The 135,783-nt window shown below is 37.4% G+C and overlaps 22 protein-coding genes and 1 long non-coding RNA gene across 38 annotated transcripts in view; 13 read left to right on the top strand and 10 right to left on the bottom strand.

Moving 5' to 3' along the window:
- Positions 1-4,063: 4,063 nt before the first annotated feature.
- LOC103446694 (BTB/POZ and TAZ domain-containing protein 3-like) lies at positions 4,064-7,902 on the top strand. 2 transcript variants are annotated; one of them, XM_008385828.4, is made up of 7 exons: positions 4,064-4,294; positions 4,453-4,556; positions 5,807-6,203; positions 6,310-6,440; positions 6,541-6,847; positions 7,005-7,318; positions 7,570-7,902. In XM_008385828.4, the coding sequence occupies exons 3-7, from the start codon at positions 5,862-5,864 to the stop codon at positions 7,697-7,699; spliced, it is 1,224 nt and encodes a 407-aa protein (XP_008384050.2). In that variant the 5' UTR covers positions 4,064-4,294; positions 4,453-4,556; positions 5,807-5,861; the 3' UTR covers positions 7,700-7,902. The 2 variants fall into 2 exon arrangements, with proteins under 2 accessions (XP_008384050.2, XP_008384056.2); XM_008385834.4 differs by having other exon boundaries at positions 4,103-4,294; positions 5,835-6,203.
- Positions 7,903-8,101: 199 nt separating this feature from the next.
- Positions 8,102-10,119, bottom strand: LOC103446710 (sm-like protein LSM36B). 3 transcript variants are annotated; one of them, XM_017322485.3, is made up of 5 exons: positions 9,979-10,048; positions 9,389-9,486; positions 8,707-8,855; positions 8,402-8,515; positions 8,102-8,312 (listed from the first exon to the last, which is right to left on the bottom strand). In XM_017322485.3, exons 3-5 carry the CDS (start codon positions 8,819-8,821, stop codon positions 8,266-8,268), a joined length of 276 nt encoding a protein of 91 aa, XP_017177974.1. In that variant the 5' UTR covers positions 8,822-8,855; positions 9,389-9,486; positions 9,979-10,048; the 3' UTR covers positions 8,102-8,265. The 3 variants fall into 3 exon arrangements, with proteins under 3 accessions (XP_017177974.1, XP_008384068.1, XP_070660994.1); XM_008385846.4 differs by lacking the exon at positions 9,389-9,486 and having other exon boundaries at positions 9,979-10,119; XM_070804893.1 differs by lacking the exon at positions 9,979-10,048 and having other exon boundaries at positions 8,946-9,486.
- Positions 10,120-10,962: 843 nt separating this feature from the next.
- LOC103446727 (acyl-coenzyme A thioesterase 2, chloroplastic-like) lies at positions 10,963-13,824 on the top strand. Its single transcript, XM_008385860.4, has 5 exons — positions 10,963-11,854; positions 12,239-12,416; positions 12,518-12,987; positions 13,150-13,278; positions 13,513-13,824. Exons 1-5 carry the CDS (start codon positions 11,243-11,245, stop codon positions 13,663-13,665), a joined length of 1,542 nt encoding a protein of 513 aa, XP_008384082.2. The 5' UTR covers positions 10,963-11,242; the 3' UTR covers positions 13,666-13,824.
- A 238-nt stretch (positions 13,825-14,062) lies between these two features.
- Positions 14,063-18,486, bottom strand: LOC103451653 (formin-like protein 1). Its single transcript, XM_029108176.2, has 4 exons — positions 16,606-18,486; positions 16,286-16,485; positions 15,884-16,128; positions 14,063-15,126 (listed from the first exon to the last, which is right to left on the bottom strand). Exons 1-4 carry the CDS (start codon positions 18,072-18,074, stop codon positions 14,302-14,304), a joined length of 2,739 nt encoding a protein of 912 aa, XP_028964009.1. The 5' UTR covers positions 18,075-18,486; the 3' UTR covers positions 14,063-14,301.
- Positions 18,487-29,275: 10,789 nt separating this feature from the next.
- On the top strand, positions 29,276-32,007 carry LOC103446739 (uncharacterized). Its single transcript, XM_008385871.4, has 5 exons — positions 29,276-29,681; positions 30,713-30,814; positions 31,220-31,361; positions 31,455-31,504; positions 31,592-32,007. Exons 1-5 carry the CDS (start codon positions 29,595-29,597, stop codon positions 31,811-31,813), a joined length of 603 nt encoding a protein of 200 aa, XP_008384093.2. The 5' UTR covers positions 29,276-29,594; the 3' UTR covers positions 31,814-32,007.
- A 261-nt stretch (positions 32,008-32,268) lies between these two features.
- Positions 32,269-36,131, bottom strand: LOC103446754 (mitogen-activated protein kinase homolog NTF4). Its single transcript, XM_008385890.3, has 5 exons — positions 35,591-36,131; positions 35,140-35,407; positions 34,108-34,440; positions 33,619-33,799; positions 32,269-32,663 (listed from the first exon to the last, which is right to left on the bottom strand). Exons 1-5 carry the CDS (start codon positions 35,842-35,844, stop codon positions 32,488-32,490), a joined length of 1,212 nt encoding a protein of 403 aa, XP_008384112.2. The 5' UTR covers positions 35,845-36,131; the 3' UTR covers positions 32,269-32,487.
- A 1,067-nt stretch (positions 36,132-37,198) lies between these two features.
- Positions 37,199-38,609, bottom strand: LOC103446765 (uncharacterized). The gene is made up of 2 exons (XM_008385902.4): positions 37,892-38,609; positions 37,199-37,668 (listed from the first exon to the last, which is right to left on the bottom strand). The coding sequence occupies exons 1-2, from the start codon at positions 38,062-38,064 to the stop codon at positions 37,425-37,427; spliced, it is 417 nt and encodes a 138-aa protein (XP_008384124.1). The 5' UTR covers positions 38,065-38,609; the 3' UTR covers positions 37,199-37,424.
- A 516-nt stretch (positions 38,610-39,125) lies between these two features.
- Positions 39,126-42,105, bottom strand: LOC103446775 (large ribosomal subunit protein uL18z-like). The gene is made up of 9 exons (XM_008385913.4): positions 41,989-42,105; positions 41,415-41,484; positions 41,234-41,325; positions 40,895-41,021; positions 40,722-40,801; positions 40,515-40,631; positions 39,956-40,090; positions 39,589-39,758; positions 39,126-39,426 (listed from the first exon to the last, which is right to left on the bottom strand). The coding sequence occupies exons 1-9, from the start codon at positions 41,989-41,991 to the stop codon at positions 39,312-39,314; spliced, it is 909 nt and encodes a 302-aa protein (XP_008384135.1). The 5' UTR covers positions 41,992-42,105; the 3' UTR covers positions 39,126-39,311.
- Positions 42,106-43,863: 1,758 nt separating this feature from the next.
- LOC103446784 (deoxypodophyllotoxin synthase-like) lies at positions 43,864-45,544 on the top strand. The gene is made up of 3 exons (XM_008385925.4): positions 43,864-44,362; positions 44,539-44,863; positions 45,155-45,544. The coding sequence occupies exons 1-3, from the start codon at positions 43,986-43,988 to the stop codon at positions 45,404-45,406; spliced, it is 954 nt and encodes a 317-aa protein (XP_008384147.2). The 5' UTR covers positions 43,864-43,985; the 3' UTR covers positions 45,407-45,544.
- A 973-nt stretch (positions 45,545-46,517) lies between these two features.
- LOC103446792 (probable phosphoinositide phosphatase SAC9) lies at positions 46,518-55,345 on the bottom strand. 2 transcript variants are annotated; one of them, XM_008385935.4, is made up of 13 exons: positions 55,067-55,345; positions 53,968-54,566; positions 53,401-53,533; positions 51,829-53,045; positions 50,959-51,066; positions 50,680-50,850; positions 50,101-50,343; positions 49,473-49,898; positions 48,515-49,348; positions 48,196-48,393; positions 47,554-48,006; positions 47,209-47,439; positions 46,518-47,075 (listed from the first exon to the last, which is right to left on the bottom strand). In XM_008385935.4, the coding sequence occupies exons 1-13, from the start codon at positions 55,077-55,079 to the stop codon at positions 46,794-46,796; spliced, it is 4,908 nt and encodes a 1,635-aa protein (XP_008384157.3). In that variant the 5' UTR covers positions 55,080-55,345; the 3' UTR covers positions 46,518-46,793. The 2 variants fall into 2 exon arrangements, with proteins under 2 accessions (XP_008384157.3, XP_070661023.1); XM_070804922.1 differs by lacking the exons at positions 53,968-54,566; positions 55,067-55,345 and having other exon boundaries at positions 51,829-53,061; positions 53,401-53,516.
- A 1,035-nt stretch (positions 55,346-56,380) lies between these two features.
- Positions 56,381-61,555, top strand: LOC103446802 (calcium sensing receptor, chloroplastic-like). Of its 6 annotated transcripts, none has more exons than XR_003776124.2 (13): positions 56,381-56,585; positions 57,116-58,072; positions 58,428-58,528; positions 58,623-58,737; positions 58,867-58,944; positions 59,088-59,180; positions 59,618-59,701; positions 59,881-59,979; positions 60,367-60,429; positions 60,585-60,615; positions 60,715-60,827; positions 60,908-60,966; positions 61,104-61,555. XR_003776124.2 is itself a non-coding variant. In XM_070804929.1 (13 exons), exons 1-13 carry the CDS (start codon positions 56,532-56,534, stop codon positions 61,213-61,215), a joined length of 1,893 nt encoding a protein of 630 aa, XP_070661030.1. In that variant the 5' UTR covers positions 56,381-56,531; the 3' UTR covers positions 61,216-61,555. The 6 variants fall into 6 exon arrangements, 3 of the variants coding, with proteins under 3 accessions (XP_070661030.1, XP_070661031.1, XP_070661039.1); XM_070804929.1 differs by having other exon boundaries at positions 60,585-60,617; positions 60,783-60,827; XR_003776127.2 differs by lacking the exon at positions 60,367-60,429.
- Positions 61,556-64,718: 3,163 nt separating this feature from the next.
- On the top strand, positions 64,719-66,509 carry LOC139192151 (uncharacterized). The gene is made up of 2 exons (XM_070813599.1): positions 64,719-66,168; positions 66,291-66,509. Exon 1 carries the CDS (start codon positions 64,789-64,791, stop codon positions 66,016-66,018), a length of 1,230 nt encoding a protein of 409 aa, XP_070669700.1. The 5' UTR covers positions 64,719-64,788; the 3' UTR covers positions 66,019-66,168; positions 66,291-66,509.
- Positions 66,510-72,639: 6,130 nt separating this feature from the next.
- LOC139188023 (uncharacterized) lies at positions 72,640-76,532 on the top strand. Of its 2 annotated transcripts, none has more exons than XR_011571120.1 (4): positions 72,640-72,959; positions 73,055-73,162; positions 73,466-73,550; positions 76,365-76,532. It is a non-coding gene; the product is annotated as an uncharacterized lncRNA (long non-coding RNA). The 2 variants fall into 2 exon arrangements; XR_011571131.1 differs by lacking the exon at positions 76,365-76,532 and adding an exon at positions 73,666-73,716.
- Positions 76,533-76,551: 19 nt separating this feature from the next.
- LOC103446825 (uncharacterized) lies at positions 76,552-77,597 on the top strand (the record flags this gene model as incomplete). The annotated part of the gene is made up of 5 exons (XM_070804651.1): positions 76,552-76,720; positions 76,808-76,818; positions 76,942-77,007; positions 77,136-77,186; positions 77,336-77,597. Coding segments are annotated over 5 exons (417 nt in total), but the record flags the coding sequence as incomplete, so codon positions are not given.
- Positions 77,598-86,541: 8,944 nt separating this feature from the next.
- LOC103456353 (DNA-directed RNA polymerase 3, chloroplastic) lies at positions 86,542-93,847 on the bottom strand. Its single transcript, XM_029108214.2, has 19 exons — positions 92,988-93,847; positions 92,356-92,559; positions 92,099-92,232; positions 91,859-91,928; positions 91,664-91,722; positions 91,376-91,493; positions 90,943-91,056; positions 90,356-90,487; positions 89,792-90,208; positions 89,534-89,584; positions 89,134-89,204; positions 88,893-88,977; positions 88,542-88,694; positions 88,179-88,253; positions 88,005-88,094; positions 87,709-87,756; positions 87,516-87,630; positions 87,310-87,413; positions 86,542-87,219 (listed from the first exon to the last, which is right to left on the bottom strand). Exons 1-19 carry the CDS (start codon positions 93,759-93,761, stop codon positions 87,109-87,111), a joined length of 2,925 nt encoding a protein of 974 aa, XP_028964047.1. The 5' UTR covers positions 93,762-93,847; the 3' UTR covers positions 86,542-87,108.
- Positions 93,848-95,435: 1,588 nt separating this feature from the next.
- LOC103456352 (putative leucine-rich repeat receptor-like serine/threonine-protein kinase At2g24130) lies at positions 95,436-98,776 on the top strand. Its single transcript, XM_008396059.4, has 2 exons — positions 95,436-98,129; positions 98,224-98,776. The coding sequence occupies exons 1-2, from the start codon at positions 95,576-95,578 to the stop codon at positions 98,625-98,627; spliced, it is 2,958 nt and encodes a 985-aa protein (XP_008394281.3). The 5' UTR covers positions 95,436-95,575; the 3' UTR covers positions 98,628-98,776.
- A 2,654-nt stretch (positions 98,777-101,430) lies between these two features.
- LOC114826985 (uncharacterized) lies at positions 101,431-104,329 on the bottom strand. The gene is made up of 6 exons (XM_029108228.2): positions 104,192-104,329; positions 103,965-104,041; positions 103,661-103,800; positions 103,516-103,573; positions 101,838-103,361; positions 101,431-101,740 (listed from the first exon to the last, which is right to left on the bottom strand). The coding sequence occupies exons 5-6, from the start codon at positions 103,332-103,334 to the stop codon at positions 101,717-101,719; spliced, it is 1,521 nt and encodes a 506-aa protein (XP_028964061.1). The 5' UTR covers positions 103,335-103,361; positions 103,516-103,573; positions 103,661-103,800; positions 103,965-104,041; positions 104,192-104,329; the 3' UTR covers positions 101,431-101,716.
- Positions 104,330-106,293: 1,964 nt separating this feature from the next.
- LOC103426552 (uncharacterized) lies at positions 106,294-108,756 on the bottom strand. The gene is made up of 6 exons (XM_008364639.4): positions 108,491-108,756; positions 108,273-108,397; positions 108,088-108,184; positions 107,863-107,972; positions 107,135-107,209; positions 106,294-106,588 (listed from the first exon to the last, which is right to left on the bottom strand). Exons 1-6 carry the CDS (start codon positions 108,558-108,560, stop codon positions 106,538-106,540), a joined length of 528 nt encoding a protein of 175 aa, XP_008362861.1. The 5' UTR covers positions 108,561-108,756; the 3' UTR covers positions 106,294-106,537.
- Positions 108,757-109,224: 468 nt separating this feature from the next.
- Positions 109,225-111,494, top strand: LOC103426553 (uncharacterized). 5 transcript variants are annotated; one of them, XM_008364640.4, is made up of 5 exons: positions 109,225-109,495; positions 109,836-109,892; positions 110,642-110,827; positions 110,966-111,005; positions 111,164-111,494. In XM_008364640.4, exons 2-5 carry the CDS (start codon positions 109,890-109,892, stop codon positions 111,244-111,246), a joined length of 312 nt encoding a protein of 103 aa, XP_008362862.2. In that variant the 5' UTR covers positions 109,225-109,495; positions 109,836-109,889; the 3' UTR covers positions 111,247-111,494. The 5 variants fall into 5 exon arrangements, with proteins under 5 accessions (XP_008362862.2, XP_008362863.2, XP_008362864.2 ...); XM_008364641.4 differs by having other exon boundaries at positions 109,247-109,495; positions 109,841-109,892; XM_008364642.4 differs by having other exon boundaries at positions 109,253-109,528.
- Positions 111,495-112,056: 562 nt separating this feature from the next.
- Positions 112,057-116,895, top strand: LOC103426554 (uncharacterized). The gene is made up of 14 exons (XM_070813627.1): positions 112,057-112,434; positions 112,523-112,585; positions 112,781-113,230; positions 113,373-113,444; positions 113,630-113,755; positions 113,866-114,066; positions 114,614-114,661; positions 114,788-114,943; positions 115,171-115,332; positions 115,511-115,604; positions 115,685-115,803; positions 115,905-115,949; positions 116,143-116,454; positions 116,567-116,895. The coding sequence occupies exons 1-13, from the start codon at positions 112,117-112,119 to the stop codon at positions 116,374-116,376; spliced, it is 2,088 nt and encodes a 695-aa protein (XP_070669728.1). The 5' UTR covers positions 112,057-112,116; the 3' UTR covers positions 116,377-116,454; positions 116,567-116,895.
- A 6,377-nt stretch (positions 116,896-123,272) lies between these two features.
- LOC103426555 (AUGMIN subunit 8-like) lies at positions 123,273-128,713 on the top strand. 2 transcript variants are annotated; one of them, XM_070804943.1, is made up of 7 exons: positions 123,273-123,608; positions 125,136-126,656; positions 126,884-127,003; positions 127,464-127,580; positions 127,660-127,749; positions 127,965-128,072; positions 128,304-128,713. In XM_070804943.1, the coding sequence occupies exons 2-7, from the start codon at positions 125,319-125,321 to the stop codon at positions 128,406-128,408; spliced, it is 1,878 nt and encodes a 625-aa protein (XP_070661044.1). In that variant the 5' UTR covers positions 123,273-123,608; positions 125,136-125,318; the 3' UTR covers positions 128,409-128,713. The 2 variants fall into 2 exon arrangements, with proteins under 2 accessions (XP_070661044.1, XP_008362866.2); XM_008364644.4 differs by lacking the exon at positions 123,273-123,608 and adding an exon at positions 124,331-125,005.
- Positions 128,714-129,937: 1,224 nt separating this feature from the next.
- Positions 129,938-132,759, top strand: LOC103426556 (pentatricopeptide repeat-containing protein At4g30700). The gene has a single exon (XM_008364645.4). The coding sequence runs from the start codon at positions 129,988-129,990 to the stop codon at positions 132,355-132,357; it is 2,370 nt and encodes a 789-aa protein (XP_008362867.2). The 5' UTR covers positions 129,938-129,987; the 3' UTR covers positions 132,358-132,759.
- Positions 132,760-133,091: 332 nt separating this feature from the next.
- The window catches only part of LOC103426557 (cellulose synthase A catalytic subunit 7 [UDP-forming]-like), a 5,357-nt gene continuing 2,665 nt past the window's right edge, over positions 133,092-135,783 (bottom strand). Inside the window, exons 6-12 of the mRNA XM_008364646.4 lie at positions 135,721-135,783; positions 135,357-135,620; positions 135,048-135,260; positions 134,739-134,952; positions 134,457-134,653; positions 133,983-134,336; positions 133,092-133,882 (exon numbers count right to left, since the gene is read on the bottom strand). The exon at positions 135,721-135,783 is cut by the window's right edge and continues 283 nt beyond it. Coding sequence (XP_008362868.2) covers positions 133,301-133,882; positions 133,983-134,336; positions 134,457-134,653; positions 134,739-134,952; positions 135,048-135,260; positions 135,357-135,620; positions 135,721-135,783 — 1,887 coding nt within the window. The 3' untranslated portion in view covers positions 133,092-133,300. The remainder of the gene's footprint in view (positions 133,883-133,982; positions 134,337-134,456; positions 134,654-134,738; positions 134,953-135,047; positions 135,261-135,356; positions 135,621-135,720) is intronic.

A 135,783-nucleotide genomic window follows, 5' to 3' on the forward strand; every position in this document is an offset into this window, starting at 1 on the left:
TAATGAGAACTCCTCTACTCCGTAGACGTAGCCAATCTGGGTGAACCACGTATATCTTGTGTTTGTTTCTCTGTCTCTATTCATTTACATACTTATCCTTACTAGTGACCGAAGCAACCAACCGAAGGTCACAAAACCAAACACTTTCTGTTGTACCAAAGTCCTCACTGATTTTGTGCATCAACAAAATACATACAAAACACATGAAACACATGAAACACAAACCTACACACATGAAACTGAAACCTTCAATCACCCTCTATATAAACACAGGTTGAATATCAAACAATCACACAACATATTCACCAATCTTTCAACTTTCAAAGTGTTTTTGTTTCCTAAAAGTCCTCAATATCTCATCAATGGGTGATAGAAGAAGACGTAGCAGGGCAATGCAGATGGCACAATACCAAGTAAGCCATGACAATGAGGATGCAGAAATGATCAACGCATAAGCTGAATTTGCAAACTCGCTTATGCAATATGAGCACCATGCTGAATCTAGCTATCGTGGTTCTCTCCAAGCTTCCCTTCCATAAAGTGCATGCTTTGTTGATAGTCTTCCACCGATCGTAAACACCACCACCTTCTCTCCCACCGCCGTTGCAGTTTTCATGGAACTTTTCAATGATTTTATCCTACAAAACCTTTTTATTTTGATTCGTGCCAACTGCACCATCTTCGCTAACAGAAACTCATACCAAACATAAAACAACATCTTCCTCACAAGTCCAATTACGACCTCTAATATGCTTTCTTGTCATCTTGAAAAATTTGGAAATTGGAAGAAATGGTAGAAAGAAAAATTGGAAAAATTGTAGGAGAAAATTGAGTTTGGTGTGAATGTTTGAACAAATACATAGGTATTTATAGAGTTTTTGGATGAATTTTGAGTTAAATAATTTTTTTTAAAATTATTTTAGCCGTTGGATTTAAATTTGGGCTGTTAGATCTTTTTTTTACCGTTAGATTTGATTATATTCGATCTCAGCCATTGGATTCAATAATATATAAATATAAACAGAAAAAACAAATTGAATCTACGCCGTTGGATCAAACTAGCCGTTGGGGCGCCTGGGGAACGTGGCTGACAAGCCCACGTGGGTGGGGCCCATGTTGTCTAAGAGGTCGTGTGTCTAGCAGAGTGGGTGAGGGGGGGGGTTTGGCGCACAAACGCTGGGTTTCACTTGATTCGGTGGGGCCCACACCGAATCCTATTTTGGGCAGAATTGGCTTGGGTTTGGCTTTTGGCTTTTAGCCCAAATATTTAGGTTGTGTTGGGTTGGGTTTGGAGGGGAATAAATGGAGAAATTTGACAAATAGCCTAGGGTTATGTTTGGTCTAAGGAAGGTTCTCGCAAGTGGGATTGGAAAATCAGTGAAATACCAGTAATTTTAGTTTCCACGAAAACTGGGATGGGGATGATCAGAGAAAGAGAGTAGTCTAATTCTAACCCGATGCTTTTCCCTCTCGGTATTTTTTTTTTCTTTCCATCTTTTCATGTTTTTGAGTTTGCTAATGCGAAACAGTAAATTTATGTGATTAGGTGTTAACAGATGAGTCGTTAATTTAATGGGCTGGTTTGGAGGGTGATCTATAAATTTATTGAGTTGGGTTTGAATGATATGTTAATTTAACCCATAAAATTCTACTGAGGAGGCCGAGCTTGAGTGGCCCGTTTCATGTATGACCATACTTTTCAGGCTTTAAGTTTAAAGACTAGTATACCACCATTTTTGGTACAAGAAAACTCCATATGGGTAGAGTTTGAAGGAGAGATTCTATTTTGCAACTAGTAAAACTACTTGATAACCATTTAATAGACAATTTGTGTACTATTTGAATACATGATGATGACATATGTAATCGGTGATCTCATGGAGATAATATATATTAGTTTTCAGAGCATCTATTTTATTTTAAAAAAAAGACTTATTTGTCACAAAAACTTGATCTCTCGTCCCAAAGATACAAAAATATGGATTAATTTTCTTTCAAACTTTATTGTGACAATATATGTGCTGTCATATAAGTTTATCTATTGGTAGAGATCAAAATCTCTTACGACCAAGTGGAGCCACCAATCCACCCGTCGTTTTCCATTCCCATGCGGCATTCTACCTTTTCCCTTTCCGACAAATTGATCACCGTCCCTTTCCTTGGCCTTTTCTCTCATTCCCTCTCTCTCTCTCTCTCTCTCTCTCTCTCTCTCTCTCTCTCTCTCTCTCTCTCCCTCCTACTAGGTCGTAGCCGTCCAACACTTCTCTCTCTCTCAACTCATCTCTCTCTCTCTCTCTCTCTCTCTCTCTCTCTCTCTCCTAGTAGGTCGTAGCCGTCCAACACTTCTCTCTCTCTCTCAACTCATCCACGTGTCACTCTCTTATTGCTTTTCTATTTCCATCACGAAATGATCGTATGGGCAAGGGAAGAATACCACCACCGCCCATCAGATCATCCATCCCAACAATGTCCCATATCTTCTCTTATCAAAACGTTTGATTTATGTCGTCACTTAGTAATACGGTCTAGAGGTATTATTTTTTATTTATAAATGATAAGTCATAAGTTTGATTCTCATCAAATACGAATTTAAACTATATTGTTGTTAGTACATTATAAGATTTAACCTACTCTCCACTCTCTTAGTGTTGATAATATCGTAGTGATTACGAACTCTCCCGCAATTTGGCAATTGGGAAATGATTGTGGGGTTCCCTTCCCTAAAATATCTAACAAAGACACTTGGCATTTCTAGATTTTAGAGAGGGAATTGAGCGGTACACTATTAATAGATCTATTACTAATAATATTGTTTTTAACTTAACTATTTACATTCAGTTTAATAGCTTTACTTGCATACAATTCAGTCCAACTCAAATGGAATATTGGCTGACTTTGAAACAATCCTAATAATCCAACACCCAAATACCCAATAATCCTATCTGTAATTTACAATTCTTCAGAAATATGCAGCACACAGTAGGCAATAATTCTTCTTCATGGTGAACATTCTGGTAAATCTTATCTTTCATGATTTTTTTATATTATTCCTTGCATTGTATTGATTGTCGTTTGCCGGTAGTTACCAAATTATCTATGTGAATCAGGTCCCAAGTTTAACCACATAGTTTGGCACTACTTTTTATGTCAAGGTTTACTTTAAGGGGAGGGATTCCCTTCTTTTTTCTTTTTTTTAATGGTAATTTGTTGTTGTGGGACTTATACCACATCGAACTTTAACGATATAAACCATCTATTTTGTAAGTTGTACGTCATAGACCATGCTTGCAAAATATTAACCAAACTAGAAATATTTGAGGCATCTAATTGAGTTCAAAAAAATTGATGAATACTTTGTTTTCTAATAAACATTAAAATTTCATCATGATAATTAAATAGGCAAATGATTTCGGATTAAATTAAATTTTTGCAAAGATGATCTATGAATCGAAACTTACAAAATAAACGGTTCAAATCATTGAAGTTCGATGTGGAGTGGGTTCCATAACTAATCCCTATTTTTTGAAAAAAAATGAAGATCCTCCTCTTAAAGAGCCTATATATATATATATATATGTATATGTATGTATATGTAAGGTTACTATATTCAACAACGCTATGTTTGGAACAGGAAAATAAACTTGAAATTTTGGTAATTAGAATTTATAAATTGACATGCACCGATTCTTTTGTTTGGATTCATAAACATAGAAATTTAGAATTTCCGTGTGGAAAAATAACTTGGAATTTGGGACCTCCAATTCCCAAGTTCAAATTCCATGTAAATATGTGTCATTTCCCAATTTCTATGATTGAGAGTTTAAAAATAACAAATTTCGTATTCAATCTCATTATTCTTTTAGGTTAACCAAACAAGAAAATTTACAAATTCTCGAAAATAAAATCTTGTCATTTCAATTTCCGTCATTTGAAAATTTTAATCTTAAATTTCTTCATCCAAACATAGTGTAATTGTTGTAATCTAGCTGGTTTGTATTTCCCTTTGAGAAATAAACATGGGTTAAATAATAAAAAAAATATTTAGAAAAAGTAGAGAGGAAAAGGTGAGTAATAAATAACGGACGGGTATGGTTTTTGGTTTATGCAAGCAACGATTTCCCTCGTATTTTAGACACACGTCCGTCGCTCTCTGTCACCGACTCATTTCTTCTTCTTCCTCTGCAATCCCGTGCGCTCCATCTCTTTCCGCCTCCCAACACTTTACTCATTCATTGAATTCGAGCCTCTCATTTCTCACATCCTCCAATCATCCAACCTCTCTTCTTCCTCTCAGGTGATTTCTTTATTTCCTACTTTTTCTGTCTATTTTAGTGACTTTATGTAGATTTTGGATTTAATTTTTACAGTTTCGTTTTATTCTGTAGATTTTTGCTTTCAATTCCTTTTTCTGTGATAATTTATTACAAATTTTGATTATTTTGTTGGTTTCAGCTTCGTTTGGCATTTGAGTGTGCATCTAGCATGAGTGATAAGACTGCGGGGAAGATCGGCGCAAGTATCGAATTTTTCTGAGAAGATTTGCTTTTTTATACAAGGTATGATTCAGATTTTCTTGAATTTTCTCGATTGCCAAACAGGGCATTAGGACTAATACAATCCAGTTAATTAGCCGTGAATAGTTAATTAGCTGGCAAAGTTTGTTCATTCAATCCATTTTTCTTCTCCGTTTGTTTTTTTTTCCTGTGAATTTTTATAGTACTAAGCACATGTAATAGTTAGCTTTTGCAACGGAAAAGTTGCTTTTTGTGACCGAAGGACACGGGTTCGAGTTGGGGAACAGTCTCTTTACAAAGCAAGATAAGAGTGCATTCGATAGACTATCATCTCCATACTCGCAAAGTAGGGAACTTGTTAGTTGGGTCGCCTCCTTTTAGTTAGCTTTTGCAAAAAATAAAAAAAATAAATAAATAAATAAATGTGATCGTTTTAAACTGTGATGAAGTAAGATTTGATTAGGCTTAGTTGGTGCATGTGGGATCTGCCTTTCGGCACTTTCCTCAAGCTCTTGTGTCTTGGTGCGTAATAATTTAATCAGTGTTGCCGTTGCACGACCAAGATTAGATTCTGTATCAGATGTATTTTAATTTTGCTTACTAACTAAGATATGTTCTGTTTAGGGAGACTTTTACTTTTTAATTATTGGTGTTTCCATACTTAAGAGTAAGAAATATATCCACTCCAGGACGGTTGAAGTTATAAACTTTTACATTTGTGTCTAGATTCGTTGATGCCTTGTTTCCTGTAAACTGGAGCATGTAAGGTATACGCAAAGTTTTTTTCAACCAACATCTTATTTGTTTTAGTGGTAATTCTGGTTTTGGGAACATATACATTCCTGCATCGCCGGTTTGAGATTGGCACATAAGAAATTTCTAATCTCAAAGTTAGGCGTGCGGGAAAGATTTGTTTCCTAAACTGGAATTACCTCTAAGAAGATGTGTTCCTCCATTTCAGAAGCAATTTTGTGATTGGCATACAAGTCAAGACGGCTTATGCAGTTTATTCTTTTCCTATATGGGGCATCGAAGTCTTTCCATTCTTTCATCAGTAGTTGTTGACATTACTTGTTAAGTGGATTTTCATGATATGATCCAACCATGAGATACCATTCAAGCCATACCTATAATAGATATGTTTCCGAAATATCTTTTGTTACATAAGCATTGTAGGAGAAATATTCCGTGCACTGTTCCATCTTAATGTAATTAGTGCATGTACAATTTGTGTTAGAACATTCAAAAATTATTTAGAGTGTTTCTTAAGCTCGTTTTATTCTTTTGTGCAGATCTTCTATCATACATTTTTGTTTATAGTTATTTTAGGTAAACCGCAACAGCCCGATGGCTTCATCTACTCCGGACTCACCCTGGCCATCCTCAACTCACGATTCCTTTTCTGGATCTTTCAATATACATATAGAGGAAGCGAACCCAGACGACATTTTACCTGTTCTGGAAGACCCAACCTCTTCTACGTCCTATAGCCATAATATCCCGAAACCACCTCCTGTCCCTAGTAAAGCATATACACAAAATAAACTTTTCAAAAGGCTTTCACAGAGTTGCTATGTCCCAAATGAAACAATTGATACATGGGACAAGCTTTTTAAAGAAGCATATGGTGCTGATGTCTATATTTGCACCAAGGATGAATCGTGTATTCCAGTTCATTCTAGTGTTCTGGTAAGTTAATTGAATTAACCCCATAATTTCATCCCTTTGCAAATCCTCAATGAAATTTCTAGGTAAGGATTTGGCTAAAAAGTTTCCTTTTTTTATTAATGTGCAGACAATTGCGTCACCGGTGCTAGGTAAATTCCTGCAGCAATCAAAAGTAAGAAATGGAATGAGATACATTAAGATTCCTGGGGTACCTTATGAAGCTGTCTACGCATTCATCCGTTTTCTTTACTCATCCTGGTATTTTTGACTTATGTAGTTCAGTACGCTCCTCCTTTTATATCTGAATTTCTTGATCTGGCTAAATTTCTTAAAATATTTTCTTTTGTGTCCTATGCAGCTATGAAAAGGAAGAGATGAAGAAATTTGTTCTCCATTTGTTGGTTTTGTCACACTCTTACTCAGTTCCATCATTGAAAAGAGTTTGTATATACATTCTTGAGCAGGGATGGATTACCAAAGAAAATGTGGTCGATGTGCTTCAATTGGCAAGGAAGTGTGATGCACCACGGCTATCCTTAATTTGTGTGCGCATGGTTGTGAAGGACTTTAAAGCCATATCATCAACCGAAGGCTGGAAAGTGATGAAGCGAGTTAGTCCTGCACTTGAACAAGAACTGCTAGAGTCCGTTGTTGAAGCAGATTCTGTAAGCTAGTTTTTCTTTCCTTTTTCAAATATCTTATCTTATTCTGTATTTGTAGGGGGAAGAAACAAAATAATACATTTATGTTTGGTTTTGAGATGATATATTCATTTGGTCTCTCATTTAATTTTTAGATCTTGGATTCAATTTTTTGTGCCAGAGGAAAGAAGAGAGGTTGAAGAAAAAGGAAGAGAAAAAAGTGTACTTGCAACTGTATGAGGCAATGGAAGCCCTTCTCCACATATGTAGGGATGGATGTAGAACTATAGGTCCCCGTGACAAGGTGTTTAAAGGAAGCCAAGTTGCCTGTGGTTTTCCTGCTTGCAAGGGGCTTGAGACCTTAGTTCGTCATTTCTCCGGCTGTAAAACCCGGGTTCCTGGTGGATGTGCTCACTGCAAACGCATGTGGCAGCTTCTTGAACTGCATTCTCGTATTTGCAATGAGCCTGAATTGTGCAAGGTCCCTTTGTGTAGGTAAGCATGAGAACTCCACATGCACTTCTTTGCTCTACATTCTCAGGGTAAGAAACTCAAATTTCAGTTCATATTTGGTTAGCATTTGGACAGTACTTACCCTTTGAGAGGTTTTATGTTGTATTGTATCATGACCTCGGATCAATACTGTTACTGCCGGAGTTACATTTTATATATTTTCCATTTTCGTGAATAATACAACTCGAGTTTGACGGTGAGAGGCATCTTAACTACTACTCTTGTGGATTCAGGCATTTGAAGGAAAAAATGCAGCAGCAGACCAAGAAAGACGAGGCTAAATGGAAGCTGTTGGTGAGTAAAGTGGTAGCAGCAAAGGATACTCTGGGACCTATCTCAGGTCGCCACTCGCGTTTATCATGACCTCTTGTGTGTTCAACAGCAAAATGTATCAAGAAAGTAAACCAAGGGAAATGTATTAAGAATCTTATTTCTCCTTCGGGGTTGAATAAATGTAATAGGCATTCGAAGACTAATAGCGTCTTGCATCGGTTCTTGTAAGCCAAGATATTTCAATTGGATGCCGACCATCTCATCTTGATATGAAAGTCTTGCAACTTTATGCATATACTAGCAAAGCACAACTTATTTTTTAAGCTTTTTTAGCTCTCACAACAAATTCACAAGGACACATGACTAACACAAAACCAAATGGTGCCACTAAGAAATTCTGTGAAGAAACGCTCGACAGATGTTATCTTCGTTAAACAAGACTTACAGAATCATCATCCTGAGAAGCCAGACTTAAATCTGAACAACAATTAATCATCAGTCAATAGATCATTTCTTTCATTCATTCCAAAATAGATACTGAAAAATGTACCGACTCGACGAGTTCTATTTCCTTCTCATCATCCCATGTAAGCTTACATTACAACATAATTGCATAAAGCATGACAGCAGATGATCTACATGGCTTCATAAAACAACTAAGCCCCATCCGCCACATTCCTCTTCGTCGTGCTAATGTATAGAACTGCATAAATGCAAACAAAACAAATCCAATTATTTCTCATGGAGGCAACACTAAAGAGAAACATAACAAGACAATGCTTAGATAATTACCATTATTTCCGCGAATAAAAGCATCACCATACTTATTTTTTAACTGTCCATTGACATATTCTTCGGTTTGTTCCATTGCTATATTCATATACCCATCAAGACACGCAAGAATACCTACATAAGAAAATTGAGCCATCAAAATAAACTGATCCCTGCAGCAGTGCAGCTTGAATCTTTACTACACAAAATAACTTTGCAAACTTTAACAATAATATGTTGGGCCCCGATTTGAATACAACCAAACTGGCGTGAAAAGGCGAGAAAAGAAAAATCGATAGACATAAAATCGAATTAAAGAAACATACCTCGATAGTCAACACCAGAATTCAGTTTTACAACAACCGGTCGCCCACGAATTGACTTGAGGAAATCTGCCGGAGTTTTTGTGGTTCCTGTCCCTTTCTCTCCACCTCCACTCATTTTCTCTATTCTAAATCTTAACTTCTTGTACCTCCTGTGATAATTCAAATCATAACCAAATTAAAGCACTAAAGGAGACAACACAGATAGACAAGAAATCTCCATCATGATGAATTACTAGTACCTATCATGAAGAATTGCAAAAGCAGAGCTACTGAAACGAACAGAGATACATCAACCGATCATTGCAGTGCAAAACACAGTAAATACAGTCTTCGCACTCGTACACAATCCAATCCAAACAAAGAATTTTAGCTTGTTGCTATCAGATGATTAACTCTAATTACATTAACACGGACACTATCTATGAAGAAGACTAAAGAGAAGAACAAAAGTTGTGAAGAGCTTTCAACTGAAGTACAAAGACCGTAGAGCATGAAATGTTCAAGAAGTGCAGAAATCCACTCAACTGATGCCTATTGCTATTGTAGCTCTGATAATAGCTAACTAAACCAATCTAACTCTAAGGACAGCCATAAAAAATTAGAAAGATCATCGGACAAAAGGCTATATTCCAAAGGATCCTAGTATACGCCTAATTATACAAACAATTTTGCTAAGGAATACCTTTCCAACCTCCTTCTGCAACAACATATTCTGCTGTGATTGAACTTACAACTCTATAACCTAACGTGAGAAGCGTAATGGGCATCAAGTCCACCGGTCTACACAAGCATCTCATCTAAATTAATTTCTGGAATTACACATTTCTACACCAAAAAGGGTGCTAAAGAATCATCCTTTTGATTACAAAATATACGTCTTCGAAACAACGCCATGTAAATTCATCAAACAAGCAAAGGATAACCATTTTTTTCGATTAAAAAATAAAAGGAAGAATAACTGAGCTAGACTTAACCCCAACGTATCAATAAATTCTCCACAAAAAAAGGTCCTTAACACATTTATGCTGCTACTGGGTTTATCCTAATTTGCATTTCCATCGTCATACGCATCCCAAATTCAACCTTTATTCAGGCAAAAGCTCAAATTCAAGAACCCTAAAAAGGGCAAGTTCAGAAAATCCCTTAAATCTGTAAACTGATAAAGAACAACAACGAAACGAGTAGTTGATATAACAGCTGAGACTAAAAGAAGAAGAAACAAAAATGGTGTGAAATAATGAAGAAGAAGACGCGGCGGATCAAAGCACTGACCTTTATTGGTTCCGCTGCCGGTGCTTTTAACTTTTGAGAGAGCGCGAGAGAGAGACGGAGATTAACTATAACCGGGAAGCGCTCGCTGCTACAGCTTTGTATATATTAGGGTGGGATTTTTGGACCTTGGGGTGTATTTGTAAGCCCACCTCCAACCTCCGCGATTGGGCCTTATTCTCCATCCACCATGTGTTATTTTTACTTCGTTTTTTTTTCCTTTGTCAAACCCCAATTAGTCAATAGGTTGTTGTATCCTGCCGATATTTCTCTTTCTAATTATACAATTACCGGTACGCCTATTATGATTCTCATTGCACATGTGAATATAATTACGTTAATTAGTGTTATTCACGAGATTTGAGATTGACACATCTTACTTACAAATAAAAATAAATATTTTTAGATTGCAGATATTAAGTGACACAAATATTATTATTTAAATGAATTCAAAAAAAAAATATATATATATATATATATAATAGAATAAAATCACAAAATGAACGTACCTCGAATATATATTTTCTTGCAAGGGATTTATATTCAAGAAGTAAAAGTGCGTGCATTGAAGTTTTATATTTTATTGTTCAAAAAAAAAAAGGTTTATGTTTTAATTCACCGTTCTTAATGCTTGTACATTAGATGAGTTGATTATCGCAGCATTTTCACCTTATTGCGTTTGCATCTAAATTTCACATTTCGTACACTACTGGTGAAAAGTGTTTTGAAACAATTAAAAGTGTTTTTGATTATGTTTTGATGAAAAGTTTTAAAACGTTTAGTTTTTAAAATTTTTCAATATTTTGTTTTAAAAATAAAAACGTAAAAGCACTCTGTTCTTGAAAGAAGTAACCCTTATCACTCGTAGATAAACATGGAAAATGATCATTTTTTTAAAAAATTCTTATGATCGTGATCGTTTATCGTATATCATATGATTAATTTTCGTTAATTACTATTTATATTTTTTATTGTATGATATACAATGAACCGATCACAGATCTCGGATCCCCAGGAAAAGGATCAATCATTTTCCAAGACGTTGACTAGTTAATCCCCTAACGCCAACACCGTGACGTTCATTTTCCGCGGTGATCGGAGCAGAAAATAGCTCCTTCAGCTACAAAACTGGAACCCAACCAACCATTAAACAGAACAGATCCTCCTCCTCCTCCTGCTCCTGCTGCTCCTGAGTTTCTCTTCAGTACACCCAGAATGTGAATGACGTACTCTTTCTCTCTCTCCATACGTAGAAGATAGAACCACCATGACACCACTCAGAAAACCACTTCCCCACCTCCTCTTCACCCCCAAATCCAAATCTTCATCCTTCCAATCACTCGCCTCCTACTTCACTCTCACTCCAAATCTTCATCCTTCCTCACCACACCCGCCTGAATCACCCACTACCCGCATACCAAATCCACCACAACAGCCAAAACCCACCTTCAAGATCCCACCTTTCTTTCCTATTCCCCCGCCATTCACTCACACCAGGTCCTTCTCAACCGCAAATTCCGACCCTTCTCAGCCAATCCCGGTTGTTTCCACCGTGACTTCGCCCCACGACAGTTCGCAGCCCATCGATGCAGGCTCTTCTATTCGAAAACCGATCAGTTTATGGCCTGGAATGTACAGTTCCCCTGTCACAAATGCTCTGTGGGAAGCGAGATCAAGGATGTACGGGGACGCATCGGGTGACGCGCCTCCGCAGAGTGAATTGGTGGCGAGGACTCCGGCGCAGAGTCGGACCAGTATTCTGTACAAGTTTTCGTCTGATTATAAACTGAGAGAGCAGTACAGGAACCCCTGGAATGGGATTAGAATGGGGAAGTTGCTTGAGGATCTCGATGCTCTTGCTGGAACCATTGCATTCAAGGTATCAATTTTAAGTCTTTTAGTTAAAAGAGTAGTTCAATTCTTGCTGCAGTTGTGCTGTGTGTGTATTTGTTTGGTTTCTGTAGGGTTTGGAATTCGGATTGGTAGGGAAAACAAAGGGCTGGTAACTTGGTTTTTGTTCTTGCATAAATTAGAGCATTAGTCCCGGAACTATTACCCGAGTTTCAACTTGATCCGCTAACTGAATTATTAAATTTGTAATGCCTTAACTTTTCGAAATGTATTGGCCGTTGAGGCTAGCTCGATTTAGCCTTCTGCGTAACGGGTTGTTTCTTGAATTAGCTGTTGCGTAGGGATCCATAACATGTAGAGGGTTGCTACTTCTTTGAAAATGACCCTAGTTTTTGAACTTCTTGCTGGCCAGCATTGCTGCAATGAAGATGGCACAACAAGGCCTCTGCTACTGGTGACTGCTTCTGTTGACAAGATGGTTTTGAAAAAACCTATCCTTGTCGACACTGATTTGAATATAGGTGGCGCTGTCATATGGGTTGGGAAGTCATCCATGGAAATTCAGCTGGAAGTGACTCAATCGTTGCAGGGTACTGAAGTTTACCTAACCAAATATTCTAGTTCCTTGTTGCTAATTATCTCGATTTTTTTTTCCATTGGGCTGACCATAGATTCGAAACTTAATTTGCAGGATCCTCATACCCATCAGAGTCCATTGCTCTTACAGCAAACTTCACTTTTGTAGCCCGTGATTCTAAGTCTGGAAAATCAGCTCCGGTTAACCAGATATTGCCGGAGACTGAGAAAGAAAAATTGCTCTGGGAAGAAGCAGATAAGAGGAATAAAATGAGGAAAAAGAAAAGAGCAGAACATAAAACAGATACAGAAAACCAGGACACAGACAGACTCAACGCCTTGTTAGCCGAAGGTCGAGTTTTCTGTGACATGCCAGCACTGGCAGACCGAGATAGCATTCTTATAAGGGATACTTGCCTCCAGAACTCCTTTATTTGCCAGCCACAGCAAAGGAACATCCATGGTCGGATCTTTGGAGGATTTTTGATGCGAAGAGCATTTGAAATTGCCTTCTCAACAACGTATGCATTTGCTGGTGTAGCACCACACTTTCTGGAAGTTGATCATGTTGATTTTGTTAGACCTGTAAGTAACTGAGCCTATTACTCATCAAAATTTTATATCCAACTCAAATTGTTAATTCTCTTTGTTTTGAGCCTATTACCCATAAAAAATGAATACAGAACCTTCATCAAATGTCGGGTACATGTTTGGGGCTCACTAATGATGGTTGTTTTCCTGATGCAGGTCGATGTAGGAAATTTTCTCCGTTTGAAGTCTTGTGTTCTCTATACAGAACTTGAAAACCCAGATGAACCTCTGATAAACGTGGAAGTCGTTGCTCATGTTACACAGCCAGAGCTTAGGTCCAGTGAGGTGAGCACATTAGCTTACGTTAACGAGAAGGTTAAAGAAAACGAGTGGGTTGGTTTTGAAAGTCTGTCAAAAATGATCTTCAGGCAGATAATCTCATCTCAGTTGTGTGAAACTGAAAGACAATTACTTTCCGTAGGAAATACAAAATGAAATCCTTTTTCCTGCTTTACAAATGCTTTGATCTGGGATGCTTACATATTTAATTCTTTTCATGTCTGCTATATGTTTGAACAGGTATCAAACAAATTCTACTTCACGTTCTCTGTCCCTCCTGAAGCCATGAAAGATGGGATCCGGATTCGGAGCGTAGTTCCTGCTACTGAGGAGGAAGCACGGCGGGTGATTGAACGTATGGATGCTGAGAACTCCCAGTTTGCTGCCTTGTGAACTTGGCAAGGAGGAGGGAAGGCAAGCGTCAGTGGAAAATCCTAGTCAAGTGATGTCACTTTTTTGTAAAAATAATTTTTGCACATTTTGTATTTAAAAATAAATAAAAATAGAGAGAAAATTGGGAATATAAAAAAAAAGACATCTGCAGTTACTGAACCAGAAGCTTTAAATATACAACAACAAAACATGTTCCCACTAGATAGGATCGGCTATATGAATCCTAAAACGTCATTGCCCGCGGTTCTATGTCATGTCCTCCGTTAGATCTAAGTACTCTAAGTCTTTTCTTAGAGTCTCTTCCAAAGTTTTTTTAAGTCTTCCTCTACCCCTTCGGCCCAGGAAGATCTAGGAAAACTTTGAAAGAGATTCTAAGAAAAGACTTAAGACCAAAATATATATAAGTACAAGGAATTTATACATCAGACCAAAATATTGTTCTACTACAACTTATTATCTCCTGATCTAATTCCCCCTATATATTACACAAGATGAACAATTCCAAAATCTTGTGTGTATATTTTATATATAAGTACAAGGAAGGGCGCTGAACCTAAAAAGGTAACCAGTTCATCAAAAGCTCCAGCCAGACGCTCATCCCATCCATACATCATAAACACAACATAAACTCAAGCACTAAGTCGAAATTGTGGTTTCATCATCCGAGTAACCATCATGCTGCTTTGCACTGAGTCCTGGAAAAACCGGTGGAAGGGCTGCATTCGGAACCCTGGGGAACTGACAGGCTGACCCAACGATAGTTCTTTCATTAACTTTTCCAACCACCTTGCACACCTGATCTAGAATAGAAAGAAAATCTCTCACCACCGTGAAAATTCGGAAGGGATGAGCTTCTTCCCTAACTGAGTTCCCATGGAAATATTCTGTTAATTCCTTTACCATAGAGAATGCAACTTTCTCTTGAGCTTGAATCCTTACAATCTCTTCCCCAGCCTTGTTCAAGAACCCACTCATGGAATCGAAGAATTTCTGGCTACTCTCCTTCAATGCACTTCCTTCAATTAATTTTACTACTTCTGCTATTTTTGTAATTCCACCAGCAATCTTCGCAACTTCATTGCTAAGAACATCTGAATCCATAGCAGCAGCCTTCTTTACACTGGTGAGCTCCCCACTCAATCCTGAAACAACTTGCAGGCCAAGCTTCCTAAACTCAACATCATCCCGGAAAGAAGATTGTTGACTATCCTCGGTTGTTTGATTCTGATTCATGCCAGAGAGACGCGAACCTTCAGCTCTGATGATTTCCTGCACAACAAAATGTAACAGAGTAGTCTTCCCATCTGTTCCCTTCACATCTACAAGCTTGAGAAGTGTGTCTAGCTTGAAGGCATGGGCATCGCCACGGTTAGTGCCAACATTCATGCGGTTCCCAGTTTTGAGCACTGCTTCAAGAAGCTTGAGGAACATTCTGCTGTTCCTCAATTCTTCGCAAGCTGCCTGTATTAAGGGAGTTGTGTCAGAAATAGCTGGTAATATTTATGCAAAACAAGTCAGGCAAAGTTGAGAAGCATAAGTATTATAATTAAAACAATAGTTCACACCACAAAATTAGATAGAAAACTGATTTTGCAATCATATAGTACATGTAACTGAACTCCCTTAGTTTTCTGTACAAAGTCAGCTTCTACAATATGTTAAACAGACACAGAATTCCCCCGTCTAGCAGACCGGCCAATCATACTTTTGAGAGCTTCACGCCGCACGGTTGTAACCATCACCAAGTTCTTAAAGTCAGAACAGCGTACAACACCAGACAGAATTAACAGGCTCGGATTAGCAAGCACGAATAGTAAAATTGATTGGACTACAATTAAAATAGAAAACAGATCAACCGGAAGTGGAAAGTGACCAACAGCAGACGAAGGCAGTCTGGTGGTTACACCAAACAAGTCATAAGCTGAACATATTTCAAAACCAGTTCCTTTGCACCAAAATTTAAACTACAGAGAAAAGGCAGCCAACAAAATTATGCTTTTCACTGTTCAACTTTTGACTTGCATAAAGAACCAAAGATCATGAGGCCTCAAGTCTTCCTACCCATCATCAATATGGACAGGAAGGTTTGAATTTAAACAGGTAGATGCTCATTAGCTAGCTCCAACAAGATATTTGAGAATGAGAACGCATCAACAAAATAGAACTTATTGCACCCTTAGTGTTCGAATGATAAGTAAAAAGAGAATATAAGATTTACCTCCAGAGTCTCAAAAGACCTTTTGAGATAATCAACTTCTGAATCAAAATTGGCAATGTAGAGCATTGCATCCACCCTCTTAAACGCGAAAGGTATATCGAGCACCGCCTTCAGAAATTTCTCAGCTGGGCCAAGCTTAAACGGCGATTCATCTTTGAACTCTCTTAGTTTCCGTTCTTCCTCTTTGGTCGGAGCCATCTTTAATAGACTTTCAAGAAGTTCTGTCCCAAGTCCATCAGAATTACCTGCTTGCAAAATTTACAAAAGTTCATATAAATGCAAACACATTTTATCAAACTTCATTTCCGAACATGAGTTGCGGTATGCATCATCACTAATTCAAAATGAACACGTTAAAATTAGACAAAATGCAATAAGCGAGAATCGAATATTATTACTTACCTTCCAAAAGTGCCTCGCAGACTTCATCAAGGGTAACATTAAGCGCCCTCAACAAAATTGCAATGTTCTGAGACTTCTTCGGATCAAGCACGCGGTTCTCCTGATCCACAGAGGGCAGAATCTGTCGCCGGACATTGTCATTTGACGCCAAACCCGAATTGTTTACCATGAACAATGTCTCAATCATCTCTTCATTCAGCCTGCAACACACAAAAAACACAATTCACTAAAAGGCAAGTGCAACAAAAAGCTAAAGGATCCGACTTTGGCGGCGAAAAATGACAGAAAAAAAAAGGCCAAGAAATTTGTTCTTGTCTTACTGAAAAGAGCTGGATTTCAAGCGATCCCACACCATGGCGTGGTCTGAGCTGGCCCTAACTTTATCCCAATGTAAAGGTTTCAGCTTTGGCTTTGTTGGAGTCTCCTCATTCTTTTCCACTCTGTCATTGCTCTCTGAACTTTCACCCGCCAAAATGGGTCCCGAAGTTTGAAGCACAGCAGGCCGGGAAGGCGCGATAAGAACCGGTGGCCCTGTGTTCGGATTTCGACCAACCGGAGCTGGAGCTTCCCAAAACCTCGGGGGTGGAGGCGGAGGAGGCGGAGGAGAAAGTCTTATCGGAACAAAACTTTTATTTCTCTCCGGAGAGTGATTCTTCAGCCCGAAAAGGTCAGATTTTCTTGAGGACGACGAGGATAATGATGGGGACGATGATACCGGTATCTGAGGAGGCCGCCATGGAGCTGGGAAATTGATTACTGAGTCCGGCGACTTCGATTTCAAGCTTATGGGGCTCAAATTCAACCCTGGCGAGACCGTGCGAGACCCAGAACTTGCTGGGGAAGCAGATTTCGAACATGGGTATGATGCAGTTCTCGAATTGAAGCTTCTGCTTCCGAAGTTCACGCCATCGACGGCCTTAAACACTCTGTCGGAGCTTGTTATTCTTCCGCCACCATGTTTGGGACTCGCGGAAGATCCTCTGGGAGAAAAGAACTCCTCTTCGTCGTCGGAACCCAGTTGAGAATTCTTGAAGCTCCGTCTGAAATTGTGCTTGGGAAGTGGCGGAAGCGGCTGCAGCTCCGGCGAGCCCAGTTTCTGATACGGTGGCGAGCCAGAATGGCTCGACCCCCCGAACGTCAAGCCCGCATTGCTCGTGTTCGCGGCGTTTTCTTCGTCAGTTCCTCGGGGACTAACTAAGGTGCCGAGGTAGAGGAACTCTCTGCTGGTATTGGGCGTACTACTACGATGCTTGTGAACCGCGTCGGAGGAGGCGGTGTTTGGCGGGAACAGACGCAGACTGTCGGGTCTGGAGGCCTTATCGTCGGATAAGGTGGGGTTAAGCTGCCGGCTTCGACGGTAGTACAGAAATGCGGCGGCGGAAGCGATGATGATGAAGGCAGTGACAGAAACAGAGACGGCGATGGCGATGACGTGGCGGTGGGAGGAGGAGGAGGAGGAGGAGGTTCTGGGAAAGAGGATAGAGGAAATGTTGGCGGGGAAGGAGGTGAGGGAAGTTGGGGAGGGAGGGGGCAGTGGGGAATGAGAGCCGGAGGAGGAGGGAAAGAAAGGTTTTTGGGGAGGGGTTGAGGAGGAGGAAGAGAAGGGTAGTTTGGGAATTGAGGAGGGCTGGGATTGGGGAGAGGAGGATGGGGGTTGGGTTGGAGGGGAGGACTCAAAGGGGTAAAAGGGCTGGTGGAGGAGGTGGCGGTTGTGGTGGTAACAAGTGGCGGTGGTGAAGAAGTAGACAGCCGTGAGCAAGAGGATCATCAGCAGATTGAGGGCTGGCATTGTGCTGTGCTTTGTTGTAGGAAAAGAATGTACTTGTTTGTGTTCAGAGAGAGAGAGAGAGAGAGAGAGAAGAGTAAGAGAGAGGAAAAGAGTCTACATGGTGGTGGTGATGGCGGTGGTGGGTGTGAGCGGAAGAAACAAAAAAGAATGGTAGTTGTGCAGATTTCAGGCCATTACAGTGACCATCTACTCCTTTTAGATTTCACGTATGGACAAAGAGAGAGAGAGAGAGAGATGCACAGTAAGAAAAGTGGTGGGTGATAATTCTGAGCATGTGAACTTAGAGAAGGAAGAAAGGTGAAGATGATATCTTGCAGTGGGAGCGGGAGAGAGGAGAGATAGAGAGAGGTGTTAAAATTTGTGACAGACAGAATGCTGTGTTTTTATTGGGATATGGAGTTTTGTTTTGCTTGTGTCACTGTGTGAAAGATTCTTACAATTATCACACAACAACAAACACAGTTATGAGAGTACGGTGTAGGGTTCTCTCTTTTTTTCATTTCTTTTTTTTTTTTCATTTTTTATTTAAATAGTTAGGATTAATTCACTCTAACTTCTCATTTTAAATTTTTTATATAAATAAAAACAAAATAAAAAGTGTGATGAAAAAGAGAAAATAAAACAATAACACGAGGACAAAGAATTTTACTCCGAAAATAATTCAGGGTTGCATTACCTATTTTACACATTGTCTAAGTGAAAGTTGGGAGCTTTCTTTATGGTAAAAATCAAAAGCTAAAATGTAAAGCTTTTCCTTTTATCTTCTTTTCACAGCTCAAACCTCAAAGTTGAGGGATTTTTTAGAATACTTCAAATTATCTTTTTCTTTTATATAGGAAATTTTGCTTCCCGTACCCTCTTATGTCCTCTTGTTTATGTGGTCACGGTTAAGTTACGTCAATATTTTATGTTACTATTCATTTTTGTCTTATTATCTCAATAAAAAATAATAATATAAAATGTTAACATAGTTTAATCGTGATCACATAAAATAGAAGAACACGAAAACAAAGAGGACAGACAATCCTTGTCCGGAAATTTTAACCCTAAAATCATCGAGAGTACAGAATACTACAGAGCAAGTAGAATTTTAGCAAAAGTCTAACAACTTGTGAAAAAGTTGTAAAAAATTTAGTTTGTTCTCCTACTCACTGATCACCGGTACCAAGGGTAAGTAAGAAAAATAGAAAGAAAAAGCCTGAAAAAAAGGTGTTAGGGGGTCCCACGGATTTTTAGTGCGTGGGGACGATTTTAAAGGAGTTGGATTATCTTCTTCTTTTTTTCATCTCTCTTCTCTTATTTGAACTACTACAATTAAATTGTTTCAATATTTTATATTAATATTTTTATAGAAAGAAAATTAAATGAAAAAGGTGATCCCACGGATTTTTAGTGCGTGGGGACGTTTTTAAAGGAGTCGGATTATCTTCTTCTTTTTTTTCATCTCTCTCCTCTTATTTGAACTGCTACGATTAAATTGTTTCAACATTTTATATTAATATTTTTATAGAAAGAAAATTAAATGAAAAAGGTGAAAAAAGGGGAGGGAATGGGAGGAGAATAGGAGATGAGAGGAATGCGGATCATCTTTGTGAGGATCCTGAGATCTTTCAATCATATATGTTCATCGTATATTGTACGGTCAAATATCATTGTAAATCTTTTTATTTAAAATTAAATATAAATAGTATCTGACAAAAACTGATCATACGATGTATGATAAACGATTGTGATTAAAGAATTCTTGAAATCTTCACAAAGAAGATCTGGAGATGATCCTCATACGATGAGAATTTCATTAGGTGCTGCCTAGAGGCTAGCTAGTACATATGCTAGGTAAATTAAATTTTCGGATAAATTTTTAAAATATGATATGTCATCAATATAAAATAAGTACACTAATCAACACTTAAATAAAGATTGTTAACCTTTTGTTATTGAACTTCTTTAAATCATTTGATCTGATTGTCAAATATAGGTTGAGGGTATGTGAGAAGCAAAAATAAGTGTATAGATAACACTACTCTATAAATAATAATTTAATTTTTAACAATCATATCATATAATTTATAAAATTTAATCTAAAAATTTAATCTTTTTACATTATACGGCGGCGTCTTTTGGTAGGAGAAGGCTGAGAGGCCTTTTGGTTTTTGAATATTCGATATTTTTTTGGCGTTACAAAAAGTCATTTTTATTCACGTTTGACCATAAAATAATGTCTCTTTTTCATATGGATTTGAAATGATTCTTGCATCACCGTGGAAATCTAATGATTACCAAAACTTTTCTTTTATAAATCTACCTTTGATGATAGCTTAATCAGGCTTTACACTATCTAATTTTTATCGAGAAATCAAATAAATCATCAAGTGTAGTGGGGTCCTATCTTTGTTTAAACTTTAAAGTAGAGAAATGCTTAAAATACAGTTTGTTACACTGTGTGTTATAATACAATTAGTTGTAAAAAAAATTAATCAATTATATTATTGTATTTAATGTACCGGACCGAGTGCTAGACACACTGATAAATCTCTCGTTTAAAGAGTATTACGCAATTAAAATCTTCTTTGCTAATGTATCTTTGATACCATCCTAAAATAAAACAAAAATAGAAGGTTACGGGAAAAATTAAAAGCTTTTGGTGGCCTTCACAGTTTGGTATGGATGGACTCTGGTTTGTAATTGGACCATCCGGTATAGAGCCCCATATAAAGCCCTTCATTGGAGATGCTCTTAGCTATATATATTTTCGCCATAACACCAACAGCCTATACATACATTAATAAGATTTAACATACACTTTATTTTGTCTTGAAATACATATAGAATCATATTTGGCTACTCAAAGATGAGTAGGAACTCCTACTCAAAATTTGTAGTGTTTTAATCATAGAGCTTTGTGTTTATGATAAGAACCGTTCATACTATGAATCACATTGTAAAGATCATCTCTGAAAAAAAAAATTAAAACTAAGGTCGTTTAGTGAATCTATTGTAACAAATACATAAACGGTTAGTAATGCTTTTACCAATTCCGTTCATTTGTTTTTAAACAATTTGATGACTAAACGAGTTTAGTTTTAATTTTTTATTTTTTTGCAGAGCGATATTTATAGGGTGATTTATAATATGAACGGTTCTGATTATGAACACAAAATTTTATAAATTGACAACAAACAATTTTAAAATTTTTTGAATAGAAGTTCCTAATCATTTGTAAGTAACCAAATATTGTTCATATATATATATATATATATATATATATATATATATATATATATATATATATTAATCCGATGATATACGTTTTTATAATGTATTTTAACAATCTGAATGTTTATAGAATACTACACCTTCATTGTGGGAGGAAAAATGAGGATGCACATTGTATTTCTTCTCACTTACAATAATATATATGTATGTAAGCTTCGCGTACAACAATATATGTATGCATGCATGCACACGCATTGTGTTCGTGCATGCACAGATGCACAGGATAACCTATATATATATGCATGCAAAGGAAGGGGAGAGGTGTTGATAAAAAAAAAAATTAGAGTACACAACTTTAACACAGATGTTGGAGAGACAACACAAGTAAATAAATTACTTGTATTACACACACAAAAATATTACAACACAACAACTCTCAAGGACACAACTTAGAAGTTATGACACTCACTCACTTGCTAGAGGCAAACTTTAGACCACTCACACTCCTACAAGACTACTCTTGCTTATGACTTTCTTACTTAGCTCTCTCTTGACTCTTACTTGTTCTTGATTGGTTGATACAAATGGTGTGGATGCCTTCTTCTTTTATAGGCATGGATGAAACCTTGGAGAAGCATGGAAATATCATACTAGAGATATCTAGATAATTCCATTACATTCCTTAGCTAAAATTATCTACACTAATATTGTATTTTGGTGGAATCCTCACAATTATTCTAGACTCTTCCACTAACTTGAACTTTGCTAGAATTCTCTAGCATGTGCATGGATCTTTCTTTGTACATGGATTGGATCCATTATCTTAGGGCTCTTTGGGCTGGTGTTGTACTTTTTTTTTTTTTTTTGGGAAACTGGATGGTGTTGTACTTTTAACAAGAGGGGGATATATATAGGGACAAAGATTGTCTGCCCTCCCACTTAAGATGCCCTTCTGTGCCCTTATGTTTGTGTAGTCATGATTAAGTCACGTCAATATTTTATATTACTATTTATTTTTATCTTATTATCTCTATAAAAAAAATATATATATAAAATGTTTACGTGACTTAACTGTGACCACACAAAACAGAAAAGCACGAGGGGGCACTAGAAGTGGGAGGGTAGACAATCCTTGTCCTATATATAGTCGCCATCCCTTCAATTATATATATATATATATATATATATATATATATATATATATATATATATATATATAAGGATGTCATGCTCATCGTCATGAGTCCATGACATTGAGTTCCACTAAAAGAAAATATAATAACACGTAAAACCCTAATTAAATTTGTCAACATGCTTTTCAAAAGCATGACAGAAAACGACTCTTCCACCACCGCCACCACCACCATGCAATGCATAAGTTAACCAAGTCGTTTTCCATGCGAATTCAAATTCAAATACCTCAAAAAGTTTCGTCAAAACCAAATATATTTTCCGGTATGGCCGCAACACACTGAAACATCACACAGAGAAAGAAACAAAACAAAATCCAATCCCAGCAAACAAAATAACAAGAAAACAAATTAACAATCTTGTACTTCTTTGACGCATGCACTCATAATTCTGGTACTACATCATCGTCACGATGATTTATCCCATATATTACCCAAATCACAGCAAACGATCTAATGAAAAGAAAGGATTTACATATCATAAGCATAAAAGGACTTACATGTCATAAGTATATTATTAGCGAAACGTTCGTTGTAAAATAATATATATTAGTCTTTTCATATATCGTTGTATGATTACCCTTGTAATTAAGTTAATCTCGTCATTAAAACATCGGGATTTTGGAGATACGACAAAAGATAAGTCTTTATGTATATGTATATGTATATGTATATGTATGTATGTATGTATGTAGAGTGTGCGAGTGCATGCATGGCACAGTGCAAACCCGTGGTTCACGCATTGACAATTTGGCCAACCTGTGCATTAACAAGGACCTCCTTTACCTCGCAGTCTCACGGACGTCCTGTCCTGAGAACCCCGTAACGCGTCGTTTTTAGGAGCTCGTGCCCTGTCTCTCTGTGGAGAGAGTCTGCCGTACCACGCACAAACTGATAAAGATGATTATTCTCCCGCTGCTGTAAAACTGTCAACATATGTTAACTTTGCTTGCTCCCAAATTCCCAATACAATCTCCTTCTCCTTCACCCTCTCTTACAGAAAATGTCAAATTTCACCGTGTAACAGTGATAACAGTGATATCTTGTATGGAGGCAGATTGTCTGCTCTCTCTTTCTCATGTCCTTCTCATCTTATCTTATTTGTCGATTACAGTTAAATCACGTCAACATTTTATATTAATTTTTTAATAAAGATAATAAAATAAAAAGTAATATGAATATAAAATATTGACGTGGCTTAACCGTTACCACACAAATAAGAGAGGATGGGTAGGGCAGACAATCTGCCTCCATCTTGTATTAATATTTCTCTTGTCACGTCAAAAACAAGGTTTCATGTTAAAATTTCTTGATATCTCATCATTGTCTTGTGTATGTATTTTACTTTACCACAAAACAAAGTGCCGACACATCGATCGAACAAGTGCAGAATAATGCTATTCATATCATATTTTTGTACCATATTTCTATACAGCCTTAGGTGATGGACATCCACATCATTCAAATTAATCAGATTTTTAAATTTAGTTCAACATTATTTAATAAAGTAATAATTAGGAAATGTTAGTTAATTAAATGATAATTGTGGTATATGAAGAGTCTTTCTCCTTCATTCCCCTCTCCTGAATGGTTGCTACTTCTCTTAAATTTGTAGCTGGGTTTCCCCAACTAAAGAAACCACAAAACCCAATGCTTCTTTGCTCCCCCAATCAAGTATCCACCGTTTCGACTTTGCTCCAATGGCGGCTATCACCGCCACCCCAGCTGGGTTTTGAAAATTTTCATCATTTGGTGTGCTATTTTCTACAATTTTGTTCTCTCATTTGAATCTCTGTTGAAAAATTTGCAAAACCCAACAAATCTCAAGCCTTTCTATACCTAATGAAATTTGCGTTTACAAAGTTTCATGATTCGGTGTGCTTGTTTTGCATGTTTTGTTCTTTCATTTGAATCTCTGTTAAAAAACTTGCAAAACCCACCAAACTCATGGTTTTATGCCCAATGAAAAATTTGCAAAACCCAAGGGAAGGAAGTAGTAAAACTTCTCGTATATCACAAACATCGTATAATTAAATAGTTTTTCTTAATTATTGGCTTATTAAATAATGAATTAAATTAAAAAAATATAATTAATTCAAATTGATGTGGCTATCCACATCATATCACCTAAGATGGTATGGAAATGTTGTCACATCTCGACTTCGCCGTAGCATAATATTGTCTGTTTTAGACCATGCCTTCGCGGATTTGTTCCTGGGCAAGAAAACCTCACTACCAAAAACGCTTCATGCTAGGAAGAGTGGGGCATGTACATATAAGGCTAGGGACTAACCCTCACCCCGCCGATGTGGGATACTACAATCCATCCCCCTTAGGGAGACCGACGTCCTCGTCGGCACATCCGAATGGATGGTGAGTCTGGCTCTGATATCAAGCTGTCACATCCCGATTCTACCGTAGCACGATATTGTCTGCTTTGGGCCACACCCTCACGAATTTGTTCTTGGGCAAGAGAACCTCACTACCAAAATGTGTCATGCTAGGAAGAGAGAGGCATATACATATAAGGCTAGGGACCAACCCTCACCTCGCCGATGTGGGATACTACACTTCGAGTCATTCTAGTCGAACCAAATGTTTCCTAAAATAAATTAGAATTCCGAAGATTTTCAACACATAAAAAACAGTTGGGACCTGCTATTAGTTTATATTATTTTTTCTATTTTTAACCTTTAAAAATGAATAAAAATAGTTTTGGGACCTAATATATGGTTGGATCACATCCAAATGTCTTGTAACATCTTCCTTAGCTCGCATGCAAAATATTTTATAAAACTAAAAATTTCAAAAATTTTCATGAAAACTGTGAGTTATAAACCTCATTTTAAAACCGATATTGGAAACTTTTACAAAATTTATTATAAGCGAAAATTCAAGTTATTCTCGTTGCACCACATGTTTCCTAAAATTAATGTAGGACATTCTAAAGATTTTCGACATATAAAACAATATTTGGGGGGCTCACTATTAGTTTATATTAATTTTCTATTTTAAAAATCAATAAAAAATAGTTTTGGGACCTAATAAATGGTAGAATCACATCCAAAGGTCTTGCCATATTTTCCTTAGCTTCCATACAAAATATTTCTTAAAACTAAAAATATCAAATTTTCACCAAAAATTGAAAGTTATAGCCCACATTTTCAAATCAATTTTGAAAATTTTTACAAGATTCATTGTAAGTTAAATTCGAGTCATTCTCATTGCACCCACATGTTTCCTAAAATTAATATAGGACATTTTGAAGATTTTCGACAAATAAATAAAATATTTGCACTATTAGTTTATATTATTTTTTATTTTCAATTTTAAAAATCCTTAGAAAATAATGGTAAGAGTCCAAAGGTCTTGGAATATTTCCCTTAGCTCCCATGCAAAATATTTCCTAAAATTAAAAATTTCAAAAATTTTCACAAAAACCGTGAGTTATATACCCACGTTTTCAAATCAATTTTGATAATCTTTACAAGATTTATTATTAGTGAGAATTCGAGTCGTTCTTGTCGCATCCTAAAATTAATCTAAGACGTTCTGAAGATTTTCGATACATAAAAAAAAAAAAAAAACTTTAGGGCCGACTTTTAGTTTATATTATTCTTCTAATTTTATAATCTAAAAATAAATAAATAATAGTTTAGGACCTAATAAATGGTAGGATCATATCCAAAGATCTTGCAACATTTTCCTTAGCTCTCATGCAAAGTATTTCCTAAACCCAAAAATTTCAATTTTTTTTTTCACAAAAACTGTGAGTTATAACCCACATTTACAAATCGATGTTGAGATTTTTTAAAAGATTAATTATAAGCAAAAATTTGAGTAGTTGTTGTCGCTCCACATGTTTCTTCAAATTAATATAGGACATTCCAAAGATTTTCTGTCACATCCCGGCCCGGGGCGGACCACTTCCCGGGCCCGCTCCACCACTGTAGCACGATATTGTTCGCTTTGGGCTTACCACGCCTTACGGTTTTGTTTCTGGGAACTCACGAGCAACTTCCCAATGGATCACCCATCCTTGGGCGAAGACCCTGCAGTTGGTCCTGTACGGTTAATTCCAAAATTGCTTCCTTTAATTCCATAACATTAGGTATAAACACCTTGTTCTCTTGCATAAGCTTGCCATCTGATTCTCTAACTCTGAGGTCTTTCTTTTTCCCATTATATTGATGCATCCATATTCTGTTTTTGACATTATGACATGGCATACTTTCTGGTTTTGATAAAGAATGATGATTTGAGATATTTGAAGGTATATGCTATTATGTTATTTTCTGGGAAAGTATACAGGTTTTACAGTGAGAGGTTAGAAATGTTGTTAAATGAAATGTTTTCGAAAAACTTTGTTTTACTGACCCACTCAACTTTGTTTTGCGCCCCTCCAGGTTCTAGATAGCAGAGCTTTGGTGGCCACGAGGAATCCAACGGTGTTCTGACAGAATTCACAAAACTAGGACTCACCCTCGGGTGTTTCATCTTAGTAATTGTATTTTTAAAGCTTCCGAACTGTGTAAATGGTTACGTCACTCTCACGTGACGGCCAGCATGCCCTCATTCGGGACGGGGTGTGTCATTTTCGACACAAAACAAATATTTGGGGGGCATACTATTACTTTATATTATTATTTTTCCTATTTTTCAAATTTAAAAATCAATAAAAAAGTATTTTCAGGACCTAATAAATGGTAGGATCATATTGAAAGGTTTTGCAACATTTTCCTTAGCTACCAAACTAAATATTTCTTAAAACTAAAATTTTCAATTTTGTTCACAAAAATTGTGAGTTATAACCTATGTTTTCAAATCAACTTTGAAAATTTTTACAAGATTAATTATAAGCGAAAGTTTGAGCCATTCTCATCGCATTATATGTTTCTTAAAATTAATCTAAGACATTCGGAAGATTTTCGACACGTAAAAAAATATTTGGCACCCTCTATTACTTTATATTATTGTTTTATTTTTCAACTTTAAAAATTAAAAAAAAAATTCGAGACTTAATAAATGGTTAGGATAGCATCAAAATGTCTTGCAACATTTTCCTTAGCTACAACACAAAATATTATTTAAAATTTAAAATTTAAAATTTTTTTCACAAAACCTGTGAGTTATAACTCATGTTTTCAAATTAACATTTTTACAAAATAAACTATAAGAGTCATTTTCGTCACACCACATATTTCTTAAAATAAATTTAGGTCATTCTAAAAAATTATTTACACATAAAAAAAAATTGGAGGCCCACTATTAACTGCTCAAGTCCAAACTGAAGACAGCCCATCAGGTTTCTTCGCATTATGTACAGCCTGTTTAGAACCCAACTTGGCAAATACCAATTTTGCTGTCCACCTTTAATTAAATTTTAAAAATAATACTAATGAAAATGGTTTGAAAACTTTGAGTTTTAACGATAAGGGTAAAATAAAACGTAAAGTGAATAGTATCATGATTGATTTTTTAGTGTAAAAATGTGGTTTTTCGTTAAAGTGAACAGTACCAGAAACTTTTCGTTAAAGTTCCTAATTTTAAATTTATACTTGATACTCGGACACAATTAAGAATATATCAAAATTAAAAGAGGATCATAAAGCTTATTTTCTTGCCAATGTCGTATCATCACAAGCATATTTAAATTCATGTAAGACATTTTAGAGAAGCATGGCCGATGAAGTATCGTTATGGCTAAGTTCTAACCTCGCCAACTTTTTCATTTTTAATTTTTGTTTTCCATACTACAAATTTAATCAAGGGATGAGTTTTGGAGCAACGAAATATTGCTTTCCGTGTGACTAAAATGTCACAAATTTGAGTCATGAAAACAATATCTTTGCAAAGTATGAATAAGACTACATGTTATCGTCATTCTCAGATTCTCGCAAAGCAAAAAATTGTGAGATGGCTTCCGCACTTTCAAATAAGTTATACATTTTCTTTATTTTAGACAAAAAAATGGCAGAGAGATCAAAATTTTAAATTATACTAGTATATACCCGCACATAAAGTGTAGGTGAAATGTTATATTTTTGTTTAAAATTGAATAAGAGAGGAAGAGAGTGAGAGAACATAAAGTGGGAGGGCAGGATAGGTTTATTTTTAATTTTTTTTTAAATTAGAGATGTTAAAATTTGATGCTTTAAATAAAAAATAGAAAAATTTTGTTTTATAGAATTACATTATTGTCTTTAATTTTATTTTTGTGATAGAAAATTAAATAATATTTTCATCATTTTTTATTTTAAAAAAATTCTATTAATATGTAGTTTAAATTTAAATAAGATGATGTTTGAAAGTTCGATAGCAGGAGGAGTTAGCATTATTCTTTGGAAAAAGCACGATGAGTCATCCGTCCTTGGTGTGTGTTTAATATTATTAACGAAGATTCTTTCCAGATCCTCTTTGAGAAGATTTAGGAAATCATTTAATCATGATCGTTTATCGTATATTGTTGGTCAATTTTTATCAGGTATTATTTATATTTAATTTTTTAAATAAAAAGTTACAATAATTTATGACTGCATGATGTACGATGAACATACGTAATTGAAGAATCCTTAGAATCCTCACAAAGAAAATCCTCATTCATAAGAGACGATCCTCGCCAGATTCTCTTTCTGAGGATTCCCAGAATCCTGTAATCACATCTGTTCATCGTATATTGTGCGATTAATTTTTTTCAGATACTGTTTTCAATTTTAAATAAAAAAATTTACAATAATTTTTAGCTCACATATAAGACGAACGGATGTAATTGGAGTATCACAAAGAGGATCGCTCATTCATTATTAACTGCTACCCGTACGAATCAAGGTCGAACACGTCATCTAAATCTCTAAGGTCGAACACGTGATCGTCGTTGTTTCTTTGACAAAACTGCTGGCCTCGTCCTGACAGCCTCACCTTGTAATTGTATCACCAAATTCATACGACGAGGAGCAACAGTCACACCTCTTTGGAAAACCCAAACCCAACCTCCTCGTTTCTTCTAGCTGTTCCTAAATTCTCTCGATTTCGGTACATGGGTTGTCCTCCGCGGATACTCTAGTCGTATCTTTTTGATTGATTGATTGATTTTCTCATCTGGGTCTCTTTCCAAATGGGCAAAAATCAAGCTTACAAGGCTATGCAGAGATCCAGGCTCGGCTCCAGCTCTGCAGGCCCTGATGAGGTTGAAGACGGCATGGTTTGTACCCTTCCACACTACCTCACTAATTTCAATTCCCCCCCCCCCCCCCCCCCCGAAAACAAATTCTTCAATTCTGCTATTTATTTGCATTCGAATTCAGTTGCCTGCATTTAGTTTTCTCGATGAACTGCTTACTGTGCAATGGAATATGTGATTTCTAAGGAAGCCTTGTTGAAAAGATTCGATCTTCTTAACGGGTGTGTTGTAATTGTTTACTGTTTTACTGAATTTGTGGTTATAGTATCTGACATTCTACGATTATGTGGTGTTCGTTAAAAGGAATTGTTTGTGTCGTATCACGTGTGGAGTGTTGAATACCATCTACTTGTAAATTTAGATGCTTTATCGCCACTCTGGTTTGACTATGGTAATTGGCTTGGATTATTCCATTGCATATAATCTCGTATGAATGATGTACAATTCAAGGTAATAGGAATGCGAATACAACATTGTTTACGTTCTTGTTTGTTTGTCATGTGGTTAGCATAGGTTCATAGATATGGAGTTATGGGTTATGGTGCATCCTCCATAATCCATGACTCTTCTACGTGTTAAAAGTATGTTGATGAATGACGAGCTTTTGGAGATGGGTGTCTTTAATTTTTAGCAGCCTAACTTGTAAGTTGGATGTTGTTGGTTTTCTCACAATTGATGGGACTAGTGTGAGCAATTATACAGTTTGTGGAGTACCTCTGTCAGATTCATGATAATGATTAATCTATCTCAAGAAACTAAACTTCGGTAATTAGATGCCACTCATGTATAAGACTTTAACCACTGAAAGAGTTATCGTCAGACGGGGCATATTTCTGATTCCCATACTACGTCACCCACATACATATTTTACTTCTATCGGTATGTGCACAATGAAATTCGTGTCAATTTCAAGTAGGGTACCATATTAAGGTTTTTGGGGTAAACATTTGGTGAAATGTAAGTATGTATCATCTTTCTATTAGAGAATTGACTCGATAATCCAATATAATACTTGTATCCTCCTGTACTTTCACTGATGAGGACTGTCGCAGGTGGATGGTTCATTTCATTCACCAGAATGGCATGCTGCTCGTTTGGCTAGCCTCAAAACTTCTCAGACAATTACCTGGGAGGAGTATAAACAGAAGCAAAAGGTATTCTTTTCTGCTTTGGACTTTCCTCTATCTATTTCTACTGCTGTTTTACCTTCTTGATATCGTGTGTTGTAGAAGGAACATGTTAATTGAGTTTCTGATTTTGCCTGATAGTAAGTTACATGATCTGATGCATTTGGATTTGGAAGATAGAAGGACAAGGATGTTGTTGTTGATATTGGCCTGTAGTCCCGACTACTTAGGCCTAGCATTTCGCATTTACAAATGTTTGGGTTCAGCTAATTTTCAACTGATATTTGCTCTAATATTTTATCTTCCTACTCTGTCATAACATGGTTGTATTGTCTACTTGCTACCATTAATTTTTTTCAAAAGCTTTCTGCATCTGTAGTCTTCTTCACTACATGCAAATTTTCAGTCAATCTTAATGTATTGCTGTACTAGGAAGATGAAATTAAAAAGGGAGAACTGGAGAAGGATACCGATAGAATGATGAGAGAATACAGAGCTCAACTGGATGCTGAAAGGGCTCGCAAGCTTGCCAACGGAAGAAACCACTCTAGCAGTAAGTCTGATCGCAAAAAAGGTGGGTGTCATGGACATGGAATGTAGACACAAACTATTCCTTGTCTCTACTAGCCTCTTTTCTGAAGGTGAATATGTGTCCTACTCCTCGCAGATAGCAAGGATAAAGATTTAAAGAAACGCAGCAGCAGCAGAAAGAGAAGGGTGCCCACTGCCTACAATTTTGTGTTTTTGTAGTTTTGCTTGTTTAATTGGTTTAATATTTTCCTCCTTTTACTTTGTGCTTTGTAGCATTCAAGAAGGAGATCTTCAGAGTCTAGCTCCTCGAGCTCATCCTCAGATTCTTCCAGCAGTGAAGATGAAGACCGAGAATCGAGACGATCCAAGTCCAGGTCCAAGAGAACAAAGAAGGAAAAGAAGCACAGGTCAAAGACCAAACACTCGAGCAGTGGCGATGACGAGGCTGATGGTCCCGTGCCACTTTCAAGATTCTTCGGGAATGCGAAGACCTAACGGGATCATATGAGCTATTGTTGTGTTTGTATCTTCGTACAGTAGGAGATTAGTTTGAGATGAGTTTGTTCTTTATTGTCTTCTTCTTGCCTACCACAATCCCCTTGTTTTCGCTAACACGATATATTTAGTTGCCTCAGCAGTTGGCACTGGTGAGGTTTCTTTGGTAGAGGAGGTAAGTTTCGTTTTATTCATCTCATTCGGTATATTCACGTTTTCGAAAAGAATTCGTGTTGCCCTTTTTGTTATATATTCATCTCATTCGGCTCATAAACGGATGTGCAACTTCTGGCATTCCGGCTTCGTCCTACACAGACCTATGTGCAATCCAGGTCGAAGGGAATGCCAGCACAGATTTACGGCTGGAAATGGAAAAGAAAAATGAAGGCACATGAATACAATCAGAAGAAACAACAGAGATCGGAGATCTTTATTGATTCTCAAGCTTTCGGAAATGTGTTCCAAGAAAATATTAATTCATCAGCATTATGCTCAATTCCATAATTAGACAAACAGAAATCAAAACTAGCCGATACAGATAATCAATCATTCGAATCTAGAACCTTCCACTCTCGGATGGAACATATTTACATGAAAAATCAATCCCGATCACTGAACAGATGGAACCTCGAGATCACATATATGAAATCCACGTGAATAAAATAGCAAATTCCTCACTGTCGCTGGTACTCGGGGTTAAATGCAAGTGCCTCTCGGTAGATCAGCTCTTTCATCTGTTCCTCAGAGAGTGCATGCTGCTCAAAGTCGAAGCTGAAGGGAGTCAAGCAAATAGGCTCATCACTGATGTCATGGAGAGATGTTAAATAGGGGTGAGCTAGGGCATCTTCAACTGCAGCGCGAGCAAAACTGTAGTTAGAGAAGTAATACCAAATTGAATGCTAGACTTCCCACAAAAATGCATGGTAACACGTGGTTCTGTAACAGATATTCTATGTAGGGTTAAAGTTTTTGACGGCAATGATGAACACACCGACTATAAGGTGTTAGAAGGTGAAAGGCCGATTTCCATGGATCACCACATGAAAGGTAAGAACTACTACCGAAGCATTATTCTCTGGAGGTGATCATACACCCACACAACAAATAACCTAAAGTCAGTGGGAAGCTGACATCCCAAGCCTAAGAAGGTGGGAAACTGTTGATTGCTACAGCTCTACGGTGGTGCCATCCACACCCTCCTTTTTACCTTCCACACACTCCCTGTTAATTTCTAATTTATGTTCTTTGATCCTCTTCAATTCATTCGATTCGATTGCCGGAAATTGAGAGGGTGTGTTGAAGGAAGAAGGGGATGTGTGTATAGCACCACCCCAATTCTATTATCTGATGGCAGATCCAAACATCAGTAATGAAACTTGGGAAGTTCTGTAGAATAGAGAATAATGAGGAGTATGAAGATTAACCCATATGCTTGATCGTTGGATTTGGTTGTAGTTTAGCAGAAGGGTGGTTGAGGGGGAATGAGAAACCTTCATCACCCTTAAATGAATTCTTAGAGATAATTTTTTTCTTTTTTAAATGATATCCAAAAACAGAAGTTTTCTAACACTCCTATTTTGTGATTTATTGATTTCATTGTTTGAACATGCAAACATATTCAGTTAAGGTGGCTAAAAATCAAGGTAACACTAATGTGGGAGTACTCGACTTTACTACACATGAAGATGACATACTAAATGGGAGTCAGCAACAAGTTATTCCGAGTCAATAAAGCACATAAGAAGTAGGGGAAACTGTGACTATTTTTACTCAGACTTGTGAACATTTTAGTAAAGGCAACTTACCAGTAATTCTCCGAGTAGGATCAAATGTCAACATCTTTTCAACAAGATCAATTGCTGAAGGATGGACGTGAGGAAACTTCTCGGTAAATGACTGTCGACGGTAGAGAGGAAGCTGCCGAATGTATCTCTTCGCATTTTCATTTAGAAATTGCAGCTCAGCCTCTGATGGGGTGCCAATCAGCTGCAAGGTTTCTGAAGATTAATCACACTGATTCATAGATATCTACACTACAAATGTACATTTTGGTAACATGGAGATTCTAATTTCCAATTCCATATCATCATGGAATGGTCCGAAGTGTGAGACATGTTATTCTTATTATTCACGTCAAGTGTAACATAAATATGGCATGGAGAAGCCAATACGCTATTCAAGGACCCTGTACTGTGATAAAACAGTTATAATGATAAGGATGATGATGATATTTTCTTGTCCATCATATGATCCTAGGTTTGCGGAAACAAACCAAGCAAACATAACTAAGATACCTCCATAAGCAGACGAAGCTGATGCACGTGATCTCTGCCAGGAAATAATGGCTTCCTATCCATCAATTCCATAAATATACAACCTACTGACCATACATCAATAGCTGCAGTGTAATCTGAAGAGTTTAACAGTAGCTCTGGGGCACGGTACCATCTGGTAACAACATACTCAGTCATAAAATCAGTCTCTGAGGTGACTCGAGCTAGTCCAAAATCGCATATTTTTAAGTCACAATTGGCATTTAGGAGAAGATTGCTAGGTTTTAAGTCCCTGTGCAGAACATTTGCAGAGTGAATGTATTTCAATCCTCGGAGGATCTGATATAAGAAATACTGCATACACCAAAAAAAGAAAAAGAAAAAAAGAGAGTAATTATTAGATCTTCAGTGAAATAATAGTAAGTAATAAAAAGATTATGAATTTATAGAAGCAGGAGACTCCAAGTTGAACAGACCAAATGTAATGGGAGAAAAGAGAGGGAGGGGAGAGTTCGGTTCATCTTATTACGCAACTTGCTGATTAGGTGCTCAAAGAGCCATAGGTCATCTAAGTTGCATAAAATACACAGCTTTGATGGAGCACAATATAAATATAAGGAAGTCTGATAACGAGTACATAAAACTAATCTTGAAACCAATCCTCCATGGAAAACAACCGGCGTAGCTGAAAAGGAAAGAAGCTTAATGTCTAATCTTTATTTTCAATGTTGCTCGAGAATTCTTATTACAAACCAAAACTTTCCTCTTGGTCAATTTCCTCCAATCATTTTTTATCTTTATCAATGAGAACAACGAGAGGAACGATTTGTCGCGCCACAACTGTCCAAATTGTCAAGAAAAACACACAAATACGGCAAAGCACTTGCCTTTTTCAGATTTATAACCCGAAAATGCACAAATGAATCAATTCACATGGAATACCAACACACTCATATCAAGTTTGACTTTAGTTACAAGTAAAGAAATCGTCTTTAGTTTCGAGTAAAATACCAAAAATGTGAGAATTTAGAAGAGTAGAAGACGAGCCAGAACCTGACAGTGCTCCTCGGATAGAGCTTGATTGGATCGAATGATTTGATGGAGGTCAGTGTCCATGAGCTCATACGCAATGTACACATCATTGAAGAAGTTCCTCTGCGGCGGAGGGATTATATCCCGAATCGCAACAACATTCTCATGATCCATATGTCGCAGCAGCTTGATCTCTCTCAGCGTCCTCTTCGCATCGATCCTGTTGTCGAATGCATTCGCAATCTTCTTTACCGCAACGTGCTCGTTCGTCTCCGAATTCAGAGCCGAGCTATTTGTTTTGCAATTTCTCACGATTATTCAATCATTCAAATTTCAATCAAATTTAATTTTTCCCCAAAAATGATGAATCTTTTGCATTTTCCTTTCACAAAGACAGAAAATTTGAACAAAAAAAAAATGAAGAAATGGAGGAATGAAGAGAGAGAGAGAGAGAGAGAGGGGAGATACAGACCAAACGATGCCGTATGCGCCTTTACCGATGGGCATGATGGGGGGCTTGTACTTGGCGGTGACCTCAAAGACGTTGCCGAAGATATTGTACTGAATGAATCGGCCGCCGTGGCTGAGCGTGGCCGGAATGCTCTCCACTCCCCCCATCGCCTGATGTGGCGGTGGAGGATGTTGCTGTGGGTGGTTAGGGTCCGGTTGCGACGGTGGCGCCGCCTCTGACATCATCGTGTCCGCCGATCGCCCTCCTCCCTCCATTTCTGAAATCGAGTCCTCTTCTCTGCTTTATGTTTTCTGAGATTTTGTCGTTGGGTTCGTTGTAGTAATGGCTCTTGAGAAGCTCAGGCCCTCAGCCCTAATTAGTTAACAAGAAGAAGAAGAAAGGGAAAGAGAGAGAGAGAGAGAGTAATTTTGATTTTATGGGAGCTTGACTTGTGGAATTAAATCCAACAGTTTTTATTGGTTATGTGTTCATGTTTGTGTCTGTCTTCTGTTGGTTTTGTTTTTTTATTTTTTATGTTGTGTTGTATCCATTTTGTCAAACAGATCTTAACGAAATCTCTAATTTTCAACATTTATCTAGAATCATGCAACAAAATAGTATGTCTTCCGTCGAATCGATTGTTAATTGAGTTTAATTAACGTCTATTTGAAGGACAATAATTGAATGTAATTATTTTTTTGTTTGAAAAATGGGTTTGCCCATACTAAACTAATCAACATTAAATCCAGACCGGGACATCTGAAGTCGATTTTCATGGAAAAAAACAATTGAACAAAGAGGATGTCAAAGTAAAATGTGCCTAAATCCATTAAAACTATAGTTCGTCAAACTATCCATCATAAAATTCTTTTCTCGACCGAATATTACATTGTCAAAATCTTAAATATAACTCACTACATGCCAAAACAAGGGGATCTATAAAATAATTGTAGCCAGCAACTGCAACACGAATTGAATTGTTAGTGTTGAGTCTGATTCCAATAGCAATTGATCAATCTATAATCTCTAATGAACTTTATCAAGTTGGCATGTCGCTCAAATCTTATTTACATTAATTTAGTGCAAATTATTCCATCGTTTCTCTTTATAATTTTCCGTAGTACTACACTATCTCAACATCAAAAAAGGAAAAAAAATTCAAATGAAGAGACATTAATCTCCATTAAACAAGAAGTCATGATTTATTTACAAATAAGTAGTTGTCTCGTTCTCTTTGTTTGGCCATTTGTTCCTTGCATTTGTGCATGCTTTGTCGTTTTTATGGTTATGGAGCTCATGTAGCTTGTTCTTCCGTAAGCCCTACTTGTCCTAATCATACTTCTGCTCGGTATGGAAGTTTTGCGTGCTGTTGGAGATTATGGAAGTGCCTGTTATCCATATACCGCAGCCGCAGCCGCAGCCGCCGCAAACTTATACAGCCGCCGCAAACTTATAACCACCCTCATTATCCATATATATTCCGGTTATGGTGCCCCTGCCCCGCCTTGTGTTTACGGTTGTGGTTATGATGACGGGGAAAGCTATATTGAACAATCAGACTACGGCCAGGCACATGCAGGATCTTCATATGCAATAGATGCTTTAGCTTCAATTTTTAATTCCAAATAATTTAATGACAAAAGTAATTTTATGGTACTAATAAGCACGTGGATACAAGATTTGTAGCTCAAACCGTTAAGGAGACATTACTTTTAAACTTGAGGTTTTAGGTTCGAATCTCCAACAAAACGTGCGCCCTATCAAATATTGGAAATAGAATTGGTAGCTCAAAAGGAAGGAAGACTGACAAACAATTCCAAAGTGCGCTACTTAATTTCAGAAAGAAAGAAAGAAACTATTCAGATGGCTCTTGGATAGGCTTCCCTTTGTCTCTTAGTTTGGCCACAGATTGTTTCATGGCCTCCTTCCTCTTTTTGCTTGCTAGCACTTTTGCTAAAACACCGCTCACATTAGGGTCCCTTTTCTCCTTCTCCTCCGCCGGAGGCGGCGGAGGCCTCCTGGCTGCCGCATTTGCACTTGAATTTGGGTTACTCACATTGAAGCTCAGAGCAGCAGCCGCCAAACCCAAACCCACAGTCCTGCACCATAAACCCCACATCACACTAGCTTGTCACGAAAACATATTCATATCAAAAATACCCAACTCTTTTAAATGTAATAAGAAGTCATTTTCTTTGTAGACAAATCCTAAATTTGACGTGATTTTAACGAGTTAGGATTGCATTTTTGTCAAACTGTTATTTCCATATAAATGTACATTATCCATAGATGGTGGCATGAATGTATAATCAAATACCTAACCTGCGGTTAACGAGATTATTTTTCGCGGCATGAGGGTCATCGGAAGCTTGATGGGAAGCACTGACATTTCGGAAACCAACCGACCGGTAACGGGTAGTCTTGTTAGTTGCCGCCGTTGAGATTGTTGCTGCTGCGGCGGTGGTAGGTGGCGGTGACGCAAGTGGATGCGCCATAATCTCCGTCACTCGTAAAATATGTTGTACTCTTGTTGTCAATAGTGAAGATGTGGGGAAAATCTCATGCGGAAATATGAAGATTTAGGTGTGATTGAGAATACAAGACCATTGGTTGGCACTAGATAAGGTTTTGTGGGCCCACCACCTCTATAGGGTGGCTGATTTGCTGCCTTTCATCAACACCATCTCTTCCCTTTCTTTGTTTCGTAAGCCAAAACGTGAACTTCATCTGTGACACTATTGACTCAACTGAGTCCACAATCGCATCAAAGATACGGGAATACGGCATATGCCATTCCTCCGTGGGTTTTTCTAGTATGAACCAAAATATAATACGCACCAGAAAATATTATTGGATTCTAAGCCTTTAGAAACCTGGCCGTACATGGCCGATCCATTCACCTAGTCCAAGTTATGAGAAAGAAAAGCCTATCCAAAAACCATCTGAATAGGTGAATCGGATCAGTTGTACCTAGGACTAGGTGAATGAACCAAAATACAGATTGCCGCTTCTTTGAGCTTTTGATGCCAAACTCGAATTCAGATTCTCTCTACATTTCTGCGCCCTAAGCCGACGGATGAAGAAATTTAAACCACTCAATTTCCTGTAGCCCTTATTAGTCCACCTCACGCAAAACCAACCCTTGAATAATGGCGCAAATCTCTCTCTTGAATGGTCGGGATTCCCTAGCCCGTAGGCTCTCTTCCAACTAAAAACCACAAAAATTGCGAGTTATTCCAACCCCACTGGATATAGATCCAAGATCCATTCAATAACTATTTCGTTTCTAGTTTTGTGTAAAATACAGCTTTGGTCACAATCTACATGACCATTTTTCCATGTCAATTAGGACTATCAAACAGGACCTAATTGTTCGGGAACAAGTTGAGGATAGCTCACTAATTAAGAAATGAAGGCAAGAGAAAATAAAACCACATAAGCATAAAATTCATGGTTTTAAAAGAAAATACACTTAAGCTTTATATCCCCACTACCACGCTACCAAAAAAAAAAAAAAAAAAAGGCAATACAAGGTTTGGTAACTAGAAAAGTTGGATAGCCAAAACAAAATATAACTTTCATAACATTGTCAAAACTTTAGTAGCGCTTCTAACTCGAACCTCGAAACAAGAAACATATTCTTCAAATGTCTGAATTATAAAGATAGAAGATTATATCGAGAATAATTAAACAGATGTCCTACGCGGGGGAAACAAACTAGAGCACAAATACCATTAAATGCTTAGTACTCATCATCATCGTCACTGTTTTCATCGTTACCAGCTTCATTGAAGGCCTTCAACCTCTCAACCAACTTCTTCTTCCTCTCGTCAAAGGTAAGCTTCTTGAGGTTGTACCTGTTACACAAATGAAAATTCAAATCATTTGATGACTACTTCCTACTGAGCAAGAGACTCTACAGATACTTCCCTCCTCCAATGTGATTAACAAATTTAAGTGCATGAAACTAGGACACAATTTAAAACATCAGCTGAGTAGAGCACTCAATCAAACTTTACCTCTTGTGCTCTTGAGGGGCCGGCTTCTCAGTCTTCTTAATTGTAGGATCAGCACGGATGGCAGCATGAACTTTCTTGTACAGCTCCTCGATGTTATCCGCTTCAATACCTTTCTTAATATATTCACTGAAGTGACTCTGGAATTTCTCTGGCTCATCATCCGCCAAAGTCTAAAATCAAACAATCACAAGTTAAACAGTTTTAAATATTCAGTGATGGTGAAGCAAAATGAGAATGCCTGACAAGAATTCTGAACTCAACGCCCACACAAGTTCAGAAACAAATATATAGAAATTTTGACCAAATGACATCATTATTCTAGACCAGTCAGGTTAATGCTGGTGCATGAAATGAATATTCAACTTACTGTCATGTATGCAGCAACATGGCCACCATAGATGTACTTGCGATGAACCTCAGCGTCAAGTTGCTTGCTATCCTTGGAGAAACCGGCAAACCTCTTTTCACTGTGAGGGATATCCAAACCCCCATCCAAAGCACCCTGTAATCAATTGAAAATTATTTAAATTGATTACGCCACATTCCAAGTGGATTAAAAATTCAGTTACATTAAACAAAAGACCATGTTCTGTATAGCATGGGAAGCAATATGAAAAATAAAGTACAACCAGGAACCAATATATATTTCATCCCCAGGCATGCAAAGAAATGTTTTAATCAAGGCTTCCAAGGATAAAAACAAAAACAAAAAATACTATACAGACAGACAATCATAACAGAAAGGAAAGTTATACTGAAAATAACAAAACCGTTAATTAGAAACTGTCATCGGTATAAGAAAGTTCACATCAAAGTGAAAAGAAAGAACACTACAAAATAACATATTCATCCTGATAAGTCACAAAAAAAAAAAAAAAAAAACTTGGCCACATCAAATATAAATAAGCATTAAATGTGGTACCCACCTTCAAGGCACCGAATACACGATTTCCTGTGGTGGTCCTGATCAGGCCAACATCAAGAAGAGCACGGAATGGCCTCCTGCTCTCAGCTGGCTCTACAGAATAATCCTCACCAGTTGCCTAAAATACCAGATAAATTATTTAGTAAGGCCACACACAAAAAGTAGATATAAAGGGAACAAACTGGATAGACAAAAAATAACACACTACCTCAACATTTCCCTCATATTCGTCATCCATTTCAAGCTTCTTCAGCACACGACGAGCCAAGAGTAGGCCAGTGCAGTAGGCTGATCATAAAAATACTGTTACTAACCCACAAGAGGAACTTATATGTATAGAGCCAGAATGAAGAAAGCAAATAAATCAAACGGTGGAAATACCTGCTGCATAGTTTGTCAGACCAACTTCAAGTCCATAGTGTGGCAGCTCATGGGCATAGGCTGCAGCGAGAACCAAATCGCCAGCAATGCTGGCAGATACAATCTGGGCAACAATATCCTTGTTGGTCTAAAAACCAGGTTAAGAGGAACATCACATATAATGCAAGAAAAATCATGAAGACAGAAACATTAAAAAAATCCATCTTAAATTCCAACTCAATACCCACAGACGAAAGAAACATTAAAAAAACTTAAAACATAATTTTTTTTTATCAAAAACATAAATATAAAGTGTAAAACTAGGAAGGCCCAAATGCTAGCCGACATATTTTAGGATACAAATCGCACAACGAACCGATACTTGGGTGTGTTGTACTTGTTCTTGTCTTGGTTAATGAGCCTAATCCTGGCACGGTAGTCGGTCTTCCCCTCTGTGGACAACATTCAGAAATAAAATGATCATATGCACACTAACAATTTGCGCAATGGAAAAACAATTTATCATGAAACAAATAAATACCTCTCCTTCTCTTATACTTGACTTGAAACCTCTTGAAGTAAGCCCTAGACTTCTGAGACTTGACGAACGGCTATAACAAATAATTCAACAAAATGTTCAATGTTTCCTCAAAACTTCATACATGTGTGTGTATATATATATATATATATATGTGTGTGTGTGTGTGTGTGCGCGCGTGTGTAAATATAACAGGTAATGGAGCAGAAACACAAAGGATACCATAAATATTAGTCTTTAAGCAAATGACTGGACAATGCATGAACAACATCAACCAACTGCACTCGGTTTTGCCGATTCGACAATGCATACGCATCTATTTATCAAATAAATGAATTTATATATCGATTTAATCCGAAAATTTAGACATAAATTGACACATAAACGTATATTAATTTGTGTAAAATGAAGAAAAAATTCATACAAAATCAAAGAACACAAGTCCAGAGAAAATAAGAAAACACCAATCACTCACTCGAATGAATGATTACTATATTTTAATGACGAGATTAAATAAGTAAATGCGCAGAAATTAGTTCAGATGCACGAAACGGAGAGAGAGATAGAGGAAGCTCACCATTGTCGAGGATGAGCGGCCGAACGAAGGGAGAGCAAGTGAGAGACAAGGCTCGGCTAGGGCTAGGGTTTTTGTAAACAGACAATGTGGAGGGCATTTTAGTCGTTTACACGTTTGAGTTGAGCCCTGTGGGTTGGATGGGGCTAGTTCGTGGCCCAAATTCAAATAATATATGGGCTGAGTTGAAGCCACAGTTGGGCTTTGGGTATGCCTGCTAATAGCTAACTTGCTAATTTCCTCATATTTCTAAGTTATATTTAAGCAGGATTGTCGTGCTTTTTATTCAGGATTTTGAATACGTTGGGACTTCACTGTAACATAAAGATTGAAGACTTGGTTTGTAAATAGCTACTATTGCCTATTGTATGTATATTTAAAACTTTCTACATAGTTTATACAATTTTAGTTTAGGACTGCAACACAAATATGGGTAATACTAAAAAGATTAAATTTGTAGACTAAAGTTTAAAAACTAAAGAATATGGAAGTTGATGATTGATTTATTACTTAATCGATGATAAACATATTCATTCTTATTAGTGACACATCATTTAATTTGTAAATTTGTCTTCAAATTTAGTTTTCTTAACATTACCCCACAAATATTATCTTTGTTAGAAATTATATATTATAATATAAAATGTTGTAATATATAATTTTAATAATTGAATGAAAAATAATGTTAACCGTTTTTTCAGAAGGGTTATTTACTTTGAATTTAATTGGTGTTATCCAGTGGCTTTCAGTTTGTGCAAATACCTCTTCAATTAAAAAGGGGTAGGTGCATTCCCTAACTTAAAGGTGTCAGATGGTTTATAACCACTCGACACATATAATTTATCAAAGGGTGCCATGAGTTGTATATAAACTCAGGCACTTCGTTCGCAGGATAAGTTTTTTTTTTATTAGTCTTCATAAGTAGAAAATAACATAGTTAAATACTCTTCAGAAATAGGGTTTATCCACACTATTTCTCTCATTTTTCGTTTATCTTCCGAGTTGTGTTTTGAGGGTACAAAATATATAAAGTTCGCCAGAGTTCGAAGATTGAAATGTTTTGACTTCGGATTATAGATTGTTGAATCCTAGGAGATGGATGCCTACCGAACTACAAGCACAAGAGTAGGGGCGAAATTCGGTCTTTGGGACATTGCATTTATGCAAGCCTGAATCTCCAAGTTTGTCAATTTTTCTAACTTTATCTCTAGTTGTTTATATTAATCTCATATATAATTAATGTTGTGAATTTCTTTATTATTATTATCATTAGAATTATATTGTTTTTCCCATATTTTCTAATATTGCTCCAACAATTTTGTGGGATAGTCAGTCAAATTGTTGCAACTTATGATTCACGAGCGTGCCCTGTAAATGCATTATTGGAATTTTTAAAACCACGGAAGTCAGCACAAGTGTGCCAGCGAATGCATTGTTGGAATTTTAAAAACTTCGAACATCAGCAAAGTGATCACGAATCCCAACCCAATAATGCTCAAAGACCTCATGAGTTTTGAATAATATCAAAGAAATATTTGTTGATATTATTTTGTGCAACTTATGATTCATGAGTGTCCCTGCAAGCAAATGCATTGTTGTATTTTAAAAACTACGAACATCAGCGCAGGTAATCAGGACTGCAAGTCTGCAACACAAATATTATTTTGTTGGTGCAACTTATGATCCACGAGTCTACCCTTCGAATGCATTATTGTATTTTAAAAACTACGAATAGCAGCAAAGTGATCAGGACTGCAGGTCCGCAACACAAATATTATTTTGTGCAACTTATGGTCAACGAGTGTGCCCTGTAAATGAATTGTTGTAGACTGATAGTATAATACCACTTGACACGCTTAATAATCTTTTGCGGATATTAGGTAGGTGATGACCAGGCTGCCGCTGATCTTTATAAACGGCAACACCATGAAATGCATCTCACAGTAGCTCGCTTTGTGTGAAAAGAAAAAAATACACATAATTAAGTAGCTAATCACACCATGTGTAAGCAATCGGAGAACGGGATTCCGGTGATCGATTTCTCCAAGGAGGAGGCGTTGAAGCCGGGGTCGAGTTCTTGGCTAGGGATACGTGAAGATGTTATCCGTGCACTCGAAGGAACGGGCTGCTTCATTGCATTAGTTGGCAACAAGGTCCGCCAAGAGCTTCGCAGCACCATGTTGGAGGCTTTCAAAGAGTTGATGGATTTCCCCCGTGAAGCCAAGATGAAGGTCAAGAGCAAGAACAAGAAGACCTTGGGTGCATATCACAACACCACTCAGATCCACGAAAGCCTGGCAATGGACGACGCCGCAGATGCTGCTGAGTGCCAGAAGTTCAGCAATCTCTTCTGGCCCAACGGAAATGAAAATTTCACGTAATTCTCTAACTAAATTTTTAATGAAATACTTTAAACTGCAGATAAGTTATCTATGTTGTCGATGTTTATTGATATTGTTGATACTTCGATCTTACAGTTTTTTATAAGATCAATAAACTTACAGTTGCTGATATGCATGCATATAGATATTAACTTGTTTGTTGGTTAACTAGTCGAAGTTCGAACGAGTATGCAACGCAAATGATGAACTTAGACTGGATAGTGACGAGGATGATATTCGAAAGCTATGGTGTTGACAACTACCATGATACACATATTAACACCAACACTCACCACATGTCGTTCCTCAAGTACGAGCGATCGGAGGAAATTGAAACCGACGTGGGTGTTTTTATTCACACCGACAAGAACTTCACCACGGTGCTGCATCAGGTGAACGACAGCCATGGCTTGGAGGTGCAGAACAAGAACGGGGACTGGGTGCTCTGTCAACCACCGCCATCGTCCTTCACTTTCATCGCAGGCGATATTTTGCAGGTGCTACTATTGTATACGGCAATATACAATAATTAATTCACTCAAGCTCTATAAATAGACAAAAATACGCAATATAATTAATAAATTTTTCTGCAACATGAGAAATGCTAAGGAGATTATCTCAAAAGTCAGAGTTTTCATGAACTCTTTGTCACCTCGTAATTTTTTTTAATGTTTTATAATGTTGGGTTGAGAATTTGGTTAAACTGTCAGGTGACAGAGAATTCATGGAAAGTTCCGCATATTCAAATATTTTTTTTTGTATATAACATGACAAATATTTTTTGGTAGGTTTGGAGCAATGATAAAATACAAGCTTGCAAACACAGAGTGACAATAAGCAAAGACACGCAAAGGTTCGTTTTGGCTCTGTTTCTGTTCAAGAGTGGCAAGTTCCAGACGCCGCAAGAGTTGATTGACGAGGAGCATCCCGTCCGCTACAAACCGATTGATCAATCTGAATATTTTGCCGCCGTTATGAACAACGCAATAAATGGAGGAATTAGTTACACTGTCAAAGACCACTGTGGCATTACAGTTTGATCATCACTAATGCATCCAATCAGCACCGTCGATCTCTGTGTGAGTTAATCAAGTGAAACCAACCACGTAATTTTATGCATCCATAAATCCTCTGTGATACAATAAATCAAGGATATATGGGGCTTCGGTTTCTGGCTAGAAGATATAGGGCAGTTTAGTATTCCTTTGATTTAAAAAAAAAAAAAAACTACTTTTGTTGTGGTGTGAGGATAAATTGCTATAAGATAAAGTTGTTAAGTGTTTGATAAACTTTTGTTGTAAACGTGCTTTTAACAAAAGAAAAAAATGTTTGAGCGTTGGATAAACTTCTATCTAAAACTGTTGTGTCTATGTTAAATGATTAAAACGGATACGGTGTTATTGTAATATAATAAATGAAAGGGCAAAAGTTGTTGTTTTGAAACATATACGGGTGTACTTGTATTTAAAAAATTCATTAAATGAGGATTGTTCACTTGGAAGCTTTAGAAAAAGAAAAAAAAAGGTTTTTTTATGTGCTGAGTTGAGACTATGGTGCCTTTAAAGTGTAGATTAATAAGACAACTCAAAATGTAAATGGGTAGGGGCATGTATATACTTAAGCATCAAATTAAACTTTGATTTCAATTGCAAAAATAAAGAAAAGAAAAACTAAATTCCATCAAGCAATTGGGTGGCTCAACTGATCACAAATGGTCCTTGAAATTGACTCATATAATTAAGATGATTTCTGAAATTGAAAATCAATCAATGTAGTCCCTGAAAATAAGTGTCACAGATCAATGTGGTTCTTCCATTTAGTCGAAAATTCTATTGTGTGTTGTTGTGGCGTGGGTCAATTGTGGTAAAATGATCATACTGAATTGTGACACCTATTTTCAAAGATTACATTAATTGATTTTCAATTTCCGGGACCATCATCTTACTGGTATGGGCCAATTTCATAAACCATTTGTAATAATAAAACCCCAAAAATTTTTTGAGACCCATATATGTGCCAAAAATTAGCATATAACATGATTTTTTACAAAGTTGCGATGGAATGAGCACATTAATTCGAGCACATTAATTTGTGACACCTCTTTTTCATGAACTCCATTAATTGATTTTCAATTCCAAAGACACCAAACAATTAAGTTTAAAAAGTTCTTTGGCTCCAAATACAGACTAAGGTCTTGAACAAACAGATCTCATCAGATTCTCGCACAATAAAGACAGACGTGTTTCTGATTTCCTAGCTCTATTGATATATATAGTCTCAACCAAAACGAAAAAAACTACAGGGACAATTTTCCATCAACGAATGATTACAACAAATATGAATGGGGGAATACACAACCACAAAATCGATCAAAAACCAATCCCCAAGGCACAAAACCCCTCGTGCTTCGCTGTGTATAACGCTACTTCAAACGGCCGAGAGGCTTGCCCATTTTCCAAGTTCGTATGGATCGGCGTAGTAATACAACTTAATTTTATTGGCCAACGACAACCCCGCAGCCACAGGTACCACTCTGGAACCGGCATCATCCTGCTCTGTTGGGTCATCGGCAAATGCTGTAATATCTCCAAGAAGTTTAAATATAATTGTGCGGGTTTGTATCTCTCGAGGGAAATCAAAGTACATGGCTGTTCCAGACTTGGCCTCTGGCAAACGATATTCTGCAATCGTTACCGTGCTTTGGGGTTCCTGTAATAATGTCTCCAATAAGTTATCTTAAAAACACCGTAATCAATATGGATTTTCACACCGCACTAATTAAGCCACATCGAACTACTGTCGCTAACCAACCCCATAATAATAAAGCAGGTCTAGTAAGTACCTGGACAACAGATACTTGTATATACAGAACGGCTGGAGAGATGTGTCTCTCGTCTACTAGTGTGGCTGACGTATCCCAGACCAGTGTATTTGAAGAGGGTGAATGGGTAACCAGAGGCTTTATTGCACCAAAAGCATCAAGACGAAATCCAGCAAGCAAAGGTGATGCAGGAGAAAGATATTGCTCCAAAACAATATCATTGTCCAACAGCCTCTCGGCCTCAATGGGAACCTGAAAGAACAATATATGACTATAAACGAATCTGCACGTGATAAAAATTCAATAACGAATAAAAAATTATTATTTTTTTAAATGAATAAAGCATAGAAGCGTGAATTTTTTTACCCTAAATCTATTCAGTGGTGGACCTCTCTCCAGCCAGCCTTTCAGATTCATCTGATCGTAGCTTTGTGATGTATCTTCCATCTCTTTTTTCACCGGGCTTCCGACTACCAGTATCCTTTTGGCATGAATACAGGGGTCTCTTTCAACTTCTCCTCCAAAAGAAGAACGCCGAGTTACTTCTGCAAATGGATTTTCATCGAGAGACAATAGATTCAAGTTGTCCAAATTAAGAGATTTTGAACCAGGTCGCTGAAGGCGTAATGTTATCCAAATAATGCGGCATCGAACTGGATTCCTAAATTCAAACTTCACATGCCTCGGTACTTCATTTTCTCTAACCGAATTTTCATGTCCATAATATTCTGAGGAAGCCGTGATCTGGGACTGCAAATCCCATTTTCCCATGCATGACCTTTCTTCCTTGTGTATTTTATTGCTGGCCCAGATTTGCACCTGTGCGAGCAGGTGAATTAGTCAAAATAAAATGTACAGAAGGAATCAATGTTTGTGCAGCACAAAAGGTGTAAAATTCAACAATTTAGGAACAAAAAGCTAGATATACTACAAAGCAAGATTTTCGACGACTTCAAATTTACCAAATAAAATAAAAATAAAAGAGAGTATGTATAGAGGCCGACTTACGGTGGGTGCATCAGCCTCAGAATAACCACATGGACTAATAAGCAAAACAACCCCACTAACATCAGAAAGGGTGCCAAGAACAATAATGAACTCAACACTGGTGGTACTAGGAGGAGCTTTCCAGTATGAATGGCGTGATCCAGATTCAAGAGGAGCAAGCAATGACAAGAATGGTGCTGAATCTGCTCCCGTTTCAACCTACAATGGTCACAATAAACATGTATAATACCGCAACCCATACGAAGATAGAGATGGAAATAAGACAATAATCTACTGCGGGAACCCTGAAACAAGAAAGTAATATAAGCCAAAAAATTACCGAGTGTAAAAAGCTGGCAAATGGAAACTCGGCTAGCGATTCCTCTCTGCCAAGTAATTTCTGCAGAACTTTAATAGTTCTCTTTCTATCCGGAGACTGTTTCCTTTCATAAAGACAATTCCTTACTGAATATCCAATCACCTGGTTCAAGGCCTCATGGGCAGCAGAATCAGCACGTGTACTTCTCCTCATGCTTATCAAGACCCTGACGTAGTCCAAGATCAATGCATCAAGCACAATATCATGGCAGCATCTTTTACAAATAACACTATCCAGCACTACTGTACGATTTGTAGAGACGTCAACCTGGAAACCATGGCCTGATCCCCCCTGATTTACCACACCATTGTAACTCATGGCGTCCCTTGACCCATAGCCTGCAACCAGAAGGGCCCCTCTACCAGCACAGCAAACTTTACAAACTTTCCTTTCACATTGGGAACATAACAAGAGAGACGGGGAAACTTCGCCTGATTCCAAAAAGGAAGGACGTGTAGGTGCATTAGTTTCAGCACGAACCTCACACGTGCCACCATAACAGCAGTCACCAAATCTAGTTATATTCCAAAAATCTATCTCATTATCATCAGTAGTCTCAAGACCAACAGCAGATGTAATTTTGTCTTCCAAGGATGCTTGTCCAAGCAGTGCCAGGGAGTTTGCAACTCTGCACAATCTTCCCATGTATCGTTCATCAAGTAAAACATTAGGGTTTATAGTAGCAGGATCAGTTCCTATAGATAACAAAGCTCTATCCCTTTCAGCAGCAGAAATGTTCAGCCTGAGGCGTTCAATTTCAAGTTTCATGGCTTCCATGAAGTTTAGTTTCTTTTTCTGCAGACAATAGGATTCATCAATTGTGGTTCAACGAAAGATTTTAAAGGACTTCCTCTTTGTAAGGATAAACCACATAATAGCATAGTGGTTCAAAGAAACAATAGAAGAGTTAGTAACATACCATATGTGGCCCAGCAACAGATTTCAAACAATCAATGTACTGCTGGGAACTGCTATCTGAAGGTTTTCCATCATGTGATTTATGATCAGTTTCAGCATCATGATATTCAACAATAGCTTGGTCCAAGAAATCAAGAAGGTCACCTCCCTTGTCCTCAACATTTCCTATCACTGGCGCAGCAATGTGTTCTGAAAGCACCATCTCTCCAGTCAATAGGTCAACTAAATTGTTTGCAGACGCACTTGGTTGCACTGGTGGCAGCACATTTTCAGTAAATGAAGCACCAGAAAATGGATTGGTTTTTGACCCAGAGGAAAAATGAATGTTTTCATTCTGAAGGTTTTTAGCATGTTCAGGTAGTCTTGCACCAGGGCCTTCGTTAGTAAATACACCCCTCCAAGGAAGAGAAACTCCAAGGACTTCTATCTGCAAACAAATTCACAAAAGAATTATCATCCACTTGGGGGTTCTGCAACACCCATCCTCTCAATATCATGTGCCAAAAAATTCAAATGGCATTAGCTTCAACCAAGCTAGAGTTTCAAATCAGAACCTAAATAACCAACTGAAAAGTCACAAATCAAGGACAATGACATATAAATTAATAATTACACAAGTTGCTTTCTACCTCACCAAGAGTGATAGGGCTCTTTCCAGAGACAGCAGGATAAAATGTAAGGGCAACTACACGAGTAAGGAAGTCAAGTTCTCCTTCCAGTTCTTCAAAATCATACAATAATGGAAGGGTAGATGTATCTTGAGCATGAAGACGGGAACCAGCTCCTGTTATAGCCATATCCTCTGGACTAACTGCTCCTGTTAAGGGTATCAAGAGGTTTGTTCCATGTATACATTGAGGTATTGAAGCACCCTGTCATCAGAATCCACTAAAAGATTAGAAACTACGGGAGATATCAGAAATTATTGTAACTTAACACAAGTAGATTAGCAACATATGTACAACAATACATGAAACTAACAAAAAATTACCAAAACCAGAGTCATGAACTTCTTTTGTATTCTAAATATTTAAGTTTTTGCAACTAGGTCCCTTGCATTTCATGGCTTAGCCTAGTTGTTAGTCTTTACATCAGATAGGAACTAAAAGGATCCTCATCTTGTTTTAGCTGGATTCCTGGGACCATCAATTCTAATAAAGTTCAAAGAAAATTAAAGTTGTAGGAGAAGTGGAAGAAAGATTACAGACCTCCAAGACAAGTTTTAGCCCATCTAAAGAGCGTCCTGTCCTAACATCAACTGTTGATGGATATGTTGAATCATCTGCACCATGGGATATTGTGAGAAGAAGCTGACAAACATGGCAAGGTTCACCAAGATAGATAAACAGTTCAACAACATCTGCGGCCTGTGGGCAAACCTGTGTGATAAAAACTATTCCAAATAAGAGACATAAAAGGATTCTGCAGAAAAGACCACCATGGTACAGTCAAATGTTCCATACAATGAAAACTGAAAGAAAAAGTACCCAGACTAGATCCTTTCTCTTGAAACTCAGAAGACTGGCTCCACCTTTGGAACTTGGAAACATGTTAGCAACTGGCTTAAGGAAGAAACCAGATGGTCGAGAGACTACCTGCAAAATCACAATGCTTGGATGAGAGACTTGATGCCATTACATTATATGAAAAAACAAACAGAAAAAAAAAATCATTTATGACTTCAAGAAAAGATCCGACAATTCAATGTAGAGAAATAGCCATAACACAAGCGAACACCATACAATGCAATTACTAAATAAAAATTACATGCAATCAATACATAAATCATGGAAGCCAGAATCTATGGAACTCAAAATGCAAAGGTATTAAACTGTGATCAGATCTAAAACCAAGAATCAAAGGAATTTCCAGGGAAGCCAACATTTTGGAAACAGACACCACTGTGAAGTCTAAATCTGATGCCAAACTCAAAACCACCGTTACGTGTTACAAGTAACAAAAGGGCCTTCCAATATGCAGCTGGTGATTCCATACCATTTGTAGGCGGCACTGGGAATGAAAAGCCTAAATGGTTTATACACTTATACTAACTTAGAACAACTTTTAAATTAAAGGAAAACTAATGAAAAGGGCTTGAAAACTTTGAGTTTTAATGATAAGGACAAAATAAAGGGTAAAGTGAATAGTACCAGGATTGACTTTTTAGTGTAAAAATGTGGTTTTTCGTTAAAGTGAACAGTACCGGGTGCTTTTCGTTAAAATTCCCTTAAATTAACCTATGGCAGTTAAAACTACTTGTTGCAACTTGTTAGATGAACCTAGCACAAAAAGAAGCATAGAAATTAATGAAATTATTATCACTACAACTGATCCAGAGCAGTCCCAGAATAACATACATTAAGAGGGTGAAAAGAAACTGATGGAAGATGCTTGAATAGTCTCATTCCAAGAAATATCTCAAGTTGCTTTTGACGAGAGCTGTCTACAACTGCATTTTTATATCTCCTCTGCAAAGTAATTTTCATATTCTGTGCTGCAGAAAATTGTTTGAATTTTCCTGCATCATCATTGAAGATGCTGAGGATTTGGCTATGCATAGCTTTCGAACCGGTATAAAGTGTTGCATGAATATCACCCGCAAGCAGAAAAATATCAGCAAGCTGGGATACTGGTGATAAAATTGTTGACCTCTTGAACTCCTCAAATGCCATATCAAATCTCTTCCAAGGTTCATCAGGACACGGATGCGTCCATGTTGTGGTCCTAGTATTGTGATCAATATAAAAAGTTTTCCCTGTTACTGCATCAGATCTCTTCTCCCAGCCTGGTGGCAGAGGAGCTGTATAGCCACCATAAGTACTCATTGACTGGTAACCAAATGCCAAATCACTATCAAGTGATATACAAAGCCGCCTACACTGCTCCACAAAAACCTGGAGGGAGCCAAAATAACTTGCAGCATTTGTCCTATCCAAAGAATCAGCACAGTTCAAACGTATCACACCATTTTGACGTGATCTTAAGCAGAAAGCACCTTCAAAGTCATCATTGTAGATAATTTCTCCTCTGCAGTCCTTAATTCTTTCTCGTGAAGGCAAAAAATCTCCTTCAGAAATGCCTATGGAAATAGTGGGTGCTTTTAGATGTTTCCATAATCCTTCGATGGTTTGCTGTTCACCTCTTAACTTTATACTGGCATGCCAGTCATAATTTATCAATTGAATTCGAGTATAAGGAAGTTTTCCAGTTGACTTTATGTAGTTTAAAGATTTCTCAAAATGTTGAACTAAAATACATTCTGACTTTCCTTCTCCACTCCTAAGCAAGTTGATGCATACAATTGGAACAAACGCCTTTCTATTCTGACTCCCCCCAACAGCTACGTCAAAATTTCGTGCATCATACCTCTTACTCAACCTCTGGTAGTACTCCGAACTTCCTTTATAAGGATCGCGATCCGAAACGTATATTTCTGCTTCTGCAGCAGTAATCTTTAACTCTGCACCCCACCAAATTGGAATTGTACCCCGTCGCCACACGTATGTGTTAAAAGGAACAGTTTGACCAGCCCTTCTAGGGATCCATACAAGTTGCTCACACTCCACTTCATTTCCTGTCAGACTTGCCATCTTCATAAGTATGAAAAGTTCACTTAAAACATAAAGTAAGAGGAGAATATTTTTCATTTAGAATGTAAATTCGTACTCCTAAATGAGAAGAATACAAAATACAAGATGAAGCCATCTAAGCAAAACAAAAATGAAATAATACAAACAAAACGAAAAAGAAATACTGTAGATTAATGAATTTCATAAAAAAAAATATCAATATGTTGTTTTCTAAATTACTTTCTGTCCTCAATGTTCTGAGAAACTCCACTGGAAATCAATAACAAAAATGACACAACCATGGGTATCTTCAAAGATTAAAAGTTTGAGAGTTGTTAATAACTTAATAGGTCAGGTTACCTGTGCTAAAACATGAATTCAATCCCCTAGCCAAGTACCGAGTACCAGGATGCAGCCTGCTACGACGAGCTATGAGAGCAACAATTCCTTTCACCTTCCCTAAGGTTCCAAAACTTCGACACTCTGCAAAACCCTGCACATTAATATCAAGTAAGAGAACGGTATGAAAGGGTTAAATTTACATCTAATCACATAATTCCATATGCTATCTTCAAATCTTAACAACAATTTAACTTCTTTTGTCAGTCATATTCAATGAAGGCAAAATTGAGCACCTAATGCATAGATAAGTTCAACAACTTGTTTCCTAATACAACAGTTATGAAATCTTTACCATTATCAGTGGTAAAATATATACTCAAAGAGTTGCACATAAATATAAGTACATGTAAATGCAGAGTTAAACCAGTTGGATATAATGAGCATATCGTGCATAGGCTCGAACAATCATCATCACTAAATCGAGGTGGTAGGCTAAGAAATCAGATGGTTAAAGATAAGGATCAGGTGAAAGAAGATAATAGTCAGCTGAGCACCAATTTGATGATACCAAGAATGAAGCAAAACCTGAAGAAGAGTGACACAATGCTGCGGCAGCCCAATGTTTTTGAAAGGCATCGAGAACCAGGCGTTCCAAACAAATTCATCATCGGGCTCACGCAAGCACATACGGCTAGGAAATGGTCGAGTGATATCCCTTGCGTCACAAAAGTAGTGCTTCCCATTAATGTCAAGATCAGTTAATTCATTAACATTCTTTTCTTCTCCTTTCCCTTGTGGTTGTGGATTCTGAAGTTGAATCTTGATCCATTGGCTCTCAGTCACCGTATAAATGCACCCTCCACCAGGCAATTTCGGAACACTAGCAGTCAACTTGGTAGCCACGAGAAGCAAACCAATGCTGCCCAAAGCAGCATAACCCAATATTGCACGTGCATAGGTCGTATTCTTACACAACCAGGGTGATCCGTTCGTAACGTATTCCAATGCTTCCTTTTCGGATTTGAAAACATCAAATCCTGGCTTTGCATTGTAGCGAAGCACTCCGGTTGTGGGATCAACATGTATAACCTGAGTGTCGAGCCTGGAAGACAAACTTGCAATTATATATACTTCACCAGGGTCCAACGTCACAACTACAACAGATGTCTCCCTTATACCACCACCTGTAATGTATTTAATATAAAACAGAAAGCATAAGCAACCTTGCAAAGAAAGCGAACATGTATGATGTATGACTCTACGCACCATCACAATATACATACGAGTAAGCGTGTGCGTGTGCGTATATAGGGCGCTGTTATTAGCACTCCAAAATAGTCATCGTGCACTCTTCCATAACAAAAGGTCGAAAACAACTCTTTATATTTATGCAACAACAGCAGCAATAATAAGAATTCAATGTCAATTTAACAGACAAAATTGACAGTGTTCAAGGTGTTTAAGTTATCAGAATCCGATTCGAAATGCAACAAACAAACAGACATGAAATGCATAGCTCGCAAGGAAAGAACGAAAACTAAGAGCATATAATCTACACACGCATACTCTCGAACAGAAAATAATTTGCAAGCTGAAAGAGAAAGAAATGATAGAGGTCGCATTCGAAGTTGAAAAGCTCTAGATCGCATCGCATATCAGAGAATTGAAGGTTGAAGAAGATTACCAGCTGATTCCATGCGATATCTCTCTCTTTTGTTACTGCGCGATGCAGGCGGAGTTCGATCTGACGGAGAGAGGAATGATATTATTGAAGGCGCCGGAGAACTGGAAGGGCAGGCATCGAAGGACGTCGGTTGGACCCGTTCCACTCAGCAGAACTCACCGCTTCTCCGGTCTTACAGATTTGGCATCGGAAAATATGAAGTGATACTCGGCAGGAGCAGCGCGAGATAATAAACGATGACTTGTTTTTTTTTTTTTTCTGTACTTTTTACTGTTTTTGGTTAATGGTTGTTTATTTATTTATATTTTGGTACTAATTTGTTCTTATTAAAAACATCGAAAAAAAAACTTTTGTGTTTCCTTATTTGTTAAAAAGAACAAGATTGTTTTGTGTGTTTGTCATTAAACAACAAATAGGATTGGAATAAATACAATTTTTCAATTTGTAAGAATGTCACAATTTTGATTATGGTTAATCTTTCTTAATTTCTTACGTAGCACGTCTTAAAAATAAAAATAAAAACTACTTGTTTGATTAAAAGCGTATTTGATAATTAGTAATTGTTTTTTAATTTTTAGTATAAAGATAAAAATTAAAATCGGACAATTAAATTTCAAAAACTCACAAAATTAACTTTTATTAATAAGTAAAAAATTGACTTAATAAAATTATTATCAAATAACTCCTACTTTAATGTTTTTAAAATTTAGCTTGGTTTTGATTTTCAATTGCCATTAAAGTTTTCAATTTAAAAAAAAAATTAAGAATGTAATTAAAATGGTTATCAAACGAGCTCTTAATAAAACTTAAAATTTGCTTTTGTTCAAAAACACCACAATAGACTCTTAAAACCAACACAAAATATGATTTATTTTTTATGGTATTGGAACAAGAGTCAGTACACCACATGTTATAATATAAATAGATGAATAATTAAAAAAATAAATTATCTTCAATTATATTATAACATGTAGTGTATTAATTCGTGTTTTTGGCACATGAAAAAATCTCTGCCAAATTACATACATTACTTCCAAGTAGAGAAATCGTGAAACGTATAAAAATCCGTAAATCGAGTATTTTATTTTTTATTATGTGAAAAATTAAAAATAAAATGTAAAATGGCCAAAACTCGCGGGAAGGAAAACTGAATACATAAAAGTAGAGGGACGTTGAGCCCAAACCCCCGCAAGAACGCCTGAAACAAGCACATGTCCCCACCGCAGAAACGAGAGGCAAAGAAGAAGTTATCTATATTCTTTCACTGGATGATTTTCCCCGTCATATCATCATATATATATATATCTCTATATTCTTTCATTCAACGATTCCTTCACAAAATTGAAAACCCACTTTTCAGATGCTTGATGCAATTTAATGTTAGTTTAGGCTTATTTTAGCAAAGTGTTGGTGGAATTTGATTGTGTTTGTTGCTGAATAATTGAGTTTTGGTCGGCGGGTTGATATGGCCATGCTGCCTGTTTGCTCAGCCACTTCAAGCTGGTCTTCCCTTTCTCAGGTAAGATCTTGCATGCTCCTCAAAGACTGACCCTTCACTGTGATTTTTCTTATAATTTCTTGGCATGCAAAGCAAGCTGCTTTAAAGGGTCCTTTAATTTATACTGATGTGCCGACGTGAGTTAAGTTAATTGGTTGGTATGTGGTCGGCTTGTTTATTCAAATTCGCTTTCATGCAAATTAGAGTATTCTAGAATATCGTAATTTCAGAAGAAAGACGAGTTTTTTACCTATAAGTCCTACGTAATATTAAACTTTAGAAGAAAAACACTTCAAACAGTTTGAATATTTCAGAAGAAAAATTTAATATGAGAAACGGATCAATGAGGTGTTTTTCGATGCGGTTGAACTCTTGAAGTGTTTTTGTAGTTTGTACGTAATGAAGCATGTTATGATCATCTTGTGTTATTTTCTGGGAATTTGAAACAAGTAATTTAGTTTGGCATCATGTCATATTTGTGTAACATTTTGGTCAAAGTTTTTATGATATTCCGAATTTGGAATGTACATGTATGCAAATGGATGTCACAGGTTTACTTACATGGAGGGTTGCATGCCAGTTCCCAATTCCTGAAGGATTTTGAGGCCAGGTGCATTGCGGAATGCAGGGGCTCCCTAGGCTTGTCAAATGCAATGCATTTTCAAAGAGGTTCCTTTAAAGCACATGCTACAAAGTCTTTGTATCCGAACTTCGTGAAAAGCGCAGAACAATCCGTCTCCGTGGATTTTGTTTACAGGAGTTCCTGCTCAAATGAATCAGACCATCTTAAGTGCCAGTATTCAGACATGTGGAGTTCCTCTACTAGAACCATGTATGAACAACACCTGCCGGGAAGGGTGGAACTGAAATTTGTAGACACCTCTAGCCTATTGGCTCCTGATGAGGGACTCGTTGACTTTACTAATCCGTCGACTGAAAATGAAAGTATCTTATCGGCACCCATAGAACCTGAAAGCATATCAGCAACTGATTTAACACCAGGGAATCCCACCTCTGTATCCGACTCCTTAGACATGGATAGTGATAAATTATCCAGTGTGAAAACTAGTATTGAGGACTTCTTTGATGGGGTTAGCAAGTCTTTCAGTGCTTCGCTTGATAAGGGAGAATATACTGTTAAAACGTCACTAGATACAATCACTTCATCAACAACAACTGTTGTTAAAAGTGCAACTGAAGCAGTGGATAATACTGTTGGCGGATTGTTTTCAACGGTGGATCAAGTGGGACAATATGGTGGTAGTAAAACGACAAATTTTTCAAGCGACTTTAAGGAAGCCACAAGTAAAGGAGCTGTTTTTGCTATTGATGTCTTGAGACGTTCAATTGTTGTGGTGGAGGATTCTCTATCAAATGGGGCTTCCTTTTCTGTTAGTTCTTACCAGTCTGCCAAGGACTTTCTTCCTCCTGACATCAGTGATGCGCTAAATTTGTCTGAAAAGAGATTTGTAGAGCTCTTGGGGCCTGCCAAAACTGCTTTTCAACAGGTATTAATATTACACTTCCAGTCTATAGAGCCTTTTGGTTGAGCTGTAAAAGAAAAAAGATTGCGGTTTGCAGAGTTGTAAGTTATTCTAAATAATTTGTAAGTTTCAAACTGGTTCTCTGGAAAAAAAAGAGCAGGTTAGTTGATTTCGGTTGGATGCTTTTTTTTTTTCCAAACCATCAGCCCCACTTTGTTATAGTTTCCTGTATATTCTGTTTGACAACTTACGCTAGAAGGTAAACTTTCCGTTTTACGCTTAAACTATACATTCAATCATTTATATCCTCAGTTTGCCGCTGTTGTAATGACAGTTTTTTGAGTAATATTGTCAGCTGAATCTGAATCTGTGAAAGCAGGTTTATATTTCGATTGAGGGGTTGGAGGAAAATCTTGGGTTGGACCCTAATGATCCAATCGTTCCATTTGTTCTATTTCTTGGCACCTCAGCCATTTTATGGTATGGGTATCCTTTTGTTCTAATGAAGACTGTTTTTAAGTTTCTATTGTCCTGCTGTGTGAGAAATTTATATTTCTTATCAGATACGCTGCAGGGTCATTTATCGGGTGTGGATATACAGTGGTTACGCTGGAGATTTATCTCCTCAGTCGACATTGGAGCTCTTGACAGGGAAAGAGAATGCTGTGCTCATTGATGTCCGACCTGAGGCAAGATATTGCTTACTTTTGGCCTTTATATTTAGTTGCGCTAATACTATTATAAGACTTTAAATACTGTTGCTAAGTGTTTGCTTCTCAAATTTGCCAATGATTGGTTCTGGAATTTCCTTTATGAAGGTTCTGAGAGAAAGAGGGGGTATTCCTGATCTTCGACGAGCAGCTCGCTTTCGCTATGCAAGTGTGGCTCTACCTGAGGTTGGCTTTATAATTAGATTGCAATTTGAAGATATGAATGACGTAATCGTATTACAGATTTGCTAGGGTGAAAGCAGTCATATCCTTTCTCTCCATATACTTTTTGTGCCTTTGTTCTGAACTTGTTGAACAAAAAACTTCAGGCTGATGGCGCTGTATGGAAATTAGTGAAGAGTGGAAGGGATCTTAATGACACCTTAACTGCTGCTGTTATTTGGAACTTGAAGATTGTTCAGGTAAGCAGTTTCAGGCATTTATATATCTTAAACTATACCAATTTGAAGCTTACTAAAAGTTCATAGGAAGATCTTGGACTGGGACCTATTAATTATCCGTTCTTTAGTGATAGTACCATATTTGGTGACCATGGACGCCTGAAAGTGTCTCACATTCTCCACCTAAAGAACTTCAATCACAATTTTTTGGCCTGCAAAAATATGAGAAAGGAAATTCTTTAGGCTAAAAATCATTCAAATTCAAGTTTTAGCACTGCCCTGGTGACCTTAGGTATATTGTTATATATGTCCAAGGACTTGAATGGGGTTGTATGCTCGTAACAAGTTGTTCACATCTAACAGCAGGATCTCCTGTCTAAAACTATGGGAAAGTGTGATGATTAGCATCTGCTTGAGTAATGAATAATGAGTTCTATACTGTTTTGTACTCTTTGTAGGGCAGGTCCAAGGTCATAGTTATGGATGTTGATGGCACTCTTTCCAAAGGTATTGAAAGATCCTTGAGAAAGCTTGGGCTCAAGGCAAGTACATAATGCAAGATAAAGATTCATATTTTAATTAATAAAAATCATTAGCACTTTTCTTATGGATACTGGTATGTATCTTAAGAAAACAGCTCAATGCATCATAAATTTTTGGTATTTCTGGAATTGCTGAGCAATTTCGTAGATACTAATACCTAGAGATGTTTAAATGACAGAAACCGTACTTGGTTCAAGGTGGCTTTCAATCTTGGGTGAAATATGGTCTCCGTATTAAGGAACTCAAACCTGAGACAACATTTACCATACTCAATGAGGTATTTATCTCTTTGAAGCTGGTTATTCTTGTAAGTTACTATAAATACAGAGATGATAATATATGCTGGTTGGTGAATTTCTACGAATGGCATCTGATTCCCTTGATAATAACCGATGTGATTACTTTCTTTTCAAAACGTTGTTGGATTGCAGTGGCTGAGGTTCTCTTGTATATGTAACGTGGAGTTGGGGACCCATTTTTTTTAGCTTTGTTGAAAAAGAGGTGAACGAGATAAATATGTTTGACAACCAGAGCAATAATCATGACTGCATTCAACACAGAGATTATTGCTGTTTTCCCCCTTTCTGCCGCATTTTTACAGAATTGTAAGACCAGATTTGAGCTTTTCACTTATGCACAATTGCAAAAAATTGTATCATTTTAGGATGCTGAGGCAATTCTGGAGGATATCAGTCCTTCTCCGGTGCAAGTTCTTGGGTCTGGTGTGGTAAGACAAATTGTCTTCATTAGTTTCTACTTTATATTGATCCGTCTTTTGTTATTACGAAAACTTGATTTTGTTTTGTGTGTTGTAGAAATGTTTAGTTGCCATGCAATTTCAAGTGCATCATTCGCTAACTTACGCAACTACCTTCTGTGCAGGGATTGATTGCAGCATTGTATGCACTACTAGGTGTGTATATGTGCCTTAAATTTCTCTCTAAAAAGAAATTGGATTACCTAATTGTTTTCCACTCAAGTCTGTACAGTTCTAATTTCACCATATATACAGTTAAATTTTGCTAGTGAATTGTGCCGGATTTCTTCATCTCTAATCAGCATGATTCATTGGATACGGAGTGGGAGAAGACGTTACAACTGATTGGTGTTGTTGGCGTTGGTCAGGTATTATAATCTTCCTAGAATGAGTGCTGTACTTTTTTCTTCTTCCCCTTTCTCATTGCTCTTTTCTTCAATTCCACCAGACCATTTATCGGTGGGTGGCATCTTATGACACCGCAGAAGATTTTAAACAAGACGTGAGGTAAAGCTAACTACATTAGGCCCAGTAGATTGTGTCTTTCACCGTGCTGTTGGAGTCAAACAACCAAACACCACATTATTTAGATTGTGCTGATTCGATGTCGTTTTATTGTCGTCTCTATGTTATGTTCCATGAAGGCTGCTGCTTGCTCCTGTTAGACTGGGCGCTCAGGCATTTTCATGGACTGCTGGAAAATTGGAATCGAACGGCATTGGACTGCCAACATCTCCTTCATCCTCAGATGTTTAAAACCGAGTATTGCAGGCTGCTGCAAAGCATCAATCTCAACCGTCTGATACGGAAGGCATCCAAGATCCATCTCCTGACTCAACACTTACAATCAAGGAGAATGTCGATCTATCAGAAGCATAAAGGTTGATATTTTCTTGCAGTAGGCATCTCCTGACTCGTGTTCTAGCTCGAAAGTTGATCTGAGCTGTATTAGCAAATCAAGGAAGGTTAATGAAGCTAAATAAGTGATAATTCTGTAACAATGTGCACTCAAGTTGGCTCTCTCAAGTTTCCTCCTTATACAAGCCAACTCTCCACCCCTTATTTTAATATACAAACAACGTGATTTTAAGCTCAATTAGCCATCGATGTCGTCATCATCACATTTACGTGAGTTGAATGTGAGAGCTACTCCAATTAGACAGAGCCGAACATGAGCCGAACATGAGCCGAACGTGACACCTCTTCCAGTGACGAGATGAATATATCTACCAATGGACTTCCAACGTCAATTGATAGCTGATAATTGACACATATTTCCCCCAAAATTTAAAAGATTTTAGCTTAAGAGATTTTGCTTGGGGACAAAAAACACATAAACAGAAAGGTCTCTCCTTTTTTGTTCGAAACGGAAAGCTTTCTGGAGATGACGTATCCTACTGTGTGAGAAATTTATATTTCTTATCAGAGATGCTGCAGGGTCATTTATCGGGTGTGACATACAGTGATTATGCTGGAGATTTATCTCCTCAGTCGACATTGGAGCTCTTGACAAGGAAGGAGAATGCTGTGTCATTGATGTCCGACCTGAGGCAATATATATATTGCTTACTTTTTGGCCAGACCCTTATATTTGGCCAAAAAGGGAGACCCGAAGCCAACAGAGCTCCCCGCTTTGGTGGCGCTGATAATTTATCAAAATTTTGCCTAAGTGGGGCTGAAAAGACCAAGAATCCTTTTAATTGCCTAAAGTAAAACATAGTATGAGAGAGGAAATTCTAAGGATAAAAATCATTCAATTTCAAGTCTTTCACATCTAATTAACAGCAGGATCTTATGCCTAAAACTATGGGAAAGTACGTTGGTTAGCATATATGCCGTGAGTAATGAATAATGAGTTCTATATATTGTTTTGTACTGTGTGTAGGACAGGTCCAAGGTCATAGTTATGGATGCTGACGGCATTCGTTCCTAAGGTATCGCTAGATCCTTGAGAAAGCTTGTTGTGTATAATACATCTTTTAATTAATAAATTCATTAGGACTTTTCTTAGTTGAGACCACTCATTTGACATTCCTCAGGAATAAAGAGAAGAGTGGATAGAGTGAGAAATTGGCTAGTTATGGATGCTGATGGCACTCGTTCCAAAGGTATCATCGCAAGATTCTTAAGAAAGCTTGGGGCTCAAGGCAAGTACATAATGCAAGATAAAGGTTCATATTTTAAATAAAAAAAAACATTAGGACATTTCTTATGGAAACTGGTATGTATCTTAAGAAAACCACTTAGTTCATCATAATTTTTTGGTTGGTATTTCGGGAATTGCTGAGCAACATCGTGGATGCTAACACCTTGAGATGTTTAAATGACAGAAACCGTACTTGGTTGTTATATGTACAGTATAGAGTAGCTTGCGTCATTCATAGGAGGCATTTTCGTTAATTATAGTTAACTTGCTGTAATCATCTTTTGGTGTATTGTATTTCCGCCTATATATGGCAGTGGTGATATTTAATGTTGCCGTGATCCTGATTACATCTACCCGATTCAGTGCAGTATACCGATGCTCTTAAGCTTCCAACTATCAAACTTTGACGTGCCTGGTACTGGTACGATGATGAGCAGGAAGAGAGCACTTGAAGAAGCCTTTAGTAGCATTTGGAACTTTTTCTTCTTGTTCATGGAAACATAATTGTACAATCATCATGATTTATTACTCGTGAAATGATCATTATTAAAAAGAGTAATGCCTTTTTTGCGCTTTATTCCATTTATTTATGCATGCATGTGTTGTTGGAGTATGTGGCCGAGTGGCCAACTTTTGGCTATAAAAATTATAAAGGAAAGAAAAAAGGTGGACAACATCCTTCCTTGTTTTGGGGAGGAAAAAAGGAAAAAAGACAATATAATTATGTCCCTTCCATGTTTTGGGGAGGAAAATATGGCACCTTGTCTAAAGTGAATTGTTTTGGCCATAACACCCGTGACTTTGGTTCTTAGAGCAACTCCAGCGTAGGAGCCCTCCCCCCAGGCTATTCACTATTTAATCCACCTAATGAACAGTAACTGCCCTTAATGAACAGTAATTGCCGTGGCAATTGCCTTTCGCATCTCCACCCCTGCACTGAATAGCCCTGGCAATTGATAATAAAATATTATTATTATTATATTTATAATTAATATTATATTATTTAATTTGTATAAATTAATATTATATATTCCTCATTCTTCCTTTTCTCTACGGATCCAGGGCCAATAGTCCAAAACTCATCCATCTGCAGGTAAAAACTCAGTCTCCTCCAAAAGCTAGCTCTGATTATAATGTCTGAACTCCATTTTTCACCGATGGTCATAAACAAAAGTTGAAGAAAAATAAAGTAAAACCCATCTATGTTCCCACTGATGCACAGGATCGGACTCCGATGTCGTGGATGACTCCCACTGCTTCTTCCAAATCTTCATCTTCTTCTTCGTCTTCTGCAACTTCCCAGAAATACAAAGGATTCATACCGTCCGCCTAAAAAAAGCGGGTGACGTCGCCCTGACGTCACACCCACTCGGGCTCTCGGGCTGGCACGAGTTGCCAGGCCTCTCCCTCAGGCTGGGCCTGTCCCTCTGGCTGCCACACGCTGGACCTCTCCCGTCGGGCTCTATGGCACTGTTCAACCCACTGTCCCCCGAGTTATAGCTCCCGCTGGAGCTGCTCTTAATAATTGTGAGGTTGGTTGCCTTTGGGAGTAATTGTGAGAAAGAGAAGCAGCCCATTTTCGGTTTTGAAGAGAGGGAGATAGAGAGCATCAGAAAATAAAGGGTGCTGCATCTCCTATTTGAAGGGAAGAAGAAAGTGCTCCTCTTCAATTGGTTAGTAATCATCCACCAAAGTAGTTGTTGTTGTAATAGCTTTGAGCTATATGTATAGAGAAGAAATTATTCATTATATTTCTTTCTCTATTTGTATCTTTGGTGTATGAGAGCTATTAGGTGTATTGGGCTTTTGGGTTGTGAGATTGCCAATACTTTGTAAATTCCCATTTGGTTGATAGTGGATTATTGGGTGAGCTCCTATTGCTCCGAGGACGTACTCCAATTACACTGACTATGGAGGAACCTCGTTAAAATCTTGGTGTCTTTAATATTTTGTTCTTGCATTTCCATTTGATAAATTTCCTGTGGGTTAGCTTGAGTTGGTTTCAACAGGTTTGGTGCTCTCCTAGCACAACAGCATGCATGCGAAGTCACTCCCAACCGTTGGATTAAATAACAAATTGTTTTTGGGTTTTTCCTGTATGTACCCTTTAACACGCAAAAGCCCCAAACCGACCGAAAATTGTAAAAGAGAAACAAAGAAAATTAGGGTTTGAGGGCAGAGAGATGGAGGAGCCGCAGACTCAGAACGTGAAACGACGGAGGGTGGAGTCTGAGGAGTGTCGGTCTTTGTATCTCTGCACGGAACAGGTTGCGGAGGATAGCCTTCGTTACAATGTCCACGCCATCAATCTCGCAGATTTGTTATCATGCTCCTGTAAGATTCACGTTCAACTTCCTACTGTTGACGGCGGCGATGAGCTCGTGACAACCAAAGTATGCGACCTTTGTTCCTCCGGTGCCGGTCAATTGCCCTTGCTGAGGGATTTGGCTTCCATACGTGACGAGAATCTTTGCCACTGGTCTGGCTGCGGCGTCTTCGGCTCCCAAATCATTTTTGCCGGCGGCTTGGAGACCTCTGAAAGACCCCCAGCACCCTCAAGGACCGCAAGTAAGAAGATTTATGTGTTTGAGACAGATTCTAGTGTCGATTCAAATCCTTCCATTAAGCCCCTTTCTGAAAGCAGCCGCAGAATTATACCCGAGGAATTCATTGGCAACAAAACCCAACCGTTTATGGTTGAGTTCAACGGGGACGACGGGAAAAAGGATCTCTATGCTCTCTCCGGTTTTCCCTTTCCTGTGTGTATCCCTCCCACTTTTGAGGTACTTTACGGGACATCCAAGAAATGGGTTGCTCTGCCGGATGTTCCATTCTTCGACTGTCAATGTCCTTATTTTTCTTATGCTGTTGTGGGCACTAAGATATTGGTCTCCAGCCTCGATACTCCGGTGTTCTGCTTTGATGTGGCCGAGAAGGAACCCAAACGGCAACACTGGAGGCAACTGTCCTTCTTCAATGGCAAGGACTTTCCCTTCGCGGGCACGGCTTTAGTCCTCGACTTGGATGATAGTGACGATGAAAAGCTAATGTTTGCGTATCAAGAGACTACCGAAGAATATTCTCTTTGGAATCTAGCTGCTTACCGTGTGTGTATGACGGAAAAAAATGAATCTGTTGAGCTGCTTGGCTTTAATCTGATCCCCCCTGATCAGTTGCCTTTGCAATTTCGCTATAATGTATTCCGCCGGTATAAGTTGCTGGATTTAGGCGGTGGAAATGTGTGCCTTGTCGTAGGCTCCGACAGGCCACCAAGGGACGATGCCCTACCAAAGGGACGAATACACTTACGGGCAGCTCTCCGAGATGCGTTTTCTTGTCATAAGATTTCACTTTTCCTTTTCGAGGCAGAACAATACTATCTCCATCGACATCCTGGCGTCTCGCATCTTTGAATACGATTTCTCTTGCTACACTGTCATTGCTCAAATGTTTGGTTGCTTTCTGATAGCCAACCCAACCTTAGAGAGCGAGTGCCATCCATGGACTCGTGAACGATGATTGACCACTCACGCTCCAGTTCTGGGTTGCTTCTGGTTTGTGCTGTAAGTAAGTAGTCCCTTTACCTTTTCCAGTATCTTCGATCATGCATATTTACCGCATGATCTAATTGCTAATGTTATTGATTGTGTGGCAAGATTTATTTGTGAGTATTGGATGTGCATAGGTGTGACCACTGAATCAATACCTGTTATTATCGGGCTGGTGGTCCTTGATGAGTATTAGCAAGTATATACTAACCCTACATATGTATATGTAGGCAGGCGACAAGAAGTACAAGTAAAACTTAATACTGTTGTCATTTGTGCCCTTGATCATCATGTAAGACAAAGAGGATTCGGATTACTGGTACTGATATAAATCTTAAACTTGACTGGATCATTCATTCTTGTGCAGCAAGCCAATTGAATCGAAACATTATTGGACTTCCAAAGTGAATGTACAGGTGTCGTTGTGTTATAGGTTGTGGTATGACACGTATATTTTGTTTGGGTTTGGGACAACAATATTTTCCTGGAGAAATAAAATAAGTCATACGATTGGTTACCTTATAATTGGGTACTAAACTTACTATATCATTGAGTCGAATTTAATTATTTAAGACGTTCCACTTGAAATTAGAGAGTAACAACACTCAATCGTGCTAATGGCTCAAAAGGGAGCAATTAAGCTTGGGAAATGATGACCACTTACTATTTTTGGCTTTTTAGCCAAAAATAGTGATTGAAATTTGCATAACTTCTCATTTTGTTCCCTAAGATTTGAAATCAATAGAATTGGTTCATGAGTTTGTCCACAATTAATCATTTTAATCATTCCATGAAAAAAAATCCATAAAATAAGGATACAATGACAAAAATACCCTTAATTTTTTTCAAATCATTTTGGCCCATTGTTTATTATATTGAGGGTAATTTTGTCATTTTGATCTTTATTTAACATAATTTTTCATTCAATGACCAATATGATTGATGGTGGATAATCTCATAAACCACTTGTATTGATTTCAAATCTCAGGGACCAAAATGATTAGTTATACAAATCTCAGGGATCATTTTGGCTAAAAAGCCCACTATTTTTTAGAGATAATCAGATATAATACCAATTACATAGCTAATAATTTAATCCTACATATTTTTATTATCAACTGAGGTCGGTTTACATTTGAGTTTTGAACCTGCTCAATAATTTTCCTATTTTGTGATTATGAGTTAGTTTATTATTTTATGTGAAGCTCAATGAATTTGGATTGAGAATTTATGTGTTTGGAGTTGGACTGAGAAGCTTATTATTTCAAAACTAAGATCATCTCCAACCGAAAGGGTTATGTATAGCCATGTCTAGAATTATAGCTATGTAAGAAATTATTTTTAATAAATAGCGGTAGACCATATTAATATATCATCTCCAATCGAAAGAGTTAAATATAGTCCTTAAATAATTTATTAGTTTTAAGTGTACTCTTCAAATTTATTAAGTACTACTTATATCATGTGAAAATAATATTATCGAGACATGATTTTTTTAAGGTCGATAGAAAGTGAGAAAATAGATTAAAATGAGTCGAGATAGTAAGGATTAAGTAGAATCATATTTTTAAAAATGGGGTCACAAATATAATCCAATTCTAAAGGCTCCGCATCTTTTTTCAATTAGAATCCCTATAATTTGCGGTCTATATTTGAACTTTTCCAAAACATGTTTTCTGATCAAGTAAAATATGGCCAAATCAGGCCCCTTTTTTTTTTTTTTGAAAAGAAATCAGGCCATGTTTTTGTCTAAACATAAAAGCATGATTTTCCTCATGGGTTTTTGAGCTATATGCGTCCACTCAGCTGTCAAGAAACCCAAAAAGGAGTTGGTGATGGGCTCCACAATCGGGCTGTTGGGTGGGCTCAGCAGGAATTGGATCCTTTCTGAGCAAATGGTGGGAATCCTCATGACCCACTAACAGGGTCCAACGGTTACAATTATTATAAATTTAGAGGGATCCTGTTTGTAACCGTTTGATCAAAATCTAACAGCCCGTGTTAGTGGGTCATGAGGATCCCCACCATTTGCTCAGGAGGGGATCCAATTTCGGCTCAACATACTCAGCCTGATAGCCTTTTGGCTATGGTGGGTCCCAATTTTTTTAGCTTAACTCCCCATTGGAGTTGGAGTTGAATTTTGTGGCATTTCGAGCTATAGCTTGATTTATGACCCTATAACTATCTCCATTATAGTTCACCTAACAAGTACCTCATCAATCCAATACTAATAGGGTCCTAGTATAACATCTTATTCACAAATTAAGCCAAGATACGTAGAACCATAATATGATGAATGATGAAAAATAGAAATTGATTCAGCTCACACTCGCTAACCTCATATTCTTGTTTGATTGAGATTAATCTCTTCACTAGAAGCTTGAACTCAAGTCTCAGAGTATGAGCGTTGAATTGAATTGATTGCTATATGTACCAGAATTTCGTATTAATTCTATTAAGTTGCCACTAAACTGTATATTATTATTGTTTAGATAACTATCAAACTGTTTTTTATTGTATAATCTAAACAATAACATAACTGAGAATAATAAAAATAAGAGTTTTTTAACTTTAATCCTTGAAGAAGATTGAAATTAATAAAAACCTGATGTTAGATTATATATTGATTATAACCCCTTGATGTGTCCTTAATTCAAATTAATTGATGTGTATTTTATTCAATGCCTCCCATTAAAATATTTAAATTTATTAATATACACATTTTAATTTATTTTTTAACCAAGAAAAAAGTTTTATTAATTTATTAATTTGGTTGTCACTAACTCATTGCCACCGTCAACAGCAGGAGGAAGAGAGCAATTTTTTAAGGTGCCCCTCTTAGTTAAATTTTTGATGATTTCGCCTCTGACGATGATGAGCAGGAAGAGAGCACTTGAAGAAGCCTTTGAGTTGCATTTGGATTTGTTAGGATCATAACTTTTCTTCAAGTCTGTAATTCTTTTTGTTCATGGAAGCAAAATTGTACAATCATCATGATCTATTACTTGTGAAATGATCATTATTAAAAATTATGTATTGAGAATTTATATTTTGGATAATTGTTTCTCTTTTGGAGCTTAGAAATTCATAGAATCCTGCTCTTTCTCTTGCCATGGACCTCCTTGACGCCGTTACCACTTATCGCGCGCCTAATGGTATTTTTCTAAACCAACCATTTGTAACTCACCAGGAGTTTCAACTTTTACTCCGACTAATTAAGAGTTTGATATCTAATTCCCGTCCTCCTTTTCCTAGTGTCTCGTTCGGGTGTAACCAAAATACAAACCAATTTTAAGTATCGCACCATGTAGTTTTTTAGTGACCCTAATTTGAGCCTGTTAACAAAGAGAAGACTGAGTACCGTTAGACTAATTGATCACGTGTACATATGTGAATGACACCTTTTTGTTGATAGCAGATAATTACATTGTCGAAATGAAGAGCACGTGTTATACTTCATGAGCTAGCTACCTTTCTTATTTGTCTTTTCCTATCTACCTATCTTACTCATCACTTGACACATGTTATAGGATTTTTAGGTACATGCGCAAAGAGGTTAAAATCACACAAAATACTTGCAAGATAACAAGGTTATTGTTGTATAAACAGCTCAAGCAAGATCGTTTTCCGCATAAATTATTTAAAACAATTTATGAAAAACCAAAATTTTAGTTAATTATTTAAAAACAAAAATGAAAAAAGGGTGATTTAATTACCTAAATTTAGAAAAACGAAATTAATTAAAAAGGTTATTAAAATCTACAATTTTTAGAAAAAGAAAAAGGAAACAATTTTTAGAATTCAAAATGAGAAAATACTAGGGTTCTGCCGTCACCCTAACAATCTTACGTAGTTCTTTTAATTCCTTATGAATTACACATGCATATTTTGAAGGTTAGATTTTCCTAAAGTATGCCCTACTTGGAACCTTCAATATAGAACGTATATCTAACATGTAACACGTCTGTGACGTCCAGATCGAATATGAACATGCAAAACTTATTAAGTTTTGTGAAAACCTTTTGAAAAACCATATAACTCCTAAGACGTGTCGTCCATCCTAAGTAGCTACACATATTAACCACACGAAGCCTTAGTAAATTTTAAAGACAATCCTTCGCCCAAATTGCATCAAATTACTTTTATAAATATCTTAATGGTCGCGAATCACTAAGACAAATACATAGTTTAAAGCACAGTGATTAACAATCCAAAACTTGCATGCATAAATTTATAAGAAAATTAAAAAGAAACTACATATTCTTGCTAAGGATCATGGTTTCACCCTAACAAAAAGAATTAGTTACGCATATTCATAATTAAAATCAAAAGAATTGTATTAAACTAGAAAAAGAATGAAAACACCTTGTAGAATAAAGTTTGAAAATATCTAAGCTCTAGCCAATATCTTATTCTCAAATCTTGCGTACCTTCCCCCCAGGGCTGGCCAAAAAGGCTTATGTATACTACTCAAATTAAAATCCTCATAGTAAAAGGTATTAGAATAAAACTAAGAAACCTAATAAATTGAAATAAATAGGAAACATAATCTTAAATTAAGTTGGTAAATTCGTCCAAAAATCTGCACAGCCACGTTTTGGACCCAATTCAGCTCCAAACCTGGCCCAAAAGAGATGGATTTAAAGCTTGAACTGTTATGAACACTTCTCTAGTAGGCCACAAACCCATTTGAGGTCATATTGAGCTCAAAAAACGCAATTTAAGCCCAAAAACGTCACTTTCCAGTAACGCGCACTGCTTCTTTCTTTGATTGCGAGAAAATAACCACTTAGTAGAAAAATCCCAAATTTTGACACAAACAAGCCAAGAGACACACGAACGTCCTCCAATTTGAATCACTCCAAAATTCGTCCATTTTATCATGTTTTAATTCAGAGGAAATCGAATGTCCTATATTGAAAATATAAAGCAAAGTATCAAAATTCTACCAAAATAATTACGAAATTATACTAAGAATGGGGTAAAATATATAATATAATATTGACTCATCAAAATACCTCCAAACTTAGCTTTTTGCTTGTCCTCAAGCAAAACCAAACTAGAAAACAAAAATAAAAGCTAACAAACTAGAAACTAAACTAAAACTAAATGACAAAAAATTTCACCTTCAAAGTTGCAATTTGTAGAAAACGTTAAACATCATAACATCTTTTCAAAAGTTCCAGCCAATCCCATTACAGAGTCGAAGCCATTTAGAATCGATTAGAAAAGAATTCACAAACTTCCTTCGGTGTAAAGTGAACCAACATAACTTGAAACATAACTATCATATTTTTTTTCTTCTTTTTGATTTTTTCTCTCTCTTTTTTTATTTTTTATTTTTAGTAATAGTAGTGGTTGTGCAATGTCAGTTCACTTAAGTTTTCGATCCAACCCATATATCGAGCTTTAGGTTAATGACTCCAAAACCACTAAGGCTTTAGGGCACTAGGTGTATAACACCCTTAAGGACATATTAACTCGAGTTGGAAAGGCTACGAAACCAACTAACCACCCTGCCTCATGCCAAAACTCTACCATTTAACGCGAAAATCATTGCTGATTAGGTAGAACTGGCCCGGTTACTAGACAAAGCCTTGGGTGGAACAATTATTACTTTATTCATAATAATAACTAGAACAATAATTTAAAATACACTTAGACTAAAAGTAAATGTTTCAATCTCACTCCACACAAATCATGTTGGTGTGAATGTGCAAATTTTCAAAGTATAACTTATGAATTAGTGTCTAAGCAATGATAAATAGAAAAGACTCAAATGTGGGATTAACCTTAACCATGTCCATTTGTTTTAACGTTTAAAATAATCTATGGATATTAACTTAAAAAGAATGAAAATTTTATTTGACTCAAAATTAAAATTCTAAAATTATACCTTCCCACCCCCAAACTTATTTCACGCTTTGTCCTCAAGATACGAAAAACAATAATAGATCAAAGACACCAAAGAAACCTAACTAAACGAACAAAGAAACGAAAAAAAACTAAATAACACGAAAAACAAAAATGAGATCAAAGACACCAAAGAAACCTAACTAAACGAACAAAGAAACGAAAAAAAAAGAAAAAAAAGAAATACAAGATAGGAGAGCACCTGGATTTAAAAATTTGGACTTTGGCACGGGTCATGGGGCCTGATGCAAAAGAACATGGAGCACGATTGGCAGCCCTGGGAACCAAAAGAATCTGGGCCCTGAAAAGATCCATGAACAGATTGTGAAAACTAACCCTTTGGCACACGTATACCGCACACGTGCACCAAAACCTAGCTGTTTGTGACCAAGCTTTGGATGCTCTGCATGCATTTGTCTCGAGCCCAGAGCGGCTCTCTCTCCCTCTCATTCAAACCGGTTCTCCTCGGGTAGCACGGAGGCTCAGAATGCGCACACGTGTCGTGCATCAGGAATGGGAGCTCCCTAGGATTCCAATTGAAAGGCTAGATCTCTCTCCCAGTTCTGAATGCTTTATAGAACCCTAGGTCTCTCTCTCATTTCTCTAAAGATGAGGGATATCTCTCAAGAAAATCACAGAAACCGCTCTCTCTAATTCTCGAGAAAAACCATAGCTACTCCTTCATTCTTCAAACCCAGCAATCCGTGTCTCGCCCTCTTCAAGAACGAGGCAGAACCACTCCCAAACTCATTTACTGCTGCAAAAGACAAAGGAATCTAACATCCATTCATTTTCTGAGTTAAAATGTGCGTAGACTGCTCACGGATCTGTCGCCGGAAAAATAGAAATCGGGAGCAAATCGTCTCAGAACCACAGATCCGAGCATAAGAAAGGTAAAAACTCATGTCGTGAAATGTTCAGCTCCGTATGGCTAAGAATGGTTCAATGTCACTGCATAGCTCAAATGTCCATCTCTCTGTGCATGTAGGTGGCTCGGATCGAGTGGAAATCCGAGAAAAAGAATCCTCAAGCTGCAAATGTAGTTGACAAAATGGCAAAGCAAATCTCGAAGTCGCCGCGACCTTGGATCTGAAAGGTATAAACACCCATCTCTGCTGGAACCATGTTTGTTGGATGTGGAAACTTTTTGTAAATGAGTATGCCTGTATTATCTTCTCCCCGTAATAAACCTATTGAAAACCTGATCACCCCAAAACATATATATACCCATGTGGACTCGAACCGTGTTGAGGACAGAGAATGAACCAACCCCCAAACTTAAATACTGGCATCCTTGGCACTTTTGAATGTAAAAAGAGATGGATCCCAGAAATATCCTACATTTGCTGATATATGATCATGACCACTGTAACTCGTACACTTGATTGCTGTGTTGCAGGAAAGACCCCAGATTGGCAACGACACATTTGGCTGACCAAACTATCGGCCTACAATGAAGAATGGCCGCGTAGCAAAATAGAGAGGTATAACATCCCATCCCTGCTATGTGAATCACAGATGTGGTTGATGTTGATGTAGTTATGCGACTGGATGCATGATTCAGTCTAAAATTAATTGTATTTATATTTTCTGAGACAGTGGCAGAAGAAAAGTAATAACAAAACCTTGGTTGAGGCAAAACGGCTAAAACATCAATTTCTCAACATTGACAAAGACATCAATAGAACAAGCTGGAATTTAAGGAAACTAGAAGCATAACCATAAATAAAACGAAATGAGTAGCAAAAAAATTCTCATATTCAAAACAATAAGAAAGAAAACTAGTAGGAAGTGGAATAAACCATGAAAAGCAGCATGAAATGTTCATATAAATGGACATTAATAAATAAAATTAGAAGAATATAGCAAACAATCCGTATTACCTCCTACGCTTGAAGAAGCTCAAGCTAACATTAAACTTCACGAACATGACAAACACCATAATCAACAAGTCGGGAAAAACTGAACTCAATTTGGCTTCCAACATCATTTTCTTCTCCAGGAGTTGTTCTTTCATGTGTCGTGCAAAATTTATTTTATTATTACTAATTTTATAACAGTAAGTTTTGTATGACATTCATGTAGAGATCAATAAAATAAATTAAGTAAAGGTTGCACATATACACGTAGGGTTCTGATTTTTGTTCTCATAAAAGTGCATGACTATCGCCCTTGAGAAATTAAGCGCTCCAACCATATTATTTCTAAAGGAACCTTGGATCACTTTAAAATGTCATATGTATAGATAAACTTGATTGAGGCCACCTAGTTTTAAGGGCTGTTTCTATTCTCTAAGATTTCTAATTGAATTAAGGCCTGACATGATTTCAGCGGGAAGGTAAAACCTCTCGCAGCTAGACTGGAGAAGTGGATGATACCACAAGTCCATGGTATCACGCCTATTAACAACTAAATGGATAATATGAAGTTGAATTGATGGAAATTTTTATTTTTTTTATTAAATAGAAATAATTTCACTTAAGCACAAAGTTAAAACCAGTGAACAATAAGTCCACTAGAAGACATACACATAAAATAGAATTAACAGAGCCCTACAGTAGCCCCATTGGCATTAACACTTGAAGTCATAACCTCATGCAACCAAAGTGATATTAGGCGGTTCATGACCAAAATCCTAAGCAACATCGCACCGGTTGTATTAATAAAGAAAAAGATAACATGAAGTTTATTAGATAGTGGTTTTTCATTCTTTATTGAAAAGAATAATTTTACCACCTTACAAGAAAGTTGAAGGAGAGAGGATCGGAGGCGTAGGTAGTGTCGGAAATAAAGATATCGAGGTTTTTGTAGAAGTCTCTCAGCTGGGGTCATCTAACACGCCTTTTATTGGGTAACATATAGAGGGTGTGTAGTAGTAAATGATTTCGGCGGCGGCTTGATAAGCAATGAGCCATTTATAACCTTAACTGTATCATCATTTAGCAGACTGCGCTTGATTTTGGGTCGATTGAAGGTTGAACCCAAAATCAAGCGCAGTTTGTTAAATGATAATACATTTAAGATTATAAATGACTAATTGCTTATGGAGCCGCATTCGAAATCATCTACTGCTACACTCCCTCTGTTACACAATTGTAGGTGTGTGTGAAAGGTATACTTGGGGACGATGATGGATGACCCGAGTTGATAGACTTATACAAAAACCCCGATATCTTTATTTCTAATGCTATCTCCTTCCCCAGTTCTCTCTCCTTCAACTTTCTTGTCAGGTAGTAAAATTGTTTCATTTTAATAAAGAATGAAAAATTTACTATCTATTAAACTTTATGTTATTTTTTTCTTTGTTAATACTATTGGTGCGATGTTGATTTAAGATTTTTGTCATGAACCGCCTAATATCAATTTGCATGTATTATAGGTTATGACTTCAAGCATTAATGTCAATGGGGCCACCGTAGGGTTTTTTTAATTATATTTTATGTGTCTTCTGGTGTACTTATTGTTCACTTGTTTTAACTCTGTGCTTCAGTGAAATTATTTTTATTTAATAAAGAAAAAATCTCTATCGATTCAACTTTATATTATCTATTTCGTTGTTAATAGGTGTGATATCATTGACTTGTGGTATTATTCACTTCTCCAGTCTAGTTGCAAGAGGTTTTATTTCCCCGCTGAAATTCTATCATGCCTTAATTTAATTAGAAATCTTAGAGAATAGAAACAGCCATTGAGATAGAATGGCCTCTATCAAGTCGATAAAATCATCTATAGGTGAGATTTTGAAGTGATCCAAGGTTCCTTTATGGTGGGAGCGCTTAATTTCTTAAGGATGGTAGTCATGCACTTTTATAAGAATCAGAACCCTACTTGTGGTATGTGCAACCCTTTCTTAATTTATTTTATTGATCTCTACATTAATGTTATACAAAACTTACTGTAATAAATTTTGCACGACCCTTTTAACATAAAAAAACAACTCCTGGAGAAGAAAATGAAGTTGGAAGCTAAATTGAGTTCAGTTTTTTCCCGACTTGTTGATTATGGTGTTTGGCATGTTCGTGAGGTTTAATGTTAGCTTGAGCTTCCTCAAGCGTAGGAGGTAATATGGGTTGTTTGCTATATTCTTCTAAATTTATTTTTTAATGTCATTTATATAAACATTTCATCGTTTATTCCACTTCCTCCTAGGTTTTTTTCTTATTGCACATTTGAATTTTATGCCACTCATTTCTTTTTGTTTATGCTTCTAGTTCCTTTTGTTTTCCTTAAATTCCCAGCTTGTTCTATTGATGTCTTTGTCAATATTGAGAAATTTATGTCTTAGCTGTTCATAACAGGTGGAACACATAACTTAAGATATCATTGATGTGCAAGAAGGCTGAAGGGGTAATAAAAATTACCAATTCTAATCCCCAGAACATGGAGGTTGTTGTTAGGAAGAGGATTGCAAGCATGTAACTCTCTCTATGTGCATAATTTTTCAGCTTGACTGTTACTTACGGTTATATATTGATGATAAGTTAGTCCGACAAAGAGAAGAATCATTTTCTAGCATTTGACTTGATGGAAGGAATAAATGTTCATGCTATTGAAGCGAAAATTGCGAAGTACCAGGAAGAAAATGCTGAACAAATAATGATTAACAAAGCTCGTAAGATAGTTCAAAATAAGATCGCCGTGTTTTTTACCCTTAGTACCTGCTGATTTTGTTTAATGGGAAAAGATGATCCTAATGCCGGCAAAGTGGCAATATTTGAACTCTTAAATGTTTTTTGCTTAGTTTATGACATGGTTCTAATGCTGATTTTGTATAATGGGAAAAGAGGATCCTAATGCCGGCAATATTTGAACTCTTTAATTGTTTTTAGCTTTGTTTATGACATGGTTCTAATGCTGGTGTTTTCAATCGAATAGGCTGGAGAGCTTGCTGCAGCTCTAGCAGCAAGCAAGGGACATCCTCTACAGAATGAAACTGATGCGGTAAGAGTGGTTTAGGGATTGTTACTTGTATGCATTCTCTTATGTTTTCTTTAGATGACCTTGCACATTTTAAATGTTGAAACAATTCAAAGAGATTTTGTTAACTGATCTGATGGGTTTATTGATAGGGTGTGAGTCAAGGCTCTCAAGCAGGATTTGGTGCTGGCAGACAAGGGGCAGTATGCTCCCTACAGTTTCAGGGCAACTAAAGACCAACTGGCGGCATGGGTCCACAACCACCACCACTTGGAGGAGGGGGGCATGATATGCACGGATACACTTTTGACGATATAGAAATGATGAAGGTGCGAGCAGAGAGAGGTGGTAGGGCAGGAGGGTGGAGCGGAGAGATGAGCAGGAAGAGGGCGGTAGGGCAGGGGGGTGGAGTGGAGAGATAAGCAGGAAGAGGGCACTTGAAGAAGCCTATAGTAGCGTTTGGATTTGTTAGCTCTGTAATTGTAAGAGCAGAAACATGCCTTTTTTTTCATGGAAACAAAATTGTACAATCATCATTAGTTATTACTTATACAATGATCATTGTTTAGGACTCTTCTTATGGAAATTGGTATGTCTCAACGAGGTATTGAAAAGATGTTTCGTTTTATTTTTTGCTTTTTATAAAAAAGGGATAACTGGTGATAAATTATTGTTATTCATCTCTTTCGGGCCCGGAATTGGCTAGTTGGGAATTCGCCACTCCTTTAGGGCCAAGAGGAGGCTAGTTGGGAATTGTATCATCCTCGTGGCCACAATCAAGCTTAAAGAATGCTGGATTAGAGCCTGATGAAACAACTTACTGTTCAATGATTGAAGGTTGGGGTCGAGCTGACAATTATAAGAAAGCAGAACGGTACTATAAAGAGCTCAAGCGGTTGGGGTACAAACCTAATTCGTCTAACCTGTACACTCTAATAAACTTGCAAGCCAAGCATGATCATGAAGAGGGGGCCATCAGGACTCTTGACGATATGCTGACAATGGGGTGCCAATATTCCTCGATTCTTGATACTATTCTGCAAGCATATGAGAAGGCAGGAAGGATTGATAAAGTGCCTCGCCTTTTGAGAGGTTCTTTCTATCAACACTTTCTTGTCAGCCAGACTTCTTGTTCCATTCTTGTCATGGCTTATGTAAAACACTGCTTGGTCGATGATACTATGAAAGTGCTGAGGACAAAACTGTGGAAGGACCCTCCTTTTGAAGATAAATTATAATGGCATGTTAAAGGTAATTTGGGGTGTATTTTAATTTTTTTAAAAAAAGCTTCTGAAGTCGAAATTGTCTTTGCATGTTAAAGGTGGTTGCTGCCTTGCTGGGAGATTTATCCAATCTTAGAAAGAATTACTTCGGTTTGTCGAATTCCAGGAAATAAAATACGCCTAACTTCTAGTGTACTGTTATCTATATAATTAAAAAGAAGCCCGCGCTTCAATGCCAGTATTGAAACTATAACCACAATTTAACACACATATCTCTAAACAATTCAGAAATCGTTTAAAGCAGCTAAAGCCACATGGTATAAATAAGGTTTTCAATTTGCATTTGTATTCTATTAATTTACATTAAATACTTATGTACAACTAAAATGATAGATTTGTATGTACCAATCACAAAGAGAAAATAAATTGTTCCCCTTCATCAGTTTGCACCCAAATGATAACAGAGAAGTTAACGTTGTAAGTAAATGGACAGGTGTTGCGTTTTTAAAGAAACCACAGAGAGGCCAGGGCTTTTATTAGGTACAGAAGATTTGCAGAATTATTGTGTCATGCAGAAGATTTCAGTCCTTGCATAATTATGTGTTCCCAACCAACCATCCTTGCAGAATTATATGTTCCCAACCAACCGTCCTTGCATAATTATGTGTTCCCAACCAACCGTCCTTGCAGAATTATATGTTCCCAACCAACCGTCCTTGCAGAATTATATGTTCCCAACCAACCGTTGGATCAACTCCCCTTAAACTGATAACTTGTGCCTTGGCAAGAAAATAAAACTTGTGCAAATTCTTAGTCTTCCCTCTTCTCTCCCCTCTGTCCTCACCTTTCCTTCTGTGCATTTTCATCCTTCCAGGGCTCCTTGCTTTTCTACGTGACACTCTTTTGCTATCCATTTTATTTTCTGGGTTTTCCCTTTTTTTTATATTATTTTCTCCTTATTGGTTTCTTTGTAGTTGATATGCTCATTTTGTTTTTTGGGTTTTTTCCCCCAGTTTTACGTAGTTCCTGAGCTTTTGCCTTGTTTGAGTGAAGTGGTTTTTTTTCATCATAAAAATAAAAATCTTGCTCCTTTTGCTCTTTGGTTTTTTTTTTTCTCTCCTTGTTGGTTTCTTGTAGTTGCTGGACTCTCGTCTCATCTGGTTTGAATAAAGTGCTGTCTTGAATATTAAAAAAAATAATATGTTTTTCCAACTCATTTTGTTTTCTGAGGTTTTTTCCAATCTACTTTACGTTATTTTTCTACTTGTTGATTTGTTTGTAGTTGTTGTGCTCATTTTGTTTTGTGGGCTTTTTTTTTTCTTTCGTTTTGATGTAATTTTCCTCCTGGTTGAAGTTGCTGGACTTTCCCTTGTTTGAGTGAAGTGTTTTTTTTTAATAATAATAAAAAAATATTTTTCCTGCTCATTTTTCTGGGTTTTTTTTTCAAATTTATTTTCCCTATTTTCCTCCTTTTTGGTTTCTTTATAGTTGCTGGCCTTTTCCATTGTTTGAGTGAAGTATTTTTTTGAATGATAAAAAAAAAGATGTTTTTCCTGCCCATTTTGTTTTGTGGGGTTTTTTTTTTCCAATTTTTTTAAAATTATTTTTCTACTTGTTGTTTTCTTTGTAGTTGTTGTGCTCATTTTGTTTTCTGTGTTTTTATTTTCCGTTTTTTCAATATTATTTTCCTCATTGTTGGTTTCTTATAGTTGTTGCGTTTTGCATTGTTTGAATGAAGTGTTTCTTTGAATAATAAATAAAAAATATTTTTGTGTAATTTATTTTGCAGGTAGAGAATGAGCAATATTCAATTTGGGAATTTGGGATTATTGATGACGCTGACCTTAAGCCAATCCTAGATTCGAAGTTGTGGGGTGACTGGAGCAATATAAAGATATGGAATAAGGCTCTTCTCCACGAGCTTAAAATTTTTATCAGGTAATAAGGGTGTTCTTCATACCTTAAAAATTTTGTGCCTTTTTAAAATTTAATTAAGTTGATTTGACAAGTAACTACTTTAGCATTTTTTTGTTTACTTAAATTACATGTCATTATTAAAATACTAAGAGAGCTTTTTTTTTTCACTATGAATATGATGATATATTTGCATATTTTATTCTCATTTTAAATTTTGAAATAAGCTTGGTTCATCTCCTCTTTGTTCATGTTTCATTATTTTTGACTTTTTTTTTTACGGAGGCTGGTACAAGTTAGTTAGGTTGGTTGGTAACAATTAATTATTTTTTAGGGATTCATAATGTACCATCATATTAGTATGTATTAAAATAAACATTTCATAGCGTACCAACATATTGATACATATCAAAATAGACATTTCATAGCATACCAACATATTGGTATGTACTAAAATAAGGTACATCGAAATTCAGATACTTATTGTTCATCAATCCTTCCATATTTATTCCCTGGTAATTAGTACTAGGGTCTAATGGTATTTCTCTTCACTTGTAAGTTAGAGGTCTTAGGTTCGATTCTTCTCAAGGCAAATTTGAAGCTAAGTCCACCATATTCCTTTTAGTATAGATAACGGTGTTTGTTCAAAAAAAAAAAGTGGGGTAATTCAAATTGTATATATTATTTTTCAGATCAATTATCGTTCTGATTATAAAATCAAAGAAAAAAGGACAGATGCATGGTTGATTAAAAAAATGATAATATCAGACTTGATGACAATTCAATTGGATTAATCAAATTCCATTGAACAATCTGAGGGTTGAGTTCAAGCTGTTGGTAGACCGACCGATTTCAGTCAAAGTCGGAGATGATGTTAACTTGGTTGAGTTAACTCAGTTCCTTCACCTCATCAGTCTTCATCTGCCACTGTAAGAAATATATATTGCTTTATATTTAAGTCAAATTACGTTTTTTAAGGTTAAATTTAATTTTAATACTTAGTTATTTGTTAATTAGGGAATATTTTGCCTCTCTCTTTTACCACTCAATTATGTTATCGATGGAGGAGAGATTTCATGGTCCATTTTATGTGGTCATGGATTCACGTCTCATGGCTATCTATAATTTTTTGGAGAAAAATATATCAAACTGTGCTAGGAGAAAAAGTGTATTGATATCAAGGAATATGTCGAAAACAATGGAACGATAAAGAGCATACTTAAGTATAGTGTAGAAAAGGGTGATCATTATGACAATGAAACATAAACATATTTCAGAATCAGTTCTATTACACAAATAAATTTAAACTAAAGATTCAACTATTTCACTTTACAACATATAAAAGCTTATCGTGTGTCATAGAACATCGGGATAAATTCTCTAGCCTTAGCCTGTGCGTCTTCCTCGGAACGGAACCTCAAATTCTGCGGTCACATTGGTAGCACAGTTTTCGCCGATATGGTCGAAAGCAATTTGGTATTCCACCTTCTGCCCTTGGACGAGTTGTGGTTCATAGCCTTCCTCAGTCACTACATACTTCTTCTTCACTTTTATTAATGAGCCATCTGGTTGGCTTATAATTCCACAACTATGGACTACATCCAACAATCTTTCAAAACGTTACCAGACGGTTCATTAATAAAAGTGAAGAAGAAGGATGTAGTGACTGAGGAAGGTTATGAACCGCAACTCGCCCAAGAGTAGAAGGTGGAATACCAAATTGCTTTCAACCACACTGGCGAAAAGTGTGCTACCAATGTGACCGCATAATTTGAGGTTCTGCTCCAAGGAAGATGCATAGGCTAATGTTAGAGAATTTATCCCAATGTTCTACAACACACAATGAACTTTTATATGTTGTAAAGTGAAATAATTGAATCTTTAGTTTAAATTTATTTGTGTAATGGAACTGATTCTAAATATATTTACGTTTCATTGTCATAATGATCACCATTTTCTACACTGTACTTAAGTATCCTCTTATCGTTCCATTGTTTTCGACACACTCCTTGATGTCAATACACTTTTCTCCTAGCACATATTGATATATTTTTCTCCAAAAAATTATAGCTAGCCATGAGACGTGAATCCGTGACTGCATAAAATGGACCATGAAATCTCTCCTCCACCGATAACAGAATCGGGTGGTAAAAGAGAGGCAAAATATTCCCTAATTAACAAATAATTAAGTATTAAAATTAAATTTAACCTAAAAAAATGTAATTTGACTTAAATATAAAGCAATATAAATTTCTTATAGTGGCAGATGAAGGCTGATGAGGTGACTCAACCAAGTTAACATCATCTCCGACTTTGACTGAAATCAGTCGGTCTACCAACAGCTTGAACTCAACCCTCAGATTGTTCAATTGGTTGTGATGTGAGGTAGGGAATTTGATTAATCCAATTGAATTGCCATCAAGTCTGATATTATCATTTTCTAATCAACCATGCATATGTCATTTTTTCTCTGATTTTATAATCAGAACGATATCTGAAAAATAATAAATACAATTTTAATTACCCCACATTTTATTTTGAACAAACGATATTATCTACACTAAAGAGGAAGGTGGACTTACCTTCATATCTGTCTTTGGTGAAAATCGAACCTAAGACCTATCATTTACAAGTGAAGAGGAATATCATTAGACCATAGTAATAAGTGTCAATTATCCCAAAGAATAAATATGGAAGGATAGATGAACAATAAGTATTTGAATTTTAATGTACCTTATTTTAGTACATACCAATATGTTGGTATGCTATGAAATGTCTATTTTGATACGTATCAATATGTTTGTACGCTATGAAATGTTTATTTTAATACGTACTAATATGATGGTACGTTATGAATCCCTAAAAAATAATTAATTGTTACCAACTAACTTGTACCAGCCTCTCTAAAAAAGAAGTCGAAAATAATGAAACATGAACAAAGAAGAGGTGAACTAAGCTTATTTCAAAATTTAAAATGAGAATAAAAATATGCAAATCTATCATCATATTCATAGTGAAAAAAAGCTCTCTTAATATTTTAATAATGACATGTAATTTAAGTAAACAGAAAAATGCTAAAGTGGTTCAAAGCAACTTAATTAAATCTTAAAAAGGCACAAAATTTTTAAGGTATGAAGAACACCTTATTACCTGATAACATTTTTAAGCTCAGAGTGGAGAAGAGCCTTATCCCATATCTTTATATTGCTCCAGTCACCCCACAACTTCGAATCTAGGGTTGGCTTAAGGTCAGCAGCATCAATAATCCCAAATTGAATATTGCTCACTCTTTGCCTGCAGAATAAATTACACAAAAATATTTTTTATTTATTATTCAAAGAAACACTTATTCAAACAACAAAACGCAACAACTATAAGAAACCAACAATGAGGAAAATAATTTTGGAAAAAAAAGGAAAATAAAAACACAGAAAACAAAATGACCACAACAATTACAAAGAAAACAACAAGTAGAAAAATAATTTTAAAAAAAATTGGCAAAAAACCCCAAAATAGAAAATGGGTAGGAAAAACATTTTGTTTTTTATTATTAAAAAAAAACACTTCACTCACACAACGGAAAAGCCCATCAACTATAAAGAAACCAACAAAGAGGAAAATAGCCAAAAATATTTGAAAAAAAACCCAGAAAAAAATGAGCAGGAATTTTTTTATATTATTATTAAAAAAAAACACTTCACCTAAACTCAAACAAGGAAGAGTCCAGCAACTTCAAGAAACCAACCAGGAGGAAAATTACATCAAAACTGAAGAAGAAGAAAAGCTCAGAAAACAAAATGAGCACAACAGCTACAAACAAATCAACAAGTAGAAAAATAATGTAAAAAAGATTGGAAAAAACCCCAGAAAACAAAATAAGCTGGAAAAACATATATATATATTTTTATATTCAAGACAACACTTCATTCAAACAAGACAAGAAGCCACCAACTACAAGAAACCAAAAAGGAGGAAAATAACTTTGTAAAAACCGAAAAAAAAAAACATAGAAAACAAAATGAGTACAACAACTACAGAGAAATCAACGAGGAGAAAAATAACTTACAAAAAATTGGAAAAAAAAACCCAAAAAAACAAAATGAGCAGGAAAAACATCTTTTTTTAATATTATTATTAAAAAAAAGGAGGGAAATAAAGTTAAAAATTGAAAAAAAAAACCAGAAAACAAAATAAGCAGAAAAACAATTTTTTTTTTATGAAAAAAAAAAAAAACACTCATTCAAACAAGGCAAAAACTCAGCAACTACATAAAAACTGGGAAAAAAAACCGAGAAAACAAAATAAGTATATCAACTTCAAAGAAACGAGAAAATAACGTTAAAAAAGGGAAACTAAGACGGGAGAATTGCAGGTTACAATTGCAGGGCTTGCACCTCTCAAAAGTACGATCGGCCCCTGCACCAGACGGGGGAATTCTGTATTTCTGTTTAGCATATTGTAGGACCTACTATATACAGAAAACTAAGATAATTCAGTATCAAGTATATGAGTTCTCTGTCTAACACAGTTGGTGCCAACATTCATGCGGTTCCCAGTTTTGAGCAAGGCTTCAGGAACACTAATTCTAAGTGTTTGCTACTCGAATTTGCCAATGATTGGTTCTGGTATTCATGATCTTGGATGAGCAGCTTGCTTTCGCTATGCAAGTTTGCTTTACCTGAGGTTGGTTTATTACTAGAATGCTATTTGAAGGTTTGAATAACATTATTGTATTACAAATTTTATGCGGTGAAAGAAGTCATATCCTACTTCTCTTTGTTGCTAGATGGGCATTTGGGTTATGCTAAAACTATTGTAATGATGTACTACTGGAACTCAGCTCCACATACTTTCTGCAACTTTGTTCTAACCATGACATTCTTGTAAAGTGCCTTACCTTTTGAGAGGTTCTTTCTATCAGCACATTCTTGTCAGCCAGACTTCTTGTTCCATTCTTGTCATGGTTTATGTAAATACTGCTTGGTCGACGATACTATCAAAGTGTTGGGGGTAAAACTGTGGAAGGGTCCGCCCTTTGAAGATAACTTGTATTTTAATTTGCTCACGTAAAGAGTTGGGTCGTCTTGAAGATGCTGTGAAAATATATCATGTGCACAATGATTGACACCTATAGCATCATAGGTCTGTTAATAGAAGCGGAAAAACTTTATTTCAAGTTAAAATCTTCTGGAATCGTTTGTATGTAAAGCTGCTTCTTTGGAAGATGCTTGCTCTGTTCTAGACGCAATGGAAAAACAGGAGGGAATTGTGTGTTCCAGACATCTACATGTTCCGTGATATGCTCCGGATTTATCAACGATGTGGCAGGCTTGATAAGTTGAAGGACCTGTTCTATAAACTCTTCAAAAGTGGAGCGACATGGGATCAGGAAATGTACAACTGTGTCATAAACTGCTCTTCTCCTGCTTTGCCAGTCAATGAGATCTCAGAGACTTCAACGTGGTTTTGTCCCTAATAACATAACCTTCAATGTCATGCTCAATGTATACGGGAAAGCAAAGCTTCTGAACAAAGCTAGGGAGTTGTTCAGGATGGCTCAAAAGTGCGTTTGGTTGACATGATCTCTTACAATTCTATTATAGCTGCTTACGGGCGAAATAAAGATTTCAGAAGTATGACTTCAACATTTGAAGAGATGCAGTTCAAAGGATTTTCGGTTTCCCTGGAAGCCTACAATACCATGTTGGATGCTTATTGGAAAGAAAGCCAAATGGAAAGTTTTAGAAGTGTTTTGCAGGGAATGAAAAAAAAAAAAACTCGCTTCTGACCATTACACTTACAACAATACTATGGAGAGCAAGGATGGATTGATGAAGTTGCCAGTGTGACTGAGTTGAAAGAATGCGGACTTGGACCTGATCTGTGCAGCCATAACACGTTGATTAAGGCGTATGGAATTGCAGGAATGGTCGAAAATGCTGTCCATCTGGTCAAGGAAATGAGAGAAAATGGTTTAGAACCTGATAGGATAACCTATATCAATCTTATCGCTGCACTGCGAAGAAACGATGAATATTTGGAGGCTGTAAAATGGTCCCTGTGGATGAAGCAGATGGGGTTGTAAAGTTTACAATGCTGATGTGAGCCTCCCAACTCCTGATTAAGATCTGGCTCATAAATAAATGAAACCTGCTTTTGTTGATTTGAGATATTTCTTCAGCATTCTTACAACTTTACAAGCAGTGAGGTTTTAAGGGGTAGCATATTTTTCTTCTGTATCTCCTTAGGGTTCTGGTCAAAACTCAAATGAAGTGAACGGTCCTCTCTCGGAGGCCTGTTCTGTATGTGCAGGACAATCTTTGCTTAACAACAGCCAAGTATCGCTACTGCCGGTGCTGGAGAAACTTATGCTTGTACTCAGTAATACAAAGTGATGCGCAAAATACGACTCCAAACACGATGAACCGAACTATTGATAAATTTATTTCATTTCTTTACAGCTCTTGCTCACAAATTTGCAAGAACTTCCATTGGCAAAGTGTACATGTATCATGTATGTCTAAAGAATGATCTTTTCTCCTCCTACTCTGATACCGATAAAACATATGTTAATATGTTATACGTTGGAATACAATGAAAAGAAGCATACGTGACTTGAGCACCACTAAGATGACCTCCTACGCTGGCTGCTGCTTCGTATCTGCTTCTCTTGACTTCTATATCAGAGAATACAACCTTGAATTTCTGTAGAAGAGTCGCGCTTTCTGTACATGGGTAAAATGAACCAGATCGTTAACACTGCAGATGATCGATACCCATGAGAATCGTGTAGACTCGCTGATCGTGGGAAATCAAAGTTTGTCCTTCGTCTTTCACAAAAGCAACCTTAGGTTTTCGTTTCCCACTTCACGTTTAAATGCATACACGAATGAACTCTTACTACAGCTTCTCGGTCATTCCAGGAGTGGCATCTGATACGTGTGGCAATGTTTTTCGAACATCGTTATCACTGCTTGCTGCTCACGTTTCAGTTGAAAAAGTATGGAGATTCCAGAACCTCTTGCAAGTCGAAGTCACCTCTTTCTGGGAGGGGAGGGAATGTCAACGCTGGATATGATGCTTGGAAGCTTTCTAGCAACTGGGAACAGGCAGAGTTATTATGAAGTCAATGGAAATAAACATGCAATTTAATTCAGGATGGGCTGCTGAGAGGAAAGTTTCTACTTACATTTTCAAGTATCGGCATGCTATAGAGCTCTATAAACTTTTCCCGAAGTATCTCGTTCATTTGGTCTACGTCACATGCATGAGTCCAGAAGGAGTCATGTACCCCTACAAACATTTTTTTAACATGCATGTGAGAACTTAAACATATTTCAACATGTGAGTGAGAAGTAAACCAGTAGAGTTAAAGACCAGACTACTGAGACAAACCTGCAAAACGCAGGCCCGCGTCCCTGCAGGCAAGTGCAGTCATCATCATGTGTGAACCGTCAAGTGAGTGAACAAAATTTGGAGGAAATGCAGTCCTTTGTTTTCTAACATCTATCTGTAATAGACAAATGTTAACTCTGCAACAATTCATATAACATTTAAGGAAAGAGAACATTGAGTAAGCAGCGCTTACCAAGTTACTCTCCCGCTGCAAGGCTAAAACCTGAAGGGATGTTCTTATCTGCAACTCCAAGGAGGGATTAGTTACTAAATTGTCACTACAAAATTAATAAATTAAAACTTTAGCCCCATCAGTAGCAACATGGAAAGAAGAAACGATGCATGAATGCAATAGTAGATGCAATCATGCAACATATCCTGACATTCTGTACTAAACAATTTCATCTGAAATGGAATTTTTCCAGATAATGGTTTGCGGTGTTTGCCTGTTGATGTAAATTTAATATTTAACTAAGCTGCCAAACTTACAAGATGTCGTTCATTTTTACAGTAGGGTTGCACAACAGGAAGACCTAGAGGAGTAGTCCAACGCACAGGTTGATTTTCTGAAGCAATCACCTGCAAAAGTTTGATGACTCAACTTATCTACCAGGCCTATCATTTAGCGTCCAGAACATGACCCAAGAAAAAAAGTAACCGCACCTTGGCACAATCACCGAGCCAGCCCATTATACCACGTGCAGCTTGGAATATCTCACCAAGGGCAGCCAAAGTAACCTGTGGAAAATATGAAAAATTAGAAGGTATGATCTAGATACAAAAGTTAATGTTTTTCTTTATAAGAAAGCAGCTTATGTTTTTCTTTAGAACCTAAACTGGCCAAGGAGAATAACATGAGGTAATCATCTTTAAATCTAACATATTAAATCGGCAAACCATGCATTGCATTTGCATGTTAATTATCAATTAATTATCCAAATGAGGAAATCAAAGAAACGTCTATACGGTTAAATCTTGATCCACAAATATTTGGTCGCAGGTACACTAAGGTGGCTATTTGCTTACTTTAGCAGCATAGCAAGCTGCAGTGAAAAGTAGTCTATCGTCTGTAATAAGACCCTTCTCCTCTAATCTTCTTTTTATTTGTTCGCGTGCCCCAACGTAAGTAACTCCATACACTGAAGTCATGACAGTCTGTTTCACCAATTTCCGGTCAATCTGAAAGATTCCAAAACCATAGATTGTTAATTTCATAAATATGCAATTATGCATACAGACTTTTATAATCTATAAGCACTATATACATTCTCGCATGCAGAATTACATAACTAAAGAAATCCACATTTAATAAGTAGAAAAACTCATTTAGACAGCATATTGCAACTTTGAACTCCAGAGGAAGCAAGGAAGATCAACCTGATTAACTAAGACTCGGGCTAATAAAGCATTTGGGCTTGTAGTCGGATCCTTATTGCTGTCTCTTTCCATAATCTCATGTACCCTGACAACATATAGATATAGAAGATAAGTGTTAGTCATGTTACCTCTTCATCTAATATTTTTTCACCTCGTGGCACTATTCTCTCGTATTTTTATGCTTGTCGCACATCTAAAAGGAAGAAAAACCTAATGAGTAAAATGTGGAAATTTAATATACCTTGCAGCAATTTCTGAGTAAACATCGGCAGGTTTCTCTCCAGCTACTAAGTTGACTGCAGCTGCTTCCAACTGAGAATATCACAGCAATTCAAATCAACAACAAAGCAAAACTTTTACATAAAATAAAAGTAAGAAAATAAGTTCCTATATTATATTATATATAACAGAACACTGAATGTTTCGACCCCAGAACAAATAGTAAATGAGGAAAACTTAAGAAAATCTGCATGTAAAAAGCCCTTTACAATCAAATTTTCTAGATAATGACGTCTATAGTTCATTTACTACAAAAGTAGAATAAATAAGCAGAACAAATAATGGAGTACAAGAAAATTAGAGTGCAGTAACATGAAGATGTAAACAGAAAACTTATATCAATGAGGATAAAGCCAACTTACACTATCTCTTCCCAAGGCTGCATAGTGCTGTAAGCCATTGCATGAACCATCCTAGAAAATTGAAAGCTCATCAATGAAATATAAATGGAAAAATTAAAAATAAATTATCATTTGACCCACACAAATAGGTTAAAAAATTCTTATCATTTGCATAAACTTTTGAAAATATATGGTTTTGAGTATTAGATAATCCTAAACAAACTTGCATAAACTACGGTATATCTTTTTGCCACTCTAACGACTAAGAAAGCAATTTACCTGGTGGATGGGCAAATGAGAAATGACAGTATGTGGTGATGGGCTATTTAACGCTTCTGACAGATTGATACAAGCCGCTAGGCACTGTAAAGGATCTTCAGCTGTTAACCACCATCGGTTTCCATTTACAGGGTTTGTTGCTGAATCAAATATATCATCAATGTGATGATCCACAAATGCATGCCGTTCCTCATACGAAAGCTTTTCAACACCGCCCGCATAAAGGTTTGCTAAATGAATCTTCAGCCAACGTAAACCAGACTTCCCTAATGGTCGTCCTTCAGCAAATTCAAGGACTCCTCGACAGAGATCAGAACTCAAATGATTTAAATGTGGATGCATTGGGTATGCTCGGCCTCGAAAATCAAGATTGTGAGGATAATAAAAGCCTTCCTCATCCTTCATCTTGCGAGCAACCTATTTCAGAATCAGTTCACTCAATATTATTTCTCACAAAGTGAAATCTAAAGGTGGTGACCATATAAAATTGCAAAATAACACAATAAAATATCATAAACATTTTATCAATAAATAAAATACTATCTAATCAGATGGGGACCTTACAGAGAGCTTAAGTTCTGTGTCACATCGCAGAGAATGCCTTTCTTGGTTAATCTTCTTTGCTTTTCTTACACTCCATTTCCATTCCTGAATTTCTGTTAAACCCTCAAGCGGTGGTTTATCTGGCACTGGAACCTACAATCCCATAAGGATATTTAAGCCAGATGAAATTTAAAAGCAAAATCCAAACAAAATGATGTCAACAAACCCAAAATATGTTGCTGTAACGAAAATCCACCAACAAAACCAGTAAACTCTACTGACAAGGGAAGTAACTACATTATTCTAACTCTAGTTTCTTTCTTTTTCTTGGATCATTGTAGCTCGAGGCAGATATATCAGGACTAATTTGTTATTTGACAGAAAGTTATACATCATCCAATTAAGTTACGCTAAAATTTTCACAAAAGAGAAACAAGAGCTATCCCACATTGGGGTCCTGGCACCGTATAGGTGCTCATACTTTATACTAATGCTATGGCCGTTAGATTCATAGGTTTATCTCTGGACAATATAGTAACACAAAGGTAGAATAAAAGGTAGAATACAAACAAGTTCTTAATAAATTCAAGAGATCATTATGTGCTCACATCTTCACGATCAACCAGGCCTGCAATGTTGCCACCTCTAGCCCAGATGCTCTCCACCACGTTAAGTACTTTTTTATTCACCCTCCATTTGGTACTTCCAAGCATATCTAGGGCCTGCACATGCCATCAAAAGTGAATATCATTTTCACATGTGTAAGAGAAAGTACATGTTAAAGAACTAGAATAGATCATTGTTTGCCTCTATGCACAGGGAAAGTTCAGTTCATGATCTATTGTTCCATCACAGATAACTACTAATGGTTGCACCCAGTATTCTCGGTCACTAATCCATCAGAAAGGGGCAGTGACAGGAACAATGAGAATGGAACTCTAATTTAGCATCTCACCAAGTCTTAACTAGATAACTGAGCAAAAGCTCTGGTCTTGACCTATTATACAAGGGAAACATAGAATGGAACTCTAATTTATGTACCTCGAATACTTTCTGCATCTGCTTTCCAGAAATATTCCTCATTGTATCTACCTGCTTCCTAGATCCATGAGTACGCATGACATAAGAAGGTAGGAACAAGTGACCACCCTTATCATACCTGCAAAGATTTAGATTTTATGGGCATCTGAGTGCAGGCTTCTGATTTGTTTGACATTTTACTAGCCAAAAGTCAACTTGAATAAGATTTCGATTATTTCTTAACCGCATTCCTGCTAAAGAAACAAAACGAGAACATGCTAAATGAATTTCATATACTGTATCTCATACCCTTTCCACTTTCTGGGAGGCACCAACATTGGCACATAAGGAATCAACATATGTTTAGCCTGTAAAGAAACAAAGGCATAAATAGCTGGAGCGCACAGATATGTCCAATGTAAAAATGTAAAGAAACAAGTTGCAAACTGATTTCAAGTGTACTGAACAAGTAAACAGAAACAAAGGAAATATATCTCAACTTACAGTTTTATCAAGCCCAGTAAGAACTAGGGGATCACATTCTATAACTCCATAATTCTTCACAAGTTTCTGCCTATAAGGACCAAAAGAAGTTACATTATAACAAAGGAATAGTGGTAGAGTTTAAGGTATATGAATGGTTATCCTTTACGAAAATACATAGGTGTCCATATCACCACAAAAGTTCTTCATATTCGGATACTTCAACTAGTTGCAGAGGCAAATACCATGATAAAGTCTTACCCTGGAGTTTTTGCTGCAGCCTTAAATCTGTGCCTAAAGGCCGGTCTAACATCAGGTGGACCATCAGCCAACTGGTTAAGTGGAGGTTGTACGTAAGCTGTTTCTGTTAATAATTCTATCAGACGACTTCCCAGCTGCAAAATCACATTGCATAAAAAACCCAAAAATAAAAATGGGCACCCACAATATATTATGTAATCTAAAATATAAAAAACGCTTCCTCATACTGAGAAAAAAAAATTCTGAAAGCAACAAACCTTAGCCTGTGTATCACGACCCCAGGGTTTAAATTCTTCTTTTACCAAGAGTTTTTGCACCTCCCTCAGTCTTTTTCTTTTAATTAAAACATTAACACGTTTCCGCAGTATCTCCTTCTCCTTAATCAGACTGTCTTCATCAGCAACGGCAGTCTTCTTTCTCTGGAAATTTTTGGTTTTCTCCAAGAAACTGTGAATCCTAACCTGAATTGTAAGGTAACAATATATGATATTTCAACTTTAATTCCGTGATATCGTTGACAGTGATTACAAACAAGGAAATTTTGATGAAAAGCTATTGCATGAAATTTGCAAAAGGTTCCCTTTCTCTTAACTGAAGTTCCTCAATTACAAGTCTTAATAAAACAGCTGAGCAAAGTCATTTTCTTTTCAAAACAAATCAATAAATGAGCTAATCAGTATGCTTAATTCCAAAACTTGTCCATACATAAACAAGAAATCCCGATTATCATAACAACATTTCATGAGTGTAATATCCTTAAAGTTTAAACCTTTAGCTTTTATAGTGCACATCATCTCGCATTAACTTAGGGTGCATTTGAAAACCAATACATATCATATCATCATCGAAAATTCGAAACACACACAAAAGATTAGGAATTAGAACTCACCTCCTGCTCAATGGCCATCCCAATATGAACAGCAGCTTGAACAACCTGCACACACCCATCTTGATTCCCCACCATAACCAAGCCCATCATCTTATGCATAACAATCAGCGCCATCTTATCCGGCGGGAGCAAATCAATGTGCGGCGCAAACGCCGCCTTGTGCTTCTTCGTTTGCTGCACCTGCTGCTCCCTCGCAATCGCCTCCCTCAGCGGCTCAAACCACCCCAAAAACAAGGTCTTCACGTACGGCAAGCTCGGAGCCAGCTTCTTCTCCCGCATTACTCGCTCCAAATCCTTGTACTCCTCCACCATTCTCTCCCACGCCTCCGTCTCCGCCTTTATCTGCCGCCGCCGAAGCAAATTATACTTCCGCCGGTCGATTTCCTTCGACTCCAATTTCAACTCCTGGTTGGCCTTCTTGTACATGCCTTTCAGAAAGAGTGCGGCAATCCACGGCGGGTCCTGGATAAAAATCCTGGGCGCCGATTCCTCGGGCGTAATTAGGTGAAATTCTCTGATGGGTAGCTGTAAATTCATCGAATTTTCGACGAGATTGTCTTGGACGGAGTCTCGGACCAGGTGGGAGAGGACCGGTTCGGGAGGGGGCTTGAGGCTGAGGGGGAAAGGAGTGGAGGAAGAGAGCGAGGGCTTGAAGAAGAGGCGGTTGGAGGCTGAGCTGAAGAGGAACTTGTGGCTCAGCTTCGGCGGTTTCCGCCATGTGGAGCTGTACGTTTGAGCCTGCGGGCTTGGAGAGAAGGAGGCTGTGGAAGCCATTTTTGAGAGAGAGAGAGTGAGAGCGAGACGCTGCTCTGGAAGAAGATGAAACCTCGCTTAAACCTTTCTGTTGTCCATTTTCGGGATATTTTACCCAACAAAAATAAAGTACGTTAATATTTTGGTGGCAAAAAAAAAAAAAAAAGTCCGCCCAATACCTTTAGAAGCCCAAAAGGCCCACGCACCGATAATTTGAAAAGCTCAAAAGGCCCATATTCCATACATGCGGACTGGGCCCAGACTTGAAGTCAACAAACATAATATGAGGACATGTTTGAGAAGCATTAGTTCGAACGAAGTTTCCCACGATTTAATGATTACTCTACTTAACCATCTGTACAAAGATTAGTCGAGTAATTAACGTCTTAATCAAATCTGGCTTTGTCTAAAACCAGACCGAACTCCATTAACCAACTTGCTTGTGTGCCAACCACCGAGACAGATTTGATGGTCGTTGCTACTTTCCGATCAGGTAAAGTTTGGAACTCGGGGTACTTGAGTTACAAGCTTTGTCTAAAACCTCATACTACAAATGCTTCAAAGAATGTCTTTGATCACTCATAAAATCAGTAGGTCTAGCGACACTCGTCTTCGCTTGGTTTGAAGTACATGATTCAGCTCACATGAATGCGAGGATAATATATACATTGAGTTCGATATTAAGGTGTGGCTGAATTTATAAGCACATATCTTTGTATATATTTTGACACAAGAAGAGAGAGAGATATATATCAACATAACTTTTTTATAAATTTTCAACAAAAAATTAAAAAAAATCACCAAAAAGACACTAGTTAAAACATGTTTTTATTGGCTGTTAAGTGGCGTTTTAGTCAAAATTGGTTAAGGTTGTTTGGACATGTAAATCGAAGACTTACAGATGCTCCGGTTAGAAAATGCGATTATGAGACAGAGGTCAAGGCAAAACGGGTAGAGGAAAAACTAGAAAGACTTAGAAAGAGACTTTAAGAAAAAACATGGAATTCTTGGAGCTAACAGAAGATCTGTCACAAAATTGAATGCGATGGCGTTCTAGGATTCATACAGTCGACCCCACTTAGTGAGAAAAGGCTTGTTGTTGTTGTACTAAAGTTATGTGTTTCTATGTATGTATTAATATCATATACCCTTTGATGTCGTCGAACCAAGTGAAAAATATGCTTAAACAGGTAGTTTGTGTACGGCTTCTTGTCTGTTTAGTCTAGTTACCACGCTGGTTGCATATTTGTAGAAACTTTTGAGTTGTTTATTTGTGTTGGTGGCATCCTGCTGCCTGCGTGTTAAATATGCTGTATAAATGCATCACCCAAACACGTACTTAACACATCAGCTTCCCTTGAGCGTGCTCATTAACCAATATTATCTTTCCCGCCACAGCACACAATCCACTAATCCAACAACATAATATATAATTAGTAGACAATTACCTGACCAAATTAAGCATAAAATAATATGGTTAGGCCTCCTGCTGCTGACATGGACTGCATTACTGCTCTAAGCGCGGCTTTAACGTTGCTTACTTGTCATGTTACACGCTCGGCATTTGTATGAACGCGATTGGTGGGATCGAAAGTCAAAGATCGCCAGCGCCAAACGTACGTCCACGCCTTCAACGGCAGTTAGTTCAAAATTTCCTGGCATTTGCAAATTGCTTACTTATTGGCATTGGAAGTGTCCAAGCTTTTACATTATCTTGTTCTTAAGTTCATGCAGCTTGTGCATGCTTCTCTTGATTTACTCTCTCTGTACTTTCTGATCACTTTGTTTTCTCCAATTTCTTCGAAACTTTTAGCTCGAAGAAGATTGACGTGATCATGATATGTTTTCAAAGATTTTCCGTGTTCAATCTTCTCTGTTTGATCATTTTGTTGGATGCGGTTTTATCCCAAGAAAATGCTCAAACAATGAGGGACAAGGCATCCTTGCTTTCTTTCAGGGAAGGGATTGTTTCAGACCCCCACCGCACTTTGGAGGACTGGAATTCTTGGGGTGTTCATGTTTGTAATTGGTCAGGCATCAAGTGTAACAAAGCTAGAGACCGCGTCGTGGAGCTTGATCTTAGTGGAAAGGCACTCGGAGGCACCATTTCCCCGTCTCTCGCTAATCTTTCTTCCTTGCACATTCTTGATTTGTCAAGCAACTTTTTTGAAGGTCGCATCCCACCCGAGTTGGGCTCTCTTTCCCTACTTGAACAACTCAGCTTATCTTCTAATCTTCTCGAAGGAAGAATTGCTGCTGAACTTGGTTTTCTTCGCAAAATAGTATATCTTGATTTGGGAAGCAACCGGCTCACTGGTGGAATCCCAATGCCGCTTTTCTGCAATCATTCTTCGTCCTCTCTGCAGTACATAGACCTCTCTAACAATTCTTTAAGCGGCGAAATTCCTTTGAAAGATGGATGTGAGCTTAAACAACTGAGGTTTCTTCTGTTGTGGTCCAACCGTCTAGTTGGACAGGTTCCTGCAGCCATGTCGAACTCCTCAAAACTTAAATGGATCGATTTGGAGTCTAACATGCTGAGTGGGGAGTTGCCATCGGAGATTATACAAAAACTGCCTAAACTGCAGTACCTCTACTTGTCCTACAATCGCTTTATGAGCCATGACGGTAACACTAACCTTGAACCTTTTTTCTCCTCTTTGGTTAATGCCTCTAACTTTCAAGAGCTTGAATTAGCTGGAAATAATCTTGGAGGAGATTTACCTCCTATTATTGGTAATCTTTCTACCAATCTTGTACAGCTCCACTTAGATGCTAATCGCATTTATGGTTCAATTCCTCCTCACATTTCAAATCTTGTCAACCTCACCCTGTTGAATTTGTCTAGTAACCTTCTAAATGGAACCATCCCGCCCAAACTGTGCCGAATGACAATGCTAGAGAGGGTGTTTTTGTCAAACAATTCACTCTCCGGTGAGATTCCATCCGCCTTTGGTGACATTCCCCATCTAGGCCTTCTAGATTTATCGAAAAATAAGCTTTCCGGTTCCATTCCAGATAGTTTTGCAAATCTTTTCCAGTTAAGAAGGCTCCTGCTTTATGAAAACCAACTCTCGGGGACTATACCACCGAGCCTAGGGAAGTGCATCAATTTAGAGATTCTAGACCTTTCTCACAACCAAATTTCTGGAGTGATTCCGAGTGAAGTTGCAGGGCTGAGGAGCTTGAAGTTGTACTTGAACCTGTCTAGCAATCACTTGCATGGATTGTTACCGATGGAGTTGAGCAAAATGGACATGGTGCTAGCAGTTGACCTATCTTCCAACAATCTTTCCGGCACAATCCCATCACAACTTGGGAGCTGCATTGCCCTTGAGTACCTCAACCTTTCTGCGAATTCCTTAGAAGGCTCTCTACCGGATTCAATAGGAAAGTTGCCTTATCTTCAAAGTCTTGATGTATCCTCGAACCAACTAAATGGAGAAATACCAGAATCTCTGCAGGAATCATTAACTCTGAAGAAACTCAACTTCTCTTTCAACAACTTCTCTGGGAATGTATCAAGCAATGGGGCCTTTTCTTCGCTGACTATAGACTCTTTCCTCGGAAATCCTGGTCTCTGTGGATCAATAAAGGGCATGTCACACTGCCGGAAGAAGCGTACTCATCATTTGGCTATTCTGTCAATTATCTTGTCATTACTTATCACCCCCATATTTTGTGTATTCGGGTACCCCCTCATGCACAGGTCGAAATTCCAAAGGCACCAGGCAGTTTTCGATCAAGAGGAATTGGGGGATGATGAAGAAGAAGGGAAGAAAGAACACAAGTACCCGAGAATCTCTTACGACCAGCTCATTGAAGCCACTGGCGGTTTCAGCCCTTCGAGCCTGATTGGTTCAGGCCGGTTTGGGCATGTCTATAAGGGTGTCCTCCAAGACAACTCAGTAATTGCTGTGAAGGTATTGGATTTGAAAACGGATGAAGAGATCTTAGGAAGCTTCAAAAGGGAATGCAGAGTTCTGAAGAGGACTAGGCACAGAAATTTGATCAGAATCATCACGGCGTGTAGTAGGCCGGACTTTAAGGCTCTTGTTCTGCCATTGATGTCAAATGGGAGCCTCGAGAGGCATCTATACTCAAACCATGGACTGAGCGTTCGGTTGAATTTGATTCAGTTGGTAAGCATCTGCAGTGACGTAGCTGAAGCCATGTCCTATTTACATCACCATTCTCCTGTTAGAGTTGTACACTGTGATCTCAAACCGAGCAACATTCTACTAGATGAGGACATGACGGCGTTGGTAACTGATTTTGGAATTGCGAGATTGGTGAAGGGCGATGATGGGAATGTTCCAACGAATGATTCAGCATCCTTCAGTTCAGCAGATGGCTTTTTATGCGGATCCATTGGCTACATTGCTCCTGGTACGTATTTTCTAATATGTACAAATTTGAAAGTGATTTCCGCACACTTTTTTTAATACGTACTAATTTCCTTCATTTACTTGATGAAATGCAGAGTATGCATTGGGAAAAACCATTTCTACTGAGGGAGACGTGTTCAGCTTCGGGGTCCTTTTGCTAGAAATCGTTACAGGAAGGCGACCAACGGATGTCCTTGCTCACGAAGGTTCAACTCTTCATGAATGGGTGAAAAGGCAGTACCTGCACAGGCTCGATCCAATAGTTCAACAAGCGCTCGATAGGTGCGCTGCTGATTCGATGCCTAAACAGTACAACAAAGTCTGGAGGGATGTTGTTTTGGAACTGATTGAGCTTGGTCTGATGTGCACTCGGTACACTCCTTCATTGAGACCTAATATGCAGGACGTAGCTCACGAAATCGGTCGGTTGAAGGATTACATCTCCAATCCTTCATCGTTTCTGATTGAAGAAATTGATCTTAAAGTTGAAGCACCCTAGTTTTGATCTTTCATCATATGTGATTATTGAAGTCATTTGTTTAAATTTTTTTGGTAAAACGCAGGCAGCAAACGGCAAAAAGATGTGTGCAGAAATCACTTCCTTATTATGAAACAAGCTCTTCTTAGGGGGAATCCCTTTTAACTGAAACGCTCCAGCTATATTTCTTGATATTATTCTCGTTAGAGTAGAGTGGAATTCATATATTTGCAATGTATTAACAACGTATCAACGGCTATATGAATGACATATGTATAGTTGATATATTTTTATATTTTTATTTTGTTCTGAATATGTTGTCGATATGAATCCCGCTCCAAGTGGTGTCATGAGAGTTAGGGTTTAGGCGGAATCCCTTCAACTGAAGCGCTCCAGCTATAGTTGTCAATACAATTCTTGTTAGAGTGGAGTGGAATTCATATGTCAGCAATGTATCATCAACATATCAATATATATATTTTTACAGTTTTGTTTCGTTCTAAATATATTGTCGATATGACTTTCGCTCTAAGCGATGTCATGAGAGTCAGCAAAAAGTAACAATCCGCTAAAGCAAAGCTTCTTTTCACTAGTGAACAGATTAATGATGAGCATCCTAGCTACCTTTTTATTGATGGCTAATCTCTGAAGTGAGAACCAACCAAAGACAGCCTTTGTTGCTTATCACTTTAATGGAGTTTAGTTCATCAAATCAATAATTATGATTGCGTATCATGGATCATAATTCTTTTTTTCTTTTTTTTCAAAATATAATCTTCTTCTTGTGGCAACCAACGCAGACAGATTTTGATATCCACAGTCCAAAAAGGCATATCCTTCTCTTTCTCCCTACCCTTCGTATGCAATTTGCCCACTTAACACAAGAGTTTTACTATTTAAACACGGAATTTCATTTATGTTTACCCCGTTACTTGGGAACCACATTTAGAGATGGAGCCATGAAGGGACTATGGTTTCAAGCTCACCTGACATTTTTTCACGCATAAAAGTTTAGTGTTATTCTTATGATGTTCAAGGTTTTTTCTTAAGCTCATGGTTCTAATCTGACGTTTTTAGTTTAATTTCTTTCGTCGAGTTTGATTTGAGGTTAGTGGCTCTTATAGAGTTCGAGCAAGTAAGAGAATCAGAGAGGCTTGGGGTTTAGGTTTAAAGAAGAGGATGATGAGGATGACATTAAAGCAGACTCAAACTATAGTGGTCGGTTGCTCATCACACGGCAAAGTAATTTTTGTAAGATTATAAGAGTTTCAAATTGAGACTTTTGGGCTTCTTCTAGCCTAAAATTCTAGCTCCGCCACTGACCACAGCCCGCATGGTAATATTACAATCGGCAACTTCTTGCCGAACAAAAGTTATTAAATCAACCAAACAGGGCCGAATGATTAATTATATTTATCAGTAGCGTTTTCGTTGCTGCATTTTGTCCCTCGAAATGTTACTGATAAAACTATGAACTGATCAGTTATTAATTGAAAACTCAAGATTAACAGCGTTGCATCGAGCATCATCTTGTTCGAGAATTGACCACTCTGCGTTTTCCTTCGATGATCTTCCCCGTCCCAATCGAGAAAAGTTTAGGTAACAGTCCATGAGAGAGCCTACATCATACTCTCATCATCACTTCAAAATATTTCATATATAAAACTTTGCTGAGTCTGAGTCGATATGCACTTCATTTGTGCTCTATTCAATTGTATCACGTACTCTGCGGCACAATTTCTACATAAAATGTACCAGGTAAGGACTTCAATCGTTTTCCTTCGATCAGAACTGCACTAACTTTTCACCTGATTACAGATACTGTTGCGGAAAGCAAGAACTTCAGTCGCTTTCTTTTCGCTAGCTACTCTTTTGGTCGATTTTCGCTAACTAGTTAATAGCTCTATATATTCAAAAGAAGCTTTAGGGGGTAGGGACAAAGGATGATAAAACACAGTGCTCGTTCCACTTGCAATAAAGAATTAAAAGAGGAAGGGCATCAGTATGGTGCTCCAAGATTATGACTTCCATAGCCAAAACCTTACTTCAAGTATCGCTCTGTTTTCGTGTGACATCCAAAGATACCTACCCTCACTATCTGCAAGTGAAACTCCTGTCTATCTTTCAATAACTTAACTCTGCAGTCGCTATAACACTGTCACATTAGAACTTAAAAATGCATTTTGGACTTAAATATGCAATACGTAATCTAGTAAACAAGAACGTGAAATTCTGCACTTATTAGCAAAACTGTGAATCAATATAATGCCAGAGTATGCGTCTTATTCTTCTTTTGACTACTCGTAAACTCGAAAACTCTGCTCCAGAATCCATCTTCCCTAATGTATATACTGCTTCAAACAATAGGAAGTTACGGAGTACTAACTAGTAACTACTATATTAGCAAAGAATTTACATGATATGCCATGCTGCGAGGAGCTATTTCGAATCTTTGCCACGTGATATAATTTAAGGGAAGCCCCTCCCAATTATTAGCAAGAGACCGAATTTAAGGACCCCAAAAATCATGAAATTCAACTTCTAAATCAAATCGTTCTTTGAGATGCTTAACGATTCACGGAGGAACAAGATAACAGACTGGAGTAACCTTTTTCCCTGAGTTCTTGGTCCTCATGAGAAAGCACCTCCTGCATTAGATTTCTCCAAATATAGTAGATTTAAATACCTTTCGGTCATATCCTTCCACTGTGGATGGGAAATGTCATAAGGTTTATGATAATACAGAAGTTTAATGTAGTTATGCTCAAAATTTTAAAATGTCATATACTTTTCTATATGGACGGAAAATGTAGAACACTGTATGTTTAGAAAGTACTCCTTCCGTATGTATATCACTTACAACCGGCATCTCAATTTCAAAATTATAAATGTACACGAAAGCATTCCGCTTACAATCCTACTAAGATGACAGTTTTTTTTCTTTTTTTGGGTGGTGGGGGGACAAGCTTAACCTTAATGTACAGATTGAAAACTTTACGTTGTGTATGTTATATGTACTTATGTCAAATCTAAGAATCTATCCACACAAACCACTGGAGAGTCAAGATAACCTTACGGAACAAGTTCATCAGCATCACCGGATTGCTTGATCAAAGCCAAAAGTGCAGCATTGCCTGTTCAATGAATTAGAGAAATGGAAACAAGTCATCAATCTCTGCAATCAAGGTGAAACAAGGTTCATGCCGAAAGGAAAATGCAAGAAAATCATACCTCCATAACATTGTGCAAGGGCTCATCATCCTGTGGAGAGGGTTTCTTAGGCTTCCAACTACGCATGTCACACTGTATTAAATTAAGATGCTCATGTATCTCCCGGAACAGCTTCAACTCCTGTTCTCCCGCATGACTAATTTCTTGCCTTATATTATTCCTCTCTCCCTCCAGACGCTCTATCCTCCTCCACAACTGTTGAAATTTTGCTTGCTGAGATTCAGTAACGCCACCACTCACCCCTCTCTCTCTCAGATTCGAGTCAACACTACTTATCCCATCTCTTGGTGTAGGTATTTTGTTCTCCTGCTTCTTGATATGCAACATTTTCTTTACCCTATCTGTTTCATCTCTAACATATGCTTCACTCTTCTCATCCATCACCAGATGCGGCTTACCAAGCCTGTTCTCGACTTCCAGAGTCAATGTATTAAGTTCTTTCTTCTCTCCTTCACCGGCTTTATGATTCTCATAACTTTGTGGGACTTCGAAAACATCATGGACTCTTGAGGAGCATGAAGGGCCATCCCTTCCCGGTAGATTCTCACTCTGCTTAAGTTGATCCAAACTAGCAATCATTTCTTCACTGGCTGGCTCATTTTTTGGGCTTATGCTTATCTTTGGAATTGGAGGCAATGAACAAGTCCTGGATGGAGGACCCTTCCAGAGTGCAGATTTGCCATAATCCTTACAATCGGATATCTCCTTCACTCGTGCGTCTAACTTCTTAATCTGCTCCCAGATAATATTCATGTTCCCACCTGCATAATTTGGTGATTTCTTCTCGACATCTACGCTCTGGACATTGACTTCCTGATCCACCTTCTTCTCCTGTTTTTTTGTTGCAGGTTCGGGTTTGGGGATCATTGGTCTGTCTCTTTCTCGTTCTCTTTCTTTATCTCTGTCTTTATCTCTATCTCTTTCCACAGTGCTTTTGAGCAATTCCTTGAGCTCAAGTGGAGGTAGAGAGTTGATTCTTCTAATAGCCTCGCTAACACCCGTTTCCCCATTGCCAAAATCACCTCGAGAGTTGATTCTTCTAATCGTCCCACTAACACCCCCTTCCCCACTTCCGTAATCATTTCTTTGAAACAACAAATTCTCCGGATATACATTTTCACCAGCGCCTAGCTCCGTGCTGCAGCCCATGCTTAAAAGCTTGTACCTATAAGCCTGAAGTTGGAACTCAAGCGAAGCAGTTTCCATTTCTTTCTGATAAATGAGGTCTTCGAAAATGGCAAGAGCTTCCTCGGCATGGCAGATCTTTTCCTCCGCCAATCTCTTGTATTGATTTGCTTCCATCTTCATAGCGGACTTTTCTCCTTGCAAACGCAGTATCATGGATAGAGCTTCATCAGCTGCAGTAGATGATGCTTCTCTTTCCTTATCCAGATCAGAGTAAAGCTTTTGCAGTAGTTGTTGTTGTGCTCTAAGCGCTTCGGTTAGCGTTATCATATCAGTTTCAGGCATTCCACAAGGCACACCACCCTCCGCCATCTCGGTTATATGGCAAAATTCGGACTTCTAGAAAGAACAGAGCTATGCAAAATTATCAGTGTTTACTTCAAATTCACATATGCAGTAACAAACTTAAACTCCACTTGATATTCCTAATCTAAGAACTTGAAAACCGCAGAAACAACACACACAAAGGAACCAAGAAGCAAAGACGGATTACCTGATGCTGCGCAAAAGGCGAAAACTTGATCTTCACAAAACCCAGTTGAGAAAAATCACTGCGGAAAGATTCAACCATGTCAGAATTTCTTCTTTTACAACGTCAAAAAAGGAAAATAAATAAATAAAATCAAATTAAAACTTACAAGAAACCTGTTTCTGCAGAACAACGAATTAAAATGAAGCCAGAAACGAAGAATTCTCTATGGTTTGACGAAATGACATGAAACCTATCCGCGCTTTTCGTTAAGGAACAAGCGCAGAAACAAATCCACCTTCTTTTACTCTGCAATCAAGGAGAAAACGCGGAACATCAACAAAACGCCGCGAGTGATTAATTCGAATCTTCCCAAGTTCAATTAGGTTCTTCATTCGTCCAGACTAGAAGCATGTACGCGTTTAGGATTGAATGCAAGCACAAAAAAATGGCTAACGTAAAAAAACACCTACCAAAAATCGAATCTTTGTTATTTTCCTTCCTTATAAAGCAGGAGCATCAGCAGCTGAAGCATTCATTTGGACGTGTTCTGAAACAGAAAGCATTGATTAAGGTTAAACAAAACTGTCGTTACCTTTGTTTCCACGAAGGGTGAATCGTACGACAACATCGGCAAACACAAAATCTATATCCTTTCCTACCAACCAAATAGATCAAACCAGAAACGATGTCGTCTTACCTTCTCTCCCGGCGATTAGAGCTTCCCACCAATTTCGATCACTGTCTCAAAAGACTAGTAATCTAAATCTTAATCCAAATTAATTTCTTCTTAATCATTACGAAGTGGGGCCGCTTCTCTTCCTTTTCTCCCGCTACCGTTATTGAAGGGTCCTTCAATATTTCAAAAGTCGTTAGTAACTGGTTCAACGGCTATAAATTATACAAGATGGCAGCAGGGTCCTAGATATTGCCAGACACACCGACCACCTGAAATATTTATATAGCAACTCGGGACGGGAATTGGGAATCCGGATCCTCGTCGGATCCTCTTTGTGAGGATTCAAGAATCAGATAATCATATATGTTCATCGTACATCGTGCAGTCAGAAATCATATTAAATATTTTTATTTAAAATTAAACAGAAACAGTACTTGATAAAAAATGATCACACGATGTACGATGAACGAACACGATTCACGAATTCTCATGATCCTCGTTAAAATGATCCGGAAATGATTCTGTTGGGGAAATTGGGACGTCAAGGTGGCAGTATCCAAGCCAAGCTGGCTTGTTAACTCTATTTCTTCTTTTTTCCCCTTTTGGCTAATTCCTTATCCTTGTGGATGGGTCAACCATACTGATATACTATTTTAGCAATCATGATTTATGAAGAATCCAATGGGCATGATGATAGTAAACCCAGCCTGGAACACACCCCGGAATTTTAGTACACATTACATTTAATAAATCTTCAGTGTTTTTTAGAGAAATGACTTACATGTAATCGATCACAATGACATTCAAAATATAATAAAATAACTTCATAGCATGAAATTGTGCGAAAATTTCCGCTGAGTGCATGTAAGTCTCTTTTCCGGTTTGCATTTGGTTTAAAATCATTGAAAGGGAAATTAATGATATAAGAAAAAGCTAGCAGGTGGTCCATTTATTTGCTTGTGATTTTGAATTTGTTAGTTATCCACATGATACATCACCTCCTTATTAAAGATGGCAGGATGGGATCATAAAGAGAGAAAAGGATGCACGAGCAGAAATAATTAAGAATAGAGTAAATTGTAGCAATAGTCCCTCAGCTTTAATTAAATTGGAGCAATGGTCCCTCAACTAAAAATTCATTACCATTGGTCCCTCAACTTATCAAAATGTGTAGCTATAGTCATTTTCATCAATTTCGTCAAAATTTTGTCAAAATAAGTTGTGTTGGAATAACCATTTATATAATTAGGATCCTTCAACTCATCAAAGTGTGTAATTATGGTCATTTTCGTCAACTAAGTCAAATTTTTTGTCAAAACGAGTTATGTTAGAAGGACCATTGCAACAATTGGGTTAAAGTTAAAGGACTATTTCTCCAGTTGAATTAAAGTTGAGAGACCAATGTTAATAAATTTTTAATTGATGGACCATAGCTACACATTTTGATGAGTTGAGGGACCAATGATAATGGATTTTTAGTTGAGGGACCATTGCTTCAATTGAGTTAAAGTTATGAGACCATAGCTACAATTTACTCTTAAGAACAATAACATCTGAAAGGACACTTGAACTAATGTCAAACACAAATGAAAATAGCTTTTTAGCCAAAATAGTATTTGAGATTGGCATAACTCCTCATTTTGATCCATGACAATGAAAATCTATAGAAGTGGTTGTCCGCTGGAAATTATTTTGGTCATTCTGTGAAAATTTTGTCAATATCCTTGTTAAGTGGAAGGGTTTGTTTGACAACAATACCCTTAAAAGTTGGACACTCATCGTTCAATTGACATTTAACGAGGATATTGACATTATTTTCATGAAAGGACCAAAGTGATTTAAAGTGGTCAAACTCATGGCCCAACTTCTATCAATTGTCATTGTCAGGGACCAAAGTAAAGTTATGTCAATCTTAATGACCATTTTAGATAAAAAGCCAACGAAAATTGATGAAAGAAGACGAAGAATATAAGCATGGTTAGCTAGTTATAATGAATGGTGGACATGGATGATGGATTTGAATACCGGTGCCATGCAAGATGCATCTGGAAAAAGATAACACACAGATACGATCATTAGCCCTGGTATTCTCAGACACTCACAAGAACCAAATACTCCAATGGTGAAGTTGATAACATTCGTATATGAAGCGAAGCTGTCTATAAATTACGTTATTCAACAAGCAGAAGGCTCAAAGCCATGTAATAGATAACTTCTAAGAAATACATTGTGCTACTGTTCAACAAATCAGTTGGCAAAATGAGCAATGCCACTCCACTTAGACACTACTTACAAGGAAACAAAGAGCGTGTTGTGCCTCTGCTTTTGGCCCCGAGAAACCTAGCTCTGAGATCCATCAATGTCATTTCAATCCACAGGAACCTCGACCTCCATCTTCAATTCAGAGTTGCCAAGAGTCTGTACACAACGCGGAACAAAGTTTGACATCATTTTCTTATTTTCGGCATTCATATTATGCTTTCTACAAATTTTATTGCTTAAACTGAATTTCAATGCACGTAATGTTTGCAAAAGTATTAACTATTCTGATTAGAGAAGAACCAGGAACGAATGGACAATTAATTTACTTTACACTCTTCGGTATGTCCCAGAGTATAGGAGTATCAAGAAGAATACAACGTGTTCAAAGAAAAGCAAACCAGAATGAAAACAAAACATCTCAACTTCTTGAGATATTAAACCTTCAAGCCATTCTATCACAGCGCTAACCTTTATCACATGTATGCTGGACCCAACAAAAGTGTGATTTTTAGTGAAGATAACTTACGAACTTGGGAAAAAATTCTGGGGGCATCCATCCCCATGAGGAAAATGAAGCTATGGTTACATGAAAATAGTAAAATATTGTTTCCAAAAGGCAAACAAAATCATACTAACCAGACCAGTTTTATATCTATAATAATGTGCACCAACTACAACAGAGAACTCATTATGTTGCGGTACCTTCACAAAGTCCGATATGCTTAACAATGAATCCTTTGTATAGCCTGATTCCTCTAGGACATGCGTCAATACTTGCTGTAGAAAAATAAACCGAATAAGCACAATATCGAACACACAAATACTCACAGTTCCAGAACAGATAATTCCATTAATCTTGTACAAAGAAAAGCTGAAGTCGAGTTTTCAATCAAAAGTCCTCTTTTTTAATAAGAAAACCAATACATGGTCATTTGAAAAACTAGGTCTCAAAGAACATACTTTCATGAAGGTAATACAAAGAGCACATTCCGATTTATGATTATAAGCATTTTCCCCCTTTTTTTGCCTACAAACCAAGTGTCACGTCCGTTTGAAATGAGAAATCCTAGATTAAAACCCAGATTATGTTTTAATTGGTAACTTTAAAACAGATGGTGAATGGCTCTATACCAGGTTACTGAACATAGTCGAGATAAACATATCTGTGATGGGAAAATCTTGTTTGAGACGCTTCACAAAGATAATTTTTTGAACATGAACTAAAGTGCCCCAAGCCTCATTCCAAAGCCCGAAGGAAAGCATTCCAGAGTTTACAAAGAAAGGTTTATAATGTTGCATAATGCACTTTTGAGAAATGTGCTTAAGCACCCGTGCAATTACCAAGAACTCAATGTAAACATGAATAGTGAAAAGTTAGTAATTTTCCATTCAAAGGTTCTAACTTTAACATGGATTGTGAGAGAACCAACCTCCCTCTGTTGCTCAGATATGAACTGCCCCGTCAAATCCCGCAAAACATCCAACATGTCGCTGAATGCGACTTTCCCATTACCGTCTGAATCATATACCTTAAAAATAACTGCAAAACAGATATACACCCCAAACTGCAACTCAGAAATAAGACAACAAATCAAGCAAGCTCATAGCAGCCAATATACTCCTAATACCGAAATTACTAATGAAGAAATTATTACACTCGATTTTTTGCTGCAAGCTTGCACGAGAACTGAATGCTGATAAGAACAATACGAACTCCTTAAAGTTCAATCCATCCAATATCTTCAGCAATCTCTGAAATATGAATTTTAATAAATTTACATTAAAAAATGTGAAAAGAAAGCTTCAATCTTAGAGGGAGAGAGAGAGAAAGAGAGATTACCTGAGAGAGAGGATTGACGGCGAATTCGGGAACGGACAAGAACTCATCGGCGGAGATAAAACCTCCGCCGCTGCGATCGAGCTGACAGAACCGCTGGTACAGAGAAACTATCTCCTGCTGGGAAACTTGAAACACGAGACGCACAAATCGAATCGAATCAAAACGAATCAAATCAAACCAAACAGCTCACAAACATAAAAGAGTTAAGAAACGTTTACATGTGTTGTTACAGTGCTCCTGGACTTCTTCGATGTCGTACTGCGTGAGCATCGAGGATGTGTTGCCCATGTCGGCGGTGGCGAGGACGAGACGAGATCAGGTGGGGTATTGTCTACGGGAAACTGAGGAAAGAAAGCCCTAACGAGCAGCGGAGATAACAAGGCGCTTGTAAAGCCGCCGCCTTTGCAGGGAGGGACAGGCTACAAAGGTTGTTGGAGCTAACTCTTCGCTCGCACGCAGCGTGTTTGAATAAGATGTAGTTAAATATGACGACACGGGAGAAACTGAAAAGTTATAAAAGTTAAGGGGAAAATTGATTAAAATAAAGTTTGTAGGGGCCAAGTCGCCAATTCGTTACAAGTTCGGCGGCAAATCGCGGAATATATTTTGTTTTGCGGTCAAGAAAGGAACCGGATCCCTCCGGACCAAAGGAACTGAGCCACCGGATTAAATGATCCGGACCATTGAAATTTGATCTAACAGTTACAAATAAAGAATCATTCTAAAAGTTATAATAATTGTAACAATTTGATCAAATTTCAATGGTTCGGATCATTTGATCCTTGAGCTCTGTTCTTTGGATTTGGAGGGGATCCGGTTTCGTCAACGAATATTTGTTAAGAATTTTAACGAAAAACTCACGTTATTATTTATTTTAACGAAAAACTACATTTTTATACTAAAAAATCAAACCTACTACTATTCACTTTACCCCCTATCTTATTATCTTATTGTTAAAACTCAAGATTTTTATTAGCGTTCTTACTTTGTTTTCTCCAGCCCGTGAGCTAGCACCTGCCGCTACCACTCCCTCATAACTCAGCCGCTCTCAACCCGAGAATCGCCCTGAACGGCGGATAAGTCTGAGCCAGCATCCAAACACACAAAACAGTCGCCAGACGTTGTAGCAGGACCTGATTCGCGCGCAGGGACGGCGGAAGAAAGAGGCTCAGGTTGATTTCCGCGCGCAGATTTTGGCCGGCAAATCAACTCACCGCTCCCAGGTGGCTTATATCTGAATTGCAAACAATTCATAGGTTAAATCTCATGTTCATAGTAAATGCAGATGCCCAGATTAATTTTTCGATAAATAAAAAGGAAAACTTTGGTGTTTGTGTAGCCTGTTGGGTAAAATTAAATGCTGCCCAGTTTCGAATTTTCTGGAAAACAAGTAGGATTCAATTGCAATTGAAGAATTATGAAATAAAGTAGCTACCTTTGTTGTTGAATTGTTCAATTTGTGATTGATGCATATGGATTTTCTAGCATGTACACCGGAGCATGGTAGAATTTTCCCGATGCTAACATCGACATATCATATATTTAACTGGATTTTTTGGGCAGGTTAGTAACGAGAGAAATACTGATTCCTGCGTGTGTTCGGTTCGGAGTTGAAGAATGGTGTGTACATACATGATCCACTCTGTCTCCTTTTTATCATTACATTGTAATTGTTGGCATATATGGATGAGAACATTAAGTTAACGAAGGAATGAATAAATCCTGCAAACATAATCGCTATATTGTAAGGAGATCGTGGTTAAAGGAAACTCAGGGGTTCGTTTTGATCATCTAGTCGAAATTCATTTGGTTATTATCATATCAATATAGGTTGGAACAATGACAATTTGCAAAAGAACCTGTGACCATGACTCCTCCGAGTGGAGGAAGCAAAAGTAGGCGACTTATGGAACATGATATAGTGTGTCCTCCTTTAAGTAGTTTCTTGTGTAAAGCCATGTCATGTTGTCGGGTGCTCGTTGCACATATGAACTTCTTGAAACTGCCTTGGGTGTATATTGAAGCTTCCGTTTCATAAATGACCAAATTGAGAACATAATCTGAGGTTTTAGGACACAATTCGGATTATGACTGCCAAAACTGTAAGTGTGTATATCTGAAACCTTGAAGCCTTTGAGATATGGGTTCGATGCTAAGTTGCGTTTTGGTCATATTTGTGCACGGAGATTCAACCTATCTATTGTGATTTCTTTGATCAAAGTGCATCTAGAACTTGAAAAAAAGGGATTGTTGAAATTGTGTGTGGCCTTTATATGGTGTTCATTTTAGCTGTTCCATAGGTTTGATATTAAGAAATTTGTATGGAATACAAGACTAAGAAATGCGCTATTTGTTTGTTTGTGTTTCAGGCCATGTATATTCGTGTTAAGCGTAGTAAGACAACTTACTTTATCCAGTGTGAACCAACTGAAACAAGTTTAGATATAAAGCAGAAATTACATGATCTTATTGATCGACCGGTAAATGACCAGCGCTTGATCTTAGTCAGTACTGGGGAAGTATTGGAGGATTCAAAGGCGTTGGCGGATCAGAAGGTATGAAACAAAAATTATTGCAGTTCTCTCCCTTTTACTTGAACATAGAGATTACTACAATTAATTTCATCAGATAGATACTGATCCGTTGAGCTACAATTATTTGATATCTGCAATTATGTTTTCATGTCTGTTCAGGTTGAAAATGACGCCGTTGTTGCACTGGCTTTCAGAAAAGGCGAGTCTCTTATCCTGTTGTTTTTCAGTTCTCACCTTACGTTTAAGCTTATATTTGGCATTTCTATTTTGTTCGCGGGGTTGTTAGCAGTTGATATGGATTTATCTTACGCTTGCTTTGGGCCAGCCTGATAAAAAAAATTCTTCGATTTCCTCCAGATGACAATGAGTTTGAAGAGGTCAACATTGTTCGGCCAGACGACTTCTATCCGTCTCGTGATGCAGATGCAGGCAGTTGGTGAAGCCGGAAGTTTTCCTCCAGAAAAGCTAACCAGCTGCAATCCAGCCTGCAACATTTCGAGTGTAGGTCTAGCTATCGACATCAATGGAGGCCGAAGTCCATCTGCTTCGATCGTTTCCTACTCGTGCTCAGATCTTTAGGACAATAATATTTAGGGGTACTTTGATCTAGGTCCAAAAATTCGATTTGTTATTGGATTTAGTCCAGTGTTCCATTTTTCTACTTTAATTAAACTTCTTGATTTATCCATCTCTATTCGCATTTTTAATTTGAATATTTAAATATAAAAGATTTAACTGCTTTATGAAAAATAGTTAAAAGTCTTTACGTCTTTCATATGTGATACTTACACCATAGATTGAATAAATACATTCAACATGTGATGGAGATAGAATATACAAAAATAAATAAAATTTAAGGAAAACTAATGAAAAAGATTTGAAAACTTTAAGTTTAAACGATAAGGGCAAAATAAAGGGTAAAGTAAATAATACCATGATTGACATTTTAGTGTAAAAATCTGGTTTTTCGTTAAAATAAACAGTGCCGAGAGTTTTTCGTTAAAATTTCCTAAAATTAATCTGCCTGCCGTCCATGAAAATTGGTCCAAAAAAATTTAGTCTTCATACATTTATAAATCCTTATATTTAATTCAAAATTAAGTTAAAGATTATTCTATAAATAAGAGTTAATTTTCATCAACGACTTTTTTGGGCTTGGCCCTTTTTCCCATTGGGCCCTGAGACAAAGATTTGCGACCCAAACGGCATGTCGCATCACGGGAAATTTGCCTCCTTATCCCAAACCAGAAGCTCGCTCACTGGTCAGGAAGCGCGAAACACTCCGGCCTCCACAGCTGAGTCGAAAAGCCATGTCCCTCCTTCCCTCCACCTCCAAGCTTTGCTCTTTCCACCCTCCAAACTCTATCCCTACCCGCGTACTCCCTTATCCTCGTCCCCAAACACTCCGAATCCTCGGCGCCAAGAGGGCCGGCAAGCGGAGGTACCCGTCGGAGAAGAAGGAGCTGAAACTGAAGCATAAGGAAATCGCAGGGGACGTCAAGAACAAGTACGAGGGCATCTGGAGGCTGTCCAAGCTCGGCGTCTCCGTCGACAAGGACCCGGGAAAGGACTTTCTCGGCGTCTCCGATGGCTTGCTCGAACAGATTGCCAAAGTACTCGAATTTCCGGTAATTTTATCCGGCGGCACTTTATGTCAAGCATTTTTGTTCAAGTTTTCACATTTTTTTAATCTTCGTCTCTTGTTTTTCGTTTCAGGTTCCTTCGATGCTGCCGACGGAGGCGTTCACGGTGGTTCGGAAATCTTTTGATGCAAGGAAGGTATGTTATGTTGTTTTGAATTTTGGTTTATCGTTGAAAGTTAGAGTCTTGGAAAAATGGCGATTCGCATCGCGTCTGTTCCATCTGTGAAATTGTTTCAAATGGTTATGGAAGAGTTGGGATCATTTCGATTTTGTTGCCGAGCAAGTAATCTGATTTTTTTGTTTATGTTCCCCCTGATTAATTTTTGTGTAGAGGCTGAAAGAACCGAAATTCGTATACATTGTGGAAATGGATGTCGACAAACTTCTGAGTCTCGAGCCTCGTGCTTGGGACTTCATTTCTGAGTTGGAGCCGAAAGTTGGGCTAGTAGAACACATGCCTGAAGCTAGAAAATCTGGAGATTTGATCAATATAATACAGGACTTTAAGAAAGTCCATCAAGGTATAGTTTCAAGAGGAAGTGGCAATAACAGGAGCAATGGGTCTGAAGGATCACACACGCATCCCACAGCTAAAAAACCAAAAATTGCGGTGGTGGGTAGTGGACCATCAGGGCTGTTTGCCGCCCTTGTTCTTGCAGAATTTGGTGCAGATGTTACGTTACTAGAAAGAGGTCAGCCCGTTGAACAGAGGGGCCGCGACATTGGCGCTCTGGTTGTCCGCCGGATGTTACAAACAGAAAGCAATTTTTGCTTTGGGGAGGTTATACTTATAACTTGATTCACATTGTTTTCCTGCTCGATAACTGCATGTGCCATTATGTTTTAAACACACACACCTCCCTCTGTATATATACGTCTATGTTTTACCATTGAGCCATTTATCGAGGACTTATTCATGGCAGGGTGGTGCAGGTACCTGGAGTGATGGAAAGCTGGTGACAAGGATTGGAAGAAACAGTGGCAGTGTTTTGGCGGTCAGAACCATTCTCTATCCTTTTGTTTGTCTTCTCTTTGTGTAATTTGGACAATGAAATACTGAGCTGTCACGGCATAAATAATAGACTACGTAGCATCTCTTTTCTTTTCTTCTAGGTGATTAGTATCATTTAAGCTATTACCTGACCTTATGTGAGTTGATTCAGATTTATTTACTTTTCAGGTTATGGAAACGTTAGTTCATTTTGGGGCTCCCGAAGGAATCTTGGTTGACGGAAAGCCTCATCTGGGAACAGATAGATTGGTTCCATTACTTCGCAATTTTCGGCAACATCTGCAACAGCTGGGTGTGAGTCACACATCTATTTTCTAGCTAAATCAAATGCATATTATTACATTTATGTTGCTTACCACTTCCATTTTGTATGTTCTTAGTAATTCTTTTTTTGGCATGTTCAGGTTACCATAAAGTTTGGGACTAGGGTAGACGATCTCCTTGTAGATAACGCACAAGTTGTAGGTGTCAGAGTTTCTGATTCGGCTGACAATAGTCAGAAATGGGGATATGATGCTGTTGTTCTAGCTGTTGGGCATTCTGCACGCGATTTTTATCAAACACTTCTATCTCATAACATAGACTTGATCCCGAAAGATTTTGCTGTGAGTTACTTTTCCTCCTCTTTCATATGGATCAATGGAACTTTGTTGTCCAGCTCTGTACGTATATATGGAGGCATAAATCCTCCGCATCAACGGGCCACTGTAGCCTTCTTACCCACATCATTTCCAATACTTTACCTTCCAGATTTCTGGCACTATTACCGTATGTAAAGATCACAGGAGATAAGCATGTGCACAGAAATAGTTTATATCATTAAATATTGTGTAGTTGGAGACTTGGGAGCAGCCTCTCCATAAAATGGGGGTAAGGCTAGCCGACAATCACCTCTCCCAGACCCTGCGTAAAGCGGGAGCCTTGTGCACTGGGTACGACCTTTTTATTAAATATTGTGTAGTTGGAGGAGTTACGTTCCTTGTTGCCAGAAGAATGTATCCATCTTTCCATATTTGTTTTCGAAATTATGTATGTCGTCTTTTTGGGTGAATAAAATGGCATGAATTACTGTGAAGCCACATTCCTTGGTATTAGTTGTAGTGCTAGAATCAATTCTTTGGTAGCTTGATAAAAACTTAACTTGGCTAACAGGTTGGCTTGCGTATTGAGCATCCTCAAGAAGTAGTAAACAGCTTACAGGTTAGTTACTTCTTAGCGTCATTTAAAAAAAAAAATTGGACGTGTTGTTATTAGGTTAAGTAAATTCTTTTATCACTCTTTATACCTATTTATTTATTTATTTTTTTCCTTATTACAAAAATGTAGTATTCTGGATTGGCAACTGAGGTTCGCAGAGGACGTGGTAAAGTGCCAGTGGCAGATTACAAGGTTGCCAAATATGTTAGTGGAAAGGATGGGGAAGAACCTTCAGGGGCAACAAGTCGTAGTTGCTATTCCTTTTGTATGTGTCCTGGTGGTCAGGTGCGTATTCTGTTTTCAAATTTCTTGATTTTTATTTCACCTGACTGAAAGTATTAGCTTCTTAGTGCACCAAGGGTGCAAAGTTTCGTATGTTTATTATCAACCAACAATTGGCTTCTTCTGGGTGGGGAATTATATAAACTTCAGAACCATGTTTGAATTTTAAATACCTAGTGAAGAATGATTGTCTATATTAGACTTAGAATCGCTAAAATGGTATTTTTCAGGTTGTTCTCACTAGTACAAATCCATCTGAAATCTGTATCAATGGCATGTCATTTTCTAAACGTGCGTCGAAGTGGGCAAATGCTGCACTTGTTGTAACAGTCTCAGCGAAAGATTTTGATGTTTTGAATCTCTGTGGACCTCTTGCTGGGGTTGAGTTTCAGGTAACTTTTTCTTTTGATTATATCTAGTGTTCCTTTTTCTGCAGTATCATATTTCTTTATTTACCTACCAACTGAATACAACTTTAAGATCGGCAATAGGATTCTCTAAGATAAAATACTAAAGCATTGTCGGACCAAAAAAATCCAAAAATCAGCTTATGATGTTATAATATTTTAGAGGGAATTTGAGCAAAGAGCAGCTAGAATGGGCGGGGGGAATTTTGTGGTGCCAGTGCAGACAGTTACGGATTTTATGGACAATAAGTTGTCAGGTAGAATTGTTATGCCATTTCTGGATTAGTTTTGCAATCATATGTTCAGCAAGCTAAGGTTTTGATTGTTTCTTCACTAGTGACTTCTGTGCCACCATCAAGTTATCGATTAGGAGTGAAGGCAGCAAATCTCCATGAGATTTTCCCCATTCATATAACAGAGACGTTGCAGCATTCACTCTCTGTGTTTGACAAAGAGGTGTTGCTTTTCTACTCTTGTTGTAACTTACCTTTATATTTATGATTAATGACAAACAATTACTGATCACAATTACTTGTCTCGGACTTTGGAGCTTTCAGTTACCAGGTTTTATATCCAAGGAGGCCCTTCTTCACGGAGTGGAGGTAATCCCAGTATTTAATATTTGTTTTAACTTTTAGTTTCTTTTTATATTAACTGGATATTGATCGTGTTACATAACAAATAATCTGGTTGTATCTCAATTCGGTATAGGTTGATCATATATCTATACAACCACCAAAGTTCTTTATGTTATTGATGTCAGTATCTTATCAATTGTTGTAAAATTGCTTCCAGACTAGGACTAGTTCACCCATCCAGATTCCCCGCGACAATGATACTTATGAGAGCACATCGTTGAAAGGTCTCTACCCTGTTGGTGAAGGAGCAGGTTATGCTGGAGGGATTGTGAGTGCAGCTGTGGATGGCATGTACGCTGGTTTTGCAGTGGCAAAGAATTTTGGTTTGTGTAATGAAGGCATCGAGTCAATTTTGGGCAAGGCTCGGAGTGCTGGATTTTTGGAGTACTAGAAGCATGGTTGATGTTTCTTAAAGTTGGTTCGGAGTGCCCAACAACACAAGCTCAATCATCCACATTGGAGGGCTGAGGTTAGATAATAACTAATTGGTTTCACATCCACCAACTCAAACTTCAATGAAATAATTAGTACGTTATCGACGATCAGTTTTAAGATTTGCTCCTGTTCTTATGCTTATGCAGCTCGATAAGATTTCCTGTTCCGTCGATGATTCAAACTCCGCAGTAGAGTAATCCAGTTGATGGGTTTGGATGAAGATTGTTGGAAGAACGCAGTTTTGACATTTGCATCCCATCAGAGACTGGTTTATATATGATTTAATTTGGATATATTGCTAACTTGACATTAACATAGCTCGATCTCTAGCCACGAGGCACATTTCAATCAAGCAACATGAACTCGGGAAGATTCCTGTAAGATTTTGTAGATCTGACTATATCAGATTACTTGATCAGAAAGCTAACTATTTGTTGTTTATCATGCTATACATTGTTTGCACACCCCCAGCAAAGTTTTAGTGTGGACTGTGGAGTTTGTTTTCTTGTTTTTTTACTTTTAGTATGAACTGAACTTTAAGAGTATCTCCAGTGGAAGATGCAAAATGCCTTGAAATGGGGCATTTTGCATATTTTGTTGGGCGGACAACTCTTCAATGGGAGAGATGTAAAACACCCATCTTGGCCGGGAGATGTAAATGAAAATGTAAATTTACATATTATTTTACATCTTTTAAAGATGGATCCCGTCAGTTAAAAGAGAGAAAAAAAACGGTATCTCAAATTTGCCTCTCTCCTTTCGAAAATATAAAATAAAATGTAAATTTGGCTCTTATGTTTCATATTTGTATCTTTACGTTTACCTACTGTACTGTTTCTAAAAGGATTCCTAACGGAACCTTACGAGAGCTCGTTCCACTAAATGCAGAGGCTCGGGATCACGTATTAAACTTGTACAGTAATGTGAGAAAGGCAATAGCATGAACGAAGTAACTTTTATTTGTGTATTTCTGTTAGTTCCTTTTTACGTACGATTCATGCCCTATCAAATTGGTATCAGAAGCCTCTCGACCCTACGAGCAAAAAGGATCCAGGCGCCGCTCGCTGAGGCCAACCGTTTCTGACGAACCACCGATCGCCTCCATCAGCGCTTGCAATGACTCCCTTCAATCCAACTTCAACGACATTCACTGAATTCAGCCAAATTTTCACGTCCAGTTTCGTTTCTGGCGAACCTCGGATCCTCATTTTTCAAGTGGATTAATTAGAGCATGTGCATGCGCAGTATACTACAATTGCTTAGTGGATTAATTAGAGCATTGGACAAGCTCAACCAATCTCCACCAATCATCTTAGTTACTTGTATATACATGCATGCGGGCGGGGGTCTCTTTATTCTATATAAACAGCGTTACACACACACACACACACACATATATATATAATACATACCTAGCTTCGCATAATCTACGTACGGTTCATCAAAGTATAGTACGTACGTGCTAGTATATATACACACACACACACACACACAGCTACAGCTCCTTAAGCTGCTTGTTTGCATGGTGACGTACGGTTGTGGTGGTGGCTGGTGCGGCCGTGGCGGCGGCAGAGCCAAAAGGCTTGCGGCCAAACATGGACCCCATCTTTGGAGGTGGGGGCGTTGACTCAAGCTTGCCGCAATGGGAGGTCAAAGACCATTTACAAAGACGCTGGAAATTAGAGACTACAGTTGACCGTCGAAATTAAGGGTTGCGGATTAAAAGATAATTTGCTATCGTTAATTAATGGTTTGTTTGGAAGTGTTTTTAAAATGATTGAAAGCGTTTTTAGTAAAATTATTTTTTAAACTAATCCTTAAAAAAACATTTAAAGTGTTTTTGAAACTCATAAATATTTTATCTAAAAACACTTTTAATCATTTTAAAATTACTTTTAAACGAATTCTAAACTAAATAAAAATAAACGGATAGAACAAGTCAGTCTAAACCCTAAAATAAAACAAGTTAGCCAGTCAGAATTTGACCCCATTATACATGGCATGAACATGTTGGAAAGAAAACATATGAATATATTAATTAATACAAGCTGAAAATACAAATACCATGTACTCAGACTCGAGAGCATTTCGGTGAATATAATATCAAATTATAATATGAACACGACAAACACATAAATTTTAATTATTTATATTCTCAAAATAATAAACCTTTGTGTCTCATATTAATTAATTATTGAACTAACTAATAAAATAAAAGCTACTACCCACATGGGAGCACAAAAGTGACAATTAAGTTTGTCTATTTAGAAGATTTTTCTTTTTCCAATAAGTGGCTTTGACGGTATGAATCTTAGAACATGATTGTGTACGATTTTGCATAAAGTTTTATGTTAGATTCAAGTACTACATTTTTATTTTTAAAGTATCTTTTTAAGCTTTCTATTTTTTTTGCGCTAAGCATCTGTCTCATTATCTTATCTTCCAACTATAGTATCTAGTTAGAAGAAAGTGGCAAGGACATAAAAAAAGATGTGTTGGAATTGCACTAGTAGCCAGGACATGGAAAAAGTAGCATGCCATTGGCATATGCATCATGGGTTTTGATGATTCTCCGTGATTTTATACTTTGCTATTATAAATTTATAATTCCATCACATGAGCACCCATCATTTGGTCTTTTGTCTGCTTTAATTCATGAATAAAATTTGTATAGATCACTTAGTACTACGGTTTAGTGTTATTCTTTTTTACTTATAATTGAGAAGTCTTAGGTTCGATTCTCGCTAAAGGCAAATTTGAACCATATTATTGCTACCCCATTGTAAAGCTAAGCTCACCCTCATTTTCTTTAGTATAGATAATATTGTTTGTTCAGAAAAAAAATCGGTGTAGTTAAAAAAATGAATAAAATGAGGATAAATCTGCAACACAAAATGGCATTATTTAGTTTAACTTCATAATCTATGCATTATTATATGTAATATTTTTATTTTGGATAAATAAATCTTGTATAATATATTTGCATTCTACACTTCAACTATCTGAATTATGGAAGGATAATCTAACTTAGGAAGATAGGATGACTACAGTGCTTTGGCCAACTTGATTTTTGTAAAATCTCACATGAATTAATATCAATCATTGATGACTAGTTGTGTAAGCATGTAGATTAACAAATAATGATCACTAAATTGAAAAAGTAATTCAATCTCATCAATAAAAACAAAAGGATAATTAATTTGGGAGAAATTAGGTTCACGTCATTCTTTTTGCTACTCCATTAATTAAAATCATATTCATTTTCAATTTTTGATCAAAGTTCTTGGGTATTAATAACATCATTAATTATTTGAATAATAAAATATATTCCTTTAATGTTAAAAATGTTACAATTAGTATATTTATATTTATGGCTAAATTTTTTATCATATATTTTTATTTTTAGTTTGTACCAATTTTTTTTTCATTTTATATTTGTACCCATATATTAGTTTTTTTTGTGCCCATATTTTTTAAAGTTTTATTTGTGTTTGTACCCATGTGTATACCATCATGTGAAATTGTATATTTAATCAATGATAGAAAAATTACAACATTTTTAAAAATTTGTAGAATTTTCTTTTAAGTTTTGTTTTGTACCCATGTATTAATTTATTTTAGCATCTATATTTTTTTAAAATTCATTTGTTCTCATAATTTTTTAATCTTTTATCTGTACCCTAATTTATTTATAATGTACCAATTCTTCTTTATTAATGTACCACTTTGTTATATGTGAAATGTACTAATTTTTTTTGTAAAATGTACCAATTTTTTTAACACTGTGGACACATTCTTTTGCCATTTATTATTTCTTATTTTTACATAGTTTTTATCCATTTATTCAATCAAAATGTTTGAATTTTTTTATTGTAACCATTTCTAATAGTATTATAATGAGGGATTTTAAATTTATAGGATTATAAATCTCATAAAATATCAAACAATTAATGTCAAAACTATAAAAATATAAATATTAATTGTAATATAATGAGGTGTACAAAGTTAAGGGACTTTGATCAAACTTTGAATACCATTAAGGTTTTAGTCAAAGAATGTTAAAGATTAGAGACCGCATCCAAAATATCCCATTAATTTGATTGCTTCTGAATTCATGACAAACAATAATAAGATTGCATATTCTCTGCAGCTGCATGATAAGAAATTATTGTCTTGTATGCATCCTCTGAGCATTGTTTCTCACCAACTGTTCCAATTTGCAGGTGAAAAGAAAAAAAAAGAATAATATTAATTAAAGTCAGAAAACCCAAAGCAATATGAACCAAGACAGACAACAAGGGAAGAAAACTGTAGGCCCTGAAAGATATGGGACAAAGGTTAGGGTTTTCAAACTTTTTAGCAGACATGTTATTTCATATCATATTATGTGTCCACATCTCCACACGTCGCACAGCTATTAGAAGAAAACTCTTCAAAGAAAAAGCAAAAGATTGCATCAAACCTCATAATTTTCAAGTTTTTTTTTTTTTTTTTTTTTTAAAGAATCGAGATCTTCTCTGGATCTTTGTGTTCGAAACTTAAGGACTCGGAGGCTAGAGATCCATGCCATTGAAGAGTGAGAGAGAGATTCAGACTCTTGGCTTGTGTGAAGTAGATCAGTGAAATGGGCTAATGAGACTGTAAAATTAAAAATAAGTAGACCGGATCTTCGGGTTCGTCTACTCCAGATACAAAAATCCAAAAATGATCTTAATTCTCTTTTCCGGATTATTGCACCTAATTGCAGATTAAATGATTAGTCTTTTTCAAGATCTGGTGATTATATGCAGGGCAATTTGGCTCCCACTGCTTTCGAGAGAGACTTAACCTTATACCCACGCCACCTCGGCATTTTGCTCTAAGAACAAATGGCACCGCGTTATTTAGTCTAGAATGTCACTGTGGTGTACACAGTTATAGATAAGTCTCTCTTTAACGCTTGAAATGATTAATGTGTGACCAACTTTTACTTTTCCTGGGTTCTTCCAAGCTGTAAATGGGCCTTCCAGCTTTCGGCCAAAAGCAGCTTATGCTGCCAATGCCATATATGTAATAATATAATATACTGGCAAGCTGTTTAAGTGGTTCATTAGTGTCTAGCTTATGGTTAAAACAATATCATAAGGATAGTTTGTATTATTAATTATCTTGCTGCTGTCATGGCCCTTGTAGACTGGTAGTTGCCTAACAAAGACTCAAAGAGGGAAAAATATTGGTGGCAAACATGAGGAATTAGGGAAGAATTAGCAAACAAGAAAGGATTAATTAACAATAGAGTAAAAAATATGGAAAAAGGAAGAGCAAGGAGAAGTTGCTTTGGGATGATTACTATGCGAGTTTGTTATTATTTTTATATAAGTGATATAGGGGAGGATGATTCAAACTCAAAACTTCAAGTACACATGTAAATACTCGTAATGAATTGAGCTATAAATTTTAACATTAATTAATTATGCAGATTTAATATAAAATTTTGAAGTGGAGGGAGAGGGAAAATAAAGATGAGGGTAGTTTGTGATCATCGCCCTTCTTTGTTTTCCTTTTTCTTTTACTTTTCTTCATTCATTTTTTAATAATATAATAAAACTTAGAACTCACACATGCATTGCTGATGATTATATTGCTAGCAATTAGGTAAAAACGTTACTTTTGGTCTGCTTACATGTGATATATATATACACACACACAATTTTTTTCTTTGTAATGCACTTGATCCTATTGGGTCCAATCATATTAATAAAATAACAAATATATATATATATATATATATATATATATATATATATTTCATTTAGAAGTGTTTTTAAAAGAATTAAAAGAATTTTTAGAATCAATATTTAATAAAAATGTAAGTGCATTTTGGAAAAACATTTGAAGTGTTTTCTGCACGAAGCATGTGTTTTTTTTTTTGCATAAAGCATTTTGAGTGCTTTTGAAAGCAAAAATACTTTCATCAAAAATATATTCAATCATTTTAAAATTATTTGCAAACAAACTCGTAGAATAAAAGTAATTGTAAGATCCTTTCAGTCTGGATCATCTAGCAGCCTGTTTTGGCTTGTCGATTCTATTTTTAAAGTGATGAAAGAGTAAAACTCTTTCTGAACGATGGTGATTTTTACCATTAAACTAACCACATTGAAGTATAAAAAATTCAACAAAATTTAGTGGGTGTGGATTTCAACATTGTCAAGATCCAAATTAATCCTAAATAATTACAGTTTCAAGCATATATGTTTCTTTGAGAGTAATCAACCATGCATCAATGCTTCATTTATAGATGAAACATCTTAATCCCAACTAATTAAAACTAATCTTATATTTCACTTATTTTGTTGGTTTAACATTCTTTCTTTTTCAAGAAAAAAAAGGATAAACCTCAAAGTTGGTATTGCATCAATTTCCATCCTCGTACACTATTGTTTAATTGACACTTGAACTGCATCTATCAAGTTAGAATCAGCAGACTCAAAAAACAAATAGCTGTGCAGAGAAAATAAATATGCGGATATTATTTTTTGTAACAAATTAGTATGCAGATTTGAGCGAAACGAAGTTGATTAAAACAATATACTCTGAAGTACACTCTCGTAATTTAGGTTGAATTAAAATATTGGTCTTGAAAAAAATGTAAACTAGTTTGAAATTTTTCTTAGTATATATATATATATATATATATAACTATAAAAGCATCAATGGAAAACAAGTTTGACATTTTTTTCTCAGTAAATGCAATTTAATACATTGATTTGGATCATGATGTTCTACTGCATGGAACTGGACGCAGGAGATAGGGGCCCATATTTAACTTTGTCAAAGGACTTATCAAGTAGGTGGCGCGAAATCAACGTCATCTCGGAGTGCCTCCCTCCAAATTGTAACCGTTTCTTCGCAATTTATATATTTAAAAAAATTCCAAAAACCCTTTTTTCAAATTAAAATACCCAGAAAATAATATTAAATTATTTCCTCAAATATATACCTTTTCCTTTCTCCATTTCCATCTCGGCACCTCTCCTTCAAACTCCGCCTCCCGCCGGAAATCTTTGACTTCCCGCCGGGAATACTTGACTCTCCGATCACCGCGAGGCGAATCCCCTCCGTTTCCGGCGACGCCTCCCAGCCACCGTCGCGTGACCTCCTGATTCGAATTCTCAAAGAGATTAAAGCAACTTCCTTCCGTTTTCGGTGAGTCTCAAATATCTCTTGGGATGCGAGTTTAGGGTTTTGATGATATGAGGAATTCTTGCAACGTTTTTTTTTTTTTTTTTAAATTTTATATTATTTGTTGTTAACTTTCGAGATAAACCGTAGTTACCAACGGCTAAATTATTTCCTTTTAAGTTGCAGGAAATTAATTGATTTATCATATGTTTTATTTTTTTTGGGAATTCTCGAGAGTTCTATTGAGATTCAATGAACTCTCTCTCTCTACAAAGACTGAAGCTTTGGCGTTTAGAGAGAGAAATTGCATGAGCAGTGAAGCAGTAAACGTGTCTTGGATTTGAGGGACACTGCCCTGTCGGCTGCAGACATATGTCATGGATCCCTCGTTGGGAATCCTTTTCATTTTTCTCTTCCGAATTTTTAACAAATGTTTCGACTTCGGTTCCTAAATCTGTGAAACAAAAACAAATGAACAACGATGGTCAAAACAAAAAGAACCACCTTATTTTTATCGACTTTCCGATTAACGATGTGTTTGCATTGCTTAATTTTATGTGTGTATGATTCTAACTGCTGTCCCAAAAATTCATGGGGATGGACAATGATCCTTCGTCCACGTGGACCTCCATGTCTTTTTCTCATTTGCCAAAGAACATTAGCACCTGCAAGTTTCAACCTTGGAATAATTGGAGATTTTAATATTGTGGATACAGACAAAACACCGCAGAAGCAAACCCTTAAGCATCATTTTAGTAAAGTAAGTAAATTTCTGGCAGTTGATCCCAGGTTTAGTCTGTATATTAGTTGGAAAAAAGTTAGAGAGAGAGGGGGTAGAGAGAGAAAGCTAAAAGCTTTGGATTGTTTTTGCAAGTTTTGTGATCGCTTTCATTGAATTCCCTTTCAGACAAAGAGTTGTGAGAGAAGGGAAAGCTGGGCACAGAGAGAGAGAGAGAGAGAGAGAGAGAGAGAGAGAGAGAGTGTGTGTGTGTAGGTGGTTTTTCTGAGTGAGAGTTGAGTTGAGTTGACCCATTGTCCAGCCCAACCGACCATGGCACTCCCGTGAGAGGGACCAGAGCAAAATTAAAGGCAGGGCGCTTATCCAGCACATACAGTACAACCCTTCAGTTTCTCTTATCCTGCACCCTCACCACTGTCCACTCCCTCTTCCCAGTCTCCCCAATGTTCCTAGGGTACCCTACCAGGCTGCCCTTGCATTCAGTTTTGTGGGTTATCAAAACCAACCTCTAACCATAACCGTCTTTGGCACCAGATGTTGTTTCCCCCCCTGCATAATTTCACTGCCGTGGCCTAATCTGATTGGATTTGCGGTTGTTTCTGTGAAAACAAATTACCCTTTTGAGATTATTTGCTGTAATTCTCAGATTGATTCTCAATTGGATCTGAGTCTCTGTAAAGATGTATGCTTTTTTGGGTTTTCAATGTTCCTTTTTCTTTTTCTTTTTTTTTTATGGGTTGTTTATTCTTTGCTTTGCTTAGCCCCTCACTCTGCTGCTGTCTCTTACTTTTGATTTGTGCGTTTTGTGGCAGATTTATTGCAGAGAAAAGTATCTTCTTTTCAAGCAACAGGTTGTGTTATTCCATTGAGTGTTGGTATATGAATGTGGTGGGATTATATGAAATGCAAAGGCTGTCAAATATGTAAATTTGGTTCGATGAAGTGAAAGAACCAAATTCCATCTATGTGGTCTGAATTGGATTTGGATAGTGTGGATGGATGTGCGTGAATCAGCTCTAGCAGCGCTGAAGAAGAAAACAGCCGTGGAGACCCCAAGACCGCCGTTGGTTCCGGCGGAGAGGAACAACAATGCAGTCACCACCCGCCGCCCTCGAACGAGGGAAGTTAGTTCTAGGTACAAGTCTCACACTCCATCCTCAACAACTCCCTCATCACCTTCTGGTGCTCGGCGTTGCCCATCTCCAACCCTTACTAGCACCTCACGTCCAACATCGCCATTGGTGTCCAAGAGATCCCAATCTGTTGACAGAAGGCGACCTTCGACACCCACTTCCCCGCCAAGTCCATCAACACCGGTCCGCGATGCAGATGTGCAATTTTCGTTCAGAAGACTAGCAAATGGTCGAATGCCAGAGGGTTTATGGCCTTCCACTATGAGAAGTTTGAGTGTTTCCTTTCAGTCTGATAGCATTTCAATTCCTGTTAGTAGGAAGGAAAAACCAGTGTCGAGTGCTCTGTCTGACCGCACTTTGAGGTCATCTTCGAATGTGGCTCATAGGCAGGCCGAAACACCTGCTGCTCCAAGAAAGCTTACAACGGAGAGAAAAAGGAGCCCTCTTAAAGGCAAAACTGCTCCTGATCAATCAGAGAATTCTAAGCCGGTTGATGGCTTGCATTCCCGATTGATAGATCAGCATCGATGGCCAAGTAGAATAAGTGGGAAAGTATCTTCGAATTCATTAAATAGAAGTGTGGATCTTGGTGCTAAAATTGTCAGGCTTGCTGCGCCAACTCCCGGAGTTGGGTTGTCTACGCTGAGGAGAACGCCACCATCTGATTCTTTGGGCAAATCTTTACAAAAATCCGCCAGTGATACTGCTGCATTATTACCGCTTCATCAAAGCTGTAAAGCAGGACTAGGAGCAAATTCAGTTGATGGTAATTCCCTGCAGGTATCCAGACCTCACAAGCTTGCCTCCACAAGTTTATCGGACAGGTTGTCATTAACATCTCATTCACTGAAATCTCAATCTTCGCTTAGTACTCCATCACAATCACGACCATCCTCGCCTAGTAAGAGCTCAATGTTTTCATCTTCTGTTACAAGAGGTTTAAGCCCGTCTCGATCAAGACCATCTACTCCTCCTTCTAGAGGAGTTAGTCCATCTAAGGCAAGGCCGTCCGGTACTTCTAGTCAATCAAGCAGTTCAACATCTGTGCTTAGTTTCATTGCAGATTTTAAGGGGAAAAAGGGTGCAAGTTACATTGAAGATGCTCATCAGTTGCGTTTACTTTACAATAGATGTTTGCAATGGCGATTTGCCAATGCAAGGGCAGAGGTTGTACTTTATGTTCAGAAAGTAAATGCAGAGGTGGGTGTTTGTTCTCTTTGAACTATAAAACTTTTAGGCATATTTCTTTGCTCTACTAATTTCTTAATTATTTCCTACTATTATTTATCATGTCCCGTCTTACTAACTTCCTAGTGCTGAATAGTTTGTTCAATGATATTGATTTGTTGCATGGTCAGGGTTGTGCAAACTTATTCTAAGTGACGAATATTATGTCAACTTACATCGGAATTTAATTGATCTTGCAGAGAACTTTATTGAATGTGTGGAACAGTACAATAAGCTTGTGGGATTCAGTAATCAAGAAACGAATCGATCTCCAGCAGTTGAAGCTTGAACTTAAGCTGAAGTCAGTATTGAATGATCAAGTAATGCATCTTTTCCACGACAGTGATGTCATGTTATCTGCAATGTTTTCAGTGATTGCATTAATCCTTTAAGGATTCCTGTAAGTCAAAGACTAGGTTATGATGCAGAAAATATGTAAAACTTTAGTGTGGTCGTCAAATTATTTTGCACCAAGCAGTTAGGATGCATTCTAAGATTTCATCCGTGTGAACCTTTGGAAATGTTTGGAATAGCTTATAACCGGCCTTGTTATCAAGGAATAGGAACTATATAGTAGAAGAGAGTTGATGATGAAGGCAAAAGTTCATCATGTTCTGTTTGTAATCATATTCAGTTTGAAAACCCGAGCAAATTAGTGCCAAGAGTGACATTTGTTGGAAATAATAAATCATTGTTAGGCATGTCTTAGTTCAGAGGCTTTCCTGTTAAATTTTGGTCCCATATTGTATCTTACTCGTACCCTTTCTAATGATTGGTCAGATGGCCTACCTTGACGACTGGGGTTTACTTGAAACCGAGCATATTGCTGCATTCTCTGGGGCTATGGAAGATTTGGAGGCAAGCACTCTACGTCTTCCAGTGACTGGAGGGGCAAGGGTATGTTAAGTTGTAAAAGATCATTAATTTGATTTGTGGAAAGAGACTTTTTCTCATCACTATACTTACACTTTTACAGGCAGATTTGGATTCTTTGAAGGTAGCTATCTGCTCAGCGGTTGATGTGATGCAGGCAATGGCATCCTCCATATGCTGTTTGCTCTCACGGGTGAGATTCATGCATCCATAGTTTAGGTTGACCATGTTGTGATAGCTTTCAACCTCCGTCCTTTTACTACATTCTTTATGACATACACCGGGTAGCACTAACGATCAATGATGTAGAGGTTGCATATATTGTGCACACAAAGTTTGTGTTTGGAGGATTTATCTTTCAGAAAAGACAGACATAATAACACAGAACTTTACGTTCATGTGATGTAGGTGGAGGGCGTGAACAGTTTGGCTTCTGAACTTGCTGTTGTAGCAGCACAGGAGAAAGCCATGATTGACGAGTGCGAGGTGCTGTTGGCTTCAGCAGCAGCTATGCAGGTAAAACAATGAGACCATTTATTTTTAATGAACAGAATGTAATTAGGAAAAGCAAATCCTCGTGGCTTTCTGTCACATTTGTTCTGTCGTAGTATTGAATGTTCTTCAGTTTGATGAACGCTTATTTCTGTTCAGCCGAGCGTGTCTTCAGTTTGATAAATCATGTTCCAACATTAACTGCTTATAAACACTGTACTTAATTAACTTTTGATTACTGGCTGCTCAAAACAGGTAGAGGAATACAGCCTGAGGACCCATCTCATGCAAACGAAACAAGACTTTGGAAAAGCGAGCGCCCAATTTTGGCAACCAAGACTTGTTCTTGATCCTGACTAGCTTCAAAGCCAACAATATAAGCTCGCGTTGTCAATTCCGAAGGGATAAATACATACCGGGGCAGAGATAAATGTCTCCGTCGGTTCTCCGTGAATGTAAATTGATTTTTCTTTTTTCCTTGGAATGTCATCTTGCTCTTTTCGAAATTTTTCCTTTTTTTTCTGAGCAGAGGGCCGTCGGCTCCATGCTTTCCGGTGTAATTTTTGGTGCTACGCAGATGAAAAGGAAATGCAAAGGAAGCAAAGGATTGGAATTCAGTGTAGAAGCAAAAGTTTCAAAGGAAATGAAATAGGAAATCGTCGTAATTACCAATGTTCTATTTATGCTGCCTTGGATTTGAGTTTTACTTGTTTTATGCCTCGTTTGAAACTGCTTTTAAAATGACTGAAAGCGTTTTTAAACTCCTTAACCATTGTTTTATGTCTTTACTGCTGAACAAGTGTATGTTATTGGTCTAACAACCGTTAGGCCTCAACTAGCCGGTCTGTATATACCCGACCTGTTAATCTGGCCCAACCTACCCGTTGATCCGTCGAGTTTCACCTCAAGTCCGAAAGACTCTTAGGCTGACTGCTTGACCCCATCACCTGTTCGACACACCACATCCAAAGATCTTGCAACGTTTATCTTAGTTCTCATGCAAAATATTTTCTAAAACTAAATTTTTTTAATTTTTTCACAAAAACTGTGAGTAATAACCACCATTTTCAAATCAATTTTGGCAATTTTTACAAGATTAATTATAAGCCAAAATTCGAGTCATTCTCGTCGCACTACATGTTTCCTAAAATCAATTTAGAAAATTTCGAATATTTTGGAAAAATTTGGGGGCCTACTATTAGTTTATATTATTTTTTTTTAATTTTCAACTTTAAATTTGGAACCTAATAACTAGTATGATCACATTAAAAAATCTTGCAACATTTTCTTAGTGCCGACGCAAGATATTTCCTAAAACTAAAAATTTTAATTTCTTTTACAAAATTGTGAGTTACAACCCACATTTCAAATGGATTTTAGGAATTTTTACAATATACAATATAAGCAAAATTTCGAGTTATTCTCATCGCACCACATGTTTCTAAAATTAATTTAAGACATTCTAAAGATTTTTTTACACATAAAAAAAAAATTTGGTGGCCCACTATTAGTTTATATATAGTTTTTCTATTTTGCATCGTTAAAAATCAATAAATAATAGTTTAGGGAGCTAATAAATGGTTGGATCACATCGAAAGATCTTGCAACATTTCCCTTAGCTCCCGCTCAAAATATTTCATAAAACTAAAATTTTCAATTTTTTTACAAAAACTGTGAGTTATAACTCATGTTTTCATATCGATTTTGGAAATTTTTACAATACACATTATAAGCCAAAATTCGATCCATTTTCATCGCTACGCATGTTTGTTAAATTTAACTTATGACATTCTAAAGATTTTCAACCCATAACAAAATATTTAGTTTTTTCCAATTTACCCTAATTGATTTTGTTTATCAAGAGAGAAAGAGGAATTCCCGCCAAAATAAAAAAACATCCTCAAACGCTCCGTGGAGACGCAAAACAAAACACAAACACATGATTAGCAGGAACATAAGCAGCTGCCGTGCGCCACAACTTGATCGGAACTTCTTCCTCGGACTCCTCAACAAGGCGACCTGTCTCTCTCACCTGACCCAGACCCACGCGCAGATCATCCTCAATGGCTACCAAAACGACCTCGCCACCGTCACCAAGCTCACCCACAAGTTCTCCGACCTCAAGGCCATGCGCCACGCACGTGACCTCTTCCTTTCCATCGCAAGACCCGACCTTTTCCTCTTCAACGTCGTCATCCGAGGCTTCGCCGCCAACGCCGCACCTTTCTCTGCGATTTCTCTCTACACCCATTTGCGGAAGAACACTAATCTTAAACCCGACAAGTTCACTTACGCTTTCGCCGTGTCGGCCGCTTCGGGTTTTAAGGACGAGAAATATGGGGTTTTGCTGCACGCGCACTCGATTGTTGATGGGTTAGGATTGAATTTGTATGTTGGGTCGATTGTTGTTGACTTTTACTTCAAGTTTTCCCGGGTTGAGTTAGCACAGAAGGTGTTTGATGGATTGCCCGAGAAGGACACGGTTTTGTGGAATACGATGATATCTGGGTTGGTGAGGAATTGTTATTACTCTGATTCGATGCGGGTTTTTGGAGATATGGTTGTGGGTGGGATGGGTTTTGATTCGACGACAGTGGCAACCGTGCTTCCTGCAGTGGCAGAGTTGCAGGAGTTGAAAGCAGGGATGGGAGTTCATTGTTTGGCTCTGAAGGCTGGATATCATTCAGATGTTCATGTGCTTACCGGCTTGGTTTCGTTGTATTCAAAATGTAAGGAGCTAGAGACGGCAAGGTTGTTATTTGGGCACATTAGTCGAACCGATTTGATATGTTATAATGCAATGATTGCCGGATACACTTGCAACAATGAAACTGAATCATCGGTTAGTCTTTTCAGGGATTTGCTTGCTTCTGGGGAGAAAGTCAATTCGAGTACAATTGTTGGGTTGATTCCTGTGTCTTCTCCTTTCGGTCATCTGCATCTCACTGGCTCTCTTCAAACTTTCTGTGTGAAATCTGGTATTGTTTCTCATCCTTCAGTTTCGACTGCATTTGTTACTGTTTACTGTAGACTGAATGAGATTGAATCGGCAAGACAGCTTTTTGATCAGTCTAAGGAGAAAACTTTGGCATCTTGGAATGCCATGATCTCGGGATATACCCAAAATGGGCTGACGGAGACTGCAATATCTCTTTTCCGTGAAATGATGTCTGAATTCAGTCCAAACCCTGTTACAGTTACAAGTATTCTTTCGGCATGTGCTCAGCTCGGAGCTATAAGTCTTGGGAAATGGGTCCATGGTTTGATTAAGAGCAAAAATCTTGAGTCTAACATCTATGTATTGACTTCTCTAGTTGACATGTATGCAAAGTGTGGGAGCATTGTGGAAGCTCGGAAGTTATTCGACTCGATGACAGAGAAAAATGTGGTCACTTGGAATGCCATGATATCTGCTTATGGCCTTCATGGTGATGGGCACGAAGCACTAAAACTCTTTACCGAGATGTTGCATTCTGGGATTTCCCCAAGCGCGGTTACTTTTCTATCCATCTTGTATGCTTGTAGCCATGCTGGCTTGGTGAGAGAAGGTGAAGAAATCTTCGATCATATGGTTCACAACCATGGCTTTGAGCCCTTGCCCGAGCATTATGCCTGCATGGTTGACATCCTTGGCAGAGCTGGAAAGTTAGAGAAGGCGTTGGAATTTATAAAGGAACTGCCAGGTGAGCCAGGTCCTCCCGTTTGGGGCGCATTGCTTGGTGCTTGCATGATTCACAAGAACACCGAACTGGCGTGTGTGGCTTCCGAAAGGCTATTTGAATTGGACCCAGATAATACAGGATATTATGTCTTGCTCTCCAATGTGTACTCAGCTGACAGGAACTTTCCGAAGGCTGCTTCAGTACGACAGGTAGTTAAGAATAGAAATTTGGCAAAGACTCCGGGATGCACTCTCGTTGAGATTGGTGAGACCCCACATGTTTTTATATGTGGTGATCAATCTCATCCTCAAGCAAAGGCAATCTATAGGATGCTGGATAAGTTAATGGGAAAAATGGCTGAGGCTGGATTTCAGACTGAAACTGTGACTGCTTTGCATGACGTTGAGGAGGAAGAGAAGGAGTTAATGATGAAGGTTCATAGTGAGAAGCTGGCCATTGCTTTTGCCCTGATTGAAACTGCACCAGGGACAGAAATTAGAATCTTTAAGAATCTCCGGGTTTGTTTGGATTGCCATAATGCAACTAAATTTATATCCAAGATCACAGAAAGAGTTATCGTAGTTAGGGATGCTAATAGATTCCATCATTTCAAAGACGGCGTTTGTTCTTGTGGAGACTATTGGTGACAAAAAGTTTTCTGCACCAGTATGCAAGCATCTACTTCTGCAGTTTCACATTGCTTCCATGGTAAAAAGTGGACAGTCACTTCATCACTAACTTTCACATCTTCACAAGGACACTGAGCATTTTTCACCGGAAATAGATGAAGCTGAACCCCGTCCAGTACTCTGGCATGGAATGACAATTGTTTCGACGCTCTCTTTCTGGTATACTCCCGGCAAGCACTTATAGCATATATCCTGTTTGCATTGTATTCTGATTCATCAAGCTATTCAAATACAAGCCTCAGACGATTTTCGAAATTACATTACTGATCTAGTACCCTTTTTCTCCAGTAGGAAATCATCTTTGTAATTTATTTGGTTTTAACATTTTTAACCTCAAAATAGAAGAAATTGTTCAAATAAGCACATCAAACTGCTTCGATTCTTCGATGCTTATGTTTCATGCACCCTTCTTCTGCTTCGATTCTTCGATGCTTATGTTTCATGCACCCTTCTTCAATAATTTTTCTGAGAATTTTTTTCTTTCTTCTGTGCTAAACCCTAAATCAGGAGAAAAACTAGTGGTGCACCTGGTGCATCCGACATCCCTCACATTTGCAACATCATGTGAGCAGCACGTAACTATAAGCGTGAGATAGATGTGTTGAAAAACCCGCACACCTAACAAGATGTATGTAAGTTTTTCTTGTAAATCAGACATAAGGTAGATGTGATGGCACAACATAAGAACAGAATAATAAACTGAGACTCCATTGAGCTCCCTTGTGAGGTAGTGCCAAAGGCATTACAAACAACACTTTTCCAATTCACTTACAAAACTTGGTACATTGATTGCACTTCAAAGCTACACAAAAATTCTTAATCTACCTTTATTCGTTCTTGTGCTGCATATATATCTTCAGCATGCACATTTCAGAAAAGGATGAAAGGAATGCAAGTATTTTCAGCAGTTGATTCCGCATTGCTTCGTGTTGGGTCCCTTGGTTTTCATCACAAATGGATCGATTCGGACCCAGAGTAAAGAGAAGATGGAAGCCAGGAGAATTGACCAAATGACAACAATGGTTGGCGTCCGGTTCTGCCTCCCCATGAGACCTTTAAGGAAGGGATAGAGATGGACAATCACCCAAAATGCAAAGAAGAGCTTCCCAAACAGAGGCCCCCATGATTGGTACCCGTTGTTTATGGCGTCCGAAACCCCAGCAACGACTCCAACAAGGTTGATGACTAAGATTGTGGTTGGAGGGATAAGGAGGGTTGTCCATTTAAACGCGTATAATTCCCCGAAATCCTCATCGTCTGATGACTTGGCTGTGACTGTGAAGTTGGTGTCAATGCCGGCTAAAACCTTGAGAAGACCTTGCACAACGGCGAAGAGGTGAGCTGAGACACCACCAATCACCCAGAACTGCTCGTTTCTCCACCATTCTTCAATGCTCACTCCGCTCCACCTCAGCTCAAGAATGCCGGTTCCAAAGATTGAGAGAAACAGCGCAATGAAGAAGAGACTTGCAAAAGTGCTTATCTGCAATTTAAAAAAGAAAACACAAAAAAGTACAACTTTGATAAAAATGGACGCTTTCATTTGTTATTTATCAACTCCTATGATTCAATGTAATGCAAACCTGTGGCATGATGAATTTATCGGTGAGCAAGCAGACGGCAGGGAGGATACAATAGGCAAGAAGAGGGAGGGAGGTGAAAGGGTAGACAGTAGTGTTGACATAAGCAAAACGCTCTAGCCACTTGAGTTTCCCTCCCTTGTAGCCATACCAGAGTGGACTATGGCGACTGAAAAAGATCTCAATCGAACCAAGTGCCCAACGAAGAACCTGGTTGAGCCGATCTGACAAGTTGATGGGAGCTGTACCCTTGAATGCAGGTCTATCCGGCATGCAGTAAATTGATCTCCAACCACGGCAATGCATCTTGAATCCCGTTAGGATATCCTCTGTGATAGATCCGTAAATCCAACCTAGCTGCATATATCCAAAAGTAGCAACATATTCCACAATGAATCAACAAAATCTGCACTAACTTGACTCATAAGGTACCGAATTTAACAGCGGATAATAGAAGAAAATTGTTGAAAATTTTACCTCTAAACCCCACTCGGTTTTGTCTTCATAACCGCAACTGATCACATGAATGGCTTCTTTAAGCATCGCTGCTGGGCTTGAGGAAGGAGGGACACCGCCTTGTTCCATCAAAGTTGAAGTCACGAAAATTGCAGACTGTCCGAATTTCTTTTCAAAATTCATATGGGACATCAGTAGCTCTTTGTCATCATCCCTTCCTGCTCAATATTATGTAACTTTTAAGTTTTACTTAAGCCAGAATAAAAAAAGTATCATTGAAAATGATTGCTTTTGATAAATCACCTTGTAGGTTTGTACCATCTCCATTTGCATCATGCTTGGAGTACTTTGGAAGCTTCTTGCGCCGTCCAAAGCACGGGCAGCAGTCACAGCTTATCATCTTCGGGCGCTTAGGAGCCTTCGGAGGATCGTAGCCATATAAAGCTTGCCTTCTGAACACACATCCTGTTCCCACATACACAGGACCTTGAATTCCATCCAGACCTTTCATGTTAATCTGAAAATCAATGAGAATAAATTGTCGTCTCAGTTCATTTTATTAGCACATCTTAAGAAACAACTGATCTCCGTGTTTCCTGTGATATCACTTACATCGAAGAAGACTGTATTTCTGTTCGCATAACGATCATTTCTGTCAATGCCATCGAATCTTTGAGGGAACTGGACATAGCAAACCTTCCTTCCGATTTGGGGGTCCATCAAGAAACACATTGCCTCTCTTGCAGCCTTGCTGTTGTTTACGTAATGGTCACAATCCAAGTTGAGCATGAAAGGAGCATTTGTAAGTACTCCGGAGACACGAACCTGATCATATACATATACATGAGTAGAATTTGTTACTTGGTAATCAAGAAAAAGAAGAAAAGGAATATGTTTGAATTGATAGTTTTGTTTAGTTACCAGGGCATTCATGGCACCGGCCTTCTTGTGATGTTGAAATCCCGGTCTCTTCTCACGAGACACGTAGACAAGACGGGGAAGCTCATTTCCTTCAGTATCAAGACCTCCGCTGTGACCAAGAAAGACTTGAATCATGCCGGGGTGATCCTTGGTGTTGTTTCCGGGCCACGGTGTCCCATCTTGCATAATCCACCCTTCTGGCGGAACCTTTGTGGCTTTTGCAACAAGCGCATTTATCCTAACCTTGAATTCCTCATACTCTCTCTGCATGTCATCCGTACACAAAAATTACGGTCAGTCAGCCTTCATCTTAATCAAGCAGGTTCTAGTACTGATATGAATGTGATTATATACGCACACATACCTTCATAGCTCGGCGTTCCTTGACAAATGTTGGCTGCACTTTGTCCTTGAGATAATCAATCTT

Source organism: Malus domestica, chromosome 02 (assembly GCF_042453785.1).
Source record: "Malus domestica chromosome 02, GDT2T_hap1".
Lineage (NCBI taxonomy): Eukaryota > Viridiplantae > Streptophyta > Magnoliopsida > Rosales > Rosaceae > Malus > Malus domestica.

Coding starts and splice junctions, on each gene's coding strand:
- LOC103446710 (XM_008385846.4), bottom strand. CDS start 8,821: ATGAGTGGAGGTGGAGAGAAAGGGACAGGAACCACAAAAACTCCGGCA. Junction 8,516..8,706: donor TTCTGGTGTTGACTATCGAG/GTATGTTTCTTT, acceptor TTTCTTATGTAG/GTATTCTTGCGTGTCTTGAT. Junction 8,313..8,401: donor TTTTATTCGCGGAAATAATG/GTAATTATCTAA, acceptor GCATTTATGCAG/TTCTATACATTAGCACGACG.
- LOC103446765 (XM_008385902.4), bottom strand. CDS start 38,064: ATGGCGCATCCACTTGCGTCACCGCCACCTACCACCGCCGCAGCAGCA. Junction 37,669..37,891: donor AATAATCTCGTTAACCGCAG/GTTAGGTATTTG, acceptor TTTATGGTGCAG/GACTGTGGGTTTGGGTTTGG.
- LOC139192151 (XM_070813599.1), top strand. CDS start 64,789: ATGGAGGAGCCGCAGACTCAGAACGTGAAACGACGGAGGGTGGAGTCT.
- LOC103426556 (XM_008364645.4), top strand. CDS start 129,988: ATGATTAGCAGGAACATAAGCAGCTGCCGTGCGCCACAACTTGATCGG.
- LOC103446775 (XM_008385913.4), bottom strand. Junction 40,802..40,894: donor TCTGACAAACTATGCAGCAG/GTATTTCCACCG, acceptor TTTTATGATCAG/CCTACTGCACTGGCCTACTC. Junction 40,632..40,721: donor AATATGAGGGAAATGTTGAG/GTAGTGTGTTAT, acceptor CTGGTATTTTAG/GCAACTGGTGAGGATTATTC.
- LOC103426553 (XM_008364640.4), top strand. Junction 110,828..110,965: donor AGGCGTTGGCGGATCAGAAG/GTATGAAACAAA, acceptor ATGTCTGTTCAG/GTTGAAAATGACGCCGTTGT. Junction 111,006..111,163: donor TGCACTGGCTTTCAGAAAAG/GCGAGTCTCTTA, acceptor GATTTCCTCCAG/ATGACAATGAGTTTGAAGAG.
- LOC103446754 (XM_008385890.3), bottom strand. CDS start 35,844: ATGGAGGGAGGAGGGCGATCGGCGGACACGATGATGTCAGAGGCGGCG. Junction 35,408..35,590: donor GGCGCATACGGCATCGTTTG/GTCTGTATCTCC, acceptor CAAAACAAATAG/CTCGGCTCTGAATTCGGAGA. Junction 33,800..34,107: donor AGCTTCGTCTGCTTATGGAG/GTATCTTAGTTA, acceptor GAAACCTTGCAG/CTGATTGGCACCCCATCAGA.
- LOC103426552 (XM_008364639.4), bottom strand. CDS start 108,560: ATGGGCAACACATCCTCGATGCTCACGCAGTACGACATCGAAGAAGTC. Junction 108,185..108,272: donor CCGTCAATCCTCTCTCTCAG/GTAATCTCTCTT, acceptor TTCATATTTCAG/AGATTGCTGAAGATATTGGA. Junction 107,210..107,862: donor TATCTGAGCAACAGAGGGAG/GTTGGTTCTCTC, acceptor ATTTTTCTACAG/CAAGTATTGACGCATGTCCT.
- LOC103446694 (XM_008385828.4), top strand. CDS start 5,862: ATGGCTTCATCTACTCCGGACTCACCCTGGCCATCCTCAACTCACGAT. Junction 6,441..6,540: donor CGTTTTCTTTACTCATCCTG/GTATTTTTGACT, acceptor TGTCCTATGCAG/CTATGAAAAGGAAGAGATGA. Junction 6,848..7,004: donor CCGTTGTTGAAGCAGATTCT/GTAAGCTAGTTT, acceptor TTTTTGTGCCAG/AGGAAAGAAGAGAGGTTGAA.
- LOC103456353 (XM_029108214.2), bottom strand. CDS start 93,761: ATGGCTTCCACAGCCTCCTTCTCTCCAAGCCCGCAGGCTCAAACGTAC. Junction 89,585..89,791: donor CTCATTTGCCCATCCACCAG/GTAAATTGCTTT, acceptor TCAATTTTCTAG/GATGGTTCATGCAATGGCTT. Junction 87,220..87,309: donor GCATGCCGATACTTGAAAAT/GTAAGTAGAAAC, acceptor GCCTGTTCCCAG/TTGCTAGAAAGCTTCCAAGC.
- LOC103426555 (XM_070804943.1), top strand. CDS start 125,319: ATGGATGTGCGTGAATCAGCTCTAGCAGCGCTGAAGAAGAAAACAGCC. Junction 127,581..127,659: donor CAGTGACTGGAGGGGCAAGG/GTATGTTAAGTT, acceptor ACACTTTTACAG/GCAGATTTGGATTCTTTGAA. Junction 128,073..128,303: donor CTTCAGCAGCAGCTATGCAG/GTAAAACAATGA, acceptor TGCTCAAAACAG/GTAGAGGAATACAGCCTGAG.
- LOC114826985 (XM_029108228.2), bottom strand. CDS start 103,334: ATGGCGGAGGGTGGTGTGCCTTGTGGAATGCCTGAAACTGATATGATA. Junction 101,741..101,837: donor CCTTGCACAATGTTATGGAG/GTATGATTTTCT, acceptor TTCATTGAACAG/GCAATGCTGCACTTTTGGCT.
- LOC103451653 (XM_029108176.2), bottom strand. CDS start 18,074: ATGCCAGCCCTCAATCTGCTGATGATCCTCTTGCTCACGGCTGTCTAC. Junction 16,486..16,605: donor TTGAAATCCAGCTCTTTTCA/GTAAGACAAGAA, acceptor TGTGTGTTGCAG/GCTGAATGAAGAGATGATTG. Junction 15,127..15,883: donor GGTCTTTTGAGACTCTGGAG/GTAAATCTTATA, acceptor CCCTTAATACAG/GCAGCTTGCGAAGAATTGAG.
- LOC103426554 (XM_070813627.1), top strand. CDS start 112,117: ATGTCCCTCCTTCCCTCCACCTCCAAGCTTTGCTCTTTCCACCCTCCA. Junction 112,435..112,522: donor CCAAAGTACTCGAATTTCCG/GTAATTTTATCC, acceptor TTTTCGTTTCAG/GTTCCTTCGATGCTGCCGAC. Junction 114,662..114,787: donor AAGTAGTAAACAGCTTACAG/GTTAGTTACTTC, acceptor ACAAAAATGTAG/TATTCTGGATTGGCAACTGA.
- LOC103446792 (XM_008385935.4), bottom strand. Junction 49,899..50,100: donor GCCCTATCACTCTTGGTGAG/GTAGAAAGCAAC, acceptor ATTTGTTTGCAG/ATAGAAGTCCTTGGAGTTTC. Junction 48,394..48,514: donor TTGCCAGCTTTTTACACTCG/GTAATTTTTTGG, acceptor TGACCATTGTAG/GTTGAAACGGGAGCAGATTC.
- LOC103446727 (XM_008385860.4), top strand. CDS start 11,243: ATGACACCACTCAGAAAACCACTTCCCCACCTCCTCTTCACCCCCAAA. Junction 11,855..12,238: donor CTGGAACCATTGCATTCAAG/GTATCAATTTTA, acceptor CTTGCTGGCCAG/CATTGCTGCAATGAAGATGG. Junction 12,988..13,149: donor ATGTTGATTTTGTTAGACCT/GTAAGTAACTGA, acceptor TTCCTGATGCAG/GTCGATGTAGGAAATTTTCT.
- LOC103456352 (XM_008396059.4), top strand. CDS start 95,576: ATGATATGTTTTCAAAGATTTTCCGTGTTCAATCTTCTCTGTTTGATC. Junction 98,130..98,223: donor CATTGGCTACATTGCTCCTG/GTACGTATTTTC, acceptor GATGAAATGCAG/AGTATGCATTGGGAAAAACC.
- LOC103446784 (XM_008385925.4), top strand. CDS start 43,986: ATGTGTAAGCAATCGGAGAACGGGATTCCGGTGATCGATTTCTCCAAG. Junction 44,363..44,538: donor AACGGAAATGAAAATTTCAC/GTAATTCTCTAA, acceptor TTGGTTAACTAG/TCGAAGTTCGAACGAGTATG. Junction 44,864..45,154: donor TCGCAGGCGATATTTTGCAG/GTGCTACTATTG, acceptor ATTTTTTGGTAG/GTTTGGAGCAATGATAAAAT.
- LOC103446802 (XM_070804929.1), top strand. CDS start 56,532: ATGGCCATGCTGCCTGTTTGCTCAGCCACTTCAAGCTGGTCTTCCCTT. Junction 58,073..58,427: donor CCAAAACTGCTTTTCAACAG/GTATTAATATTA, acceptor CTGTGAAAGCAG/GTTTATATTTCGATTGAGGG. Junction 60,430..60,584: donor AAGTTCTTGGGTCTGGTGTG/GTAAGACAAATT, acceptor CCTTCTGTGCAG/GGATTGATTGCAGCATTGTA.
- LOC103446739 (XM_008385871.4), top strand. CDS start 29,595: ATGGGCAAAAATCAAGCTTACAAGGCTATGCAGAGATCCAGGCTCGGC. Junction 29,682..30,712: donor ATGAGGTTGAAGACGGCATG/GTTTGTACCCTT, acceptor GGACTGTCGCAG/GTGGATGGTTCATTTCATTC. Junction 31,505..31,591: donor GCAGCAGCAGAAAGAGAAGG/GTGCCCACTGCC, acceptor TGTGCTTTGTAG/CATTCAAGAAGGAGATCTTC.